This window comes from Phalangium opilio, unplaced genomic scaffold (genome assembly GCF_054372755.1).
Source record: "Phalangium opilio isolate 3A_F unplaced genomic scaffold, DU_Popi_V2 ptg000487l_1, whole genome shotgun sequence".
NCBI classification, from domain to species: domain Eukaryota; kingdom Metazoa; phylum Arthropoda; class Arachnida; order Opiliones; family Phalangiidae; genus Phalangium; species Phalangium opilio.
In genome coordinates, this window is record NW_028324237.1 from 609,057 (window position 1) to 747,500 (window position 138,444).

General features: G+C 41.2%; 59 non-coding genes across 59 annotated transcripts; 10 read left to right on the forward strand and 49 right to left on the reverse strand.

Moving 5' to 3' along the window:
* The first annotated feature begins 33,811 nt into the window (after window positions 1-33,811).
* TRNAL-CAA (transfer RNA leucine (anticodon CAA)) lies at window positions 33,812-33,933 on the forward strand. Its single transcript has 2 exons — window positions 33,812-33,849; window positions 33,888-33,933. It is a non-coding gene; the product is annotated as a tRNA-Leu (tRNA).
* Window positions 33,934-35,036: 1,103 nt separating this feature from the next.
* TRNAL-CAA (transfer RNA leucine (anticodon CAA)) lies at window positions 35,037-35,158 on the forward strand. Its single transcript has 2 exons — window positions 35,037-35,074; window positions 35,113-35,158. It is a non-coding gene; the product is annotated as a tRNA-Leu (tRNA).
* Window positions 35,159-39,922: 4,764 nt separating this feature from the next.
* TRNAL-CAA (transfer RNA leucine (anticodon CAA)) lies at window positions 39,923-40,044 on the forward strand. The gene is made up of 2 exons: window positions 39,923-39,960; window positions 39,999-40,044. It is a non-coding gene; the product is annotated as a tRNA-Leu (tRNA).
* A 442-nt stretch (window positions 40,045-40,486) lies between these two features.
* On the forward strand, window positions 40,487-40,608 carry TRNAL-CAA (transfer RNA leucine (anticodon CAA)). The gene is made up of 2 exons: window positions 40,487-40,524; window positions 40,563-40,608. It is a non-coding gene; the product is annotated as a tRNA-Leu (tRNA).
* A 32,174-nt stretch (window positions 40,609-72,782) lies between these two features.
* On the forward strand, window positions 72,783-72,904 carry TRNAL-CAA (transfer RNA leucine (anticodon CAA)). Its single transcript has 2 exons — window positions 72,783-72,820; window positions 72,859-72,904. It is a non-coding gene; the product is annotated as a tRNA-Leu (tRNA).
* A 66-nt stretch (window positions 72,905-72,970) lies between these two features.
* Window positions 72,971-73,092, forward strand: TRNAL-CAA (transfer RNA leucine (anticodon CAA)). Its single transcript has 2 exons — window positions 72,971-73,008; window positions 73,047-73,092. It is a non-coding gene; the product is annotated as a tRNA-Leu (tRNA).
* Window positions 73,093-74,669: 1,577 nt separating this feature from the next.
* On the forward strand, window positions 74,670-74,791 carry TRNAL-CAA (transfer RNA leucine (anticodon CAA)). The gene is made up of 2 exons: window positions 74,670-74,707; window positions 74,746-74,791. It is a non-coding gene; the product is annotated as a tRNA-Leu (tRNA).
* Window positions 74,792-74,857: 66 nt separating this feature from the next.
* On the forward strand, window positions 74,858-74,979 carry TRNAL-CAA (transfer RNA leucine (anticodon CAA)). The gene is made up of 2 exons: window positions 74,858-74,895; window positions 74,934-74,979. It is a non-coding gene; the product is annotated as a tRNA-Leu (tRNA).
* Window positions 74,980-75,611: 632 nt separating this feature from the next.
* On the forward strand, window positions 75,612-75,733 carry TRNAL-CAA (transfer RNA leucine (anticodon CAA)). Its single transcript has 2 exons — window positions 75,612-75,649; window positions 75,688-75,733. It is a non-coding gene; the product is annotated as a tRNA-Leu (tRNA).
* A 444-nt stretch (window positions 75,734-76,177) lies between these two features.
* On the forward strand, window positions 76,178-76,299 carry TRNAL-CAA (transfer RNA leucine (anticodon CAA)). The gene is made up of 2 exons: window positions 76,178-76,215; window positions 76,254-76,299. It is a non-coding gene; the product is annotated as a tRNA-Leu (tRNA).
* Window positions 76,300-77,231: 932 nt separating this feature from the next.
* On the reverse strand, window positions 77,232-77,305 carry TRNAE-CUC (transfer RNA glutamic acid (anticodon CUC)). Its single transcript has one exon. It is a non-coding gene; the product is annotated as a tRNA-Glu (tRNA).
* A 79-nt stretch (window positions 77,306-77,384) lies between these two features.
* Window positions 77,385-77,456, reverse strand: TRNAE-UUC (transfer RNA glutamic acid (anticodon UUC)). Its single transcript has one exon. It is a non-coding gene; the product is annotated as a tRNA-Glu (tRNA).
* Window positions 77,457-79,635: 2,179 nt separating this feature from the next.
* TRNAE-UUC (transfer RNA glutamic acid (anticodon UUC)) lies at window positions 79,636-79,707 on the reverse strand. The gene has a single exon. It is a non-coding gene; the product is annotated as a tRNA-Glu (tRNA).
* A 381-nt stretch (window positions 79,708-80,088) lies between these two features.
* Window positions 80,089-80,160, reverse strand: TRNAE-UUC (transfer RNA glutamic acid (anticodon UUC)). Its single transcript has one exon. It is a non-coding gene; the product is annotated as a tRNA-Glu (tRNA).
* A 1,273-nt stretch (window positions 80,161-81,433) lies between these two features.
* Window positions 81,434-81,505, reverse strand: TRNAE-UUC (transfer RNA glutamic acid (anticodon UUC)). The gene has a single exon. It is a non-coding gene; the product is annotated as a tRNA-Glu (tRNA).
* An 833-nt stretch (window positions 81,506-82,338) lies between these two features.
* TRNAE-UUC (transfer RNA glutamic acid (anticodon UUC)) lies at window positions 82,339-82,410 on the reverse strand. The gene has a single exon. It is a non-coding gene; the product is annotated as a tRNA-Glu (tRNA).
* A 983-nt stretch (window positions 82,411-83,393) lies between these two features.
* On the reverse strand, window positions 83,394-83,465 carry TRNAE-UUC (transfer RNA glutamic acid (anticodon UUC)). Its single transcript has one exon. It is a non-coding gene; the product is annotated as a tRNA-Glu (tRNA).
* Window positions 83,466-84,437: 972 nt separating this feature from the next.
* On the reverse strand, window positions 84,438-84,509 carry TRNAE-UUC (transfer RNA glutamic acid (anticodon UUC)). Its single transcript has one exon. It is a non-coding gene; the product is annotated as a tRNA-Glu (tRNA).
* A 984-nt stretch (window positions 84,510-85,493) lies between these two features.
* Window positions 85,494-85,565, reverse strand: TRNAE-UUC (transfer RNA glutamic acid (anticodon UUC)). The gene has a single exon. It is a non-coding gene; the product is annotated as a tRNA-Glu (tRNA).
* Window positions 85,566-85,795: 230 nt separating this feature from the next.
* On the reverse strand, window positions 85,796-85,867 carry TRNAE-UUC (transfer RNA glutamic acid (anticodon UUC)). Its single transcript has one exon. It is a non-coding gene; the product is annotated as a tRNA-Glu (tRNA).
* A 531-nt stretch (window positions 85,868-86,398) lies between these two features.
* TRNAE-CUC (transfer RNA glutamic acid (anticodon CUC)) lies at window positions 86,399-86,470 on the reverse strand. The gene has a single exon. It is a non-coding gene; the product is annotated as a tRNA-Glu (tRNA).
* Window positions 86,471-87,756: 1,286 nt separating this feature from the next.
* On the reverse strand, window positions 87,757-87,828 carry TRNAE-CUC (transfer RNA glutamic acid (anticodon CUC)). Its single transcript has one exon. It is a non-coding gene; the product is annotated as a tRNA-Glu (tRNA).
* A 379-nt stretch (window positions 87,829-88,207) lies between these two features.
* On the reverse strand, window positions 88,208-88,279 carry TRNAE-UUC (transfer RNA glutamic acid (anticodon UUC)). Its single transcript has one exon. It is a non-coding gene; the product is annotated as a tRNA-Glu (tRNA).
* An 832-nt stretch (window positions 88,280-89,111) lies between these two features.
* On the reverse strand, window positions 89,112-89,183 carry TRNAE-CUC (transfer RNA glutamic acid (anticodon CUC)). The gene has a single exon. It is a non-coding gene; the product is annotated as a tRNA-Glu (tRNA).
* Window positions 89,184-89,262: 79 nt separating this feature from the next.
* On the reverse strand, window positions 89,263-89,334 carry TRNAE-UUC (transfer RNA glutamic acid (anticodon UUC)). The gene has a single exon. It is a non-coding gene; the product is annotated as a tRNA-Glu (tRNA).
* A 79-nt stretch (window positions 89,335-89,413) lies between these two features.
* On the reverse strand, window positions 89,414-89,485 carry TRNAE-CUC (transfer RNA glutamic acid (anticodon CUC)). The gene has a single exon. It is a non-coding gene; the product is annotated as a tRNA-Glu (tRNA).
* Window positions 89,486-90,167: 682 nt separating this feature from the next.
* On the reverse strand, window positions 90,168-90,239 carry TRNAE-CUC (transfer RNA glutamic acid (anticodon CUC)). Its single transcript has one exon. It is a non-coding gene; the product is annotated as a tRNA-Glu (tRNA).
* Window positions 90,240-90,770: 531 nt separating this feature from the next.
* TRNAE-CUC (transfer RNA glutamic acid (anticodon CUC)) lies at window positions 90,771-90,842 on the reverse strand. Its single transcript has one exon. It is a non-coding gene; the product is annotated as a tRNA-Glu (tRNA).
* A 229-nt stretch (window positions 90,843-91,071) lies between these two features.
* Window positions 91,072-91,143, reverse strand: TRNAE-CUC (transfer RNA glutamic acid (anticodon CUC)). Its single transcript has one exon. It is a non-coding gene; the product is annotated as a tRNA-Glu (tRNA).
* Window positions 91,144-91,222: 79 nt separating this feature from the next.
* Window positions 91,223-91,294, reverse strand: TRNAE-UUC (transfer RNA glutamic acid (anticodon UUC)). The gene has a single exon. It is a non-coding gene; the product is annotated as a tRNA-Glu (tRNA).
* A 230-nt stretch (window positions 91,295-91,524) lies between these two features.
* TRNAE-UUC (transfer RNA glutamic acid (anticodon UUC)) lies at window positions 91,525-91,596 on the reverse strand. The gene has a single exon. It is a non-coding gene; the product is annotated as a tRNA-Glu (tRNA).
* Window positions 91,597-91,675: 79 nt separating this feature from the next.
* Window positions 91,676-91,747, reverse strand: TRNAE-CUC (transfer RNA glutamic acid (anticodon CUC)). Its single transcript has one exon. It is a non-coding gene; the product is annotated as a tRNA-Glu (tRNA).
* Window positions 91,748-91,826: 79 nt separating this feature from the next.
* On the reverse strand, window positions 91,827-91,898 carry TRNAE-UUC (transfer RNA glutamic acid (anticodon UUC)). Its single transcript has one exon. It is a non-coding gene; the product is annotated as a tRNA-Glu (tRNA).
* Window positions 91,899-92,278: 380 nt separating this feature from the next.
* TRNAE-CUC (transfer RNA glutamic acid (anticodon CUC)) lies at window positions 92,279-92,350 on the reverse strand. Its single transcript has one exon. It is a non-coding gene; the product is annotated as a tRNA-Glu (tRNA).
* A 79-nt stretch (window positions 92,351-92,429) lies between these two features.
* Window positions 92,430-92,501, reverse strand: TRNAE-UUC (transfer RNA glutamic acid (anticodon UUC)). The gene has a single exon. It is a non-coding gene; the product is annotated as a tRNA-Glu (tRNA).
* Window positions 92,502-92,580: 79 nt separating this feature from the next.
* Window positions 92,581-92,652, reverse strand: TRNAE-CUC (transfer RNA glutamic acid (anticodon CUC)). The gene has a single exon. It is a non-coding gene; the product is annotated as a tRNA-Glu (tRNA).
* Window positions 92,653-93,784: 1,132 nt separating this feature from the next.
* Window positions 93,785-93,856, reverse strand: TRNAE-CUC (transfer RNA glutamic acid (anticodon CUC)). The gene has a single exon. It is a non-coding gene; the product is annotated as a tRNA-Glu (tRNA).
* Window positions 93,857-93,935: 79 nt separating this feature from the next.
* TRNAE-CUC (transfer RNA glutamic acid (anticodon CUC)) lies at window positions 93,936-94,007 on the reverse strand. The gene has a single exon. It is a non-coding gene; the product is annotated as a tRNA-Glu (tRNA).
* A 381-nt stretch (window positions 94,008-94,388) lies between these two features.
* On the reverse strand, window positions 94,389-94,460 carry TRNAE-UUC (transfer RNA glutamic acid (anticodon UUC)). Its single transcript has one exon. It is a non-coding gene; the product is annotated as a tRNA-Glu (tRNA).
* Window positions 94,461-100,155: 5,695 nt separating this feature from the next.
* Window positions 100,156-100,228, reverse strand: TRNAR-ACG (transfer RNA arginine (anticodon ACG)). Its single transcript has one exon. It is a non-coding gene; the product is annotated as a tRNA-Arg (tRNA).
* A 249-nt stretch (window positions 100,229-100,477) lies between these two features.
* Window positions 100,478-100,550, reverse strand: TRNAR-ACG (transfer RNA arginine (anticodon ACG)). Its single transcript has one exon. It is a non-coding gene; the product is annotated as a tRNA-Arg (tRNA).
* Window positions 100,551-100,641: 91 nt separating this feature from the next.
* TRNAR-UCG (transfer RNA arginine (anticodon UCG)) lies at window positions 100,642-100,714 on the reverse strand. Its single transcript has one exon. It is a non-coding gene; the product is annotated as a tRNA-Arg (tRNA).
* A 570-nt stretch (window positions 100,715-101,284) lies between these two features.
* Window positions 101,285-101,357, reverse strand: TRNAR-ACG (transfer RNA arginine (anticodon ACG)). The gene has a single exon. It is a non-coding gene; the product is annotated as a tRNA-Arg (tRNA).
* Window positions 101,358-101,446: 89 nt separating this feature from the next.
* Window positions 101,447-101,519, reverse strand: TRNAR-UCG (transfer RNA arginine (anticodon UCG)). Its single transcript has one exon. It is a non-coding gene; the product is annotated as a tRNA-Arg (tRNA).
* Window positions 101,520-101,604: 85 nt separating this feature from the next.
* TRNAR-UCG (transfer RNA arginine (anticodon UCG)) lies at window positions 101,605-101,677 on the reverse strand. Its single transcript has one exon. It is a non-coding gene; the product is annotated as a tRNA-Arg (tRNA).
* Window positions 101,678-102,091: 414 nt separating this feature from the next.
* TRNAR-ACG (transfer RNA arginine (anticodon ACG)) lies at window positions 102,092-102,164 on the reverse strand. The gene has a single exon. It is a non-coding gene; the product is annotated as a tRNA-Arg (tRNA).
* A 91-nt stretch (window positions 102,165-102,255) lies between these two features.
* TRNAR-ACG (transfer RNA arginine (anticodon ACG)) lies at window positions 102,256-102,328 on the reverse strand. The gene has a single exon. It is a non-coding gene; the product is annotated as a tRNA-Arg (tRNA).
* Window positions 102,329-102,741: 413 nt separating this feature from the next.
* Window positions 102,742-102,814, reverse strand: TRNAR-ACG (transfer RNA arginine (anticodon ACG)). The gene has a single exon. It is a non-coding gene; the product is annotated as a tRNA-Arg (tRNA).
* A 407-nt stretch (window positions 102,815-103,221) lies between these two features.
* On the reverse strand, window positions 103,222-103,294 carry TRNAR-ACG (transfer RNA arginine (anticodon ACG)). The gene has a single exon. It is a non-coding gene; the product is annotated as a tRNA-Arg (tRNA).
* A 90-nt stretch (window positions 103,295-103,384) lies between these two features.
* Window positions 103,385-103,457, reverse strand: TRNAR-UCG (transfer RNA arginine (anticodon UCG)). The gene has a single exon. It is a non-coding gene; the product is annotated as a tRNA-Arg (tRNA).
* Window positions 103,458-104,027: 570 nt separating this feature from the next.
* On the reverse strand, window positions 104,028-104,100 carry TRNAR-ACG (transfer RNA arginine (anticodon ACG)). Its single transcript has one exon. It is a non-coding gene; the product is annotated as a tRNA-Arg (tRNA).
* An 89-nt stretch (window positions 104,101-104,189) lies between these two features.
* On the reverse strand, window positions 104,190-104,262 carry TRNAR-UCG (transfer RNA arginine (anticodon UCG)). Its single transcript has one exon. It is a non-coding gene; the product is annotated as a tRNA-Arg (tRNA).
* Window positions 104,263-104,347: 85 nt separating this feature from the next.
* TRNAR-UCG (transfer RNA arginine (anticodon UCG)) lies at window positions 104,348-104,420 on the reverse strand. The gene has a single exon. It is a non-coding gene; the product is annotated as a tRNA-Arg (tRNA).
* A 91-nt stretch (window positions 104,421-104,511) lies between these two features.
* TRNAR-ACG (transfer RNA arginine (anticodon ACG)) lies at window positions 104,512-104,584 on the reverse strand. The gene has a single exon. It is a non-coding gene; the product is annotated as a tRNA-Arg (tRNA).
* Window positions 104,585-104,833: 249 nt separating this feature from the next.
* TRNAR-ACG (transfer RNA arginine (anticodon ACG)) lies at window positions 104,834-104,906 on the reverse strand. The gene has a single exon. It is a non-coding gene; the product is annotated as a tRNA-Arg (tRNA).
* Window positions 104,907-105,319: 413 nt separating this feature from the next.
* Window positions 105,320-105,392, reverse strand: TRNAR-ACG (transfer RNA arginine (anticodon ACG)). The gene has a single exon. It is a non-coding gene; the product is annotated as a tRNA-Arg (tRNA).
* Window positions 105,393-105,483: 91 nt separating this feature from the next.
* TRNAR-ACG (transfer RNA arginine (anticodon ACG)) lies at window positions 105,484-105,556 on the reverse strand. The gene has a single exon. It is a non-coding gene; the product is annotated as a tRNA-Arg (tRNA).
* Window positions 105,557-105,969: 413 nt separating this feature from the next.
* On the reverse strand, window positions 105,970-106,042 carry TRNAR-ACG (transfer RNA arginine (anticodon ACG)). Its single transcript has one exon. It is a non-coding gene; the product is annotated as a tRNA-Arg (tRNA).
* Window positions 106,043-106,450: 408 nt separating this feature from the next.
* On the reverse strand, window positions 106,451-106,523 carry TRNAR-ACG (transfer RNA arginine (anticodon ACG)). The gene has a single exon. It is a non-coding gene; the product is annotated as a tRNA-Arg (tRNA).
* Window positions 106,524-138,444: the final 31,921 nt, after the last annotated feature.

Sequence of the window (138,444 nt, forward strand, 5' to 3'; positions counted from 1 at the left end):
ATGGTGTACTTACCAGTTGGATAATGGTTGGTTTACGCGTTGGTTAAGAGTCGCTTAATCGTCCGTAAGTAGTCGTATTAGCGTCTATTTAAACTCTTAATGATCGGCTTTCGGGTACATTAAAGGTCGGCTTAAGGGTATATTAAAGGTCGGCTTACGGGTATATTAAAGGTCGGCTTACACATAACTTAATGGTCGGGTCCGCTTACACATATCTTAATGGTCGGCTTCCGGGTACATTAAAGGTCGGCTTACGGGTATATTAAAGGTTGGCTTACACATACTTTAGTGGTCGGGTCACACATAACTTAATGGTCGGGTCCGCTTACACATATCTTAATGGTTGGCTTCCGGGTACATTAAAGGTCGGCTTACGAGTATATTAAAGGTCGATTTGCACACACTTTAATGGTCGGGTAACACAGGGTTATCGACCAGACAGCTTAATGGTTGGCTAACTAGAGCGTAAATGGTCGGTTTACCATTCATATACTTTTGGGCTCACTGCCCTATTTATAGTCAGTTTTCCAGTTTCTAGTTGGTCGTAATTTCCCCACCTGTTTTAGCTTTTATTAAAAATAGTGATATTTGTTTTGGTTATTAAAATGCTATAATATATGTGCAAAATGATATTTTTTATTTTTTTTTTAACATTTGAAGCTTGAAACTTTGAAACTATTTAAACTGCTAACTTTTTGAATGTGAAGCTTCGGAGGACATCTGAATTACCCGCCATTTGCTGGGTTAATTAACAAAATGCAAGTAGAGTTTTGTACTTAAAAATATATTTCTCGCTTAGCTAAAAATAATTGTTGAAGTTTGAGATTTATTTTTGGTAGCAGTTAGACTAGAGTGATCTAAACAATCCATCAGAGAGTTCGATTTCAAAATAATGTCCATCACTGTTTCGATTTTTATCGCTATTTCTATCATCAAGAAAATCCCCGATGTCAGAGTTTATGTCATCTCGAAAGCTTTTTTCTTCATCAAAATGTCCGTCATCATCGCTGTTTACAGAGTCAACAATATGGACGGGATTATTTTTTTCAGTCGTTTATGTCTTCCGCCATTACGATCAGCCTTGTGTTTTAGCCATTTTATAACTACGGATTCGACCTCATATTCGGTGGCCTTCCTTAATTTGGGATGTGCCATAACAGCAGCTATATTGAAGACAAAAATATATGAAAATAATACTCAAATTCTACAAGTAAATAAGCTTGTTGCAGAACTTAAATTCGCCCCATTCCAGTTCATTTGTAACACTAAAGCATGGTCAAAGGTTTTTCTTAAAGCTCTCCTGATAATGTCGTCGGAAAATTTTCCTTCCCAAGATTTAAACAACGCAATCTAATTTTTAATATCAAATGCATTTCAACTAACGTGTACGCATATCATCGTTCTCGAATTGTTGATACACTTACAGCGTTCTTTTTCTCTTCTTCATTTTCAAGAAGTTCTTCGACAGTTCGTAGTGCAGGTTCATCCGTAATTGGTAGTTTCAAGCTATTGGGTTGTGTTGAACAAAATTCAACATTTTGAACAAAACCTTTTGACATTTCGTCAAACTTTGAATTTAAATCAGTCAACATAATAATGACAGTTTGTTGAAATTTCTCTGCAAAAATTAACAAGTTGTGTATAGAAACGACAATACAAAAGCAACGACAGTAACATTTATTACCTTCAGACATTAAATTCCAAGTTGAAACCTTAAGGCTTGACAAGTTATTGACTGGACGGTTTGATTCGGTGATGATTAAATGGCTTGATTCGCTACTGATTGAACGATTTGGTCTGCGAATGACTTTATGGCTTGACCCGCTACCACCTGGTCGGTTTGACCAACTATTGGCGTCCAGGCTTGAACCATTGGTGCCTGGACGACTTGACGTGTTGGTGACTGGACGACTTGACGCGTTGGTGACTGGACGACTTGTCGCGTTGGTCACTGGACCACTTGTCGCGTTGGTCACTGGACGACTTGACGCGTTGGTCACTGGACGACTTGACGCGTTGGTCACTGGACGACTTGACGCGTTGGTGACTGGACGACTTGACGCGTTGGTGACTGGACGACTTGACGCGTTGGTGACTGGACAACTTGACGCGTTGGTGCCTGGACAATTTGACGCGTTGGTGCCTGGACGATTTGACGCGTTGGTGCCTGGACGATTTGACGCGTTGGTGCCTGGACGATTTGACGCGTTGGTGCCTGGACGATTTGACGCGTTGGTGCCTGGACGACTTGACGCGTTGGTGCCTGGACGACTTGACGCGTTGGTGCCTGGACGACTTGTCGCGTTGGTGACTGGACCACTTGTCGCGTTGGTGACTGGACGACTTGACGCGTTGGTGACTGGACGACTTGACGCGTTGGTGACTGGACAACTTGACGAGTTGGTGCCTGGACAATTTGACGCGTTGGTGCCTGGACGATTTGACGCGTTGGTGCCTGGACGATTTGACGCGTTGGTGCCTGGACGATTTGACGCGTTGGTGCCTGGACGATTTGACGCGTTTGTGCCTGGACGATTTGACGCGTTGGTGCCTGGACGACTTGACGCGTTGGTGCCTGGACGACTTGACGCGTTGGTGCCTGGACGACTTGACGCGTTGGTGCCTGGACGACTTGACGCGTTGGTGCCTGGACGACTTGACGCGTTGGTGCCTGGACGACTTGACGCGTTGGTGCCTGGACGACTTGACGCGTTGGTGCCTGGACGACTTGACGCGTTGGTGTCTGGACGACTTGACGCGTTTGTGCCTGGACGATTTGACTCATTGGTGCCTGGACGACTTGACTCGTTGGTGCCTGGACGACTTGACGCGTCGGTGCCTGGACGACTTGACGCGTTGGTGCCTGGACGGATTGACGCGTTGGTGCCTGGACGACTTGACGCGTTGGTGCCTGGACGACTTGACGCGTTGGTGCCTGGACGACTTGACGCGTTGGTGCCTGGACGACTTGACGCGTTGGTGCCTGGACGACTTGACGCGTTGGTACCTGGACGACTTGACGCGTTGGTGCCTGGACGACTTGACACGTTGGTGCCTGGACGACTTGACGCGTTGGTGACTGGACGACTTGACGCGTTGGTGACTGGACGACTTGACGCGTTGGTGACTGGACAACTTGACGCGTTGGTGCCTGGACAATTTGACGCGTTGGTGCCTGGACGATTTGACGCGTTGGTGCCTGGACGATTTGACGCGTTGGTGCCTGGACGATTTGACGCGTTGGTGCCTGGACGATTTGACGCGTTGGTGCCTGGACGATTTGACGCGTTGGTGCCTGGACGACTTGACGCGTTGGTGCCTGGACGACTTGACGCGTTGGTGCCTGGACGACTTGGCGCGTTGGTGACTGGACGACTTGACGCGTTGGTGCCTGGACGACTTGACGCGTTGGTGCCTGGACGACTTGACGCGTTGGTGCCTGGACGACTTGACGCGTTGGTGCCTGGACGACTTGACGCGTTGGTGCCTGGACGACTTGACGCGTTGGTGCCTGGACGATTTGACGCGTTGGTGCCTGGACGATTTGAAGCGTTGGTGCCTGGACGATTTGACGCGTTGGTGCCTGGACGATTTGACGCGTTGGTGCCTGGACGATTTGACGCGTTGGTGCCTGGACGACTTGACGCGTTGGTGCCTGGACGACTTGACGCGTTGGTGCCTGGACGACTTGTCGCGTTGGTGACTGGACCACTTGTCGCGTTGGTGACTGGACGACTTGACGCGTTGGTGACTGGACGACTTGACGCGTTGGTGACTGGACAACTTGACGAGTTGGTGCCTGGACAATTTGACGCGTTGGTGCCTGGACGATTTGACGCGTTGGTGCCTGGACGATTTGACGCGTTGGTGCCTGGACGATTTGACGCGTTGGTGCCTGGACGATTTGACGCGTTTGTGCCTGGACGATTTGACGCGTTGGTGCCTGGACGACTTGACGCGTTGGTGCCTGGACGACTTGACGCGTTGGTGCCTGGACGACTTGACGCGTTGGTGCCTGGACGACTTGACGCGTTGGTGCCTGGACGACTTGACGCGTTGGTGCCTGGACGACTTGACGCGTTGGTGACTGGACGACTTGTCGCGTTGGTCACTGGACCACTTGTCGCGTTGGTCACTGGACGACTTGACGCGTTGGTCACTGGACGACTTGACGCGTTGGTCACTGGACGACTTGACGCGTTGGTGACTGGACGACTTGACGCGTTGGTGACTGGACGACTTGACGCGTTGGTGACTGGACAACTTGACGCGTTGGTGCCTGGACAATTTGACGCGTTGGTGCCTGGACGATTTGACGCGTTGGTGCCTGGACGATTTGACGCGTTGGTGCCTGGACGATTTGACGCGTTGGTGCCTGGACGATTTGACGCGTTGGTGCCTGGACGACTTGACGCGTTGGTGCCTGGACGACTTGACGCGTTGGTGCCTGGACGACTTGTCGCGTTGGTGACTGGACCACTTGTCGCGTTGGTGACTGGACGACTTGACGCGTTGGTGACTGGACGACTTGACGCGTTGGTGACTGGACAACTTGACGAGTTGGTGCCTGGACAATTTGACGCGTTGGTGCCTGGACGATTTGACGCGTTGGTGCCTGGACGATTTGACGCGTTGGTGCCTGGACGATTTGACGCGTTGGTGCCTGGACGATTTGACGCGTTTGTGCCTGGACGATTTGACGCGTTGGTGCCTGGACGACTTGACGCGTTGGTGCCTGGACGACTTGACGCGTTGGTGCCTGGACGACTTGACGCGTTGGTGCCTGGACGACTTGACGCGTTGGTGCCTGGACGACTTGACGCGTTGGTGCCTGGACGACTTGACGCGTTGGTGCCTGGACGACTTGACGCGTTGGTGCCTGGACGACTTGACGCGTTGGTGCCTGGACGACTTGACGCGTTGGTGCCTGGACGACTTGACGCGTTGGTGCCTGGACGACTTGACGCGTTGGTGCCTGGACGACTTGACGCGTTGGTGCCTGGACGACTTGACGCGTTGGTGCCTGGACGACTTGACGCGTTGGTGCCTGGACGACTTGACGCGTTGGTACCTGGACGACTTGACGCGTTGGTGCCTGGACGACTTGACGCGTTGGTGCCTGGACGACTTGACGCGTTGGTGCCTGGACGACTTGACGCGTTGGTGCCTGGACGACTTGACGCGTTGGTACCTGGACGACTTGACGCGTTGGTGCCTGGACGACTTGACGCGTTGGTGCCTGGACGATTTGACGCGTTGGTGCCTGGACGATTTGAAGCGTTGGTGCCTGGACGATTTGACGCGTTGGTGCCTGGACGATTTGACGCGTTGGTGCCTGGACGATTTGACGCGTTGGTGCCTGGACGACTTGACGCGTTGGTGCCTGGACGACTTGACGCGTTGGTGCCTGGACGACTTGTCGCGTTGGTGACTGGACCACTTGTCGCGTTGGTGACTGGACGACTTGACGCGTTGGTGACTGGACGACTTGACGCGTTGGTGACTGGACAACTTGACGAGTTGGTGCCTGGACAATTTGACGCGTTGGTGCCTGGACGATTTGACGCGTTGGTGCCTGGACGATTTGACGCGTTGGTGCCTGGACGATTTGACGCGTTGGTGCCTGGACGATTTGACGCGTTTGTGCCTGGACGATTTGACGCGTTGGTGCCTGGACGACTTGACGCGTTGGTGCCTGGACGACTTGACGCGTTGGTGCCTGGACGACTTGACGCGTTGGTGCCTGGACGACTTGACGCGTTGGTGCCTGGACGACTTGACGCGTTGGTGCCTGGACGACTTGACGCGTTGGTGACTGGACGACTTGTCGCGTTGGTCACTGGACCACTTGTCGCGTTGGTCACTGGACGACTTGACGCGTTGGTCACTGGACGACTTGACGCGTTGGTCACTGGACGACTTGACGCGTTGGTGACTGGACGACTTGACGCGTTGGTGACTGGACGACTTGACGCGTTGGTGACTGGACAACTTGACGCGTTGGTGCCTGGACAATTTGACGCGTTGGTGCCTGGACGATTTGACGCGTTGGTGCCTGGACGATTTGACGCGTTGGTGCCTGGACGATTTGACGCGTTGGTGCCTGGACGATTTGACGCGTTGGTGCCTGGACGACTTGACGCGTTGGTGCCTGGACGACTTGACGCGTTGGTGCCTGGACGACTTGTCGCGTTGGTGACTGGACCACTTGTCGCGTTGGTGACTGGACGACTTGACGCGTTGGTGACTGGACGACTTGACGCGTTGGTGACTGGACAACTTGACGAGTTGGTGCCTGGACAATTTGACGCGTTGGTGCCTGGACGATTTGACGCGTTGGTGCCTGGACGATTTGACGCGTTGGTGCCTGGACGATTTGACGCGTTGGTGCCTGGACGATTTGACGCGTTTGTGCCTGGACGATTTGACGCGTTGGTGCCTGGACGACTTGACGCGTTGGTGCCTGGACGACTTGACGCGTTGGTCACTGGACCACTTGTCGCGTTGGTCACTGGACGACTTGACGCGTTGGTCACTGGACGACTTGACGCGTTGGTCACTGGACCACTTGTCGCGTTGGTGACTGGACGACTTGACGCGTTGGTGACTGGACGACTTGACGCGTTGGTGACTGGACAACTTGACGAGTTGGTGCCTGGACAATTTGACGCGTTGGTGCCTGGACGATTTGACGCGTTGGTGCCTGGACGATTTGACGCGTTGGTGCCTGGACGATTTGACGCGTTGGTGCCTGGACGATTTGACGCGTTTGTGCCTGGACGATTTGACGCGTTGGTGCCTGGACGACTTGACGCGTTGGTGCCTGGACGACTTGACGCGTTGGTGCCTGGACGACTTGACGCGTTGGTGCCTGGACGACTTGACGCGTTGGTGCCTGGACGACTTGACGCGTTGGTGCCTGGACGACTTGACGCGTTGGTGACTGGACGACTTGTCGCGTTGGTCACTGGACCACTTGTCGCGTTGGTCACTGGACGACTTGACGCGTTGGTCACTGGACGACTTGACGCGTTGGTCACTGGACGACTTGACGCGTTGGTGACTGGACGACTTGACGCGTTGGTGACTGGACGACTTGACGCGTTGGTGACTGGACAACTTGACGCGTTGGTGCCTGGACAATTTGACGCGTTGGTGCCTGGACGATTTGACGCGTTGGTGCCTGGACGATTTGACGCGTTGGTGCCTGGACGATTTGACGCGTTGGTGCCTGGACGATTTGACGCGTTGGTGCCTGGACGACTTGACGCGTTGGTGCCTGGACGACTTGACGCGTTGGTGCCTGGACGACTTGTCGCGTTGGTGACTGGACCACTTGTCGCGTTGGTGACTGGACGACTTGACGCGTTGGTGACTGGACGACTTGACGCGTTGGTGACTGGACAACTTGACGAGTTGGTGCCTGGACAATTTGACGCGTTGGTGCCTGGACGATTTGACGCGTTGGTGCCTGGACGATTTGACGCGTTGGTGCCTGGACGATTTGACGCGTTGGTGCCTGGACGATTTGACGCGTTTGTGCCTGGACGATTTGACGCGTTGGTGCCTGGACGACTTGACGCGTTGGTGCCTGGACGACTTGACGCGTTGGTGCCTGGACGACTTGACGCGTTGGTGCCTGGACGACTTGACGCGTTGGTGCCTGGACGACTTGACGCGTTGGTGCCTGGACGACTTGACGCGTTGGTGCCTGGACGACTTGACGCGTTGGTGCCTGGACGACTTGACGCGTTGGTGCCTGGACGACTTGACGCGTTGGTGCCTGGACGACTTGACGCGTTGGTGCCTGGACGACTTGACGCGTTGGTGCCTGGACGACTTGACGCGTTGGTGCCTGGACGACTTGACGCGTTGGTGCCTGGACGACTTGACGCGTTGGTGCCTGGACGACTTGACGCGTTGGTACCTGGACGACTTGACGCGTTGGTGCCTGGACGACTTGACGCGTTGGTGCCTGGACGACTTGACGCGTTGGTGCCTGGACGACTTGACGCGTTGGTGCCTGGACGACTTGACGCGTTGGTGCCTGGACGACTTGACGCGTTGGTGCCTGGACGACTTGACGCGTTGGTGCCTGGACGACTTGTCGCGTTGGTGACTGGACGACTTGTCGCGTTGGTGACTGGACGACTTGACGCGTTGGTGACTGGACGACTTGACGCGTTGGTGACTGGACAACTTGACGAGTTGGTGCCTGGACAATTTGACGCGTTGGTGCCTGGACGATTTGACGCGTTGGTGCCTGGACGATTTGACGCGTTGGTGCCTGGACGATTTGACGCGTTGGTGCCTGGACGATTTGACGCGTTTGTGCCTGGACGATTTGACGCGTTGGTGCCTGGACGACTTGACGCGTTGGTGCCTGGACGACTTGACGCGTTGGTGCCTGGACGACTTGACGCGTTGGTGCCTGGACGACTTGACGCGTTGGTGCCTGGACGACTTGACGCGTTGGTGCCTGGACGACTTGACGCGTTGGTGCCTGGACGACTTGACGCGTTGGTGCCTGGACGACTTGACGCGTTGGTGTCTGGACGACTTGACGCGTTTGTGCCTGGACGACTTGACTCATTGGTGCCTGGACGACTTGACTCGTTTGTGCCTGGACGACTTGACGCGTTGGTGCCTGGACGACTTGACGCGTTGGTGCCTGGACGACTTGACGCGTTGGTGCCTGGACGACTTGACGCGTTGGTGCCTGGACGACTTGACGCGTTGGTGCCTGGACGACTTGACGCGTTGGTGCCTGGACGACTTGACACGTTGGTGCCTGGACGACTTGACGCGTTGGTGACTGGACGACTTGACGCGTTGGTGACTGGACGACTTGACGCGTTGGTGACTGGACAACTTGACGCGTTGGTGCCTGGACAATTTGACGCGTTGGTGCCTGGACGATTTGACGCGTTGGTGCCTGGACGATTTGACGCGTTGGTGCCTGGACGATTTGACGCGTTGGTGCCTGGACGATTTGACGCGTTGGTGCCTGGACGATTTGACGCGTTGGTGCCTGGACGACTTGACGCGTTGGTGCCTGGACGACTTGACGCGTTGGTGCCTGGACGACTTGGCGCGTTGGTGACTGGACGACTTGTCGCGTTGGTGACTGGACCACTTGTCGCGTTGGTGACTGGACGACTTGACGCGTTGGTGACTGGACGACTTGACGCGTTGGTGACTGGACAACTTGACGAGTTGGTGCCTGGACAATTTGACGCGTTGGTGCCTGGACGATTTGACGCGTTGGTGCCTGGACGATTTGACGCGTTGGTGCCTGGACGATTTGACGCGTTGGTGCCTGGACGATTTGACGCGTTGGTGCCTGGACGATTTGACGCGTTGGTGCCTGGACGACTTGACGCGTTGGTGCCTGGACGACTTGACGCGTTGGTGCCTGGACGATTTGACGCGTTGGTGCCTGGACGATTTGACGCGTTGGTGCCTGGACGATTTGACGCGTTGGTGCCTGGACGACTTGACGCGTTGGTGCCTGGACGACTTGACGCGTTGGTGCCTGGACGACTTGACGCGTTGGTGCCTGGACGACTTGACGCGTTGGTGCCTGGACGACTTGACGCGTTGGTGCCTGGACGACTTGACGCGTTGGTGCCTGGACGACTTGACGCGTTGGTGTCTGGACGACTTGACGCGTTTGTGCCTGGACGACTTGACTCATTGGTGCCTGGACGACTTGACTCGTTGGTGCCTGGACGACTTGACGCGTTGGTGCCTGGACGACTTGACGCGTTGGTGCCTGGACGACTTGACGCGTTGGTGCCTGGACGACTTGACGCGTTGGTGCCTGGACGACTTGACGCGTTGGTGCCTGGACGACTTGACGCGTTGGTGCCTGGACGACTTGACGCGTTGGTGCCTGGACGACTTGACGCGTTGGTACCTGGACGACTTGACGCGTTGGTGCTTGGACGACTTGACGCGTTGGTGCCTGGACGACTTGACGCGTTGGTGCCTGGACGACTTGACGCGTTGGTGCCTGGACGACTTGACGCGTTGGTGACTGGACGACTTGACGCGTTGGTGACTGGACGACTTGACGCGTTGGTGACTGGACGACTTGACGCGTTGGTGACTGGACGACTTGACGCGTTGGTGGTCAGGTGACTTTCGTTAATGATTTTATGGGTTGACCCTGCAGTGGCTAGTCGGATTGGCCCTCTATTGATTGGACGGTTTGAACTGTGAATGACTTGTTGATTAGGACTTAACATTGCGCTTTCTTTTTCTTTACGGGTCAAGCCGGCGCTAAATAGCCGATTACGTAGTAACATGGGGCTTGTTAACTGATTACGATTTGACTTAGGGCGGACTAGTTTATTACAGGTTGACTTGGTGCTGACTAGCTTATTGCAGCTTGACTTGGTGCTGGATGATCCGCTGCTGGCTAGACTACGGCGTTTTAGTTTATTGACAATTTTACTTCCTAAACAACCACGTCTAGTTTTTGTTATAGTGCTGGTTTTACTTTGACGTTTCCCAATTTGCACTTCTTTTTCCTCGCTGTTTCTTGGTTGATTTGTTTCAGAACTGACAGTAGCCAAGTCTTCTTGGATGTAATTTTAGGAGACATTTCGTTTAACTCCATTTGAGATGTTTGTTTATTTTCTTGCTGCAAAGATTGATCGATACTTTCGACTGGAGATTCTCGTATGTAGTTTAAACTTGGAGGTGGTACACCTGAATTTAAAGCAGGCACTACGCAATTTGGTTCAGGCAATACGATTGAAGAGAAAATTTCTTGTGGTTTTTTCAAAGCTTGTGTTTCGTGCAATTGAATAGTGGTAACACTTTCTTCATTCTCATTGAAAGTAACCCCTTTATCTGTCTCAACTTTACCTTGATGTTCACTGCACTTGTACACTACTGGCGCTTTACTGACCTCGTCGATCTCACTTTGCTGTTCAGTATTACCATTGAGTATATGAGCTTGGGCCTCGGTAGAATTGGTATTTTCCAACAGATTTGATGTATTGTGTTTCTCTGACACAAAACTGGAACTTTCATGAAGCGTATATGGGGTTTCTTCATTTATAACCACCGATTTCTCGACTTTTTCGTTAGAATCCAATATATGCTGCGGCTGTGAAATGGTTTTTCGATTAATTTTCCAATTAATAAGAACAAATTCTGGAGCTGTTGGCAACTGAATGCAGGTAGAGGCCTTTTGTTTGAGTGATGCTTCTAAAATTTATGGAGAAATATTAGTTCGCTTGTTAAATAGCACTTTAAAGGAGTTGAACGGTTCTGTAACTAATCTCATAACAATTTACATGCAAGCATATTATGAGACAAATTAAACCCGTAATGCTGACAGAAAAGTAACTAAAGATAATCCTGATTTAATATCTTAGTAATAATGCTATATAAATTCTAAGTAATAATGCTATTTAAATTCTAAGTAATAATGCTATTTAAATTCTAAGTAATAATGCTATTTAAATTCTAATAAGAATTATCTTAGTAAACTTGAGCCCAAACACCCGATTACCAAATTATGTAACTTTTTGTTTTGTTTCCGCTTTTAGGTATAGTTCTCAATTTGAAAGTTTCAATAACTTGCTCTTTATTCACCATTTAAGAAATCCCTTTTCCGTTTCTTCTTTAGCTTCTTCCTTCCTTGTGTCACGCCTATAAATTTTTAATAATTTTAGGCAGATGAAAGACAAAATACGTAGAGAGTACAGCAAACTTACGATTGTTTTCCCCACTACACTTCTCATCACCTGAACGGTTCGACTCATCCCCATCTCCTATATCACTTTCTTGCTCACTGTCAACAAGTGTATTTCGCTTTCTTTTTCTTTTAATATCTCTGTCACTTTGCAAGTCAGATGTATCCTCTGCTTTTTTACAAATTTGTCTTGCTTTTTCATATACGTTGGTGATTTTATATTGATTATTTCAACGCTTATTTCTGCATGCCGTAGAATAGGGAGCTAACAGTTCTGACCCTGAAACGTCACACCCTTCTATCTCTTACTGGAGTTTCATCCCCCCTAATGGTTGGAAACAGTATTCTACGCGCCAAAAATGCCAACCAGATAGGGGCTGCGTGACATCAGACTATCTCTTCCCCCTAGCCAGTTGTTAGCTCCGTATAGGAAGTAGTTCATCATTCAATAGAAAATTGTTGAGAGATCGGAGCTATGGGAACGTCACATCAATATTTTTAGTCTAAATTGTATGACCTGAGCTGACAAAGATTGTAGTATCACACTGTAGGGAGCTTTCAGATGGGATAGTAGTATACCAAAGTACACATGAATATCGACTAAAATAAAACATTGTTATGATGCAAAGTGAAACATACCCTTTTTTTATGAAGCAAAAGTTGAACTATGATGCTTCCACAATTCTATTTCATCTCGAAAGTCACTGCCGTACCTGATTTAAATCTCTGATGCATCATCTGACCATTTGTAACACGGGCTCAAGTCCTTAATCCGGTATTTAAGCTCACCGCACAGTGTACAAAAGTTTCGCTCGTCAAGAAGATGTCTTCGCTCTTTATGGGTCGACATACGGATAAGGTTTTAGGATTGAACTAAAACACAACATATGAAGTGCGCACAGTCACGTGGTGTGCAGAAATAATTTAATTGGCCGCAGTCAGGCAAGTCTTTTAAAGTCCATTCACAATAAGGGCAGTGTAGATGACCCGTACGTGGAATGGGGACATACCCTAGTTTTTTGAGGTTTTCATGAACATTTTCGGCCATACCGAAAGAGATGTGGTCAGATGAATGAAATATACCGGAATATTACTTATTATGCTAAAAAACTTACCGATCTTAACATTTCCGAGTAAAGTATACACGAATATGGCTAGACTGTCTCATATGTTATCTATTTAGCGCACATTTTAAGGGACATTTTTACCAAAACAAGAATTACATATTACGTAAGGTGCATCGGTGGAAACACGTGATTTCTTACTAGTCTTGTCACCAAACTTTCTCTCCTGAGTTCGGAAGTGAAATGACTCTCTATAGTTTACAAAATCCCCTTTGGCCACCCAGGTGTGTGTTATATGACATTAAGGGGGAGGAGGGGGTCGAACATGGTTCATAACAAAAGAATTTATCCCAATCTGTTTTTACTTATACGTAATCACGTTCAGACGTGTCGTAATGGCTTTTGGGGGCGTGGTCGAAACAGTTTTATTGTTATCAATGGAAGTTATTTTGTCCTTTCATTAATTGGACCACCCACCAGGTTTTATGACATTACAAGGGGGGCGAGGGTAAACCTTTATCCCCATCTGTTTTATATTTATAAGTAAACACGTTCAGACGTATCTTAAGGGCTTTGAGGTGGTGGTCGTACCATTTGTATTGTTATGAATGGAATTTGTATTTTGAGTGATTTATTGCTTTGTTAATTGGTGGCCCATCCTACCACCAAACATTTAATTGATTCCAGGTGGTTGCCCTTAGGGCATTATCCGGACAAGTCTCAACAAGTTATGTTTTTGTAGCGTTAGCAGAGAGACAACATATCATTTGACCAAAGCATTAACCTAATACGTACTATATTTATCAAAACTATCAACCTCGTAATCAAAAATTTGTGGAAATCGTAAAACGGTAATATAAAAAGCATCATTCACAAATCATTTCGTGCTAGAAGTAATAAATATTCGAAACGTTTTTGATCAACTACGTTACATTTCTTCGAAACTAAATCGATCATTTAAAATTCCTAAAATCCCATAGGAATACATGGGAAAATAAATAAACCATCGAAACGAAATCAGTCGTTTAGGATACATTTTATCGAAAAAAAACGGGTCATTCGAAAAACATTTCAAATTGTTAAAAACGTTGAGTTAAATTTTAGCTAAATTTGACAGAATTACTCTGTTTCACCCAAAAAAAACTTTTAATTTAGCACCGATTAAGAATTTGGGATACATTCCTTAACGGTATATACTCCACCCAAGGGGGGTGGGAGGGGGGAAGGAGATCAACAAAGATCTTAAGGGCATAATAAAATGATTGTAAAAATAACTCACTCTGACACGCTGAAGGGTCCGTTACCATTAGGTGCGGGAGGTTGCTACGTTCTCGCCATCCCCATTGTATGCTGTGAGTTGCTATGGAGTCAAGTACACAAAGGTTGACAAGAATATGCCAGATCTTGGAGATCAACCCACTAAAAACTACTTATTGTACCATTTATTTTATTGATCTTGGAAATGCTGGAATTCCTTAATCTCTGGTTTCAGAGTTTGGACAAGATTGTTTGAAGAATGACGTCATCTTACAAACATGTTGAAACGCGCCCGTAAAGAATAACTTAATCCTTTTGTTAATAAATACTCTTTGTAATCTCTTTTTTATTTTTGTAAAATAAATGTGTCACCTTTTTAATACTGTTTTCTTTTATTTCATATATTAAGTAATGTGGGGGTAAAAGAGAGGGGTAGGATCTATTGGCGATAAATAAATCGAATATTTCTATCATCATATTCATTCATCATTATGAATTCGGAGCTGCAGAGATATCATATTTTTACTCCTGGCCCCAAGATAGAAGCTATAAAAAAGCATGAAACAGAGCGGGGTTTTATTCGTTAATAACCGATGATCTAGTACAGTGCTTTGAATGCAACGGCATTTTATTAGCCTGGAAACCCACCGATAATCCTTACGAAGAACATTTGAAACATTTCCCGAAGTGCAACTTTATCAGAGGTGGGCCCACAAAAAACATACCCTTTAGCTTTGATGAAACAAAGACGTACACCAAGTCAATAAATAATAAAATCAAGACCGAGGAAAAAACACCTGAAAAACCCCAAGTAAACACGGCCCATAAATTACTTTGTGGAACTCTCATAGAACAAATTAGAAATAGGAATGGGTTGGGGGATGGGGGGGAGTTGATGACGTCACGTCGTGATGATCTTGGCGGGAAATTTGAATTGGTGGTGGATTTCTGTGCGGCATATTTTAGCGTCCTTGGCGGTAAATGGATGCTTTGTCATCTCAAGGTTCCACTCTTAAATTAAGTTTACCTTTGATGTTTGGTCGATAGTGATTTTCTTCAGCTCTTGCACCCCCTCCCCGTTTTTCAATTCGGAACTTATAGAAGATAATGCCTAGTTCTGTACACCATCTGTATATCATTATGAACATTTTTTTGAATCAATTACTTTGCCACCGACCAAAGCGAAAATAATATTTTACATCTTCTGTAATTCCATAAATATGCATGGGAAACAAGATGCTGGCCACTGTTAAGGCGTGGACCGGGTTTTACGTACTCTCCTCTTTTTTCCTCAACCTCTCAATATTTGATTGATGGTGTAGGCTTGAAGTTTTGTAAGCTTATAACAAAGGATGCTTTAGTAGGAATAAATTTATATAGACTATAATATAAAGTAAAAAGTTATTTATTTTCTTTAAAAGTATAGGTTCTAATAATAAGGATATTTTTTAATTTTCATTTTAAATTGTATTTGATTTAACCTATAGTAATTTCTTCTACCTTCGTAAGGAAGAAGATAAATTTTAATATTATTTTTAAATCTTACGTAAGTCATGAAGTTTTTTTTTGATATACAAAGCGTTTAGTTGTTTTCTAACGTAAAGTTCCAAGACTAATCCTTCGAGATCTGTAGTTTTAACTTTAAAGGTATGATAAATTTCTTCCGTGTTTACTTGGGGGTTTTCAGGTGTTTTTTCCTCGGTCATGATTATGTTATTTATTGACTTTTTGTACGTCTCTGTTTCATCAAAGCTAAAGGGTATGTTTTTTGTGGGCCCACCTCCCATTAAGTTGCACTTAGGGAAATGTTTCAAATGTTCTTCGAAAGGATTATCGGTGGGTTTCCAGCAGGGTTGGCAAAAATCCGGATAATTTGAATAAAATCCAGACCAGTGATTTTTATTGGATTAAACCGGATTTGAAGGCAAAGTACTTTTGTTTAGCTCTTATTTAAGTTTTGGGGCACTCCCCGACCCCTAGCCCCGGTTCCATTATAAAATCGTTTAACTGCTAAAATGTTTTCATGAAATCTACTTCTTTCCTGAGTGCACGAGCCTAACACTAGCGCGGCTCCAGTGGATCCCTTACAAGGGAGCTTTCCTTCTACACTCCGGGTAGGCAAGTCAGATGGCAAATTATAATTCAATTAATCGTTTTTAACAACTGCTCTTTGCAAAGATTATGGCCAAATTTCGACCGCGATTTACCATTATCCCGAAATCTCGACCGCGATTTACCATTTTAGCAAAATATTTGGTCCGCGATCTACCATTATCGTGAAATTTCGACCGCGATTTACCATTATCGCGCGATTTCGACCGTGATTTAAGCCCCGTTTTCATGAGAGCGAGATTAGAAGCGATTTGCGAGAGCGAGAGCGTGTTTTCAAACAGCGATATCGCTGCAAGATTTTAGTGAGACTTAGTTCAAGTTCTCGCTTGTACTTTTTAGTTTTCATGAAAGCGACTTTTTTATAAGCACGTGATTGCGAGCGCGATTTTCAAACATATTAAGCCTAAATAAAATGGCGGTTCGACGTTAATTGAAGACTTTACTTCTGAAAAAGAATCTTTTGCTTTTGCAAATTTTATTGAGTTTGAACAAAAATAAAAAGCGTACCTATTCAAAAAAGAGATGGTGGGTTCACCCAGTGTGGCGAAGCAGAAAATCTGAGGGACATTACGAAACGTTGGTAATCAGTATCGCAAGTTTCAACACAGAAGAAAATTATATGGTGTTCAAAGTTTCGATAAAAGGCTTAAAATATAAAATATTCGGAAGCTTCGCCTATAATTTCATTTTTATGGATAAATTAAGTTCCCACGAAAAGGGTGCGAGTAATATTTTTTAAATCGTTTGAAAAGATGCAAACGATGAGGCAAAACCAAGGGGCTTTGTTCACCAACTTTACTAGGATTTACCCAGAAAAATTCGATTTTCTATTGACCCTTGTAAAATCACATTTGAAAAAGAGATACATCGTTAGAGAACCTATTTCCCCAGGTTTAAAATTGGCATTAACATTACGGTAAGTTACCAGTCCCCTTAGTCTTTTAATGTCAGATTCAAGGAATTGCCTATGGAATTTCAGATTTCTGGCTACTAGGGACAGCCTTCCATCAATGGCTTATGCCTTTAGAAAGGGAAAAACCACGGCAGCCAACATTATAAAGGAAACTTGTAAAGTTTTGTGGGACTGTTTCATGCGCATTAACTGGGAACAATTCTTGGTCAAGAGATTTTATAGGTACTGGTCCAAAACTCAATTTTCTCTGTTTATGATCAGAAGCTGCAGTTTTAAACCTGCTACATTCTAAGCCCTAGCTTTTTCTGCGCCTCCCTTATATACTCTTATCTTTGGTTTTTTTTAATTAATCAGGGCTCGACATTTCGATAAGTTTGGAAAATTTAAAAGTACAAAATAACTCTATTACGCTAACCACTAAATGTCTGCATTATTATGGCTTTGAAAACGAAAACCGAAAGTAATAATATTTTTGCTTCTTAACTCAGTTACTCATGTAACGTGCACTAGCCACTTTCTTCCCCCTTCCCCATAAAGCCATTCATAGTGTTTTGAAACTTCTGTCTTTGGCTATATTGGCGTGGGCCGTGGGCCGTGGGGAATGAATTTTTTACGATTGTAAATTTGTAAAGAGCGGTCGTAAAGCCTAGGCTGCTAATATCATATAGAAAGAAATACAAGTCCAATGCCTTGTAAGTTCATAACCTTCTTCTTGACGCTTTTCCCCCAATTTCCTATCTTTATGTTTTGATTCAAAATAAAAATTACCCAACAATTAGTACTAAGACATTTAGATCAACGCCACGGCCAGTCGGTGTGACCGACCGACCGGCCCCCAAACCCTTATTTTGCCTCCGGCCCCGTGGGATATTGCCCACCAACCCGCGTGGCCAGTCCGCCCTTGGCCTTATTCAAACTTTTCATTTCCAAAGTATCCAAATGGAAGATGATTCGTATAATCTTGGTTTGAACAATTCCCGTGGATTTATTATGATACAACGAGTGACTTTGTTTTGTGCAACATATGCGTTAAGTCGTTAAGTATGCAAGTTCCATAAACGCATATTTTCGAAACAGCTTTTACACACATTGGTTTTAGAAATTGGAAGAAAGGTCTCGAAAGATATCGAATGCACGAGAACAGCGAGTTACACAACATTTCCAGCCCTATTATTTTAAAGAATAGAATCGTTGAACTGATGAGCAAGCAATCTCTCGAGCAACAAATTCAAAACAGAAAAGCTTTGCGCACGGTGGTGAGTTACATTAGATACTCAGCTCGTACAGGACAGGCATTACGGGGACACGGAGGCTCAAACGAAAGTGGTAATCTCCTTAAACTAATGGAAGAAAGAAGTGAGGATATGCCTTTTTAAAGGGTTGGCTAGCTAAAAGAAATAATTTCTTGGATATGGTAAAATTCAAAATGAAATACTTAAAATTGTGGTGCACTTATTACAACGTGAGCTAGTAGCAGAAATAAAAGTAAGTCCATTTATAGAAGTCATCGCGGATGGTACTACCGACGTATCAGGGGATGAAAAATTCTGTTTTTGCTTGAGATGGACATGTAGTGAAACCTTACAAATCAGAGAAACGTTCAAAGGAATGTATAAGCCACCTACGTCGACCGGTGAATATCTATTTTTATGCATTAAAGATATGTTACTGAGATTGGGACTCAGTGTGAACAAATTGAGAGGTCACTGTTTTGACGGAGCGGCCAATATGTTAGGCCAATTCAAAGGTGTTCAAAGTCGAATTACAAAAGAACAACAGAAATCTATCTATCTGCACTGCAGCAATCACGCTCTAGATTTGACGCAGCAAGAAATTGCTCGAAAATGTTCATTGATATGCAAAACTATGAACCTTGTGAAAGATGTTTCTAATATTATATTAGAATCGTCCAAAAGAAAAAATTTGTATCTAAATATGACCATTGATCCTAGCGATGACGCTGAAAGTGCTTCTCAGCAAACTGCACAAAATCTTTTGGCGCTTTGCCCCACACGATGGTCCGTACGTGTAAAATCGGTTAAGAGATTTCTTTCAAATTACTAGAGAATTCAAGAGACAATTGACAGTCTTCTGAATGAAAAGGGCAGTCTTCGTGATGATCGCCGAGCAGTTCTAAATGGATATAAAACTATGATGAAGAAAAAACACTCTTCTGATGATCTATGTAGCAGTTGCCGTTTTTGAGCCATGTGAACAATTAGCAATGGCTTTGCAGAATCCTAATTACACAGTCACTGGAGCAAATCGTTCAGCAGAAATTCTAGAAGAAACACTGATTAGAATTAGAACGGAAGAATTTGAGACTTTGCCGAGTTCTTCCGGTCAGAAAGCACAAGAGCTGTCTCTTGAGGTGGAGGATGAAATTTTTCCCAAGCGAACCAAAAAGGTACAACGCCGTTACGAGCAAACTTCTATAACAACACATTCCGTTCAATTGAATAATAAATCACGACTTCGGGAAAGTTATAATGAAGTGTTGGATTTGCTTACTTCGGAAATTAGTCCTCAATTTAAACAACCTGGTATGGAGAGGTTGTTAGCTAAGGAAGATATTTTATCAAATGCGTGCCAAAGTAAACCCATTACGCTCGACGAACTCAAAGATAAGCCTATCGCTACAGGTATCAGCCACGTGACGTCACCCTCCTGCCACCAGGTGGCGCAACAACCGACAAAAAGCATCACCAAGGACGCTAAAATTCCCACCAGGAAAACCACCACCAGATGGCGCAACAAATCAAAATTGTCACCAACACCTTCAAGTGACGTCATCAATGAAAGGGAGTAGTAAGGAGGTAAAATTTTTTGGTTTATACCGTCAACCTTACCCTCTAAGGTTTTTCGTCAAATTTAAACTCCCATCTCACTGCAAAGAGTCTTATTCTTAATTCCTAGTTATCTCTACTCCTAGTCGTAGTGTCAGGTATTAGTACTAGTCAGTAACCAGTGTTGTGTTGTCGTGCACCAAGCGTGATCGAGTCGGCTGTGGTCTGACAGTCGCTGAGCTTACTCGAACTGAGAGGTAAGCCTAGGAGGATATAGGGGTGAGGGATTCTTCGACTGCCTGTTCTTAGAGCTCAGGTTTTGGTCTCTCCGATGAGAGATTCGTGCACGCGCACCAAGCTACATTGGTTACGCTCATCACGTGACCACGCAAATAACAATTCAAAAATACCGGGTTCTTCATGCTAGCTTAGGCCTTAGAAGTAACGCCGCCCATATTACGTGTTCACTGCACATGCAGTGATATATTTTTAATTTTATCGGGCGTTAACCTGACTCCCCAAAAGGCGTTAATCCATCCAGAGAGAATTAAGAAAGGGAGCGGAAGCTCCAGCCTTTGGAAGTGCAAAACAGGATGTAGCTTAAACGAGCAGGCGCGTCTCAAATAACAGGCCAGGCTAGGTTCCGGTCACATGACCACTTGAAAAAAATATCTCTAGATTTTTTATTGGACAGTAACCAATAATAATCAAGATAATTTTTTGTCGTCTGCTTCTGCCAAGTGCTAACGAGCCTAACGTAACGGTTATGGTTATGGGGGGGGGGTCGCATAATAGTATCGAATGGATTAATGTCGAATAGAGAGTTGCTCCTTCAATTTACTAATTTAACATAGAGTCGAAAGGAATTGTATCGAACGTCCTTAAAGTCGAAAAAATTCGCTTCCTAAGGATTAGCAGCGAACCACATTTTGACAAATTTGATTAGTATCGAATGGAATGAGGTTGAAAATAACAAAATCGGAATACGGTCGACACGGAACTGTGTCGAACGTCATTATAATCGAAAACATAGTTTTTGATGGGTTAGTGGCTTATTAGGTTTGGTTAGGTTGAGATTAGGATTGGTTAGGTTGAGGTTAGGCTTGGTTCGGTTAGTTTCAGATGAGGTGAATTTAGATTCAGGTTATTTATACTCAATTATGTAATAGGATGGATAACAACAACGTCGCTTTTAATGACGTTGAGTCCTCATTAAACAAATGAAAGCTTACCTAAATTACCTTAAAAAGTGACGTAATTATACCAAGAATTGGTAGGATTTTACTTCATTCTGATTAATTAGACCACGAGGAGTTCGAAAAACGTAGTGAACAAATTCTAAACCGGCCGAAAGTTGATCAAAACCGCTTTGAAAATTTCAAAATTGCATGTTCTTACCACCATTAAGACCGCTGAGCGCCTAAACGCGTTCTGCACTCAATCTTGAAAAAAAATTACTAGGGGGTAAATATTAAAACAAAAGACTAGCGACGGAAATAAAGCTATGAAATTTTAAACACCTGCGTAAATTATTTCGGAAGGTAATGAAGATAAACAACAAAATTTTGCAAAGGCGTAATATTATTTCGAAAAGTAAATGAAGATAAACAAGAAAATTTTGAAAAAGGTGTAATTTTATTTGGGAAAACTATTTCAGAAAAATGTTTCATTTACTTCCCAAACAATATTATGCCTTTTCCAAAATATTGATGTTTATCTTAATTTACTTCCCAAATTAGGTTTCGCCTATTCCAAAATATTGTTGTTTATCTTCATGTACGATTCGAAATAATATTACGCCTTTTACAAAATTTTGTTTATCTTCATTCACTTCCCAAATAATATTATACCTTTTCCAAAATTTTGTTTTTATCTTCATTCACTTCCAAAATTATATTATACCTTTTCCAAAATTTTATATTTTCATTTATTTATTTTCCTAAATAATATTACGCCTTTTCCAAAATATTGTTGTTTATCTTTATATATTTCCCAAATAATATTACGCCTTTTCCAAAATATTGTTGTTTATCTTCATATATTTCCCAAATAATATTACGCCTTTTGCAAAATATTGTCATTAATCTTCATATATTTCCCAAGTAATATTACGCCTTTTCCAAAATATTGTTATTTATCTTCATATATTTCCCAAATAATATTACGCCTTTTCCAAAATATTGTTACTTATCTTCATATATTTCCCAAATAATATTACGCCTTTTCCAAAATATTGTTGTTTATCTTCATATATTTCCCAAATAATATTACGCCTTTTCCAAAATATTGTTTTTTATCTTCATATATTTCCCAAATAATATTACGCCTTTTCCAAAATATTGTGGTTTATCTTCATTTATTTCCCAAATATTATTATGCCTTTTCCTAAATATGGATGTTTACCTTGAGTTAGTTTTCCATATAAAATTATGCCTTTTCCAAATATTGTGGTTTATCTTCATTTACTTCCCAAATATTGTTACACCTTTTCCAAAATATTGTTGTTTATCTTCATTTACTTCCCAAATATTGTTACACCTTTTCCAAAATATTGTTGTTTATCTTCATTTATTTCCCAAATAATATTACACCTTTTCCAAAATATTGTGGTTTATCTTCATTTATTTCCCAAATAATATTATGCCTTTTCCAAAATAATTTTGTTTATCTTCATTTATTTCCCAAATAATATTATGCCTTTTACTAAATATGGATGTCTACCTTGAGTTAGTTTTCCATATAATATTATGCCTTTTCCAAAATATTGTTATCATCATTTACGTTTCGAAATAATATTACGTCTCTCCAAAATATTGTTTACTTTTAAAAGTGGAGCTTTGTTCAAATGTTTTTCTATCCTGATATGAGAATTGCAAATGTTTCAGCGGGTGTTAAAAATTTCATAGCTATATTTCCGTCACGATCCCTTGTTATTATGTTTTTCCCCTAGTAACTTTTCAAGATTGAGTGCAGAACGCGTTTAGGCGGTCAGCGGTCTCAATGGTGGTAAGTACATGCAATTTTCAAATTTTCCAACACTTTTTTGACCAACTTGCGGAGGGTTTAGAATATTTTCACAATTTTTGTCGAACTCCCCGTGGTCTAATTAATCAGAATCAAGTGTTGTTTGGGTTAAAATCCTACCAAAGAGGTACAAATTGGTATTCTAAAACCCTGCACAGAGGGGATTTTTCGGACAGTGGTTGTGAAAGCTTACTTTTCATTGATGAGCAAATGTAAAGTATTGGCTTACTTAAATATAAATGTTTTCGATACTAATCTCATTCACATAAATTCGACGATATTCCTTTCGCCATTAATCCAAGTTTTCTAAAATATTTTCGACACTATTCCAATAGCAGGCTTGACGCCCTCGATGCTATTCCTTTCGACACTATTCTATTCGATGCTAATATTTTCGATTCACTTCCATTCGGTGCTATTGCTCCAAAAGAAAATTTTCGACGCTATTCTCATTCGATGCTAATCTTTTAAACGCTAATAGTACACCCCGGTTATGGGAGGTTAAGGAAGCGGGCTTGCTTGAAAAATGTTTAACGTGGAAATGTCAAATTACTTCACAGCTAAAAAATATTCAAACGTAAGTAAATGTATCACGCTTTAATTTAAGAAAAGTTATATTGAAAGTGTAATTTTGGTTTATTGTGGTTTTGCATTGGTCTGTTCACCCGTTGCCTACGTTAATCCATTAACTTCAGGAATGCCTCAACGAATAGCCTGCAAATATGGTCCTTGCACCTTTAAACATAATTCCACAAGTAGACAAGTTAATAGAGCCCCAGGAGGACACCAGTCTGCATTTACACTGGCTTCTAGCACCACAATCCACTGGCCTTCCGTCTATTCCACATACAGACCGATCTGTATCATTGGCTTCTACTCCATTATCATCGTTTGGTTTAAGGATAAACGCGGCGATCAGCTAGGGTTACGAGAAACGTCTAGCCTCCCTAAGGTGGGATCGGCCACCAAAGTTTTTCGCAATTGCGCTTTTTCCTTACTATTATAAGGGAAACGATTTTCATATATATACCAAAATTTTAAAAATATCGGGTAAGAGGGGTACGCTTCAATTTAAACGTCAATATTAGTAAAGTTTGAGAAGATAATAGGTATAACTTTATTTGAAACGGTTTTACTATTATTAATGTTAATTATTGAAAATTGAAATAATTAAAAATAATTATATTTATTTAAATATTAAAGATAAACCTCTCGTGGAAAGAGAGATTAAATCATCGCCTCCTATTTCTGCCAAGGCCCGTGCATGCGATATTTTTCCTTCATTGCCTCCTATATCTCTCAAGGCCCGTGCATTGTGATATATTTCATTCATTGCCTCCTATATCTATCAAGGCCCGTGCATTGCGATTTTTCAAAACAACAACCAAAATGGGAAGCTCCTCTCAGAAACATAATAATTTCTTTTCTCTGTATATGAAATGAAAATATGCATAATATTGCGCTCCTCCTATAATGGTATGAATCCTTGCCTGTCTATTAATATTTTACGTAGGAGTAATACGTTTTTAGCGAAGTCTTGAGAGGATAAACATAAGCGAGATTGTTTCGGAAACCAAAATATTACCTCTCCGAGTCAAGAGGACTATTTTCAAACTTTTTTACCCAGATATGGAAATGTTTATTTTAAGAACAAATACTGAAGTTGAAATTTAAGAAATATTAAAGCAGTATACAAAGCATTGCAAATATACTGTAAATCAGACGACATTTTACATTCAATAAGGATATAATTGTACACATTAAAATCATCCGATGGTGGAACAACGGGAAATGAAGAGATAAAACTTTGCAGGGCTATTACCTTTACGTGTTTGTAAAGGCCCTATTTTCTACTCCTCAACTGTATACCATCTATGTTCAAAGCTATATTCATAACAGAGTTGCCATGTAAACACTATTCTCTCGTTTCACCTCAACGATTTTCTTAGTTTGTCAACATGACTGTTAACGTTACATAACACCAAAGCTTATTTGTGGCTACACGCACTGAATGTAAATGCGCACCATTAAAAGCATGAAAACACGAAGCTATAATCCGATTACGATCAGAGCTTTCACTGATCAGGGCTGCGTTCAGCAGAGCTCACCAAAAAAGACAGCGGGTTTTTGAAAACATTTATCGGGGAGCTAAACGCTTTTCTCCGGTCATCAGTGTTTCAAAAATGACGCTAGCGCAATAAAGCGTGCAAGGTACCAAGGCTTAACAAAAATTGTATGATAACAGATTTATAGAGATAGATAAGAACAACTTTTATAATTAGAAAGACTAAGACTAACCTGTCTCTTAAAATCCTCGCGTGATTAACTGGTTTCACGCCAATTAAATAGGAAATAATAATCAGCAAGAGCTATTTGTAATAATTCCTCCATGTTCTTTTTCGCCAATCTGAGAACTATGCGTTTTACACGTTATCCAAAACCCGACTATTTTCTTTGGTGACTGCGCTGGCTCAGAGCTGAGCACCGTAACGTCAGAATTCAAAAACAAAATCCCGTTCTGTAGGACACTGCTAATAGAGCTGAGCTCTGCTGAACGCGGCCCAGATTTCCACCATGATGCTTTATTCAACTATGAAATCTAAGCCTGATTATTTAATAGTGTATTTAACTTTCTCACTCTGAACCGTTAATGTCTCTGCATCACAGAAACGAAAACCAAGCGTTTGCTTTTTGGTTTACTATAAAATATTACTAACCTAGCTTAACCAAATAATGGCATTTCCAAGTCAGTAAAAATAGTTCGTATTAATAATTTTAATCGTCACAAATTTACCTTATGAGTATGAACCAAAGAGTAGAAACTGTAAGCTTTTCAATAATCATAAAATGTTTTCGCTTTGGCTTTTGCTTTTCATGTCAACAGTTCTTTAAATAGTGTATCCTACTATTTCTTTCGTGTGTCTCTGCGCATGAACCATCAATCTCGAAGGACCAGAGACTGGGAGATTTTTTCTTATTACAACGTCTGTGCGCAGTGACCCGCCTTTTCGCATGGTACACGCACTGCGTTACAACGTAGACAAACGTGATGGTTTTGGGAAGGGTACAAAACTTACGGTTTTACATTTTAATTTCCTTGAATCACTTTCACAATTGCCAAACGAGCAAATCTTAATTTTTCCTATTTTTAATTACTTTATTAAACTTTAATTTTAAATAGATTAACATTTAACTCAAGGCTTAACGAAATGAGACCAAGCTGCCATTTTACTTGTTTACACTGTAGTGACTATACCATCTGTCTCCAAGACCTCCTCGTCTGCTAGCTTTTTCTTTCTTTATTATATTGGGACACTTTATTATTTAAAGTGTTAGTTCCCTAACCACAAACTTAAAATGCCAAAAAAATCCTTTAAAAATCCGAGACTTTCGTAATAGAATTTTTTTGTTGTTGTTTAGCGTCGTGTTTTAGGGAAATTCAAGAAGAAACGGTCAACTCGGTTAAAACGATCTACTGAATGTAAAAGGGGTCTGCAACGTCGCGTTAGAAAGGGCAACGAAGAAAATCGATTCAAATGTGATTATGGAAGCACTCGCAAGTCAAATTTAATCGTTCATCAACGCATTCACAGTGGTGAGAAACCATTCAAATGTGAACATTGCGAATATGAATGTAAGTGGAAGGGTTCTTTGATCGTTCATCAACGCATTCACAGTGGTGAAAAACCATACAAGTGTAAAGAATGCGACTACGCATGTGCGCAGAGTTCTTCTTTGACTGCTCATCAACGCATTCACAGTGGTGAAAAACCATTCAAATGTGATCATTGCGACTATGAATATAAGTGGAAGCGTTCTTTGACCGCTCATCAACGCATTCACAGTGGTGAAAAACCATTCAAATGGCATGAATGCGACTACGCATGTGCGAAGAGTTCTTTGATCGTTCATCAACGCATTCACAGTGGTGAAAAGAAAAACCGGTGAACATTGCGAATCTGCCATGTACATTGATTGAAGAGGTGATTGAAGTGATTGACGGAATTAAAAATAAGAAACTGCTAATTTAAATAAGGCATCATCAGTACAGCATTTCAATCATAAATGGTTTAAGTTGGCCCTTAGGGTAAAATGTCCTAGGACATTTGTGACTCAAAAATCGTCCATAGAACCCATTTAACTTCGGTCATACCATCCTTTCTTTTAACACCCTGTATAATTAGTGAACACAATAGAATTGTAAAATTTGTAGGCTTTCACATCTAATTTGAAATTATAAACACATACCTAATAGCAAAGGTATAAAGAAACTACTGAAAAACAAGGGCTCGTATTAGTAGCCACATCGTACGAGTGAATAGCTCCTCTGTACCCTACCCAAATGAGTGGATAACCACTCTATACCTTACCCTAATGAGTACAATGCTGATATGATTTACCGTGCATAAAATGAGAGTGAAAAGCCCCTTGATAAAATTATTACGCGTTTAAATTCACTTATGCTGTAATTGTAATATTCAGGCGAAAAAATTTAGAGATTAGTAATGGTTATTTTAAGAATTAAATTCGCCACTTTTATTTTAACTAATGAAGTCATGTGGAGTATACGACCCTAAAGATACGATGTGCCTAAAAACCCCAAACATACAAATTCATAAGTATCCGACCCAACAGATAAAAATTAGTGATGCCACGAATATTCGGTTACTATTCGGTATTCGGCCTATTCGGCCATTTTTTTCGTATTCGGTATTCGGCCGAATATTTCGTAATATTCGGCCGAATACCGAATCTCCAATCATGATGGAAAAAAACGGAAAAATTACTCGAAAATTATTTATTTCAATAACAATTTTTACTTTAATATTTATAATCTACCAGTGGTAAGTTGTGATGAATATAAAAAAGCATATAGTGGCACGATCTACTCGCAAATGAACCAAAAACCTAAAGACGCTATAGACGGGTCCTATAGTGTTAAAGAGAGCGCGTTGAAAAATCGTAACTTCCCCCTTTTCATTCCCTCCTTCCCGAGTTTATCACCAACGCTGAAAGCTTCTGCGCAGGCGCGCTGTAGCAGAGGCGGTTGAGGGCAGATCTAAACAGTGTATCCCTCTCTTCGCTTGCGCGCCGATATTGCGCAGAGCAGTAATCGCGTTACAGCTAGTGCCGAGAGGAGAGGAGAGTTTTCCCACGTGACCCTACATTTCGCGTAGTCGTCTGACTATTCACCTCACCATTCCATACCCTTCTTCTTCCATGATGAGACCTGTCCCATTGCCGTCCGTGCGGGGGATGTACGTATTTCGCAGAACGGGTTACTGCTCATAACCGGTTTCGCGCGAGTTGCACATATCTTACGCCCGAATATTCGGTGCTTCGGCCGAGAGCATGACCGAATATTCGGTATTCGGTATTCGGCAAAATCAATATTCGCGGCATCACTAATAAAAATTCAAAAGTATCCGACCCAACAGATAAAAATTCAAAAGTATCCGACCCCACAGGTTAGTTCTTTCCGATTATAACGTTGTAGCAAAAAATTACATAAGCGAAATATTTAAAGACCTATGTAAATATAATGGAAAGGTGAAATACGCAATAATCCGTAACATTTCCATTGATATTATTGTATAATGATGTTTATACAGACAAATAAATATTCAATTCACGGTAAATAAGCAAGTTCTAGTAAATTGTTGAGAAGAGTTTTATATTTTTAATGAAAGCTTTGTTAGCAGTACAAATTTACAGCAGCGGTATCAAGTAATTTTAGGGCAGAATTCGTTTTGTTTTGCACACCTTTTGCAATTGAACAATTTCGTTCACGTTTGGATACCCTTTAAACGCTTTTTTTCTTAGAGTGTTGTTTTAAAGCCAAAAACACTTTCGTTTGAATGCCCATATCGCATTCGTTTGAACGTCAAAAACAATCTCGTTAGAAAGCCAAAAAGTTCTTATTTGAACGCCTAAAACGCTCTTGTTTCAATACTAATATTAATACAATCCTATTAGAACACAAAAAACACCATATCTGAACGCTTCATTAGCGCAAGGCGGTTATTCAAAATTGAAATTGAATGGGATGAAGATTCATTTTTGAATGGTAATATACAGGGTGTTTCTGAAAAGTCTGCTATAAATCAAGGGGCGTGTTCTTTGGGTCAAACTGAGTGGAAAGTGTCAAAGAAAATGGGGTGTACAAGAATTTGCAACGAAGATATGGCCCCCCCAAACATTGGCCCCTAAAACAAGATGTAGACTAAAACAAATTCAGCCTTATCAACTTGTTTAGAAATATGAGACCATTTCAATAGTTTCCCTCTAACATCGTTATTGAACTTTCACCTGGCAGAAGTGTATTAAATGAGTAGAAGCATGCCTACTCTAGTAAAGTAAATTCAAAGTATCATGGTACCTTTCGGTTGGTATTACTTTTATTCTTAACAAGTTAACATGGACGTTACAGGTATTGTTCAAAATGTCCACCAACGGCGTTAAGACAAACATGAACCCGTCTTTCGAAAGATTCTTGGACATGTTGGAAGATTCCTGGCATGTTCCTGATTGTTTGACAACCTTCAATAATTCGTCTTCGCAAGTCTTCCTCATCACGGACTTCATTCTTGTACACGATGTCTTTGAGATGACCCCAAAGATAGAAATCGCACGGATTTAAATCCGGAGATCTGGCTGGCCACGCAACTGGTCCTCCACGCCCAATCCACCTCAAATTAAACGTAGCATTAAGATGTTCTCTAACTGCACGGCTGAAATGTGGGGGTGCCCCGTCGTGCATAAACCACATGTCACGAAGTAATGCTAACGGTATGTCCTCGAGTAGTTCAGGTAAAGTGTCTCTTAAGAACGTGAGATATGCTTCACCATTTAGTCTGGGTGGAAGAAAATGCGGACCTAGTAAATGATTACCGACAATGCCGCACCATACGTTTAAAGAAAATTGCTGTTGGTGACTTCTAACACTAGTTGCGTGTGGGTTTAATTGGCGCCATTCGTGGTGGTTGTGATAGTTCAGAATTCCATCCCGGGAAAAATGTGCCTCGTCAGTTACTAAAAGGACCCGTGGAAATTCATTGTCCTCTACTCTGGCCAAAAACCACTCGCAAAAGTCGATGCGTCTTGGATAATCTGCCGGGTTAAGAGCTTGCACCTTTTGAATATGATACGGGTGAAACTGATGTCCGCGGAGAATTCGCCAGACCAAAACGTGATTAACATGTAATTGTCGTCCAACTTGTCTGGTACTTGTCGAGGGGTCCTCATCGAACATGGCAAGGACGTCTTCCTCGATTTCCTCCATGTCTTCTGGAATGTCTCGCTCTCGAACGTTGTTGGGTTGTACTTGTCCGATGTCCCTCAAGCGCCTGTCAACAGCCTCGAACGTACGACGATTTGGTATGCGTCGTTGCGGAAATGTGTTCCTGGTATCGCCGCTGTGCTTCCACTGAATTGCCCTGCGCCAGTCCATACATGCGATGCATGTCTGCATATTCTGCATTGGTATACGCCATACTGTACTACCACACGTTCGTTCGAAGTGATACTGTGACGTTATCAACAACATCGCGTTACTTTATAGCAAACCACCGTTTAGTTTTTACGTTTGCGTCATGACTGTCAGCATTGTTTTTTATTCACAAACGTAAGCAATAAACGGTGGTTTGCTAAAAAGTCTTTGGGGTCATCTCAAAGACATCGTGTACAAGAATGAAGTCCGTGATGAGGAAGACTTGCTAAGACGAATTATTGAAGGTTGTCAAACAATCAGGAACATGCCAGGAATCTTCCAACATGTCCAAGAATCTTTCGAAAGACGGGTTCATGTTTGTCTTAACGCCGTTGGTGGACATTTTGAACAATACCTGTAACGTCCATGTTAACTTGTTAAGAATAAAAGTAATACCAACCGAAAGGTACCATGATACTTTGAATTTACTTTACTAGAGTAGGCATACTTCTACTCATTTAATACACTTCTGCCAGGTGAAAGTTCAATAACGATGTTAGAGGGAAACTATTGAAATTGTCTCATTATTTCTAAACAAGTTGATAAGGCTGAATTTGTTTTAATCTACATATTCGAATATTTTCTTGTTTTAGGGGCCAATGTTTGGGGGGCCATATCTTCGTTGCAAATTCTTGTACACCCCATGTTCTTTGACACTTTCCACTCAGTTTGACCCAAAGAACACGCCCCTTGATTTATGGCGGACTTATCAGAAACACCCTGTATAAGCTGTTCAAAAATGAATGCTAGAGTTAAGTTAGTGACATTATTTTAGGCTGGGATTTCGCTGAGTTCATTCAGATTTATCCAAAACCTCATAGTGGAACGTTTGTTTTCGGAAACGACCCGCAAGAATACAAGTTGGCTAGTCAAGTAGGGTCAGGCATAGAGGAGTCGCCTACTTTGCCTCAACGAGAGTCATCTCCTGGTGATCAAGATTCACCGATCCCTGTAGAGGATTTAGGAGTGTCTGCGGATGCTTCCCCACCACTCCCTCCTGGCATACCAGTAAACGATGATCAGGCCAAGATAGATTCATTGATTCAAGACTACCCCGAGGTATTTTCGGAAACTACTGGCCGCTGTACTGCCGTAAAGCACAAAATAGTTTTGAATTCCCGCGAGCCTTTTAAATCTCGCGCCTACCCCCTGTCACCTCCGCGAAAGGCTATTGTGGATGCCCAGCTTGATACCATGCTGGCCAAAGGTGTTTTGCGGAAGAGTGAGTCTCCCTATTCCTCCCCAATACTCTTGGTGAAAAAGAAAGGCGGTAGCTCCCGTTTTTGTGGAGATTTTCGAAAGTTGAATACGGTGACAGTTTCGGATGCTTTCCCTTTGCCAATTATAGGGGATGAGTTAAATTTACTAGAAGGTGCGAAGCATTTTTCAATCCTTGGCAAATTGAATTAGAAGAAACATCCAAACCTCTCACAGCCATAGTGACTCATCGCGGTCTCTTTGAATTCAACGTTATGCCATTCGGGCTCAAAAATGCACCCGCCACTTTTCAAAGAGGCATGGCCGGTATCTTTGATAAAGAGCTAGGAAATTTCCTCCTCATTTACATCGATGATTTACTGGTATTTTCTCGCACGTACGCAGAACACCTTGACCATATCCGGTTAGTTTTAGATAAGCTACGTGTTGTGGGTTTAACTTGTCGAAGCGCTAAATGCCAATTTTTCCAAACGTCAATTAAATACCTTGGGCACATTGTCTCGGAATCTGGCATTAGTATTGATCCTGCCAAAGCTGAAGCCATCGCGCAGTACCCTCGCCCAGCTAGCCCTACGGACATTCGAGCATTTCTCGGATGCACCGGTTGGTATCGGGAATTTATTCCAAACTTTGCGGATTTAGCAGAACCGTTGATCCACCTCACGTATGTTTTATGAAAATAACTGGATGAGATGTAATTTTAAAACGTCAAAACTACTTAAAACCACGTCAGGATGGCTGAGCGGTCTAAGGCTCCAGACTCAAGGGGCTTAGCTTCCTTCGTTCACGATGTGAATCTGTGTATTCTGGTCCTTGTATGAGGGCGTGGGTTCGAATCCCACTTCTGACACGCGATGTTTTATGAAAATAACTTGATTAGATGTAATTTTAAAACGTCCAAATTACACAAAACCACGTCAGGATGGCCGAGCGGTCTAAGGCTGACACGATAAGTTTTATGAAAATAACTGGATGAGATGTAATTTTAAAACGTCCAAATTACACAAAACCACGTCAGGATGGCCGAGCGGTCTAAGGCGCCAGACTCAAGGGACTTAGCTTCCTTCGTTCACGATGTGAATCTGTGTATTCTGGTCCTCGTATGAGGGCGTGGGTTCGAATCCCACTACTGACACGATATGTTTTATGAAAATAACTGGATGAGATGTAATTTTAAAACGTCCAAGTTACACAAAACCACGTCAGGATGGCTGAGCGGTCTAAGGCTCCAGACTCAAGGGGCTTAGCTTCCTTCGTTCACGATGTGAATCTGTGTATTCTGGTCCTCGTATGAAGGCGTGGGTTCGAATCCCACTTCTGACACGATATGTTTTATGAAAATAACTGGATGAGATGTAATTTTAAAACGTTCAAGTTACACAAAACCACGTCAGGATGGCTGAGCGGTCTAAGGCTCCAGACTCAAGGGGCTTAGCTTCCTTCGTTCACGATGTGAATCTGTGTATTCTGGTCCTCGTATGAAGGCGTGGGTTCGAATCCCACTTCTGACACGATATGTTTTATGAAAATAACTGGATGAGATGTAATTTTAAAACGTCAAAATTACACAAAACCACGTCAGGATGGCTGAGCGGTCTAAGGCTCCAGACTCAAGGGGCTTAGCTTCCTTCGTTCACGATGTGAATCTGTGTATTCTGGTCCTCGTATGAAGGCGTGGGTTCGAATCCCACTTCTGACACGATATGTTTTATGAAAATAACTGGATGAGATGTAATTTTAAAACGTCAAAATTACACAAAACCACGTCAGGATGGCCGAGCGGTCTAAGGCTCCAGACTCAAGGGGCTTAGCTTCCTTCGTTCACGATATGAGTCTGTGTATTCGGGTCCTCGTATGAGGGCGTGGGTTAGAATCGCACTTCTGACACGATATGTTTTATGAAAATAACTGGATGAGATGTAATTTTAAAACGTCAAAATTACACAAAACCACGTCAGGATGGCCGAGCGGTCTAAGGCTCCAGACTCAAGGGGCTTAGCTTCCTTCGTTCACGATATGAGTCTGTGTATTCGGGTCCTCGTATGAGGGCGTGGGTTCGAATCGCACTTCTGACACGATATGTTTTATGAAAATAACTGGATGAGATGTAATTTTAAAACGTCCAAATTACACAAAACCACATCAGGATGGCCGAGCGGTCTAAGGCTGACACGATAAGTTTTATGAAAATAACTGGATGAGATGTAATTTTAAAACGTCCAAATTACACAAAACCACGTCAGGATGGCCGAGCGGTCTAAGGCGCCAGACTCAAGGGACTTAGCTTCCTTCGTTCACGATGTGAATCTGTGTATTCTGGTCCTCGTATGAGGGCGTGGGTTCGAATCCCACTTCTGACACGATATGTTTTATGAAAATAACTGGATGAGATGTAATTTTAAAACTTCAAAATTACACAAAACCACGTCAGGATGGCTGAGCGGTCTAAGGCTCCAGACTCAAGGGGCTTAGCTTCCTTCGTTCACGATGTGAATCTGTGTATTCTGGTCCTTGTATGAAGGCGTGGGTTCGAATCCCACTTCTGACACGATATGTTTTATGAAAATAACTGGATGAGATGTAATTTTAAAACGTCAAAATTACACAAAACCACGTCAGGATGGCCGAGCGGTCTAAGGCTCCAGACTCAAGGGGCTTAGCTTCATTCGTTCACGATATGAGTCTGTGTATTCGGGTCCTCGTATGAGGGCGTGGGTTCGAATCGCACTTCTGACACGGTATGTTTTATGAAAATAACTGGATGAGATGTAATTTTAAAACGTCAAAACTACTTAAAACCACGTCAGGATGGCTGAGCGGTCTAAGGCTCCAGACTCAAGGGGCTTAGCTTCCTTCGTTCACGATGTGAATCTGTGTATTCTGGTCCTTGTATGAGGGCGTGGGTTCGAATCCCACTTCTGACACGCGATGTTTTATGAAAATAACTTGATTAGATGTAATTTTAAAACGTCCAAATTACACAAAACCACGTCAGGATGGCCGAGCGGTCTAAGGCTGACACGATAAGTTTTATGAAAATAACTGGATGAGATGTAATTTTAAAACGTCCAAATTACACAAAACCACGTCAGGATGGCCGAGCGGTCTAAGGCGCCAGACTCAAGGTACTTAGCTTCCTTCGTTCACGATGTGAATCTGTGTATTCTGGTCCTCGTATGAGGGCGTGGGTTCGAATCCCACTACTGACACGATATGTTTTATGAAAATAACTGGATGAGATGTAATTTTAAAACGTCCAAGTTACACAAAACCACGTCAGGATGGCTGAGCGGTCTAAGGCTCCAGACTCAAGGGGCTTAGCTTCCTTCGTTCACGATGTGAATCTGTGTATTCTGGTCCTCGTATGAAGGCGTGGGTCCGAATCCCACTTCTGACACGATATGTTTTATGAAAATAACTGGATGAGATGTAATTTTAAAACGTCAAAATTACACAAAACCACGTCAGGATGGCCGAGCGGTCTAAGGCTCCAGACTCAAGGGGCTTAGCTTCCTTCGTTCACGATGTGAATCTGTGTATTCTGGTCCTCGTATGAAGGCGTGGGTTCGAATCCCACTTCTGACACGATATGTTTTATGAAAATAACTGGATGAGATGTAATTTTAAAACGTCAAAATTACACAAAACCACGTCAGGATGGCCGAGCGGTCTAAGGCTCCAGACTCAAGGGGCTTAGCTTCCTTCGTTCACGATATGAGTCTGTGTATTCGGGTCCTCGTATGAGGGCGTGGGTTCGAAACGCACTTCTGACACGGTATGTTTTATGAAAATAACTGGATGAGATGTAATTTTAAAACGTCAAAACTACTTAAAACCACGTCAGGATGGCTGAGCGGTCTAAGGCTCCAGACTCAAGGGGCTTAGCTTCCTTCGTTCACGATGTGAATCTGTGTATTCTGGTCCTTGTATGAGGGCGTGGGTTCGAATCCCACTTCTGACACGCGATGTTTTATGAAAATAACTTGATTAGATGTAATTTTAAAACGTCCAAATTACACAAAACCACGTCAGGATGGCCGAGCGGTCTAAGGCTGACACGATAAGTTTTATGAAAATAACTGGATGAGATGTAATTTTAAAACGTCCAAATTTCACAAAACCACGTCAGGATGGCCGAGCGGTCTAAGGCGCCAGACTCAAGGGACTTAGCTTCCTTCGTTCACGATGTGAATCTGTGTATTCTGGTCCTCGTATGAGGGCGTGGGTTCGAATCCCACTACTGACACGATATGTTTTATGAAAATAACTGGATGAGATGTAATTTTAAAACGTCCAAGTTATACAAAACCACGTCAGGATGGCTGAGCGGTCTAAGGCTCCAGACTCAAGGGGCTTAGCTTCCTTCGTTCACGATGTGAATCTGTGTATTCTGGTCCTCGTATGAAGGCGTGGGTTCGAATCCCACTTCTGACACGATATGTTTTATGAAAATAACTGGATGAGATGTAATTTAAAACGTCAAAATTACACAAAACCACGTCAGGATGGCTGAGCGGTCTAAGGCTCCAGACTCAAGGGGCTTAGCTTCCTTCGTTCACGATGTGAATCTGTGTATTCTGGTCCTCGTATGAAGGCGTGGGTTCGAATCCCACTTCTGACACGATATGTTTTATGAAAATAACTGGATGAGATGTAATTTTAAAACGTCAAAATTACACAAAACCACGTCAGGATGGCCGAGCGGTCTAAGGCTCCAGACTCAAGGGGCTTAGCTTCCTTCGTTCACGATATGAGTCTGTGTATTCGGGTCCTCGTATGAGGGCGTGGGTTCGAATCGCACTTCTGACACGGTATGTTTTATGAAAATAACTGGATGAGATGTAATTTTAAAACGTCAAAACTACTTAAAACCACGTCAGGATGGCTGAGCGGTCTAAGGCTCCAGACTCAAGGGGCTTAGCTTCCTTCGTTCACGATGTGAATCTGTGTATTCTGGTCCTTGTATGAGGGCGTGGGTTCGAATCCCACTTCTGACACGCGATGTTTTATGAAAATAACTTGATTAGATGTAATTTTAAAACGTCCAAATTACACAAAACCACGTCAGGATGGCCGAGCGGTCTAAGGCTGACACGATAAGTTTTATGAAAATAACTGGATGAGAGAATTTTCTAATAAATCTCTATAAATTATCCCTAAAATGTTAAATTTAATACTATCTAATATACGTAGCGCTAGCGCCAACTTCCCTCACCTTTTTAGTACTATGTCCCTCCGTACAGTTCCTATTGATATTTATGCACTGACTGAGACTTGGTTCTGTGATACTAACAATGACTATTATCCCAATTACACTTATGCTGGTATGGGTCGGTCAAATAGAACAGGTGGTGGTATTGGCTTCTACGTCTCAGATAACCTTAGCTTCGAACCTGTGCACAAAGCATGTATCTTCAACTTAGACTGCGAAGCATTTACTATTAGGATAGTGGAAACGTATATCTGTGTTCTCTATCGCCCCTTTGGATCGATCGCAGAGTTTTTCAATTGCCTAGAGCAAATAATTAGCAATATGGGGCCCCCCTCAAGTAAAAAAATAATAATAGGAGATTTTAATATCAATTACAACGAGTCTAATAATAGCAATATAATGCATCTTTTAGATGTTACCCTCAGTTACGGTCTTTTACAAAAAATTCATCAACCAACCAGGGTCACAGATACATCATCTACAATCAATGATCACTGCTACACTTCATTTCCCCTCTCTGCTATCGTTCGCGACGACTTAGATATCACAGATCATTATCCAATAGAGATCTCTATCGAATTTCCAAAGATAATAAAGAACACAATAAGAATACGAAACTATTCTGAAGTCAATCTGAAGACCTTCAGTAAAAGCATGGAATTGTACAACTGGGAGGGATTACTATACCCTAATGACATAGATGAAGCCTACAGAATATTTTCCAATGCTCTTCTTAACATATTTCATAGCTCGTTCCCTTACATTGACGTAATTGATAGTGACTCCCATTCTTGGATTACAAAAGACCTCAAAAATGAAATCAAAGTAAAAAATAAATTAAGATCAAAAATGAAACGCCACCCGACTTTAGCTAATATTCAATCCTATAAAACTCAACGCAATCGATGTAACAATAAGTCTAGGAACACCAGAATAAGCTATTATAGAAAACAAATAGGTCTTCACATTAACACCTCAAACACTTGGCGCTTAATAAATAAACTACTAGGGAAATCCAAAAAAGAACAGATACTTCCTGACAATCCTAACATTACCCCTGATGACTTTAATAACGTTTTCAACCCCTCCTACATACCACCGCCTAAGGACGGTAACTGGTTTAACCCCCTTATTAACTCAATGGCGTTACTACCGGTTGACAAAAAGGAAATCGCTGAAATAATAGACAAATTAAAAAATAATTCGGCACCAGGGTTCGATGAGCTTACTCCCAAAATCATAAAGCTAAGCGCCAAATACTTAATTGGCCCACTACAAAAACTAATTAATCTATCATTCGACACTGCTAAATATCCCAGCGCCTTAAAAAAATCCATAATAATTCCTATCTACAAAAAGGGTGATAAAAATGAACCTACAAATTATCGACCAATATCCATTCTTTCTATATTAGCAAAAATATTTGACAAAGCTTTCTACTCAAGGCTACTGAGTTTCAGTAATAAATACAAGCTACTATCCGACAAACAATTCGGCTTTAGGGAGGGGTGTAGTGTTGATTCGGCCCTATCATCGGTATATAAGAAAATTCTAAACTGGCTAGATAGTAATAACTATGTGATTGGAGTCTTTTTGGATTTGAAAAAAGCATTTGACTTTATTCCACATGAGAGACTACTACATAAATTAAACTTATTAGGGCTAAGAGGAAACGTCCTAGGATGGATAAAATCGTATCTAACAGAGAGATACAGCCAAACGAAATTAAATAACGTACTATCTAGTCCTAGTATCGTCAATAGGGGCGTCCCACAAGGTTCTACATTGTCACCATTACTGTTCAATCTATATATTAATGACCTAACCCTAACTGACGATTTAGACTCCACCACACTATACGCCGATGATACCTCGATCCTTATGGGCGACCCTAATCTAGCAACTTTAGAAATTAGAATTAATAGGCAGTTAGATAAAATACAAAAATGGTTAACTGATAACTCATTAGAATTAAACACTAACAAAACCGTCTACATGACCTTCGCAAATAAAAACAAATCCTGTAGCTATAACTGCACCATAAAGATTGACACTACTATATTAAAAGAAGTAGAGCATTACAAATATTTAGGACTTATGTTTGATTCAAAATTGAACTGGTCTCAGCATGTTAACAACATTGCTAGGAAGATAAGCTACCATGTGAACCTAATATCTAAATGTAGACAAATATTTAACAAGAAAGTACTACTACAACTCTATTACTCCCTTGTATACTCGCAAATCCATTACTGTGCTTTTATCTGGACCAATACTACAGAATACAACCTCCAACGTATATATATAATTCAAAAACGGGTCATACGAATTATAGCAAACAAGCCATTTAGAGAACACACTCTCCCTTTATTTCAAAATTTTAAAATATTAAACATCTATCAAATAAAAACCTACTGTTCCTTGCTATTCATATTTAAATCACTAACGAGAAATTCTTACAACCCATTTGAATACAGTAAACTGTCCCGATATTTTACTAGGAACAATCATATTCTAGATGTCTCTCCCGCTCGTACGTCCCTCAAACTAAATTCAGTTTTTAGCCACGGAACAAAATTGTTTAGTACCCTAAATCCTCCGGCATCTCTAAGCCTTAATCAATTTAAAAAATTATCAAAAGAGTTTGCATTGAATAGTATCTCATAATTAGAAACTTGTAAACTTGTTAGGAAAAGGCAACTTTTTAAACTAATTCATTGTAACTGGTCACATAACTGTTAACTAATTTATTATAACTGATCAGGTAATTTTAACTAACTCGTTGTAATTAATCAGGCAAATTCTAAACTAATCTACTGTAACTTATCAGACAATTTTTAACTAATTTATTGTAGCTAATCGAGCAATCTTTACTAGATCGTCTATGGCTAAATAGACAAATATAACAAATTTTCTACTTTACAAGCAAATTTATACCTCTTGCTAAATTACTATAGAAAAACTTAATAGGGGCTAACATCTAAGTTAATATGAGTAACGTGGCCTAAAAGACGCCTCTGCGACTTGGCCTCACCTAATTGTATCCCACTGTGTTTTAAAGGACAAATAAATTAAAGTTATTATTATTATTATTAAAAAAGATGTAATTTTAAAACGTCCAAATTACACAAAACCACGTCAGGATGGCCGAGCGGTCTAAGGCGCCAGACTCAAGGGACTTAGCTTCCTTCGTTCACGATGTGAATCTGTGTATTCTGGTCCTCGTATGAAGGCGTGGGTTCGAATCCCACTTCTGACACGATATGTTTGATGAAAATAACTGGATGAGATGTAATTTGAAAACGTCCAAGTTACACAAAACCACGTCAGGATGGCTGAGCGGTCTAAGGCTCCAGACTCAAGGGGCTTAGCTTCCTTCGTTCACGATGTGAATCTGTGTATTCTGGTCCTCGTATGAGGGCGTGGGTTCGAATCCCACTACTGACACGATATGTTTTATGAAAATAACTGGATGAGATGTAATTTTAAAACGTCCAAGTTACACAAAACCACGTCAGGATGGCTGAGCGGTCTAAGGCTCCAGACTCAACGGGCTTAGCTTCCTTCGTTCACGATGTGAATCTGTGTATTCTGGTCCTCGTATGAAGGCGTGGGTTCGAATCCCACTTCTGACACGATATGTTTTATGAAAATAACTGGATGAGATGTAATTTTAAAACGTCCAAGTTACACAAAACCACGTCAGGATGGCTGAGCGGTCTAAGGCTCCAGACTCAAGGGGCTTAGTTTCCTTCGTTCTCGATGTGAATCTGTGTTTTCTGGTCCTCGTATGAGGGCGTGGGTTCGAATCCCACTTCTGACATGATATGTTTTATGAAATTAACTGGAAGAGATGTAGTTTATAAAACGTCCAAATTGCATAACACCACGTCAGGATGGCCGAGCGGTCTAAGGCGCCAAACTCAAGGGGGTTAGTTTCCTTCGTTCACGATGTGAATCTTTAGTCTGCTCGTCGTATGAGGGCGTGGGTTCGAATCCCACTTCTGACATGATATGTTTTATGAAATTAACTGGAAGAGATGTAATTTATAAAACGTCCAAATTGCATAACACCACGTCAGGATAAACGAGCGGTATAAAGCGCCAGACTCAAGGGGCTTAGTTTCCTTCGTTCTCGATATGAATCTGTGTATTCTGGTCCTCGTATGAGGGCTTGGGTTCGAATCCCATTTCTGACATGATATGTTTTATGAAATGAACTGGAAGAGATGTAATTTATAAAACGCCAAAATTGCATAACACCACGTCAGGATAAACGAGCGGTCAAAGAAGCAAGACTCAAGGGGCTTAGTTTCCTTCGTTCTCGATGTGAATCTGTGTATTCTGGTCCTCGTATGAGGGCGTGGGTTTGAATCCCACTTCTGACATGATATGTTTTATGAAATTAACTGGAAGAGATGTAATTTATAAAACGTCCAAATTGCATAACACCACGTCAGGATAAACGAGCGGTCTAAAGCGCCAGACTCAAGGGGCTTAGTTTCCTTCGTTCTCGATGTGAATCTGTGTATTTTGGTCCTCGTATGAGGGCGTGGGTTCGAATCCCACTTCTGACATGATATGTTTTATGAAATGAACTGGAGGAGATGTAATTTATAAAACGCCCAAATTGCATAACACTACGTCAGGATAAACGAGCGGTCTAAGGCGCCAGACTCAAGGGGCTTAGTTTCCTTCGTTCTCGATGTGAATCTGTGTATTCTGGTCCTCGTATGAGGGCGTGGGTTTGAATCCCACTTCTGACATGATATGTTTTATGAAATGAACTGGAGGAGATGTAATTTATAAAACGCCCAAATTGCATAACACCACGTCAGGATAAACGAGCGGTCTAAGGCGCCAGACTCAAGGGGCTTAGTTTCCTTCGTTCTCGATGTGAATCTGTGTATTCTGGTCCTCGTATGAGGGCGTGGGTTTGAATCCCACTTCTGACATGATATGTTTTATGAAATTAACTGGAAGAGATGTAATTTATAAAACGTCCAAATTGCATAACACCACGTCAGGATAAACGAGCGGTCTAAAGCGCCAGACTCAAGGGGCTTAGTTTCCTTCGTTCTCGATGTGAATCTGTGTATTTTGGTCCTCGTATGAGGGCGTGGGTTCGAATCCCACTTCTGACATGATATGTTTTATGAAATGAACTGGAGGAGATGTAATTTATAAAACGCCCAAATTGCATAACACTACGTCAGGATAAACGAGCGGTCTAAGGCGCCAGACTCAAGGGGCTTAGTTTCCTTCGTTCTCGATGTGAATCTGTGTATTCTGGTCCTCGTATGAGGGCGTGGGTTTGAATCCCACTTCTGACATGATATGTTTTATGAAATGAACTGGAGGAGATGTAATTTATAAAACGCCCAAATTGCATAACACCACGTCAGGATAAACGAGCGGTCTAAGGCGCCAGACTCAAGGGGCTTAGTTTCCTTCGTTCTCGATGTGAATCTGTGTATTCTGGTCCTCGTATGAGGGCGTGGGTTTGAATCCCACTTCTGACATGATATGTTTTATGAAATTAACTGGAAGAGATGTAATTTATAAAACGTCCAAATTGCATAACACCACGTCAGGATAAACGAGCGGTCTAAAGCGCCAGACTCAAGGGGCTTAGTTTCCTTCGTTCTCGATGTGAATCTGTGTATTCTGGTCCTCGTATGACGGCGTGGGTTTGAATCCCACTTCTGACATGATATGTTTTATGAAATTAACTGGAAGAGATGTAATTTATAAAACGTCCAAATTGCATAACACCACGTCAGGATAAACGAGCGGTCTAAAGCGCCAGACTCAAGGGGCTTAGTTTCCTTCGTTCTCGATGTGAATCTGTGTATTCTGGTCCTCGTATGACGGCGTGGGTTCGAATCTCACTTCTAAAACGATATGTTTTACGAAATTAACTGGGAGAAATGTAATTTGTAAAACGTCCTAATTACATAAAACCACGTCAGGATGGCCGAGCGGTCTAAGGCGAAAGACTCAAGGGACTTAGATTTCTTCTTTCACGATGTGAATCTGTGTATTCTGGTCCTCGTATGAGGGCGTGGGTTCGAATCCCACTTCTGACATGATATGTTTTATGAAATGAACTGGAGGAGATGTAATTTATAAAACGCCCAAATTGCATAACACCACGTCAGGATAAACAAGCGGTCTAAGGCGCCAGACTCAAGGGGCTTAGTTTCCTTCGTTCTCGATGTGAATCTGTGTATTCTGGTCCTCGTATGAGGGCGTGGGTTTGAATCCCACTTCTGACATGATATGTTTTATGAAATGAACTGGAGGAGATGTAATTTATAAAACGCCCAAATTGCATAACACCACGTCAGGATAAACGAGCGGTCTAAGGCGCCAGACTCAAGGGGCTTAGTTTCCTTCGTTCTCGATGTGAATCTGTGTATTCTGGTCCTCGTATGAGGGCGTGGGTTTTAATCCCACTTCTGACATGATATGTTTTATGAAATTAACTGGAAGAGATGTAATTTATAAAACGTCCGAATTGCATAACACTACGTCAGGATAAACGAGCGGTCTAAAGCGCCAGACTCAAGGGGCTTAGTTTCCTTCGTTCTCGATGTGAATCTGTGTTTTCTGGTCCTCGTATGAGGGCGTGGGTTCGAATCCCACTTCTGACATGATATGTTTTATGAAATTAACTGGAGGAGATGTAATTTATAAAACGTCCAAATTGCATAACACCACGTCAGGATAAACGAGCGGTCTAAGGCGCCAGACTCAAGGGGCTTAGTTTCCTTCGTTCTCGATGTGAATCTGTGTATTCTGGTCCTCGTATGAGGGCGTGGGTTTGAATCCCACTTCTGACATGATATGTTTTATGAAATGAACTGGAGGAGATGTAATTTATAAAACGCCCAAATTGCATAACACCACGTCAGGATAAACGAGCGGTCTAAAGCGCCAGACTCAAGGGGCTTAGTTTCCTTCGTTCTCGATGTGAATCTGTGTATTCTGGTCCTCGTATGAGGGCGTGGGTTTGAATCCCACTTCTGACATGATATGTTTTATGAAATTAACTGGAAGAGATGTAATTTATAAAACGTCCAAATTGCATAACACCACGTCAGGATAAACGAGCGGTCTAAAGCACCAGACTCAAGGGGCTTAGTTTCCTTCGTTCTCGATGTGAATCTGTGTTTTCTGGTCCTCGTATGAGGGCGTGGGTTCGAATCCCACTTCTGACATGATATGTTTTATGAAATTAACTGGAGGAGATGTAATTTATAAAACGCCCAAATTGCATAACACCACGTCAGGATAAACGAGCGGTCTAAGGCGCCAGACTCAAGGGGCTTAGTTTCCTTCGTTCACGATGTGAATCTTTAGTCTGGTCCTCGTATGAGGGCGTGGGTTCGAATCCCACTTCTGACATGATATGTTTTATGAAATTAACTGGAAGAGATGTAGTTTATAAAACGTCCAAATTGCATAACACCACGTCAGGATGGCCGAGCGGTGAAAGGCGCCAAACTCAAGGGGCTTAGTTTCCTTCGTTCACGATGTGAATCTTTAGTCTGCTCGTCGTATGAGGGCGTGGGTTCGAATCCCACTTCTGACATGATATGTTTTACGAAATTAACTGGGAGAAATGTAATTTGTAAAACGTCCTAATTACATAAAACCACGTCAGGATGGCCGAGCGGTCTAAGGCGCCAGACTCAAGGGGCTTAGTTTCCTTCGTTCTCGATGTGAATCTGTGTATTCTGGTCCTCGTATGAGGGCGTGGGTTTTAATCCCACTTCTGACATGATATGTTTTATGAAATTAACTGGAAGAGATGTAATTTATAAAACGTCCGAATTGCATAACACTACGTCAGGATAAACGAGCGGTCTAAAGCGCCAGACTCAAGGGGCTTAGTTTCCTTCGTTCTCGATGTGAATCTGTGTATTCTGGTCCTCGTATGAGGGCGTGGGTTCGAATCCCACTTCTGACATGATATGTTTTATGAAATGAACTGGAGGAGATGTAATTTATAAAACGCCCAAATTGCATAACACCACGTCAGGATAAACAAGCGGTCTAAGGCGCCAGACTCAAGGGGCTTAGTTTCCTTCGTTCTCGATGTGAATCTGTGTATTCTGGTCCTCGTATGAGGGCGTGGGTTTGAATCCCACTTCTGACATGATATGTTTTATGAAATGAACTGGAGGAGATGTAATTTATAAAACGCCCAAATTGCATAACACCACGTCAGGATAAACGAGCGGTCTAAGGCGCCAGACTAAAGGGGCTTAGTTTCCTTCGTTCTCGATGTGAATCTGTGTATTCTGGTCCTCGTATGAGGGCGTGGGTTTTAATCCCACTTCTGACATGATATGTTTTATGAAATTAACTGGAAGAGATGTAATTTATAAAACGTCCGAATTGCATAACACTACGTCAGGATAAACGAGCGGTCTAAAGCGCCAGACTCAAGGGGCTTAGTTTCCTTCGTTCTCGATGTGAATCTGTGTTTTCTGGTCCTCGTATGAGGGCGTGGGTTCGAATCCCACTTCTGACATGATATGTTTTATGAAATTAACTGGAGGAGATGTAATTTATAAAACGTCCAAATAGCATAACACCACGTCAGGATAAACGAGCGGTCTAAAGCGCCAGACTCAAGGGGCTTAGTTTCCTTCGTTCTCGATGTGAATCTGTGTATTCTGGTCCTCGTATGAGGGCGTGGGTTTGAATCCCACTTCTGACATGATATGTTTTATGAAATGAACTGGAGGAGATGTAATTTATAAAACGCCCAAATTGCATAACACCACGTCAGGATAAACGAGCGGTCTAAGGCGCAAGACTCAAGGGGCTTAGTTTCCTTCGTTCTCGATGTGAATCTGTGTATTCTGGTCCTCGTATGAGGGCGTGGGTTTGAATCCCACTTCTGACATGATATGTTTTATGAAATGAACTGGAGGAGATGTAATTTATAAAACGCCCAAATTGCATAACACCACGTCAGGATAAACGAGCGGTCTAAAGCGCCAGACTCAAGGGGCTTAGTTTCCTTCGTTCTCGATGTGAATCTGTGTATTCTGGTCCTCGTATGAGGGCGTGGGTTTGAATCCCACTTCTGACATGATTATATAAAAAAGGACTTGGTTTGCCCAAGCCTAAAAAACAAAACGATAAGAGTTTTTTCCAGTTGACTGAAGCGCGGATATTTTATTTTTCTATATAATTTTAAAGACAATCCGTATTTTACTACTCTTTAGAATTTAATTCAATCTCCTGATTTTACTGGTAATGGATTTATTTCCTATAAATTAGTTGAAATAAAAAATTACTTATCTCAGATTTTTCATGATAAAATTTTACGAAAATGGAATTGTTGTTGAAATATCAATTTATTTATAGGAAATAAATCCATTACCAGTAAAATCAGGAGATTGAATTAAATTCTAAAGAGTAGTAAAATACGGATTGTCTTTAAAATTATATAGAAAAATAAAATATCCGCGCTTCAGTCAACTGGAAAAAACTCTTATCGTTTTGTTTTTTAGGCTTGGGCAAACCAAGTCCTTTTTTATATAATATCTGTTCCTTCAGTCTTTATTTGTATTAATCTATTATAAAATAATATTTGCCTGAAATGCGAAATTTTTCACTTCTAGGACGAGGTTAAAAATGGTTCTACACTTCTATTAATTCTTATAAGATACGGCTCACAATTCGTTTTAGAACCCAAGCTTTATAGTCAACTTCAAAACCAACACTCTGCCGCGATTTTTAAACTATCAAAGCCGTATCTTTTACAGTCCACTTTACGATTGAAATTATCGATGACATTGCGTTCACTGCCCTTGTACGCTTACAGTGATTGGCACCGTGGCCAGTTATTTTAATTAAAATACCTAGGCCACAGGTCCAGTTTTAGAAAAATCCTTATTTCCAACACTGATCCATCTATCCTTCAAGCTTTTACAATCACCCATTGCATAGACTCACTCAATAGTCTGCCTAAGCATGGATTTATAATAGAAGCTTACGCTTCCTTGATATTTCACTCACCTTAAAACGCGCACAACATTTATTCCTCGTCTGAAATAGTAGCAGCCTGGCACGCGCGTTTGTGACGTAGAATTTGAGGCAAATTCAGAGGGGGGTTTCACATGATCGAGTTCTAATTTTTAAAAGCGCGCGCGAAAATATTTTTAGAAAAGCGCGCGCGAAATTATTTTTAGAAAAGCGCGCGCGAAATTATTTTTAGAAAAGCGCGCACGCACGCGCGCCGAAAGAAAAAAGTTTGCCTCAATTTCTACGTCATCAGCGCGAATTTTTATGACATAAATGTGTTTAAAATCAAAATGCCTCACTGAAGGCTACAGTGAAATATCCATGAAGCGTAAGCTTCTATTATAAATCCATGGCCTAAGTAAGCCAACTTAAGCCTTGGTCGAAACTAACATCTAAAATATAAATTAACAAGTTGGGAAAACCAAAATATTACCTCTCCGAGTCAAGACGACTACTTACAAACTTATATACCCAGATATGGAAATGTTTCTTAAGTTAAAATTTATGAAATATTAAAGCAGTATACAAAGCATAGCAAATTTACTGTAAATCAGACGACATTTTACATCCAATAATGATTTACTTGTACACATTAAAATCATCCGATGGGGGAAAAACGGGTCATCGGCGTTTTATAAATGACGCTAGCGCAATAAAGCGTGAAAGGGAACAAGGCTTAACAAAAATTGTAGGATAACATATTTATAGAGATAGATAACAACTTTTATAATTAAAATTAGAAACTAACATATCTCTTAAAATTCTCGCGTGATCAACTGGTTTCACGCCAATTAAATAGCTATAGTCCCATAGAACTATTTGTATTAATTCCTCCATGGTTTTTTCGCCAAGCTGAGAAATACGCGTTTTACGTCACGTTATCAAAAAAGCAGACTATTTTTCTTTGAAGACCGCGCTAAGCACCGTGACGTCAAAATTCAAAAACAAAATCCCTGGGCCGCGTTCAGCAACGCGAGGCTCTGCTGAACGCGACCCAGATTTCCACCATGATTATAAATCTAAGCCTAATTATTTAAAAGTGTATTTAACTTTCGGCTCACTCTGAACCGTTAATGTCTCTGCATACAGAAACGAAAACCAAACCCAAACTTTTACTTTTTGGTTCACTAGGCCTATTGACAAATATGAGTTCATTTGACCAACATAGCAGCGTTGTGCTTGTATTCACTATGATTATAGAAAGGATTATGCTATAAACAGATGTAGTATAGCTTAAGTAATATATAAACATCCATTTTAAATAATAATATTAAAAAAAATCTTTGGAATATCAAAATGAAATAGAGCTTTAAAGCTACAAAAGTACTAAATGCATCATAATTACGAAAAATATTTCCACATATTCAGTTTATATTAAGGATAAAGGGAATATTATGGTTGTGTTGGATTTCTTTACACATCAAAACAAAACGAACTTCTAACGCAGCGCACTACTGTAACAACGGACGGACACATACAGACATAAACATAGACTGCTTTTAACTCTTTCCGTATTAATTTTGAATTGAGAAACAAAATTATCTTAAATATTAAAATAAATAAAATTAATATTTAATATTTTCTTCGTTAGTTATTCGCCTTATTGAACGTTACATCGTTTTAAAAAAGAACAATTAAACATTCTTGAGAGACTTGACTAATATTGGCGTTTGAAATGAAGCATACGCCGGTTGCTTCGCCTTACTAAAATAGGTAGTATATAAGGGTTTCGAATCGCAGCCATGGATAAGAACAGCGCAATTGCGTGAACCTTTGGTGGAAGCCCCACCTTAGGGAGGCCGGACGTTTCTCGTAACCCTGGCCGATCGCCGCGTATGTCTTAACCTTAACGATGATGATGGAGTAGAAGCCAGGTGTGCAGACTGGTGTCCATGTGGGATGGACAAAAACAATGACCAGAAGATGGTGGTGTGTAGAAACCAGTGTGTACAGACTGGTGTCCATGTGGGATGGACAAAAACAAAGACCAGAAGATGGTGGTGTTAGAAGCCAGGTGTACAGACTGGTGTCCATGTGGGATGGACAAAGAGCAGATGACGGTGGTGATTAGAAGCCAGTGTGGACAGACTGGTGTCCATGTGGGATGGACAAAGACCACAAGAGGGTGGGGATTAGAAGCCAGTGTGTACAGACTGGTGTCCATGTGGGATGGACAAAGAGCAGCAGATGATTGTGATTAGAAGCCAGTGTGTACAGACTGGTGTCCATGTGGGATGGACAAAGACCAGAGGCTGGTGATGTTAGACAGGCAATGGAGTAATAGCCTGTAAGTGCAATACAATTTTCGAAATTTCCGGAAATTGAGAACACGTTTGCCTCGATTTGCAAACTGCGAACGCGGTCACGTGGGTGTAACAACAGACAGACACACACACACACCCACACACACACACACAGACACGTCGAAATTAGAACCTCTCCGTGACATACGTCACTCGGAGAGGTAAAAAGGTATCTTAAGTATAAAATTTCAACCGAGACACATAATTAAACGAAAATTAGACCCGACAGAGAAATTTTTAATAAATATAGTGTTATATTTATTGAAAAATATCAAGTTAAAGTTTCAAGGCGGTGAAATGGCAAATTAGCGTCGTCTACTTTAGAGTAATGAACAATTAGCGTCGTCTGCTGTAGAATAATCTTTTGAGGTACTTACATTTTTAATTAAATTAACATACTTAGACTTAATTAATTTTCATGAAACTTGAAAAAGGCACACCTTGAATAGTTACTTGTTAATTTGAAAGTATTCCGAAACGTAACTTCGCTTTAGTTTTTAAATGATTCGATGTACAGGAGCACCAAAAACCCCATGTTATTCCTATGGGAAAATCGGCGAAAATCTGTGAATTTTCATTTAACATTACGGGAGGGTGTGGGATCTTATCTAGAAGGGCCTACCGGCCCTCTAGAATATGTTTTATGAAATTAACTGGAAGAGATGTAATTTATAAAACGTCCAAATTGCATAAAACCACGTCAGGATAAACGAGCGGTCTAAAGCGCCAGACTCAAGGGGCTTAGTTTCCTTCGTTCTCGATGTGAATCTGTGTTTTCTGGTCCTCGTATGAGGGCGTGGGTTCGAATCCCACTTCTGACATGATATGTTTTATGAAATGAACTGGAAGAGATGTAATTTATAAAACGTCAAAATTACTTAAAACCACGTCAGGATGGCCGAGCGATCTAAGGCGCAGGACTCAAGGGGCTTAGTTTCCTTCGTTCACGATGTGAATCTTTAGTCTGGTCCTCGTATGAGGGCGTGGGTTCGAATCCCACTTCTGACATGATATGTTTTATGAAATTAACTGGAAGAGATGTAGTTTATAAAACGTCCAAATTGCATAACACCACGTCAGGATGGCCGAGCGGTGAAAGGCGCCAAACTCAAGGGGCTTAGTTTCCTTCGTTCACGATGTGAATCTTTAGTCTGCTCGTCGTATGAGGGCGTGGGTTCGAATCCCACTTCTGACATGATATGTTTTATGAAATTAACTGGAAGAGATGTAATTTATAAAACGTCCAAATTGCATAACACCACGTCAGGATAAACGAGCGGTCTAAGGCGCCAGACTCAAGGGGCTTAGTTTCCTTCGTTCTCGATGTGAATCTGTGTATTCTGGTCCTCGTATGAGGGCGTGGGTTTGAATCCCACTTCTGACATGATATGTTTTATGAAATTAACTGGAAGAGATGTAATTTATAAAACGTCCAAATTGCATAACACCACGTCAGGATAAACGAGCGGTCTAAGGCGCCAGACTCAAGGGGCTTAGTTTCCTTCGTTCTCGATGTGAATCTGTGTATTCTGGTCCTCGTATGAGGGCGTGGGTTTGAATCCCACTTCTGACATGATATGTTTTATGAAATGAACTGGAAGAGATGTAATTTATAAAACGCCCAAATTGCATAACACCACGTCAGGATAAACGAGCGGTCTAAGGCGCCAGACTCAAGGGGCTTAGTTTCCTTCGTTCTCGATGTGAATCTGTGTATTCTGGTCCTCGTATGAGGGCGTGGGTTTGAATCCCACTTCTGACATGATATGTTTTATGAAATTAACTGGAAGAGATGTAATTTATAAAACGCCCAAATTGCATAACACCACGTCAGGATAAACGAGCGGTCTAAGGCGCCAGACTCAAGGGGCTTAGTTTCCTTCGTTCTCGATGTGAATCTGTGTATTCTGGTCCTCGTATGAGGGCGTGGGTTTGAATCCCACTTCTGACATGATATGTTTTATGAAATGAACTGGAGGAGATGTAATTTATAAAACGCCCAAATTGCATAACACCACGTCAGGATAAACGAGCGGTCTAAGGCGCCAGACTCAAGGGGCTTAGTTTCCTTCGTTCTCGATGTGAATCTGTGTATTCTGGTCCTCGTATGAGGGCGTGGGTTTGAATCCCACTTCTGACATGATATGTTTTATGAAATGAACTGGAGGAGATGTAATTTATAAAACGCCCAAATTGCATAACACCACGTCAGGATAAACGAGCGGTCTAAGGCGCCAGACTCAAGGGGCTTAGTTTCCTTCGTTCTCGATGTGAATCTGTGTATTCTGGTCCTCGTATGAGGGCGTGGGTTTGAATCCCACTTCTGACATGATATGTTTTATGAAATTAACTGGAAGAGATGTAATTTATAAAACGTCCAAATTGCATAACACCACGTCAGGATAAACGAGCGGTCTAAGGCGCCAGACTCAAGGGGCTTAGTTTCCTTCGTTCTCGATGTGAATCTGTGTATTCTGGTCCTCGTATGAGGGCGTGGGTTTGAATCCCACTTCTGACATGATATGTTTTATGAAATGAACTGGAGGAGATGTAATTTATAAAACGCCCAAATTGCATAACACCACGTCAGGATAAACGAGCGGTCTAAGGCGCCAGACTCAAGGGGCTTAGTTTCCTTCGTTCTCGATGTGAATCTGTGTATTCTGGTCCTCGTATGAGGGCGTGGGTTTGAATCCCACTTCTGACATGATATGTTTTATGAAATTAACTGGAAGAGATGTAATTTATAAAACGTCCAAATTGCATAACACCACGTCAGGATAAACGAGCGGTCTAAGGCGCCAGACTCAAGGGGCTTAGTTTCCTTCGTTCTCGATGTGAATCTGTGTATTCTGGTCCTCGTATGAGGGCGTGGGTTTGAATCCCACTTCTGACATGATATGTTTTGTGAAATTAACTGGAAGAGATGTAATTTATAAAACGTCCAAATTGCATAACACCACGTCAGGATAAACGAGCGGTCTAAAGCGCCAGACTCAAGGGGCTTAGTTTCCTTCGTTCTCGATGTGAATCTGTGTTTTCTGGTCCTCGTATGAGGGCGTGGGTTCGAATCCCACTTCTGACATTATATGTTTTATGAAATGAACTGGAAGAGATGTAATTTATAAAACGTCAAAATTACTTAAAACCACGTCAGGATGGCCGAGCGATCTAAGGCGCAGGACTCAAGGGACTTAGTTTTCCTTCGTTCACGATGTGAATCTTTAGTCTGGTCCTCGTATGAGGGCGTGGGTTCGAATCCCACTTCTGACATGATTTGTTTTATGAAATTAACTGGAAGAGATGTAGTTTATAAAACGTCCAAATTGCATAACACCACGTCAGGATAAACAAGCGGTCTAAGGCGTCAGATTCAAGGGACTTAGTTACCTTCTTTCACGATGTGAATCTGTGTCTTCTGGTCCCCGTATGAGGGCGTGGGTTCGAATCCCACTTCTGACATGATATGTTTTATGAAATTAACTGGAAGAGATGTAATTTATTAAACGTCCAAATTGCATAACACCACGTCAGGATAAACGAGCGGTATAAAGCGCCAGACTCAAGGGGCTTAGTTTCCTTCGTTCTCGATGTGAATCTGTGTATTCTGGTCCTCGTATGAGGGCGTGGGTTTGAATCCCACTTCTGACATGATATGTTTTATGAAATTAACTGGAAGAGATGTAATTTATAAAACGTCCAAATTGCATAACACCACGTCAGGATAAACGAGCGGTCTAAGGCGCCAGACTCAAGGGGCTTAGTTTCCTTCGTTCTCGATGTGAATCTGTGTATTCTGGTCCTCGTATGAGGGCGTGGGTTTGAATCCCACTTCTGACATGATATGTTTTATGAAATGAACTGGAGGAGATGTAATTTATAAAACGCCCAAATTGCATAACACCACGTCAGGATAAACGAGCGGTCTAAGGCGCCAGACTCAAGGGGCTTAGTTTCCTTCGTTCTCGATGTGAATCTGTGTATTCTGGTCCTCGTATGAGGGCGTGGGTTTGAATCCCACTTCTGACATGATATGTTTTATGAAATTAACTGGAAGAGATGTAATTTATAAAACGTCCAAATTGCATAACACCACGTCAGGATAAACGAGCGGTCTAAGGCGCCAGACTCAAGGGGCTTAGTTTCCTTCGTTCTCGATGTGAATCTGTGTATTCTGGTCCTCGTATGAGGGCGTGGGTTTGAATCCCACTTCTGACATGATATGTTTTGTGAAATTAACTGGAAGAGATGTAATTTATAAAACGTCCAAATTGCATAACACCACGTCAGGATAAACGAGCGGTCTAAAGCGCCAGACTCAAGGGGCTTAGTTTCCTTCGTTCTCGATGTGAATCTGTGTTTTCTGGTCCTCGTATGAGGGCGTGGGTTCGAATCCCACTTCTGACATTATATGTTTTATGAAATGAACTGGAAGAGATGTAATTTATAAAACGTCAAAATTACTTAAAACCACGTCAGGATGGCCGAGCGATCTAAGGCGCAGGACTCAAGGGACTTAGTTTTCCTTCGTTCACGATGTGAATCTTTAGTCTGGTCCTCGTATGAGGGCGTGGGTTCGAATCCCACTTCTGACATGATTTGTTTTATGAAATTAACTGGAAGAGATGTAGTTTATAAAACGTCCAAATTGCATAACACCACGTCAGGATAAACAAGCGGTCTAAGGCGTCAGATTCAAGGGACTTAGTTACCTTCTTTCACGATGTGAATCTGTGTCTTCTGGTCCCCGTATGAGGGCGTGGGTTCGAATCCCACTTCTGACATGATATGTTTTATGAAATTAACTGGAAGAGATGTAATTTATTAAACGTCCAAATTGCATAACACCACGTCAGGATAAACGAGCGGTATAAAGCGCCAGACTCAAGGGGCTTAGTTTTCTTCGTTCTCGATGTGAATCTGTGTATTCTGGTCCTCGTATGAGGGCTTGGGTTCGAATCCCACTTCTGACATGATATGTTTTATGAAATGAACTGGAAGAGATGTAATTTATAAAACGCCCAAATTGCATAACATCAAGTCAGGATAAACGAGCGGTCTAAAGCGTCAGACTCAAGGAACTTTGTTACCTTCTTTCACGATGTGAATCTGTGTATTCTGGTCCTCGTATGAGGGCGTGGGTTCGAATCCCACTTCTGACACGATATGTTTCATGAAATTAACTCGAAGAGATGTAGATTATAAAACGTCCAAATTGCATAACACCACGTCAGGATAAAGGAGCGGTCTAAAGTGCCAGACTCAAGGGGCTTAGTTTCCTTCGTTCTCGATGTGAATATTTATTCTGGTCCTCGTATGAGGGCGTGGGCTCGAATCCCACTTCTGACACGAAATGTTTTATGAAATTAACTCGAAGAGATGTAGATTATAAAACGTCCAAATTGCATAACACAACGTCAGGATGTACGAGCGGTCTAAAGCGCCAGTCTCAAGGGGCTTAGTTTGCTTCGTTCACGTTGTGAATCTGTGTATTCTGGTCCTCGAATGAGGGCGTGGGTTCAAATCCCACTTCTGACATGATATGTTTTATGAAATTAATGTAAAAGATGTAATTTATAAAACGACCAAATTACATAACACCACGTCAGGATGAACGAGCGGTCTAAAGCGCCAGTCTCAAGGGGCTTAGTTTGCTTCGTTCACGTTGTGAATCTGTGTATTCTGGTCCTCGTATGAGGGCGTGGGTTCAAATCCCACTTCTGACACGATATGTTTTATGAAATGAACTGGAAGAGATGTAATTTATAAAACGCCCAAATTGCATAACATCAAGTCAGGATAAACGAGCGGTCTAAGGCGCCAGACTCAAGGGGCTTAGTTTCCTTCGTTCTCGATGTGAATCTGTGTATTCTGGTCCTCGAATGAGGGCGTTGGTTCGAATCCCACTTCTGACATGATATGTTTAATGAAATTAACTGGAAGAGATGTAATTTATAAAACGTCCAAATTGCATAACACCACGTCAGGATAAACGAGCGGTCTAAGGCGCCAGACTCAAGGGGCTTAGTTTCCTTCGTTCACGATGTGAATCCTTAGTCTGGTCCTCGTGTGAGGGCGTGGGTTCGAATCCCACTTCTGACATGATATATTTTATGACATTAACTGGAAGAGATGTAATTTATAAAACGTCAAAATTACTTAAAACCACGTCAGGATGGCCGAGCGATCTAAGGCGCAGGACTCAAGGGACTTAGTTTTCCTTCGTTCACCATGTGAATCTTTAGTCTGGTCCTCGTATGAGGGCGTGGGTTCGAATCCCACTTCTGACATGATATGTTTTATGAAATTAACTGGAAGAGATGTAGTTTATAAAACGTCCAAATTGCATAACACCACGTCAGGATAAACGAGCGGTCTAAGGCGCCAGACTCAAGGGGCTTAGTTTCCTTCGTTCACGATGTGAATCCTTAGTCTGGTCCTCGTATGAGGGCGTGGGTTCGAATCCCACTTCTGACATGATATATTTTATGACATTAACTGAAAGAGATGTAATTTATAAAACGTCAAAATTACTTAAAACCACGTCAGGATGGCCGAGCGGTCTAAGGCGCCAAACTCAAGGGGCTTAGTTTCCTTCGTTCACGATGTGAATCTTTAGTCTGCTCCTCGTATGAGGGCGTGGGTTCGAATCCCACTTCTGACATGATAGGTTTTATGAAATTAACTGGAAGAGATCTAATTTATAAAACGTAAAAATTACTTAAAACCACGTCAGGATGGCCGAGCGGTCTAAAGCGCCTGACTCAAGGGACTTAGTTTCCTTCTTTCACGATGTGAATCTGTGTATTCTGGTCCTCGTGTGAGGGCGTGGGTTCGAATCCCACTTCTGACACGATATGTTTCATGAAATTAACTGGAAGAGATGTAATTTATAAAACGACCAAATTGCATAACATCAAGTCAGGATAAATGAGCGGTCTAAGGCGCCAGACTCAAGGGGCTTAGTTTCCTTCGTTCTCGATGTGAATCTGTGTATTCTGGTCCTCGAATGAGGGCGTGGGTTCGAATCCCACTTCTGACATGATATGTTTTATGAAATTAACTGGAAGAGGTGTAATTTATAAAACGTCCAAATTGCATAACACCACGTCAGGATAAACGAGCGGTCTAAAGCGTCAGACTCAAGGGACTTAGTTACCTTCTTTCACGATGTGAATCTGTGTCTTTTGGTCCTCGTATGAGGGCGTGGGTTCGAATCCCACTTCTGACATGATATGTTTTATGATATTCTACACGCCCGTTGCGCTTCACCTTCACCTCAGTCAAACATCGCCAATACTTTGTTCAAAGTATCCAAGAGTGGCGTTTCCACAATCAATTTCCTTATACGGTATCACATGACCGTACCCTAGCTCAACGGCGGAAGCATCACTCGCTACATACCGAACTTACTCGCTTAAGACAACTCGGTCGTACTGACTTATGTATTCGTCAGGGTAAAATTGTACCTTATTCCGAAAACGCTCACTATGGTTCGGTTCCTGGCTCGCACCCGTCCACCACACTGGGTCGGTCTGATCTCTTCCACGTCGCCAATGCCACACCTACGTTTAATAGCTACAACCCTCCGGTATTTCAACACCACCATCACCAATCACAGTCTGCAAATGCAGCCCCTATGTCACATTACTACAATCCTCTAGCATATAACAACAATCACACCCGAGTGACTCATACCGCAAACACAACTCCAACGTTAAACTATTGCACCCCTCCAGCGTCCCACAACAATCAGTCACTCGTGACACAGACCGCAAATGCACCTCAAACGTCGAACTACTACACCCCTCCTGTGCCTTTCAGCAATCTAACCCTCGTGATAAATGTTTAGTGGTGCTATCTCTTAATGCCCAAGATCTGTATGGTAAGCGTGATGAACTAAAAGCCTTGGCCTACTCCAGTGAAGCGGATTGTATTTGTATTTGTGAAACCTGGGCTCTAAAAAATCAAGATGATGCAATCTACAATTTACCTAACTATAGACTGTTTCGTAAAGATCGTCTCACCCGCGCTGGGGGTGGAGTTATGATATTTGTTAAATGTGCCCATACATGTCATGAGCTCACTCAAGCAACACACTACCCTGAATCCCTTTGGGTTGAACTTAAAAAGACCACCTCCGCTACATGGGTCACCTTGGGTTGCGTATATCGGCCTCCAAACACATCTCGGGATGTAACTTCATCACTCTTTGCTGACTTAAAAAATATTGCCGCCTCTAAGCTCAATTTAATTATTACTGGTGATTTCAACCTTCCGCATATTGAATGGGATACCCTATCTACCCTGAAACATGCCTCCCCAGAACACGCTCAATTTATTAATTTTCTCAGTACCTCGGCGCTAACACAACATGTTCGTTTTCCTACGCGTTTTAGTCAATCGCGGGTCCTCGGCTCTAATATTCTTGACTTGGTGCTAACACCTTCTTCAATTATTCCGCAACTACACGATCTCCCCCCCCTTGGTGGTAGTGATCATCTGGTGATAAGTGCCTCCTTTCCCTTACAATGCTCAACTACACCGAGGCGACACTTTAGTCTCGACTATGACTATACCCGTGCGAATTACTCTGCCCTCAGTTCCCTTCTACGGGATGTAGATTGGTCATATATGGATTATTCCACTCTGGAACAGTCTTGGCAATACTTTAAAGATAATCTTTTTCGCAGTATTGCCCTTGCCGTTCCACTGTATTCCCCAAAATCAGCCAATGTGCGTCCTTGGATTTCGCGTTCTACCAAGCGGAATCTTCGTAAAAAAGAAAGGCTATGGAAAAATCTCAAAAAAGCTATACATTCTGGCAATCTCACTAATTACCATCGCCTTCTTGCCCTTTATAAACTTCAGGTTAAACTGGTCAAACATAACATCTTTATTCACCGCTCGCGAATGCACAATCGTCAACTAACCAATATCAAAAAAAACCCTCGAGCTTTTTACCGCTTTGTGCGCGCGCGTATTCGTACTATACCATCCAAGCTAGGAATTCGTCTCTCGAATGGTGAAAAGACTGACTCGGAATTTGAAATGGCTCAATGCCTCAATCAATCTCTAGTCAAAAACTTTAAGGTTACTCAAGTTGAGTTACCTATTGTCTCAGATTTCCCTAATGTGCCTTTAATGGATGATTTTTTCCCAACCATGTTACAAGTCAGGTCTGCCATCCAAAGCCTTGATGTTAAAAGTGCCTCGGGTCCTGACGGGATTACCAATAGACTACTAAAAAATTGTAGCTCGTCCTTAGCTCTACCTTTACAAAAACTGTTTACCCTGTCTCTGGTGGAGAAATCCGTGCCTGATGAATGGCGTAAGGCCCATGTTACCCCAATTTATAAGGGTAAGGGCGCAAGATCTGACCCCAATAATTATCGTCCCATTAGTTTGACTTCTACCATCTGCAAGCTTATGGAGAAGTGTATCAGGATGGCCATTTTACACCATGTTCACCCTTATATTAGTGAGTTCCAGCACGGCTTCCTCCACCACCGCTCAGTAGAGACCAATATTTTATCTGCTCTCCATACGTGGACTTCCGCCTTAGATAACGGTCACCGTGTTGACATAATATATCTAAACATAGCTAAGGCTTTCGACTCTGTTCCTCATAAACGCCTCCTGTCCAAACTTCGAGCTTATGGTCTTTCAGAAAACATCCTTGGTTGGGTAGAGAGTTATTTATCTGACCGGTTGCAGGCAGTGCGGGTGGGGCATGCCCTAAGTGATTTTCTTCCGGTTTCGAGTGGTGTTCCACAGGGTAGTGTTTTAGGCCCACTCCTTTTCGTTCTATATATTAATGACCTTCCTAACTCCTTATTCTCCCACCCCCGACTATATGCAGATGACCTTAAGTTGTTTCGGGTTATACACTCCTATGACGACGTCTCTGCCCTTCAGAAGGATCTTAAATATCTTGAATCCTGGTCGCGTGATAACGGCTTGGAATTTAACTGTGATAAAACCTTGGTATTGTCCTTGCACCGTCGTCCCTTTAACGTTAGCACGCCCTCACCATATTTCCTTAATGGCCATAATATTAGACGGGTTAATGAATGTCGCGACTTGGGATTAACACTAACCCACAACCTGTCCTTTCATTCCCATATCCAGGGTTCTTGTAGGCGCGCCAATAATCTTTTATCAGTAATCAAGGCCAATTTCCCAGGTATCAGCCCCCCTTTATTAACGCGTCTTTTTCAATGCTACATTCGGCCGATTTTAGAGTTTGGCAGTCAAATTTGGAACCCTACTTCCCAACAAGATATAAAATTACTTGATGGCGTGTCGGGCAGGGCTAGCCGTATTCCGTACCCTTTAAGGCGCCACCCCCGTGATGTCCGGTTGTCCACTTTAGGTTGGCCCTCCCTCACTATCCGCCGTACTTATTTAGATATGGTCAGCCTTTTTAAAATTTTGTCTGATCCTAGTCAAAAGTTTTTCACTTATTCGACCCACACCAAAGGCACCAGGGGGCACAGTCGAAAGCTTTTCTTGCACCCCTCACGTTCAAAAGTTTTAAGGGACTCGTTCTTTCGAAGGACCATTGCTATATGGAATGCCCTTCCCCCAGAAATTGTTTCAGTTCGTACAGTTCCCCAATTTAAGCGTCTTTTAAAATTACATCTAGCACTAACTTAATTATTATTATATTTTTTATTTAACACATATAAATATCAAAAACCCCATTACCTATAGTAAATCTTTATTATCAATTGTATTTATATCATTATTATAATTTATGGTTCCTATTTGCGGATTATTCAGCACTCGCTACTTGAATTTAATGTACATTGTTTTTTTCTTCTATGTAACTTGTTATCTTGTCTATTTGGAGATGTATGGCTATTTTTAGCCCTTGCTCGTCATTAATAAAACGGAGCAAAAAAAAAAAAAAACTGGGAAAGATGTAATTTATATAACGTCCAAATTACATAAAACCACGTCAGGTAGACCGCGCGGTCTAAGGCGCCAGTCTCAAGGGGCTTAGTTTGCTTCGTTCACGTTGTGAATCTGTGTATTCTGGTTCTCGTATGAGGGCGTGGGTTGGAATCCCACTTCTGACATGATATGTTTTATGACATTAACTGGAAGAGATGTAATTTATAAAACGCCCAAATTGCATAACACCACGTCAGGATAAACGAGCGGTCTAAGGCGCCTGACTCAAGGGGCTTAGTTTCCTTCGTTCACGATGTGAATCTTTAGTCTGGTCCTCGTATGAGGGCGTGGGTTCGAATCCCACTTCTGACATGATATATTTTATGACATTAACTGGAAGAGATGTAATTTATAAAACATCAAAATTACTTAAAACCACGTCAGGATGGCCGAGCGATCTAAGGCGCAGGACTCAAGGGACTTAGTTTTCCTTCGTTCACGATGTGAATCTTTAGTCTGGTCCTCGTATGAGGGCGTGGGTTCGAATCCCACTTCTGACATGATATGTTTTATGAAATTAACTGGAAGAGATGTAATTTATAAAACGTCCAAATTACATAAACCCACGTCAGGATGGCCGAGCGGTCTAAAGCGCCAGACTCAAGTTGCTTAGTTTCCTTCGTTTTCGATGTGAATCTGTGTATTCTGGTCCTCGTATGCGGGCGTGGGCTCGAATCCCACTTCTGACATGATATGTTTTATGAAATTAACTGGAAGAGATGAGGTTTATAAAACGTCCAAATTGCAAAACACCACGTCAGGATGGCCAAGCGATCTAAGGCGCCAGACTCAAGGGGCTTAATTTCCTTCTTTCACGATGTGAATCTGTGTATTCTGGTCCTCGTGTGAGGGCGTGGGTTCGAATCCCACTTCTGACACGATATGTTTCATGAAATTAACTGGAAGAGATGTAATTTATAAAACGACCGAATTGCATAACACCACGTCAGGATAAAAGAGCGGTCTAAAGCGCCAGACTCAAGGGGCTTAGTTTCCTTCGTTCTCGATGTGAATATTTATTCTGTTCCTCTTATGAGGGCGTGGGTTCGAATCCCACTTCTGACATGAATATGTTTTATGATATTAACGGTAAGAGATGTAATTTATAAAACGTCCAAATTACATAAAACCACTGCAGGATGGCCGAGCGGTCTAAAATTCCAGACTCAAGGGACTTAGTTTCCTTCTATCACGATGTGAATCTGTATATTCTGGTCCTCGTATGAGGGCGTGGGCTCGAATCCCACTTCTGACACGATATGTTTTATGAAATTAACTCGAAGAGATGTAGATTATAAAACGTCCAAATTGCATAACACCACGTTAGGATGTAGGAGCGGTCTAAAGCGCCTGACTCAAGGGGCTTAGTTTCCTTCGTTCACGATGTGAATCTGTGTATTCTGGTCCTCGTATGAGGGCGTGGGTTCGAATCCCACTTCTGACATGATATGTTTTATGAAATTAATGTAAGAGATGTAATTTATAAAACGACCAAATTACATAACACCACGTCAGGATGAACGAGCGGTCTAAAGCGCCAGTCTCAAGGGGCTTAGTTTGCTTCGTTCACGTTGTGAATCTGTGTATTCTGGTCCTCGTATGAGGGCGTGGGTTCATATCCCACTTCTGACACGATATGCTTTATGAAATTAACTGGAAGAGATGTAATTTATAAAACGTCCAAATTGCATAACACCACGTCAGGATAAACGAGCGGTCTAAGGCGCCAGACTCAAGGGGCTCAGTTTCCTTCGTTCACGATGTGAATCTTTATTCTGGTCCTCGTATGAGGGCGTGGGTTCGAATCCCACTTCTAACACGATATGGTTTATGAAATTAACTGGAAGAGATGTAATTTATAAAACGTCCAAATTACATCAAACCACGTCAGTATGGCCGAGCGGTCTAAGGCGCAAGACTCAAGGGACTTAGTTTCCTTCTTTCACGATGTGAATCTGTGTATTCTGGTCCTCGTATGAGGGCTTGGGTTCGAATTCCACTTCTGACACGATTTGTTTCATGAAATTAACTGGAAGAGATGTTTTTTATAAAACGTCCAAATTGAATAATACCACGTCAGGATGGCCGAGCGGTCTAAGGCGCTAGACTCAAGGGACTTAATTTTACTTCGTTCACAATGTGAATCTTTATTCTGGTCCTCGTATGAGGGCGTGGCTTGGAATCCCACTTCTGACATGATATGTTTTATGAAATTAACTGGAAGAGATGTAATTTATAAAACGTCCAAATTGCATAACACCACGTCAGGATAAACGAGCGGTCTAAAGCGCCAGACTCAAGGGACTTGGTTTCCTTCTTTCACGATGTGAATCTGTGTATTCTAGTCCTCGTATGAGGGCGTGGGTTCGAATCCCACTTCTGACACGATTTGTTTCATGAAATTAACTGGAAGAGATGTTTTTAATAAAACGTCCAAATTGAATAATACCACGTCAGGATGGCCGAGCGGTCTAAGGCGCAAGACTCAAGGGAATTAGTTTCCTTCTTTCACGATGTGAATCTGTATATTCTGGTCCTCGTATGAGGGCGTGGGTTCGAATCCCACTTCTGACATGATATGTTTTATGAAATTAACTGGAAGAGATGTAATTTATAAAACGTCCAAATTACATAAACCCACGTCAGGATGGCCGAGCGGTCTAAAGCGCCTGACTCAAGGGACTTAGTTTCCTTCTTTCACGATGTGAATCTGTGTATTCTGGTCCTCGTGTGAGGGCGTGGTGTAACAATATTTTATGGACTATCCCTTAAACTGGCACTCTCCCTTTATTTTTCTAACCTACCTGGCTGGTGGTTTTATAAATTTAACCCATGACGTCAATGATGACGTTAACGTAAAACCCGAAGACCATCATCATCGTGAAGATGGACCTACGAGTGGTCCACGTGTTTGTGCGCGAAGATACTAACGCGCTCGCGCTATAAAAAGGGTTCCCGACCTTTGTTAACTCTCTCTCTGACTTTCACCTTGGTCCTGCTTGGTCGGACTTGCAGTCGCTGCAGCCCTCGGGCTCGATGCCCTCGGGCGTGGACCCTTCGGGGCCACGCCGCGGTTATTTCGTGAAGTCTCCGGACTTAACCTTTACAACGCGCCGGTTACCTGGACGATCTACTTTTCGCGCCGGACGCTTTTGTGCGGGTTTCAATTCAACAAATTCGTAAATATAAACCAAACTATTTTTATTTAAATTAAACCCAGCCAGGGTTACGAACTATTTTTATTTTAAATCATTAAACCATTATTTGTCTATTTCAATGACGACAGTTTATTATATTATAAAAAGCATTAAGCTTTATTTTATTTTATTATTTCTATTATCCCCTAGACATTAAAACGAACCAATTTAATAAAGTATAAATTACTTTAGATCATACTTATTTAATATATCTATGATCATTACTTCTTACAATTATTTATAAAAACTGTCTCATTTTGGGGGCCCGTCCGGGATTCGATTCCCTAGAACCACTCGCATTATTTAAAACTTGTTACTAAGGTTATGTGCCCATGTTTAGTATATTTTTCTTTTGTCTTGTTTAAGTCCCTTAGTTAAAAATGGACGATTTTTTTTGTTAGTATAATGGTTGCAATATGGCCAAAAGTTATTTAGTTGTAATTTTTATGATCCTAGTAACTTTTAAAAACCCTTTAAGGTAAAATATGCCTAAATTTATTGTAAAATAGGTTCTAGTAAGGCAGAAATTATTTCTGTTTTTAAATTTAAAATTAAAATAGTGAAAATGTGTTTAGTTAATGTTAACTTTAATATTGTGTTAATTTTTCTTTATGTTATTTAACGTTCGATTTTTTTTTGAAATAACGTTTTTAGTGTTGGTCACGCTCTCCTCAGTTAACGTATTTTGCTCGTTGAGATTTTGTATACCCTAATTTTTGGTCGTGGAAAGGGCTATTTTATTTTGTTAGAAAGGGGGCATGAATAAATTAGTCACCAGTACCGCCGGAGAAAATGGTTAGGCCTAGCTAGCCGCTCAATGAGGTTCAAAATTTTCCAAACAAATATTTTTCCAAGTTCAGTACCACCCGGAGTTAGGTTTTATAGAGTGATGGTTGACGCATTGTCACCCTAAGCCGTTGAACTCAACTCACCCGCTGGTCGGTGCGAGGAAGGGTTTTTCCATGCGGTTACTATTTTTTTCCCTTGGTGTTTGCTAAATTTTTTTATAGATGTCCATAATATGGAGTTTTCTAAGTTAAATTATTTTGTAACTTTTAGTTAGCCTCTGACCATCCCGTTTAATTATTTCACCTTTAGCAATATAATTTTCAAAGGATATAATTCCAGTTAAACTTTTTAGTTTTTAGTTTTTCCCCTGATGGTTATTCACTATTTAATTGTTCTGACCTCAAGCTTTTATCTCAGGAGCGTGTATACCTCTGTACAGACCCATCGCAGTAGGCAGGCATAGATATGATAATCAAAAATTTGGGTTGAATAATTTTTTGTAGAGTACTTTAATTAGTGATCTCTTAGTGTTTATTTATTTGTCAGGGTTAATTATTAGGCAATGCTTTAGTCTAAACGAGCATCCCACTATTTCCCTTAATTTTTCCGCCTGTGCCAAAACGGGTTGTGAGTTTATTTTTTTTGATCCTAAGTTTATATTTGTGAAGCCCGTTATTATGCGTGACCACCTCTTTAACGTTGGCCAAGTTACTTAGTGATATATTTGTTTTCAATTGGCCATTGAATAACTTTTGGGTAGGGAACCCACATGTTTTTGTTTAGAGGAGGGACCTCTAGTATATTTTAAACCTTGGTGTATTAGGTTATGATTTGAATATATAGTCCGCGTGTAAACCGACTGTATTTATTTTGTTTTAGAGGAGGGACCTCTATTGTAGTTTAAGCCTTGGAGTATTAGGTTAACTCTTCTGATTTGGATATATATAGTCCGCGTGTATACCTGACTGTATTTAGCTAGCTTTGTCATATTTTTGTAAAATTTTTGTGTTTTATTTTTATTTATAGTCCATATGACTATTCATTTTTTTTTCTCATTGACAAAAATTGAGTTTTTTTGTTTGGTTTCATTATGCCAAGCGCTGATGGTTAACTGTTATAGTATTTTTGGCCCCAGTTTTGCCACTTATGTTTTGTTTTTGCTGTAACAAAATCTTGTTTTGCATATTTTTGTTTTGTTCTCAGTTATGTTTTTCTACATAGTTCTCGAACGAGGACGTTCGAAATTAAGTGGGGAAGAGTGTAACAATATTTTATGGACTATCCCTTAAACTGGCACTCTCCCTTTATTTTTCTAACCTACCTGGCTGGTGGTTTTATAAATTTAACCCATGACGTCAATGATGACGTTAACGTAAAACCCGAAGACCATCATCATCGTGAAGATGGACCTACGAGTGGTCCACGTGTTTGTGCGCGAAGATACTAACGCGCTCGCGCTATAAAAAGGGTTCCCGACCTTTGTTAACTCTCTCTCTGACTTTCACCTTGGTCCTGCTTGGTCGGACTTGCAGTCGCTGCAGCCCTCGGGCTCGATGCCCTCGGGCGTGGACCCTTCGGGGCCACGCCGCGGTTATTTCGTGAAGTCTCCGGACTTAACCTTTACAACGCGCCGGTTACCTGGACGATCTACTTTTCGCGCCGGACGCTTTTGTGCGGGTTTCAATTCAACAAATTCGTAAATATAAACCAAACTATTTTTATTTAAATTAAACCCAGCCAGGGTTACGAACTATTTTTATTTTAAATCATTAAACCATTATTTGTCTATTTCAATGACGACAGTTTATTATATTATAAAAAGCATTAAGCTTTATTTTATTTTATTATTTCTATTATCCCCTAGACATTAAAACGAACCAATTTAATAAAGTATAAATTACTTTAGATCATACTTATTTAATATATCTATGATCATTACTTCTTACAATTATTTATAAAAACTGTCTCATTTTGGGGGCCCGTCCGGGATTCGATTCCCTAGAACCACTCGCATTATTTAAAACTTGTTACTAAGGTTATGTGCCCATGTTTAGTATATTTTTCTTTTGTCTTGTTTAAGTCCCTTAGTTAAAAATGGACGATTTTTTTTGTTAGTATAATGGTTGCAATATGGCCAAAAGTTATTTAGTTGTAATTTTTATGATCCTAGTAACTTTTAAAAACCCTTTAAGGTAAAATATGCCTAAATTTATTGTAAAATAGGTTCTAGTAAGGCAGAAATTATTTCTGTTTTTAAATTTAAAATTAAAATAGTGAAAATGTGTTTAGTTAATGTTAACTTTAATATTGTGTTAATTTTTCTTTATGTTATTTAACGTTCGATTTTTTTTTGAAATAACGTTTTTAGTGTTGGTCATGCTCTCCTCAGTTAACGTATTTTGCTCGTTGAGATTTTGTATACCCTAATTTTTGGTCGTGGAAAGGGCTATTTTATTTTGTTAGAAAGGGGGCATGAATAAATTAGTCACCAGTACCGCCGGAGAAAATGGTTAGGCCTAGCTAGCCGCTCAATGAGGTTCAAAATTTTCCAAACAAATATTTTTCCAAGTTCAGTACCACCCGGAGTTAGGTTTTATAGAGTGATGGTTGACGCATTGTCACCCTAAGCCGTTGAACTCAACTCACCCGCTGGTCGGTGCGAGGAAGGGTTTTTCCATGCGGTTACTATTTTTTTCCCTTGGTGTTTGCTAAATTTTTTTATAGATGTCCATAATATGGAGTTTTCTAAGTTAAATTATTTTGTAACTTTTAGTTAGCCTCTGACCATCCCGTTTAATTATTTCACCTTTAGCAATATAATTTTCAAAGGATATAATTCCAGTTAAACTTTTTAGTTTTTAGTTTTTCCCCTGATGGTTATTCACTATTTAATTGTTCTGACCTCAAGCTTTTATCTCAGGAGCGTGTATACCTCTGTACAGACCCATCGCAGTAGGCAGGCATAGATATGATAATCAAAAATTTGGGTTGAATAATTTTTTGTAGAGTACTTTAATTAGTGATCTCTTAGTGTTTATTTATTTGTCAGGGTTAATTATTAGGCAATGCTTTAGTCTAAACGAGCATCCCACTATTTCCCTTAATTTTTCCGCCTGTGCCAAAACGGGTTGTGAGTTTATTTTTTTTGATCCTAAGTTTATATTTGTGAAGCCCGTTATTATGCGTGACCACCTCTTTAACGTTGGCCAAGTTACTTAGTGATATATTTGTTTTCAATTGGCCATTGAATAACTTTTGGGTAGGGAACCCACATGTTTTTGTTTAGAGGAGGGACCTCTAGTATATTTTAAACCTTGGTGTATTAGGTTATGATTTGAATATATAGTCCGCGTGTAAACCGACTGTATTTATTTTGTTTTAGAGGAGGGACCTCTATTGTAGTTTAAGCCTTGGAGTATTAGGTTAACTCTTCTGATTTGGATATATATAGTCCGCGTGTATACCTGACTGTATTTAGCTAGCTTTGTCATATTTTTGTAAAATTTTTGTGTTTTATTTTTATTTATAGTCCATATGACTATTCATTTTTTTTTCTCATTGACAAAAATTGAGTTTTTTTGTTTGGTTTCATTATGCCAAGCGCTGATGGTTAACTGTTATAGTATTTTTGGCCCCAGTTTTGCCACTTATGTTTTGTTTTTGCTGTAACAAAATCTTGTTTTGCATATTTTTGTTTTGTTCTCAGTTATGTTTTTCTACATAGTTCTCGAACGAGGACGTTCGAAATTAAGTGGGGAAGAGTGTAACAATATTTTATGGACTATCCCTTAAACTGGCACTCTCCCTTTATTTTTCTAACCTACCTGGCTGGTGGTTTTATAAATTTAACCCATGACGTCAATGATGACGTTAACGTAAAACCCGAAGACCATCATCATCGTGAAGATGGACCTACGAGTGGTCCACGTGTTTGTGCGCGAAGATACTAACGCGCTCGCGCTATAAAAAGGGTTCCCGACCTTTGTTAACTCTCTCTCTGACTTTCACCTTGGTCCTGCTTGGTCGGACTTGCAGTCGCTGCAGCCCTCGGGCTCGATGCCCTCGGGCGTGGACCCTTCGGGGCCACGCCGCGGTTATTTCGTGAAGTCTCCGGACTTAACCTTTACAACGCGCCGGTTACCTGGACGATCTACTTTTCGCGCCGGACGCTTTTGTGCGGGTTTCAATTCAACAAATTCGTAAATATAAACCAAACTATTTTTATTTAAATTAAACCCAGCCAGGGTTACGAACTATTTTTATTTTAAATCATTAAACCATTATTTGTCTATTTCAATGACGACAGTTTATTATATTATAAAAAGCATTAAGCTTTATTTTATTTTATTATTTCTATTATCCCCTAGACATTAAAACGAACCAATTTAATAAAGTATAAATTACTTTAGATCATACTTATTTAATATATCTATGATCATTACTTCTTACAATTATTTATAAAAACTGTCTCAGTGGGTTCGAATCCCACTTCTGACACGATATGTTTCATGAAATTAACTGGAAGAGATGTAATTTATAAAACGACCAAATTGCATAACACCACGTCAGGATAAAGGAGCGGTCTAAAGCGCCAGACTCAAGGGGCTTAGTTTCCTTCGTTCTCGATGTGAATATTTATTCTGGTCCTCGTATGAGGGCGTGGGCTCGAATCCCACTTCTAACACGATAAGTTTTATGAAATTAACTGGAAGAGATGTTTATTATAAAACGTCCAAATTGCATAACACCACGTCAGGATGGCCGAGCGGTCTAAGGCGCCAAACTCTAGGGGCTTAGTTTCCTTCGTTCACGATGTGAATCTTTAGTCTGGTCCTCGTATGAGGGCGTGGGTTCGAATCCCACTTCTGACATGATATGTTTTATGAAATTAACTGGAAGAGATGTAATTTATAAAACGTAAAAATTACTTAAAACCACGTCAGGATGGCGGAGCGATTTAAGGCGCAGGACTCAAGGGACTTAGTTTCCTTCTTTCACGATGTGAATCTGTGTATTCTGGTCGTTCTATGAGGGCGTGGGTTCGAATCCCACTTCTGACATGATATGTTTTATGAAATTAACTGGAAGAGATGTAATTTATAAAACGTCCAAATTGCATAACACCACGTCAGGATGGCCGAGCGATCTAAGGCGCCAGACTCAAGGGGCTTAGTTTCCTTCGTTCTCGATGTGAATCTGTGTATTCTGGTCCTCGTATGAGGGCGTGGGTTCGAATCCCACTTCTGACATGATATATTTTATGACATTAACTGGAAGAGATGTAATTTATAAAACGTCAAAATTACTTAAAACCACGTCAGGATGGCCGAGCGATCTAAGGCGCCAGACTCAAGGGGCTTAGTTTCCTTCGTTCTCGATGTGAATCTGTGTATTCTGGTCCTCGTATGAGGGCGTGGGTTCGAATCCCACATCTGACATGATATGTTTTATAAAATTAACTGGAAGAGATGTAATTTATAAAACGTCCAAATTGCATAACACCACGTCAGGATAAACGAGCGGTCTAAAGCGCCAGACTCAAGGGACTTGGTTTCCTCCTTTCACGATGTGAATCTGTGTATTCTAGTCCTCGTATGTGGGCGTGGGTTCGAATCCCACTTCTGACACGATTTGTTTCATGAAATTAACTGGAAGAGATGTTTATTATAAAACGTCCAAATTGAATAACACCACGTCAGGATGTACGAGCGGTCTAAAGCGCCTGACTCAAGGGGCTTAGTTTCCTTCGTTCTCGATGTGAATATTTATTCTGGTCCTCGTATGAGGGCGTGGGTTCGAATCCCACTTCTAACACGAAATGTTTTATGAAATTAACTGGAAGGGATGTAATTTATAAAACGTCCAAATAACAAAATACCACGTCAGGATGGCCGAGCGGTCTAAGGCGCAAGACTCAAGGGACTTAGTTTCCTTCTTTCACGATGTGAATCTGTGTATTCCGGTCCTCGTATGAGGGCGTGGGTTCGAATCCCACTTCTGACATGATATGTTTTATGAAATTAACTGGAAGAGATGTAATTTATAAAACGTCCAAATTGCATAACACCACGTCAGGATAAACGAGCGGTCTTCAGCGCCAGTCTCAAGGGGCTTAGTTTCCTTCGTTCTCGATGTGAATCTTTAGTCTGGTCCTCGTATGAGGGCGTGGGTTCGAATCCCACTTCTGACATGATATGTTTTATGAAATTAACTGGAAGAGATGTAATTTATAAAACGTAAAAATTACTTAAAACCACGTCAGGATGGCGGAGCGATTTAAGGCGCAGGACTCAAGGGACTTAGTTTCCTTCTTTCACGATGTGAATCTGTGTATTCTGGTCGTTCTATGAGGGCGTGGGTTCGAATCCCACTTCTGACATGATATGTTTTATGAAATTAACTGGAAGAGATGTAATTTATAAAACGTCCAAATTGCATAACACCACGTCAGGATGGCCGAGCGATCTAAGGCGCCAGACTCAAGGGGCTTAGTTTCCTTCGTTCTCGATGTGAATCTGTGTATTCTGGTCCTCGTATGAGGGCGTGGGTTCGAATCCCACTTCTGACATGATATGTTTTATGAAATTAACTGGAAGAGATGTAATTTATAAAACGTAAAAATTACTTAAAACCACGTCAGGATGGCGGAGCGATTTAAGGCGCAGGACTCAAGGGACTTAGTTTCCTTCTTTCACGATGTGAATCTGTGTATTCTGGTCGTTCTATGAGGGCGTGGGTTCGAATCCCACTTCTGACATGATATGTTTTATGAAATTAACTGGAAGAGATGTAATTTATAAAACGTCCAAATTGCATAACACCACGTCAGGATGGCCGAGCGATCTAAGGCGCCAGACTCAAGGGGCTTAGTTTCCTTCGTTCTCGATGTGAATCTTTATTCTGGTCCTCGTATGAGGGCGTGGGTTGGAATCCCACTTCTGACATGATATGTTTTATGAAATTAACTGGAAGAGATGTAATTTATAAAACGACCAAATTGCATAACACCACGTCAGGATAAACGAGCGCTCTAAAGCGCCAGACTCAAGGGACTTGGTTTCCTTCTTTCACGATGTGAATCTGTGTATTCTAGTCCTCGTATGAGGGCGTGGGTTCGAATCCCACTTCTGACACGATTTGTTTCATGAAATTAACTGGAAGAGATGTTTTTTATAAAACGTCCAAATTGCATAACACCACGTCAGGATAAACGAGCGGTCTAAAGCGCCTGACTCAAGGGGCTTAGTTTCCTTCGTTCACGATGTGAATCTTTATTCTGGTCCTCGTATGAGGGCGTGGGTTCGAATCCCACTTCTAACACGAAATGTTTTATGAAATTAACTGGAAGGGATGTAATTTATAAAACGACCAAATTACATAAAACCACGTCAGGATGAACGGGCGGTCTAAAGCGCCAGTCTCAAGGGGCTTAGTTTCCTTCGTTCTCGATGTGAATCTGTGTATTCTGGTCCTCGTATGAGGGCGTGGGTTTGAATCCCACTGCTGACATTATATGTTTTATGAAATTAACTGGGAGAGATGTAATTTATAAAACGTCCAAATTTCATAACACCACGTCAGGATAAACGAGCGGTCTAAAGCGCCAGACTCAAGGGACTTGGTTTCCTTCTTTCACGATGTGAATCTGTGTATTCTAGTCCTCGTATGAGGGCGTGGGTTCGAATCCCACTTCTGACACCATTTGTTTCATGAAATTAACTGGAAGAGATGTTTTTTATAAAACGTCCAAATTGAATAACACCACGTCAGGATGTACGAGCGGTCTAAAGCGCCTGACTCAAGGGGCTTAGTTTCCTTCGTTCACGATGTGAATCTTTATTCTGGTCCTCGTATGAGGGCGTGGGTTCGAATCCCACTTCTAACACGAAATGTTTTATGAAATTAACTGGAAGAGATGTAATTTATAAAACGTCCAAATTGCATAACACCACGTCAGGATAAACGAGCGGTCTAAGGCGCCAGACTCAAGGGGCTTAGTTTCCTTCGTTCTCGATGTGAATCTGTGTATTCTGGTCCTCGTATGAGGGCGTGGGTTCTAATCCCACTTCTGACATGATATGGTTTATGAAATGAACTGGAAGAGTTGTAATTTATAAAACGCCCAATTTGCATAACACCACGTCAGGATAAACAAGCGGTCTTAAGCGCCAGACTCAAGGGGCTTAGTTTCCTTCGTTCTCGATGTGAATCTGTGTATTCTGGTCCTCGTATGAGGGCGTGGGTTCGAATCTCACTTCTAAAACGATGTTTTATGAAAATAACTGGAAGAGATGTAATTTATAAAACGTCCAAATTGTATAACACCACGTCAGGGTGGCCGAGCAGTCTAAGGCGCCACACTCAAGGGACTTAGTTTCCTTCTTTCACGATGTGAATTTGTGTATTCGGGTCCTCGTATGAGGGCCTGGGTTCGAATCCCACTTCTGACATGATATGTTTTATGAAATGAACTGGAAGAGATGTAATTTATATAACGCCCAAATTGCATAACACCACGTCAGGATAAACGAGCGGTCTTCAGCGCCAGTCTCAAGGGGCTTAGTTTCCTTCGTTCTCGATGTGAATCTTTAGTCTGGTCCTCGTATGAGGGTGTGGGTTCGAATCTCACTTCTAAAACGATGTTTTATGAAAATAACTGGAAGAGATATAATTTATAAAACGTCCAAATTGCATAACACCACGTCAGGGTGGCCGAGCGGTCTAAGGCGCCAGACTCAAGGGGTTAAGTTTCCTTCTTTCACGATGTGAATCTGTGTATTCTGGTCCTCGTATGAGGGCGTGGGTTCGAATCCCACTTCTGACATGATATGTTTTATGAAATTAACTAGGAGAAATGTAATTTATAAAACGTCCTAATTACATAAATCACGTCAGGATGGCCGAGCGGTCTAAGGCGCCAGACTCAAGGGACTTAGTTTCCTTCTTTCACGATGTGAATCTGTGTATTCTGGTCCTCGTATGAGGGCGTGGGTTCGAATCCCACTTCTGACATGATATGTTTTATGAAATGAACTGGAAGAGATGTAATTTATAAAACGCCCAAATTGCATATCACCACGTCAGGATAAACGAGCGGTCTAAAGCGCCAGACTCAAGGGACTTAGTTTTCTTCTTTCACGATGTGAATCTTTGTATTCTGGTCCTCGTATGAGGGCGTGGGTTCGAATCCCACTTCTGACATGATATGTTTTATGAAATGAACTGGAAGAGATGTAATTTATATAACGCCCAAATTGCATAACACCACGTCAGGATAAACGAGCGGTCTAAAGCGCCAGACTCAAGGGGCTTAGTTTCCTTCGTTCTCGATGTGAATCTGTGTATTCTGGTCCTCGTATGAGGGTGTGGGTTCGAATCTCACTTCTAAAACGATATGTTTTATGAAAATAACTGGAAGAGATATAATTTATAAAACGTCCAAATTGCATAACACCACGTCAGGTTGGCCGAGCGGTCTAAGGCGCCAGACTCAAGGGACTTAGTTTCCTTCTTTCACGATGTGAATCTGTGTATTCTGGTCCTCGTATGAGGGCGTGGGTTCGAATCCCACTTCTGACATGGTATGTTTTATGAAATTAACTGGGAGAAATGTAATTTATAAAACGTCCTAATTACATAAAACCACGTCAGGATAAACGAGCGGTCTAAGGCGAAAGACTCAATGGACTTAGTTTTCTTCTTTCACGATGTGAATCTGTGTATTCTGGTCCTCGTATGAGGGCGTGGGTTCGAATCCCTCTTCTGACACGATATATTTTATGAAATTAACTGGAAGTGATGTAATTTATAAAACGTCCAAATTGCATAACACCACGTCAGGATGACCGAGCGATCTAAGGCGCCAGACTCAAGGGACTTAGTTTCCTTGTTTCACGATGTGAATCTGTGTATTCTGGTCCTCGTATGAGGGCGTGGGTTCGAATCCCACTTCTGACATGATATGGTTTATGAAATGAACTGGAAGAGTTGAAATTTATAAAACGCCCAATTTGCATAACACCACGTCAGGATAAACAAGCGGTCTTAAGCGCCAGACTCAAGGGGCTTAGTTTCCTTCGTTCTCGATGTGAATCTGTGTATTCTGGTCCTCGTATGAGGGCGTGGGTTCGAATCTCACTTCTAAAACGATGTTTTATGAAAATAACTGGAAGAGATGTAATTTATAAAACGTCCAAATTGTATAACACCACGTCAGGGTGGCCGAGCGGTCTAAGGCGCCACACTCAAGGGACTTAGTTTCCTTCTTTCACGATGTGAATCTGTGTATTCGGGTCCTCGTATGAGGGCCTGGGTTCGAATCCCACTTCTGACATGATATGTTTTATGAAATGAACTGGAAGAGATGTAATTTATATAACGCCCAAATTGCATAACACCACGTCAGGATAAACGAGCGGTCTAAAGCGCCAGACTCAAGGGGCTTAGTTTCCTTCGTTCTTGATGTGAATCTGTGTATTCTGGTCCTCGTATGAGGGTGTGGGTTCGAATCTCACTTCTAAAACGATATGTTTTATGAAAATAACTGGAAGAGATATAATTTATAAAACGTCCAAATTGCATAACACCACGTCAGGGTGGCCGAGCGGTCTAAGGCGCCAGACTCAAGGGGCTTAGTTTCCTTCTTTCACGATGTGAATCTGTGTATTCTGGTCCTCGTATGAGGGCGTGGGTTCGAATCCCACTTCTGACATGATATGTTTTATGAAATTAACTAGGAGAAATGTAATTTATAAAACGTCCTAATTACATAAATCACGTCAGGATGGCCGAGCGGTCTAAGGCGCCAGACTCAAGGGACTTAGTTTCCTTCTTTCACGATGTGAATCTGTGTATTCTGGTCCTCGTATGAGGGCGTGGGTTCGAATCCCACTTCTGACATGATATGTTTTATGAAATGAACTGGAAGAGATGTAATTTATAAAACGCCCAAATTGCATATCACCACGTCAGGATAAACGAGCGGTCTAAGGCGCCAGACTCAAGGGACTTAGTTTTCTTCTTTCACGATGTGAATCTGTGTATTCTGGTCCTCGTATGAGGGCGTGGGTTCGAATCCCTCTTCTGACACGATATATTTTATGAAATTAACTGGAAGTGATGTAATTTATAAAACGTCCAAATTGCATAACACCACGTCAGGATGACCGAGCGATCTAAGGCGCCAGACTCAAGGGACTTAGTTTCCTTATTTCACGATGTGAATCTGTGTATTCTGGTCCTCGTATGAAGGCGTGGGTTCGAATCCCACTTCTGACAAGATATGGTTTACGAAATGAACTGGAAGAGTTGTAATTTATAAAACGCCCAAATTGCATAACACCACGTCAGGATAAACGAGCGGTCTAAGGCGCCAGACTCAAGGGGCTTAGGTTCCTTCGTTCTCGATGTGAATCTGTGTATTCTGGTCCTCTTATGAGGGCGTGGGTTCGAATCTCACTTCTAAAACGATGTTTTATGAAAATAACTGGAAGAGATGTAATTTATAAAACGTCCAAATTGCATAACACCACGTCAGGGTGGCCGAGCGGTCTAAGGCGCCAGACTCAAGGGACTTAGTTTCCTTCTTTCACGATGTGAATCTGTGTATTCTGGTCCTTGTATGAGGGCGTGGGTTCGAATCCCACTTCTGACATGATATGTTTTATGAAATTAACTGGAAGAGATGTAATTTATAAAATGCCAAATTGCAGAACACCACGTCAGGATAAACGAGCGGTCTAAAGCGCCAGACTCAAGGGGCTTAGTTTCCTTCGTTCTCGATGTGAATCTGTGTATTCTGGTCCTCGTATGAGGGCGTGGGTTCGAATCTCACTTCTAAAACGATATGTTTTATGAAAATAACTGGAAGAGATGTAATTTATAAAACGTCCAAATTGCATAACACCACGTCAGGGTGGCCGAGCGGTCTAAGGCGCCAGACTCAAGGGACTTAGTTTCCTTCTTTCACGATGTGAATCTGTGTATTCTGGTCCTCGTATGAGGGCGTGCGTTCGAGTCCCACTTCTGACATGATATGTTTTATGAAATTAACTAGGAGAAATGTAATTTATAAAACGTTCTTATTGCATAAAACCACGTCAGGATGGCCGAGCGGTCCAAGGCGCCAGACTCAAGGGACTTAGTTTCCTTCTTTCACGATGTGAATCTGTGTATTCTGGTCCTCGTATGAGGGCGTGGGTTCGAATCCCACTTCTGACATGATATGTTTTATGAAATGAACTGGAAGAGATGTAATTTATAAAACGCCCAAATTGCATATCACCACGTCAGGATAAACGAGCGGTCTAAGGCGCCAGACTCAAGGGGCTTAGTTTCCTTCGTTCTCGATGTGAAACTGTGTATTCTGGTCCTAGTATGAGGGCGTGGGTTCGAATCTCACTTCTAAAACGATATGTTTTATGAAAATAACTGGAAGAGATGTAATTTATCCTAGCCGCTAGACCATATCGGACTGGCTTGAACAACTCTAAAAATTATTCCTATAAATGTGTCTTTAGGTTTATTCTTTAAAGTTGGTACAAACGCACTGTCTCCGATACCGGGAATCGAACCCGGGTCTTCTGGGTGAAAGCCAGATACCCTATCCGCAAGAACATATCGGACTTCCTTATCCAAGTTTTAATTCTATTCATAAACCTATGTCCTTAAGTCCATTCTTGAAATGCGGTACAAAAGCACTCGCTCCGATACCGGGAGTCGAACCCGGGCCTTCTGGGTGAAAGCCAGATATCCTAGCCTCTAGACCAGAACGGACTGCTTTGAACAACTCTAAATATTACTTTTAAAAATGTGTCTCTAAGTTTATCCTTTAAAGCGGTACGAAAGCCGATGCTCCGATACTAGGAGTAAAACCCGCGCCTTCTGGGTGAAAGCCAGATATCCTAGCCGTTAGACCATATCGGACTGGCTTGAACAACTCTAAATATTATTCCTATAAATTTGCCTTTAACTTCATTTTTAAAGTTGGTACGAACGCACTGTTTCCGATACCGGGAATCGAACCCGGGCCTTCTGTGTGAAAGCCAGATACCCTAGCCACTAGACCATATCGGACTTGCTCTACCAAGTCTTAATTCTATTCACAAACCTATATCCTTAAGTCTATTCTTCAAAACCGGTACAAAAGCACCCGCTCCGATACCGGGAATCGAACCCGGGCCTTCTGGGTGAGAGCCAGACATCCTTGCCACAAGACCATATCGGCCTTGCTCTGCCAAGTCTTAATTCTATTTATAAACCTATATCCTTAAGTCTATTCTTGAAAAGCGGTACAAAAGCACTCGCTCCGATACCGGGAATCGAACCCGGGCCTTCTGGGTGAAAGCCAGATATCCTAGCCACTAGACCATATCGGACTGGTTTGAGCAACCCTAGATATTATTCCTATAAATGTGTCTTTAAATTTATTCTTTAAAAGCGGAACAAAAGCACTCGCTCCGATACCGGGAATCGAACCCGGGCCTTCTGGGTGAATGCCAGGTATCCTACCCACTAGACCATATCGGACTGGCTTGAATAACCATAAATATTATTCCTATAAATGTGTCTTTAAGTTTATTCTTTAAAGTTGGTACAAACGCACTGTCTCCGATACCGGGAATCGAACCCGGGTCTTCTGTGTGAAAGCCAGATACCCTATCCACTGGACCATATCGGACTTGCTCTAACAAAACCTAAATTCTATTCATAAACCTATATTCTTAAGTCTATTCTTGAAAATTGGTACAAAAGCACTCGCTCCAATACCGGGAATCGAACCCGGGCCTTCTGGGTGAAAGTCAGATATCCTATCCGCAATAACATATCGGACTCCCTTATCCAAGTTTTAATTCTATTAATAAACCTATATCCTTAAGTCTATTCTTGAAATGCGGTACAAAAGCACTCGCTCCGATTCCATGAGTCGAACCCAGGCCTTCTGAGTGAAAGCCAGATATCCTAGCCACTAGACCATATCGGACTTGGTTAACCAAGTCTTATTTCTATTCATAAACCTATATCCTTAAGTTTATTTTTCAAAATCGGTACAAAAACACTCGCTCCGATACCGGGAATCGAACGCGGGCATTCTGGGTGATAGCCAGGTATCCTACCCACTAGACCGTATTGGACTTGCTCAACCAAGTCTTAATTCAATTCATAAACCTATATCCTTAACTCTATTCTTGAAAATCGGTACAAAGCACTCGCTCCGATACCGGGAATAGAACCCGTGCCTTGTGGGTGTCCTACCCACTAGACCATATCGGACTTGCTTAACCAAGTCTTAATTCTATTCATAAACCTATATCCTTAAGTCTATTCTTGAAAAGCGGTACAAAAGCACTCGCTCCGATACCGGGAATCGAACCCTGGCCTTCTGGGTGAAAGCCAGATATCCTAGCCAATAGACTATGTCGGACTTGCTTAACCAAGTCTTAATTCTATTCATAAACCTATGTCCTTAAGTCTATTCTTCAAAACCGGTACAAAAGCACCAGCTCCGATACCGTGAATCGAACCCGTGCCTTCTGGGTGAAAGCCAGATACCCTAGCCACTAGACCATATCAGACTTGCTCTACCAACTCTTAATTCTATTCATAAACCTATATCCTTAAGTCTATTCTTGAAATGCGGTACGAAAGCACTCGCTCCGATACCGGGAGTCGAACCCGGGCCTTCTGGGTGAAAGCAAGATATCCTAGCCTCTAGACCATAACGGACTGGTTTGAACAACTCTAAATATTATTTGTAAAAATGTGTCTCTAAGTTTATCCTTTAAAGCGGTACAAAAGCCGATGCTCCGATACTTGGAGTAGAACCCGGGCCTTCTGGGTGAAAGCAAGATATTCTAGCCGCTAGACCACATTGGACTGGTTTGAACAACTCTAAATATTATTCCAATAAATGTGTCTTTAAATTTATTCTGTAAAAACGGTACAAAGCACAGCCTCCGATACCGGGAATCGAACGCGGGCATTCTGGGTGAAAGCCAGGTATCCTACCCACTTGACCATAATGGACTTGCTCAACCAAGTCTTAATTCTATTCATAAACCTATATCCTTAAGTCTATTCTTCAAAACGGGTACAAAAGCCGATGCTCCGATACTAGGAGTAGAACCCGGGCCTTCTGGGTGAAAGCCAGATATCCTAGCCGCTAGACCATATCGGACTGGCTTGAGCAACTATAAATATTATTCCTATATATGTGTCTTTAAATTTATTCTTTAAAAACGGTACAAAGCACAGCCTCCGATACCGGGAATCGAACGCGGGCATTCTGGGTGAAAGCCAGGTATCCTACCCACTTGACCATAATGGACTTGCTCAACCAAGTCTTAATTCTATTCATAAACCTATATCCTTAAGTGTATTCTTCAAAACCGGTACAAAAGCCGATGCTCCGATACTAGGAGTAGAACCCGGGCCTTCTGGGTGAAAGCCAGATATCCTAGCCACAAGACCATATCGGACTTGCTTAACCAAGTCTTAATTCTATTCATAAACCTATAGCCTTAAGTCTATTCTTGAAAAGCGGTACAAAAGCACTCGCTCCGATACCGGGAATCGAACCCGGGCCTTCTGGGTGAAAGCCAGATATCCTAGCCACTAGACCATATCGGACTGGTCTGAGCAACCCTAGATATTATTCCTATAAATGTGTCTTTAAATTTATTCTTTAAAAGCGGAACAAAAGCACTCGCTCCGATACCGGGAATCGAACCCGGGCCTTCTGGGTGAAAGCCAGGTATCCTAGCCACTAGGCCATATTGGACTTGCTTATCCAAGTCTTAATTCTATTCATAAACCTATATCCTTAAGTCTATTCTTCAAAACTTGTACAAAAGCCGATGCTCCGATACTAGGAGTAGAACCCGGGCCTTCTGGGTGAAAGCCAGATATCCTAGCCGCTAGACCATATCGGACTGGCTTGAACAATTCTAAATATTATTCCTATAAATGTGTCTTTAAGTTTATTCTTTAAAGTTGGTACAAACGCACTGTCTCCGATACCGGGAATCGAACCCGGGTCTTCTGGGTGAAAGCCAGATACCCTAGCCACTAGACCATATCAGACTTGCTCTACCGATTCTTAATTCTATTCATAAACCTATATCCTTAAGTCTATTCTTGAAAATCAGTACAAAAGCACTCGCTCCGTTACCGGGAATCGAACCCGGGCCTTCTGGGTGAAAGTCAGATATCCTATCCGCAAGACCATGTCGGACTTCCTTATCCAAGTTTTAATTCTATTCAAAACCATTGTCCTTAAGTCCATTCTTGAAATGCGGTACAAAAGCACTCGCTCCGATACCGGGAGTCGAACCCGGGCCTTCTGGGTGAAAGCAAGATATCCTAGCCTCTAGACCATAACGGACTGGTTTGAACAACTCTAAATATTATTTGTAAAAATGTGTCTCTAAGTTTATCCTTTAAAGCGGTACAAAAGCCGATGCTCCGATACTTGGAGTAGAACCCGGGCCTTCTGGGTGAAAGCAAGATATCCTAGCCGCTAGACCACATTGGACTGGCTTGACCAACTCTAAATATTATTCCAATAAATGTGTCTTTAAATTTATTCTTTAAAAACGGTACAAAGCACAGCCTCCGATACCGGGAATCGAACGCGGGCATTCTGGGTGAAAGCCAGGTATCCTACCCACTTAACCATAATGGACTTGCTCAACCAAGTCTTAATTCTATTCATAAACCTATATCCTTAAGTTTATTTTTCAAAATCGGTACAAAAACACTCGCTCCGATACCGGGAATCGAACCCGGGCCCTCTGGGTGAAAGCCAGATATCCTAGCCAATAGACCATGTCGGACTTGCTTAACCAAGTCTTAATTCTATTCATAAACCTATGTCCTTAAGTCTATTCTTCAAAACTTGTACAAAAGCCGATGCTCCGATACTAGGAGTAGAACCCGGGCCTTCTGGGTGAAAGCCAGATATCATAGCCGCTAGACCATATCGGACTGGCTTGAACAACTCTAAATATTATTCCTATAAATGTGTCTTTAAGTTTATTCTTTAAAGTTGGTACAAACGCACTGTCTCCGATACCGGGAATCGAATCCGGGTCTTCTGTGTGAAAGCCAGATACCCTAGCCACTAGACCATATCGGACTTGCTCTACCAAGTCTTAATTCTACTCATAAACCTTTGTCCTTAAGTCTATTCTTCAAAACCGGTACAAAAGCACCCGCTCCGATACCGGGAATCGAACCCGGGCCTTCTGGGTATCCTACCCACTAGACCATATCGGACTTGCTTAACCAAGTCTTAATTCTATTCATAAACCTATATCCTTAAGTCTATTCTTGAAAAGCGGTACAAAAGCACTCGCTCCGATACCGGGAATCGAACCCGGGCCTTCTGGGTGAAAGCCAGGTATCCTACCCACTAGACCATATCGGACTTGCTTGAGCAAGTCTTAATTCTATTCATAAACCTATATCCTTAAGTCTATTCTTGAAATGTGGTACAAAAGCACTCGCTCCGATCCCATGAATCGAACCCAGGCCTTCTGGGTGAAAGCCAGATGTCCTAGACACTAGACCATATCGGTCTTGGTTAACCAAGTCTTAATTCTATTCATAAACCTATATCCTTAAGTGCATTCTTCAAAACCGGTACAAAAGCCGATGCTCCGATACTAGGAGTAGAACCCGGGCCTTCTGGGTGAAAGCCAGATATCCTAGCCGCTAGACCATATCGGACTGGCTTGAGCAACTCTAAATATTATTCCTATAAATGTGTCTTTAAATTTATTCTTTAAAAACGGTACAAATCACAGCCTCCGATACCGGGAATCGAAAGCGGGCATTCTGGGTGAAAGCCAGGTATCCTACCCACTTAACCATAATGGACTTGCTCAACCAAGTCTTAATTCTATTCATAAACCTATATCCTTAAGTTTATTTTTCAAAATCGGTACAAAAACACTCGCTCCGATACCGGGAATCGAACCCGGGCCCTCTGGGTGAAAGCCAGATATCCTAGCCAATAGACCATGTCGGACTTGCTTAAACAAGTCTTAATTCTATTCATAAACCTATGTCCTTAAGTCTATTCTTCAAAACTTGTACAAAAGCCGATGCTCCGATACTAGGAGTAGAACCCGGGCCTTCTGGGTGAAAGCCAGATATCATAGCCGCTAGACCATATCGGACTGGCTTGAACAACCCTAAATATTATTCCTATAAATGTGTCTTTAAGTTTATTCTTTAAAGTTGGTACAAACGCACTGTCTCCGATACCGGGAATCGAACCCGGGTCTTCTGGGTGAAAGCCAGATACCCTAGCCACTAGACCATATCAGACTTGCTCTACCGATTCTTAATTCTATTCATAAACCTATATCCTTAAGTCTATTCTTGAAAATCAGTACAAAAGCACTCGCTCCGTTACCGGGAATCGAACCCGGGCCTTCTGGGTGAAAGTCAGATATCCTATCCGCAAGACCATGTCGGACTTCCTTATCCAAGTTTTAATTCTATTCAAAACCATTGTCCTTAAGTCCATTCTTGAAATGCGGTACAAAAGCACTCGCTCCGATACCGGGAGTCGAACCCGGGCCTTCTGGGTGAAAGTCAGATATCCTATCCGCAAGACCATGTCGGACTTCCTTATCCAAGTTTTAATTCTATTCAAAACCATTGTCCTTAAGTCCATTCTTGAAATGCGGTACAAACGCACTGTCTCCGATACCGGGAATCGAATCCGGGTCTTCTGTGTGAAAGCCAGATACCCTAGCCACTAGACCATATCGGACTTGCTCTACCAAGTCTTAATTCTATTCATAAACCTATATCCTTAAGTCTATTCTTGAAAATCAGTACAAAAGCACTCGCTCCGATAACGGGAATCGAACCCAGGCCTTCTGGGTGAAAGTCAGATATCCTAGCCACTTGACCATATCGGACTTGCTCTGCCAAGTCTTAATTCTATTCATAAACCTATATCCTTAAGTTTATTTTTCAAAATCGGTACAAAAACACTCGCTCCGATACCGGGAATCGAACCCGGGCCCTCTGGGTGAAAGCCAGATATCCTAGCCAATAGACCATGTCGGACTTGCTTAACCAAGTCTTAATTCTATTCATAAACCTATGTCCTTAAGTCTATTCTTCAAAACTTGTACAAAAGCCGATGCTCCGATACTAGGAGTAGAACCCGGGCCTTCTGGGTGAAAGCCAGATATCATAGCCGCTAGACCATATCGGACTGGCTTGAACAACCCTAAATATTATTCCTATAAATGTGTCTTTAAGTTTATTCTTTAAAGTTGGTACAAACGCACTGTCTCCGATACCGGGAATCGAACCCGGGTCTTCTGGGTGAAAGCCAGATACCCTAGCCACTAGACCATATCAGACTTGCTTTACCTATTCTTAATTCTATTCATAAACCTATATCCTTAAGTCTATTCTTGAAAATCAGTACAAAAGCACTCGCTCCGTTACCGGGAATCGAACCCGGGCCTTCTGGGTGAAAGTCAGATATCCTATCCGCAAGACCATGTCGGACTTCCTTATCCAAGTTTTAATTCTATTCAAAACCATTGTCCTTAAGTCCATTCTTGAAATGCGGTACAAAAGCACTCGCTCCGATACCGGGAGTCGAACCCGGGCCTTCTGGGTGAAAGTCAGATATCCTATCCGCAAGACCATGTCGGACTTCCTTATCCAAGTTTTAATTCTATTCAAAACCATTGTCCTTAAGTCCATTCTTGAAATGCGGTACAAACGCACTGTCTCCGATACCGGGAATCGAATCCGGGTCTTCTGTGTGAAAGCCAGATACCCTAGCCACTAGACCATATCGGACTTGCTCTACCAAGTCTTAATTCTATTCATAAACCTATATCCTTAAGTCTATTCTTGAAAATCAGTACAAAAGCACTCGCTCCGATACCGGGAATCGAACCCAGGCCTTCTGGGTGAAAGTCAGATATCCTAGCCACTTGACCATATCGGACTTGCTCTGCCAAGTCTTAATTCTATTCATAAACCTATATCCTTAAGTCTATTCTTGAAAAGCGGTACAAAAGCACTCGCTCCGATACCGGGAATCGAACCCGGGCCTTCTGTGTGAAAGTCAGGTATCCTAGCCACTTGACAATATCGGACTTGCTCTGCCAAGTCTTAATTCTATTCATAAACCTATATCCTTAAGTCTATTCTTGAAAAGCGGTACAAAAGCACCCGCTCCGATACCGGGAATCGAACCCGGGCCTTCTGGGTATCCTACCCACTCGACCATATCGGACTTGCTTAACCAAGTCTTAATTCTATTCATAAACCTATATCCTTAAGTCTATTCTTGAAAAGCGGTACAAAAGCACTCGCTCCGATACCGGGAATCGAACCCGGGCCTTCTGGGTGAAAGCCAGGTATCCTACCCACTAGATCATATCGGACTTGCTTGAGCAAGTCTTAATTCTATTCATAAACCTATATCCTTAAGTCTATTCTTGAAATGCGGTACAAAAGCACTCGCTCCGATCCCATGAATCGAACCCAGGCCTTCTGTGTGAAAGCCAGATGTCCTAGACACTAGACCATATCGGACTTGGTTAACCAAGTCTTAATTCTATTCATAAACCTATATCCTTAAGGCTATTCTTCAAAACCGGTACAAAAGCCGATGCTCCGATACTAGGAGTAGAACCCGGGCCTTCTGGGTGAAAGCCAGATATCCTAGCCGCTAGACCATATCGGACTGGTTTGGGCAACCCTAGATATTATTCCTATAAATGTGTCTTTAAATTTATTCTTTAAAAGCGGTACAAAAGCACTCGCTCCGATACCGGGAATCGAACCCGAGCCTTCTGGGTGAAAGCCAGGTATCCTACCCACTAGACCATATCGGACATGCTTGAGCATGAATTAATTCTATTCATAAACCTATATCCTTAAGTCTATTCTTCAAAACCGGTACAAAAGCCGATGCTCCGATACTAGGAGTAGAACCCGGGCCTTCTGGGTGAAAGCCAGATATCCTAGCCGCTAGACCATATCGGACTGGCTTGAACAACTCTAAATATTATTCCTATAAATGTGTCTTTAAATTTATTCTTTAAAAACGGTACAAAGCACAGCCTCCGATACCGGGAATCGAACGCGGGCATTCTGGGTGAAAGCCAGGTATCCTACCCACTTGACCATATTGGACTTGCTCAACCAAATCTTAATTCAAATCATAAACCTATATCCTTAAGTCTATTCTTGAAAATCGGTACAAAAGCACTCGCTCCGATACCGGGAATCGAACCCAGGCCTTCTGGGTGAAAACCAAGTATCTTACCCACTAGACCATATCGGGCTTGCTCAAGCAAGTCTTAATTCTATTCATAAACCTATATCCTTAAGTCTATTCTTGAAAATCGGTACAAAAGCACTCGCTCCGATACCGGGAATCGAACCCGGGCCTTCTGGTTGAAAGCCAGGTATCCTACCCACTAGACCATATCGGACTTGCTTGAGCAAGTCTTAATTCTATACATAAACCTATATCCTTAAGTCTATTCTTGAAAATCGGTACAAAAGCACTCGCTCCGATACCGGGAATCGAACCCAGGCCATCTGGGTGAAAGCCAGATATCCTAGCCACTATACTACATCGGACTTGCTCAATCAAGTTTTAATTCTATACATAAACCTATATCCTTAAGTCTATTCTTGAAAATCGGTACAAAAGCACTCGCTCCGATACCGGGAATCGAACCCGGGCCTTCTGGGTGAAAGCCAGGTATCCTACCCACTAGACCATATCGGACTTGCTTGAGCAAGTCTTAATTCTATACATAAACCTATATCCTTAAGTCTATTCTTGAAATGCGGTACAAAAGCACTCGCTCCGATACCGGGAATCGAACCCGGGCCTTCTGGGTGAAAGTCAGATATCCTATCCGCAAGACCATATCGGACTTCCTTATCCAAGTTTTAATTCTATTCATAAACATATGTCCTTAAGTCCATTCTTGAAATGCGGTACAAAAGCACTCGCTCCGGTACCGGGAGTCGAACCCGGGCCTTCTGGGTGAAAGCCAGATATCCTAGCCTCTAGACCATAACGGACTACTTTGAACAACTCTAAATATTATTTTTAAAAATGTGTCTCTAACTTTATCCTTTAAAGCGGTACGAAAGCCGATGCTCCGATACTAGGAGTAGAACCCGGGCCTTCTGGGTGAAAGCCAGATATCCTAGCCACTAGACCATATCGGACTTGCTCTACCAAGTCTTAATTCTATTCACAAACCTATATCCTTAAGTCTATTCTTCAAAACCGGTACAAAAGCATCCGCTCCGATACCGGGAATCGAACCCGGGCCTTCTGGGTGAGAGCCAGATATCCTAGCCACTAGACCATACCGGACTTGCTCTGCCAAGTCTTAATTCTATTCATAAACCTATATCCTTAAGTCTATTCTTGAAAATCAGTACAAAAGCACTCGCTCCAATACCGGGAATCGAACCCGGGCCTTCTGGGTGAAAGTCAGATATCCTAGCCACTTGACCATATCGGACTTGCTCTACCAAGTCTTAATTCTATTCATAAACCTATATCCTTAAGTCTATTCTTGAAAATCGGTACAAAAGCACTCGCTCCGATACCGGGAATCGAACCCAGGCCTTCTGGGTGAAAACCAAGTATCTTACCCACTAGACCATATCGGACTTGCTCAAGCAAGTCTTAATTCTATTCATAAACCTATATCCTTAAGTCTATTCTTGAAAATCGGTACAAAAGCACTCGCTCCGATACCGGGAATCGAACCCAGGCCTTCTGGGTGAAAACCAAGTATCTTACCCACTAGACCATATCGGACTTGCTCAAGCAAGTCTTAATTCTATTCATAAACCTATATCCTTAAGTCTATTCTTGAAAATCGGTACAAAAGCACTCGCTCCGATACCGGGAATCGAACCCGGGCCTTCTGGGTGAAAGCCCGGTATCCTACCCACTAGACCATATCGGACTTGCTTGAGCAAGTCTTAATTCTATACATAAACCTATATCCTTAAGTCTATTCTTGAAAATCGGTACAAAAGCACTCGCTCCGATACCGGGAATCGAACCCAGGCCATCTGGGTGAAAGCCAGATATCCTAGCCACTATACCACATCGGACTTGCTCAATCAAGTTTTAATTCTATTCATAAACCTATATCCTTAAGTCTATTCTTGAAATGCGGTACAAAAGCACTCGCTCCGATACCGGGAATCGAACCCGGGCCTTCTGGGTGAAAGTCAGATATCCTATCCGCAAGACCATATCGGACTTCCTTATCCAAGTTTTAATTCTATTCATAAACATATGTCCTTAAGTCCATTCTTGAAATGCGGTACAAAAGCACTCGCTCCGGTACCGGGAGTCGAACCCGGGCCTTCTGGGTGAAAGCCAGATATCCTAGCCTCTAGACCATAACGGACTACTTTGAACAACTCTAAATATTATTTTTAAAAATGTGTCCCTAACTTTATCCTTTAAAGCGGTACGAAAGCCGATGATCCGATACTAGGAGTAGAACCCGGGCCTTCTGGGTGAAAGCCAGATATCCTAGCCACTATACCATATCGGACTTGCTCTACCAAGTCTTAATTCTATTCACAAACCTATATCCTTAAGTCTATTCTTCAAAACCGGTACAAAAGCACCCGCTCCGATACCGGGAATCGAACCCGGGCCTTCTGGGTGAGAGCCAGATATCCTAGCCACTAGACCATACCGGACTTGGTTAACAAAGTCTTAATTCTATTCATAAACCTATATCCTTAAGTCCATTCTTGAAATGCGGTATAAAAGCACTCGCTCCGATACCGGGAGTCGAACCAGGGCCTTCTGGGTGAAAGCAAGATATCCTAGCCTCTAGACCATAACGGACTGGTTTGAACAACTCTAAATATTATTCCTATAAATCTGTCTTTAAATTTATTCTTTAAAAACGGTACAAACACAGTCTCCGAAACCGGGAATCGAACGCGGGCATTCTGGGTGAAAGCCAGGTATCCTACCCACTTGACCATAATGGACTTCCTCAACCAAGTCTTAATTCTATTCATAAACCTATATCCTTAAGTTTATTTTACAAAATCGGTACAAACACACTCGCTCCGATACCGGGAATCGAACCCGGGCCTTCTGGGTGAAAGCCAGGTATCCTAGCCACTAGACCATATCGGACTGTTTTGTGCAACCCTAGATATTATTCCTATAAATGTGTCTTTAAATTTATTCTTTAAAAACGGTACAAAGCATAGTCTCCGATACCGGGAATCGAACGCGGGCATTCTGGGTGTAAGCCAGGTATCCTACCCACTAGACCATTACGGACATGCTCAAGCAAGTCTTAATTGTATTCATAAACCTATATCCTTAAGTCTATTCTTGAAAATCGGTAAAAAGTACTCGCTCCGACACCGGGAATCGAACACAGGCCATCTGGGTGAAAGCCAGATATCCTAGCCACTAGACCATATTGGACTTGCTCAACCAAATCTTAATTCAACTCATAAACCTATATCCTTAAGTCTATTCTTGAAATGCGGTACAAAAGCACTCGCTCCGATACCATGAATCGAACCCAGGCCTTCTGGGTGAAAGCCAGATATCCTAGCCGCTAGACCATATCGGACTGGCTTGAACAACTCTAAATATTATTCCTATAAATGTGTCTTTAAGTTTATTCTTTAAAGTTGGTACAAACGCACTGTCTCCGATACCGGGAATCGAACCCGGGTCTTCTGGGTGAAAGCCAGATACCCTAGCCACTAGACCATGTCGGACTTGCTCAACCAAGTCTTAATTCTATTCATAAACCCATATCCTTAAGTTTATTTTTCAAAATCGGTACAAAAACACTCGCTCCGATACCGGGAATCGAACCCGGGCCTTCTGTGTGAAAGCCAGATACCCTAGCCACAAGACCATATCGGACTTGCTCTACCAAGTCTTAATTCTATTCACAAACCTATATCCTTAAGTCTATTCTTCAAAACCGGTACAAAAGCACCCGCTCCGATACCGGGAATCGAACCCGGGGCTTCTGGGTGAGAGCCAGATATCCTAGCCACTAGACCATATCGGACTTGCTTAACCAAGTCTTATTTCTATTTATAAACCTATGTCCTTAAGTCTATTCTTCAAAACCGGTACAAAAGCACTCGCTCCGATACCGGGAGTCGAACCCGGACTTTCTGGGTGAAAGCCAGATATCCTAGCCACTAGACCATATCGGACCGGTTTGAGCAAACCTAGATATTATTCCTATAAATGTGTCTTTAAATTTATTCTTTAAAAGCGGAACAAAAGCACTCGCTCCGATAACGGGAATCGAACCCGGGTCTTCTGGGTGAGAGCCAGATATCCTAGCCACTAGACCATATCGGACTGGTTTTAGCAACCCTAGATATTATTCCTAAAAATGTGTGTTTAAATTTATTCTTTAAAAGCGGTACAAAAGCGCTGTCTCCGATACCGGAATCGAACCCCGGCCTTCTGGGTGAAAACCATATATCCTAGCCACTAGACCATATCGGACGTGCTAAAGCAAGTCTTAATTCTATTCGTAAACCTATATCCTTAAGTCTATTCTTCAAAAAGGGTACAAAAGCACTCGCTCCGCTAACGGGAATCGAACCCGGGCCTTCTTGGTGAGAGCCAGATATCCTAGCCGCTATACCATATCGGACTGGTTTGTGCAACCCTAGATATTAGTCCTATAAATGTGTCTTTAAATTTATTCTTTAAAAGCGGAACAAAAGCACTGCCTCCGATACCGGGAATCGAACACGGGCCTTCTTGGTGAGAGCCAGATATCCTAGCCGCTATACCATATCGGACCGGTTTGAGCAACCCTAGATATTATTCCTAAAAATGTGTCTTTAAATTTATTCTTTAAAAGCGGTACAAAAGCACTGTCTCCGATACCTGGAATCGAACCCGCGCCTTCTGGGTGAAAGCCTGATATCCTAGCCACTAGACCATATCGGACTTGCTTAACCAAGTCCTAATTCTATTCATAAACCTATATCCTTAAGTCTATTCTTCAAAACCGGTACAAAAGCACTCGCTCCGATACCGGGAATCGAACCCGGGTCTTCTGGGTGAGAGCCAGATATCCTAGCCACTCGACCATATCGGACTTGCTTAACCAAGTCTTAATTTTATTCATAAACCTATATCCTTAAGTCTATTCTTCAAAACCGGTACAAAAGCACTCGCTCCGCTAACGGGAATCGAACCCGGGCCTTCTGGGTGAAAGCCAGGTATCCTAGCCACTAGACCATAACGGACTGTTTTGAGCAACCCTAGATATTATTCCCATAAATGTGTCTTTAAATTTATTCTTTAAAAGCGGTACAAAGCACTGTCTCCGATACCGGGAATCGAACCCGAGCCTTCTGGGTGAAAGCCTGATGTCCTAGCCACTAGACCATATCGGACCGGTTTGAGCAACCCTAGATATTATTCCTAAAAATGTGTCTTTAAATTTATTCTTTAAAAGCGGTACAAAAGCACTGTCTCCGATACCTGGAATCGAACCCGGGCCTTCTGGGTGAAAGCCTGATATCCTAGCCACTAGACCATATCGGACTTGCTTAACGAAGTCTTAATTCTATTCATAAACCTATATCCTTAAGTCTATTCTTCAAAACCGGTACAAAAGCACTCGCTCCGATACCGGAAATCGAACCCGGGTCTTCTGGGTGAGAGCCAGAAATCCTAGCCACTAGACCATATCGGACTGGCTTGAACAACTCTAAATATTATCCTATAAATGTGTCTTTAAGTTCATTCTTTAAAGTTGGCCAAAGCGCACTGTTTCCGATACCGGGAATAGAACCCGGGCCTTCTGTGTGAAAGCCAGATACCCTAGCCACTAGACCATATCGGACTTGCTCTACCAAGTCTTAATTCTATTCACAAACCTATATCCTTAAGTCTATTCTTCAAAACCGGTACAAAAGCACCCGCTCCGATACCGGGAATCGAACCCGGGGCTTCTGGGTGAGAGCCAGATATCCTAGTCACTAGACCATATCGGACTTGCTTAACCAAGTCTTATTTCTATTTATAAACCTATGTCCTTAAGTCTATTCTTCAAAACCGGTACAAAAGCACTCGCTCCGATACCGGGAATCGAACCCAGGCCATCTGGGTGAAAGCCAGATATCCTAGCCACTAGACCATATCGGACTTGCTCAACCAAGTCTTAATTCTATTCATAAACCTATATCCTTAAGTCTATTCTTGAAATGCGGTACAAAAGCACTCGCTCCGATACCATGAATCGAACCCAGGCCTTCTGGGGGAAAGCCAGATATCCTAGCCACTAGACCATATCGGACTTGGTTAACCAAGTCTTAATTCTATTCATAAACCTATATCCTTAAGTCTATTCTTCAAAACCGGTACAAAAGCACCCGCTCCGATACCGGGAATCGAACCCGGGGCTTCTGGGTGAAAGCCTGATATCCTAGCCACTAGACCATATCGGACTTGCTTAACCAAGTCTTAATTCTATTCATAAACCTATATCCTTAAGTCTATTCTTCAAAACCGGTACAAAAGCACTCGCTCCGATACCGGGAATCGAACCCGGGTCTTCTGGGTGAGAGCCAGATATCCTAGCCACTAGACCATATCGGACTTGCTTAACCAAGTCTTAATTTTATTCATAAACCTATATCATTAAGTCTATTCTTCAAAACCGGTACAAAAGCACTCGCTCCGATACCGGGAGTCGAACCCGGACCTTCTAGGTGAAAGCCAGATATCCTAGCCACTAGACCATATCGGACTGGTTTGAGCAAACCTAGATATTATTCCTATAAATGTGTCTTTAAATTTATTCTTTAAAAGCGGAACAAAAGCACTCGCTCCGATAACGGGAATCGAACCCGGGTCTGCTGGGTGAGAGCCAGATATCCCAGCCACTAGACCATATCGGACTGGTTTAAGCAACCCTAGATATTATTCCTAAAAATGTGTCTTTAAATTTATTCTTTAAAAGCGGTACAAAAGCGCTGTCTCCGATACCGGAATCGAACCCGGGCCTTCTGGGTGAAATCCAGATATCCTAGCCACTAGACCATATCGGACTTGCTTAACCAAGTCTTAATTCTATTCATAAACCTATATCCTTAAGTCTTTTCTTCAAAACCGGTACAAAAGCACTCGCTCCGATACCGGGAATCGAACCCGGGTCTTCTGGGTGAGAGCCAGATATCCTAGCCACTAGAACATATCGGACTTGCTTAACCAAGTCTTAATTTTATTCATAAACCTATATCCTTAAGTCTATTCTTCAAAACCGGTACAAAAGCACTCGCTCCGATACCGGGAGTCGAACCCGGACCTTCTAGGTGAAAGCCAGATATCCTAGCCACTAGACCATATCGGACTGGTTTGAGCAAACCTAGATATTATTCCTATAAATGTGTCTTTAAATTTATTCTTTAAAAGCGGAACAAAAGCACTCGCTCCGATAACGGGAATCGAACCCGGGTCTTCTGGGTGAGAGCCAGATATCCTAGCCACTAGACCATATCGGACTGGTTTAAGCAACCCTAGATATTATTCCTAAAAATGTGTCTTTAAATTTATTCTTGAAAAGCGGTACAAAAGCGCTGTCTCCGATACCGGAATCGAACCCGGGCCTTCTGGGTGAAAACCAGATATCCTAGCCACTAGACCATATCGGACTTGCTTAAGCAAGTCTTAATTCTATTCGTAAACCTATATCCTTAAGTCTATTCTTCAAAACCGGTACAAAAGCACTCGCTCCGCTAACGGGAATCGAACCCGGGCCTTCTGGGTGAAAGCCAGGTATCCTAGCCACTAGACCATAACGGACTGTTTTGAGCAACCCTAGATATTATTCCCATAAATGTGTCTTTAAATTTATTCTTTAAAAGCGGTACAAAGCACTGTCTCCGATACCGGGAATCGAACCCGAGCCTTCTGGGTGAAAGCCTGATGTCCTAGCCACTAGACCATATCGGACCGGTTTGAGCAACCCTAGATATTATTCCTAAAAATGTGTCTTTAAATTTATTCTTTAAAAGCGGTACAAAAGCACTGTCTCCGATACCTGGAATCGAACCCGGGCCTTCTGGGTGAAAGCCTGATATCCTAGCCACTAGACCATATCGGACTTGCTTAACGAAGTCTTAATTCTATTCATAAACCTATATCCTTAAGTCTATTCTTCAAAACCGGTACAAAAGCACTCGCTCCGATACCGGAAATCGACCCCGGGTCTTCTGGGTGAGAGCCAGAAATCCTAGCCACTAGACCATATCGGACTGGTTTAAGCAACCCTAGATATTATTCCTAAAAATGTGTCTTTAAATTTATTGTTTAAAAGCGGTACAAAATCGCTGTCTCCGATACCGGAATCGAACCCGGCCCTTCTGGGTGAAAACCAGATATCCTAGCCACTAGACCATATCGGACTGGCTTGAACAACTCTAAATATTATCCTATAAATGTGTCTTTAAGTTCATTCTTTAAAGTTGGCAAAAGCGCACTGTTTCCGATACCGGGAATAGAACCCGGGCCTTCTGTGTGAAAGCCAGATACCCTAGCCACTAGACCATATCGGACTTGCTCTACCAAGTCTTAATTCTATTCACAAACCTATATCCTTAAGTCTATTCTTCAAAACCGGTACAAAAGCACCCGCTCCGATACCGGGAATCGAACCCGGGCCTTCTGGGTGAGAGCCAGATATCCTAGCCACTAGACCATATCGGACTTGCTTAACCAAGTCTTATTTCTATTTATAAACCTATATCCTTAAGTCTATTCTTCAAAACCGGTACAAAAGCACCCGCTCCGATACCGGGAATCGAACCCGGGCCTTCTGGGTGAGAGCCAGATATCCTAGCCACTAGACCATATCGAACTTGCTCAACCAAGTCTTAATTCTATTCATAAACCTATATCCTTAAGTCTATTCTTGAAATGCGGTACAAAAGCACTCGCTCCGATACCATGAATCGAACCCAGGCCTTCTGGGGGAAAGCCAGATATCCTAGCCACTAGACCATATCGGACTTGGTTAACCAAGTCTTAATTCTATTCATAAACCTATATCCTTAAGTCTATTCTTCAAAACCGGTACAAAAGCACCCGCTCCGATACCGGGAATCGAACGCGGGCATTCTGGGTGAAAGCCAGGTATCCTACCCACTAGACCATATTGGACTTGCTCAACCAAGTCTTAATTCAATTCATAAACCTATATCCTTAAGTCTATTCTTGAAAAGCGGTACAAAAGCACTCGCTCCGATACCGGGAGTCGAACCCGGGCCTTCTGGGTGAAAGCCAGATATCCTAGCCACTAGACCATATCGGACTGGTTTGAGCAAACCTAGATATTATTCCTATAAATGTGTCTTTAAATTTATTCTTTAAAAGCGGAACAAAAGCACTCGCTCCGATAACGCGAATCGAACCCGGGTCTTCTGGGAGAGAGCCAGATATCCTAGCCACTAGACCATATCGGACTGGTTTAAGCAACCCTAGATATTATTCCTAAAAATGTGTCTTTAAATTTATTCTTTAAAAGCGGTACAAAAGCGCTGTCTCCGATACCGGAATCGAACCCCGGCCTTCTGGGTGAAAACCAGATATCCTAGCCACTAGACCATATCGGACTTGCTTAACCAAGTCTTAATTCTATTCATAAACCTATATCCTTAAGTCTATTCTTCAAAACCGGTACAAAAGCACTCGCTCCGATACCGGGAATCGAACCCGGGTCTTCTGGGTGAGAGCCAGATATTTTTTTTTTTTTTATTATTAAAAGCATCGAAAACATTACAATGGAATATGTAAGTGGTTATAACGGTTAAATTGAATTAAAATAATGATTAAATTACAGCATTAATTCCTGGAGTTAACTATACAATATTAAAACAACATCTGCAACCTTGTTACGGTAGTAGCTAAGTTAGAAAACTTGTTACGATGCAATAATAATGCAATATATTTGTGGGCAAAGGAACGTACCCTGGCAAGCAAAACTGGAACACTGAAAGGCAGGACGATACCAAGGCCCGCTTTTACAACCAATTGACAACGATATTTCCATAGTACATACTTAACAATAATAATTAACAACAAGGCAGCCTGCCAAAATAAGAGAGGTTTATCGTTCGAAGACGCGTAACAATGAAAAATTACTAAGTTATATCTGGTACAATCCAATTTAAACTCAGGATCAAAAGTATACACACAAAATGCATTGAAAATTGACTCCCAAAGGGATCGGGACTTTGGACAGGTAAGGAACAACTGGTCAACAGTCTCATCCGCGCCGTGGCAAAAGACGCACGTAGCGTCTGGAACGAGCCCCGCGTGAACAATCCGCGATTTCACCGGTAAGCCTTGGTGGAGGATCTTCAAGTTACAAGTCGATAGCACCGGACCCAGATGGCTGTTCGTGAGGTCCTTGAATTTTACCCGTGGCCGCGGATCGTGTAAAAAAAGATTCCACCTTTGCTCGCCAGAAGATTCGAAGGTTGGGGGCAGGAGTGCGCGGTACAATGAACCAACGGATTCAACCGAGAGCAGACGCGTCGTGCCATCACCCGAGATGAGCCGTACCTTAACGCATTGCGGGTCCAGAGGTGGCGCCGGACGCAGGAAGAGGCGTACCCACTCGGGAGGCAAACTGGTCTTTATCGCGTCATATAAGCGGAACCTCCGTGTAGGGATCAGTCAGATAACATTGCTCCGAAATAGCAGCAGGTGGTAAGAAGCCCGGTATGACTCCATAGTGGATATCGCGAAGGGTGCGGAACCCAGCGCGAGCCAGTACTACACGCTCGAGGCCAAAAGTATTAGGCAGCGGTATGCGAGAATTAAAGAAGAGGGATTCTTCAAGAGGGTTGGTTACCGGTGCGACGTTCAAGGTCCGGTTTTGCAAAAACGACCACCAACTGCGCAATATTTCGCCATAACGAGGCGGCGTGGCAGCGAGGCACCTTTGTCGAAATGGTAAGCGAAAGGCGTGGTACCAAAGAATAAGCCCACCTCCATATTCCTTGAGCAGTAAGATATGAATGGCCCGATCGTAAGGGGGCAACTCGTCCAATTGGAGACCATATGCCTCATGCAGACGGAAGGCCTGACATTTGAGAGCAACATCCACCAGGCCAAAGCCCCCCTCGGACCTGGGACGTGTAAGAGTAACGTAGTCAATAGCGTGGTAAGTTGAGCCCCAAATAAACTCCACAAATAGTTTCTTCAATTCGGATAGGAAGGAAGCAGGGCAAGGAAGAACCCTCGCCAAATGCCAAAGTTTTGAAGCGACAAGACAGTTGAGGATAAGTATCTTGCCTATAACGGTCAACTGGCGGCGTTTCCAGGCACGAAGGATCGATATAAATCCAGGGAATTTATCATCCCAATTCAGGGAATTCGACAAGGTCACATCGTGGGTTATATGAACCCCTAGAAACTTACGGGGATAAGATGACACCGTCACCCCGGAAATGGTGGTCGCCGCGTTAGTAGCCCAGGAGCCAATCCATTGGCCAGAACTCTTTTCAAGGTTTATTTTGGCATCGGAAGCCAGGCCATACTCCTCATAACGCCGAACGACGTGCGATATTGCGGTGGTAGATGCCAAAAGCAAAGTGTTATGGTCAACGTGTTGAAACAATACTGGGCTAGCAGTATTTTTAATCCGGATGCGGTCAATACTTGGGCACTGATCGAGAGCTAAGCAAAGGGGTTCCGTGGAAAAAGCATACAGCAACGGGCTCAGCGGGCAGCCTTGACGAACGGATCGACCCAGTCTGAAGAAGTCGGTGAGAAAGCCATTAACTTTGATAGTGGTACTGCTGCTGGTGAGAAAAATCTCCATCCATTTCAGAAACACAGGGCCAAAACCAAACGAGGCAAGTGTGCGAAGCAGAAAAGTCCAGTCCACACAATCAAACGCTTTGGTCAGGTCCATCTTCAATAGTATACCGGGCTGGTTGTTCAGATGTAAGTAAGACATCACATCGCTCACGTACCGAGTCGTCGTGGACACGTCGCGCCCACGAATAGCGCCCGTTTGACAAGGGGAAATGACGGACGGCACGATCAACGAGAGTCGAGAGGCAAACACCTTTGCAATGAGCTTTCGATCCGTATTTAAGAGCGTAATCGGCCTCCAATTACGAAGAAGCGACGGGTCCCCCTCCTTCGGCAATAAAACCACCATACCCTGCATCATGGACCGGGGTAGCCGACCCGTGGTATGGATTTCAATCAAAAGGCGCAAGAATTCGACCTTAATCAGTGGTAAGACGAACCGCCAAAACCGGACGGTGAGCCCATCCGTGCCAGGGCTACGACCAACGGCCATCGCGCGTAAGGCAGCGGTAAGGTCGGGCCACGTAACAGGGCCGTCGCACAGATCCCTGTCGTCAGGTGTCATCCGGTCCTTGACGAAGGACGTAAAGTGATCCGTAACTGAATCATCGGTCGGAGTCCGCCGGTAGAGATCACTAAAATAGCGGAAGACTTCGCCCCGCACTCGGAGGCTATCGTCGAGGGTGGTACCGTCTTCCAACTGAAGATGCTTCAGGCTCCGCCTGGATTGGCGGTGCCGTTCCGAACTAAGAAAGTACCCGGAAGGTTGTTCACCCAAATCCTGCCACGCCAAATTTGAACGGACGACCACACCCTGCAACTCATGTAAGTCATAGTCCCGTATAGCAGTCTGAACGTCAAGCAATGCCTTCTCGAGATGAACCGCGGGAGTCTTTATTAACTGGTCCGAGAGAGACGCGAACCGAGAGGCCAACGTCGCGCGAGTCTGCCGCCGATCGCGGGCACGCGATTTACCATAAAAAATAGCATGGTCACGTAGTCGAGTCTTCAAAGTTTCATACCAAAGGAAAATGTCATCGCGGCATTCCGGCGTAGACCGACTGCGAGCGATGACGCGCTTTACGGCTGTCGCGAAAACGGCTTCGTCCAGTAAGGAGTCATTAAAAGACCAAGTCCCCGGACCGCGAATGACGCCCTCGAAATCCATGTGAGTGATGACCATGGCATGATCGGAAAGAGGACAAGGTCGGATAAGGGAATGACGGACATTATGGGAGTCAAAATTACGAACAAAAATGTAGTCAATGCGAGAACGAATAAATTTACCAAAGACAAAACCCGAGCGCGTAAATTCACAATTATTAGCATATTTTAGTCGGTAATGTGTCAATCAAACTTAGGCTATCCTTAAAAACTTGAACGTTAGTAGGCCGAAAACCAGAGGACCCCACCCCCGAGGGCGAACGGTCCAGGTGACGACTACAAATATCATTAAGATCCCCCGCAAACACGACTCTACCGTCCGGGAAAGAATTTCTGATATCACCAAAAAACTGAACCCGATCACCCTCGGCGTTGGGGGCGTAAACATTAAAAAAGACGTTCTTACATCAAAAAACTCGGAAGTGACTAATAAAGCCCGACCGGAAATTATTTGAGAAACATTCAAGACCCGTATAGGCAATTTTTTAGTAAACACGATAGCGACCCCCCGAAAGCCACTCACTAGATCATGAGAAAAAAACAATTGACCAAAAAATAACAATTTAAAGGCAGCGACATGCGACGCATTCCAATGCGTTTCTTGTAAAAAAACAATGTCCATGTCCTTAATGAATTCGACTAATAAAGCCATCTTACCAACGTCGCGTAAACCATGAACATTTAAAGTACCTATTTTGACAACCATGCTCCCTACTTTGTCTGTGAAGGGTCCGGCGGTTTATTCGGAGTAAACCCACGAGCGTTGGCCAGATTCGGATTCTGTTTCCTCGGGAACTGGGGACGTTTCTGTGACAAGTCAGAGGTGGAACCAAGAGGATGTTTAGTCCCCCGATTGCCTCCCCCCACTGACGCAAAAGGGTTAACTTCCGCATCGGGGTCACCGTCGACGAGCATATCCTCACTAGAACTGAGATTCTGGCCATGATGGCCAGAAATGGCACCGGTGTCGTTAGGAATCTCCGCTTCAGCAACTCCATCGGACATGGGAACAGGGGGCAAGCCTGCCCCATCGCGGACAGGAGAGACTTCGGACTGGGGCACGACATCGCGTTCAGAACCGATAGCGACCTGACCCAACTTCTCTGGGCAGTCACGGGCAAGATGACCGTGTGACTCACACCGACGACAAACATTACGCGGACAACTTTTGTAAATGTGACCTTCAGCGAGACACCCGTTACAAACCCGATTTTGCGCCTCATGGCGAACGCGATAAAAGGTTTCGCGCCCGAGAACATCCGCGATTTTCAAGCCGTACGGAAGTGATGAAACCCCCTCGGGCAAAACCACGCGTACGCAACGCTCACCAAGATACAATACATCAAATTTACGCCAAACGACCTCCCCTTTGATTTTGCAACCAAGGGAGACCAATTTCTCAACCACGGCATCATCAGACACGAATTCAGGCAACCCATGTATTTTAATAATTACCGATCTCGAGACGACTGATTCAGCAGGACACAGGACATCCATGATTTCCACCCCAGCTTTAACACACTCTTCAGCATCTTCCTCCGACAAAAACGTAACAAAGTAACCTCCAGTACCAGGAACCACAGACGAAATGGCATCAAGACCAAATGATTTTTTAACAGCAGCAACTACAACAGCAGTGGTTTGCACCATACAAACAACGAAGACGCTTCGTCGAAGCGCCTCCATGATGGAGGACTCCCCGAAGGAAACCCTCGAGACCGAGGCTTCGCGGGCGAAAGCCGAAGTCCGTAAAATCAAAAACAGCTAACAAAATAAGCCGTAAAAAACCGACTAACAAGGCAAAGAAAGGACCGCCGAAAAAGGAAACCGTAAAACGCAACAAACACGGAGAGCGAAAAGAAACAACCGCACTCCGCGAAAGCAAACAACGATCCCCAAGACGCGTAATCCATTGTGCTACAAGCACGTTAGAGGTCGATCAAAATGCTATTGAGGCATTGCAATATTATAAATTTCCCTTCCGTTATACTCTAATTATCATCTTTAAATGTTAATACCGAGCTCGCCAGGACTCGAACCTGGAATCTTCTGCTCCGTAGGCAGACGCGTTATCCATTGCGCGACAAGCCCGTTAGAGGTCGATCAAAATGCTATTGAGGCATTGCAATATTATAAATTTCTCCTACGTTGTACTCTAATAATCATCTTTAAATGTTTATTCCGAGATTGCCAAGACTCGAACCTGGAACCCTCTGCTTCGAAGCAAGACGCTTTATCCATTACGCCACAAGCTCTTGCTCCGTATTATAAACAACTTGTCCAAACATTGTATTTATGCATTTTTTATGACGCATAAAGATCTTTTACTAAAACAAACACCGAGCTTGCCAGGACTTGAACCTGGAATCTTCTGCTCCGTAGGCAGACGCGTTATCCATTGCGCCACAAGCCCGTTAGCTGTTTATCTATATGCTATTGAAGCATTGCAATATTATAAATTTCCCTTCCGTTATACTCTAATTATCATCTTTAAATGTTAATACCGAGCTCGCCAGGACTCGAACCTGGAATCTTCTGCTTCGAAAGCAGACGCGTTATCCATTACGCTACAAGCCCTTGCTTTCTACTATAAAAAACTTTTCCAAACATTGTATTTATGCATTTTTTATGACGCATAAAAGATCTTCCACTAAAACAAAAACCGAGCTCGCCAAGACTCAAACCTGGAATCTTCTGCTTCGAAGGCAGACGCGTTATCCATTGCGCCACAAGCCCGTTAGCTGTTTATCTAGATGCTATTGAAGCATTGCAATATTATAAATTTCCCTTCCGTTATACTCTAATTATCATCTTTAAATGTTAATACCGAGCTCGCCAGGACTCGAACCTGGAATCTTCTGCTCCGTTGCAGACGCGTAATCCATTGTGCTACAAGCCCGTTAGAGGTCGATCAAAATGCTATTGAGGCATTGCAATATTATAAATTTCTCCTACGTTGTACTCTAATAATCATCTTTAAATGTTTATTCCGAGATTGCCAAGACTCGAACCTGGAACCTCTGCTTCGAAGCCAGACGCTTTATCCATTACGCTACAACCTCTTGCTCTGTATTATAAACAACTTTTCCAAACATTGTATTTATGCATTTTTTATGACGCATAAAGATCTTTTACTAAAGCAAACACCGAGCTTGCCAGGACTCGAACCTGGAATCTTCTGCTCCGTAGGCAGACGCGTTATCCATTGCGCCACAAGCCCGTTAGCTGTTATCTAGATGCTATTGAAGCATTGCAACATTATAAATTTCCCTTCCGTTATACTCAATTATCATCTTTAAATATTAATACCGAGCTCGCCAGGACTCGAACCTGGAATCTTCTGCTTCGAAGGCAGACGCGTTATCCATTACGCTACAAGCCCTTGCTTTCCACTATAAAAAACTTTTCCAAACATTGTATTTATGCAATTTTTATGACGCATAAAAGACCTTTACTAAAACAAACAACGAGCTTGCCAGGACTCGAACCTGGAATCTTCTGCTTCGAAGGCAGACGCGTTATCCATTACGCTTCAAGCCCGTTAGCTGTTTATATAGATGCTATTGAAGCATTGCAATATTATAAATTTCCCTTCCGTTATACTCTAATTATCATCTTTAAATGTTAATACCGAGCTCGCCAGGACTCGAACCTGGAATCTTCTGCTCCGTAGGCAGACGCGTTATCCATGGCGCGACAAGCCCGTTAGAGGTCGATCAAAATGCTATTGAGGCATTGCAATATTATAAATTTCTCCTACGTTGTACTCTAATAATCATCTTTAAATGTTTATTCCGAGATTGCCAAGACTCGAACCTGGAACCCTCTGCTTCGAAGCAAGACGCTTTATCCATTACGCTACAAGCCCTTGCTCTCTAATGTAAAAAACTTTTCCAAACATTGTATTTATGCGTTTTTAATGACGCATAAAAGATCTTTTACTAAAACAAACACCGAGCTTGCCAGGACTCGAACCTGGAATCTTCTGCTCCGTAGGCAGACGCGTTATCCATTGCGCCACAAGCCCGTTAGCTGTTTATCTAGATGCTATTGAAGCATTGCAATATTATAAATTTCCCTTCCGTTATACTCTAATTATCATCTTTAAATGTTAATACCGAGCTCGCCAGGACTCGAACCTGGAATCTTCTGCTCCGTAGGCAGACGCGTTATCCATTGCGCCACAAGCCCGTTAGCTGTTTATCTAGATGCTATTGAAGCATTGCAATATTATAAATTTCCCTTCCGTTATACTCTAATTATCATCTTTAAATGTTAATACCGAGCTAGCCAGGACTCGAACCTGGAATCTTCTGCTCCGTAGGCAAACGCGTTATCCATTGTGCGACAAGCCCGTTAGAGGTCGATCAAAATGCTATTGAGGCATTGCAATATTATAAATTTCTCCTACGTTGTACTCTAATAATCATCTTTAAATGTTTATTCCGATATTGCCAAGACTCGAACCTGGAACCCTCTGCTTCGAAGCAAGACGCTTTATCAATTACGCTACAAGCTCTTGCTCCGTATTATAAACAACTTTTCCAAACATTGTATTTATGCATTTTTTATGACGCATAAAGATCTTTTACTAAAACAAACACCGAGCTTGCCAGGACTCGAACCTGGAATCTTCTGCTCCGTAGGCAGACGCGTTATCCATTGCGCCACAAGCCCGCTAGCTGTTTATCTAGATGCTATTGAAGCATTGCAACATTATAAATTTCCCTTCCGTTATACTCAATTATCATCTTTAAACATTAATACCGAGCTCGCCAGGACTCGAACCTGGAATCTTCTGCTTCGAAGGCAGACGCGTTATTTATTACGCTACAAGCCCTTGCTCTCTAATATTAAAACTTTTCCAAACATTGTATTTATGCATTTTTTATGACGCATAAAAGACCTTTCACTAAAACAAACAACGAGCTCGCCAGGACTCGAACCTGGAATCTTCTGCTTCGAAGGCAGACGCGTTATTTATTACGCTACAAGCCCTTGCTCTCTAATATAAAAAACTTTTCCAAACATTGTATTTATGCATTTTTAATGACGCATAAAAGATCTTTTAATAAAACAAACACAGAGCTTGCCAGGACTCGAACCTGGAATCTTCTGCTCCGTAGGCAGACGCGTTATCCATTGCGCCACAAGCCCGTTAGCTGTTTATCTAGATGCTATTGAAGCATTGCAACATTATAAATTTCCCTTCCGTTATACTCAATTATCATCTTTAAACATTAATACCGAGCTCGCCAGGACTCGAACCTGGAATCTTCTGCTTCGAAGGCAGACGCGTTATCCATTACGCTACAAGCCCTTGCTTTCTACTATAAAAAACTTTTCCAAACATTGTATTTATGCATTTTTTATGACGCATAAAAGATCTTCCACTAAAACAAAAACCGAGCTCGCCAAGACTCAAACCTGGAATCTTCTGCTTCGAAGGCAGACGCGTTATCCATTGCGCCACAAGCCCGTTAGCTGTTTATCTAGATGCTATTGAAGCATTGCAATATTATAAATTTCCCTTCCGTTATACTCTAATTATCATCTTTAAATGTTAATACCGAGCTCGCCAGGACTCGAACCTGGAATCTTCTGCTCCGTTGCAGACGCGTAATCCATTGTGCTACAAGCCCGTTAGAGGTCGATCAAAATGCTATTGAGGCATTGCAATATTATAAATTTCTCCTACGTTGTACTCTAATAATCATCTTTAAATGTTTATTCCGAGATTGCCAAGACTCGAACCTGGAACCTCTGCTTCGAAGCCAGACGCTTTATCCATTACGCTACAACCTCTTGCTCTGTATTATAAACAACTTTTCCAAACATTGTATTTATGCATTTTTTATGACGCATAAAGATCTTTTACTAAAGCAAACACCGAGCTTGCCAGGACTCGAACCTGGAATCTTCTGCTCCGTAGGCAGACGCGCTATCCATTGCGCCACAAGCCCGTTAGCTGTTATCTAGATGCTATTGAAGCATTGCAACATTATAAATTTCCCTTCCGTTATACTCAATTATCATCTTTAAATATTAATACCGAGCTCGCCAGGACTCGAACCTGGAATCTTCTGCTTCGAAGGCAGACGCGTTATCCATTACGCTACAAGCCCTTGCTTTCCACTATAAAAAACTTTTCCAAACATTGTATTTATGCAATTTTTATGACGCATAAAAGACCTTTACTAAAACAAACAACGAGCTTGCCAGGACTCGAACCTGGAATCTTCTGCTTCGAAGGCAGACGCGTTATCCATTACGCTACAAGCCCGTTAGCTGTTTATCTAGATGCTATTGAAGCATTGCAATATTATAAATTTCCCTTCCGTTATACTCTAATTATCATCTTTAAATGTTAATACCGAGCTCGCCAGGACTCGAACCTGGAATCTTCTGCTCCGTAGGCAGACGCGTTATCCATTGCGCGACAAGCCCGTTAGAGGTCGATCAAAATGCTATTGAGGCATTGCAATATTATAAATTTCTCCTACGTTGTACTCTAATAATCATCTTTAAATGTTTATTCCGAGATTGCCAAGACTCGAACCTGGAACCCTCTGCTTCGAAGCAAGACGCTTTATCCATTACGCCACAAGCTCTTGCTCAGTATTATAAACAACTTTTCCAAACATTGTATTTATGCATTTTTTATGACGCATAAAGATTTTTTACTAAAACAAACACCGAGCTTGCCAGGACTTGAACCTGGAATCTTCTGCTCCGTAGGCAGACGCGTTATCCATTGCGCCACAAGCCCGTTAGCTGTTTATCTAGATGCTATTGAAGCATTGCAATATTATAAATTTCCCTTCCGTTATACTCTAATTATCATCTTTAAATGTTAATACCGAGCTCGCCAGGACTCGAACCTGGAATCTTCTGCTCCGTTGCAGACAAGTAATCCATTGCGCGACAAGCCCGTTAGAGGTCGATCAAAATGCTATTGAGGCATTGTAATATTATAAATTTCTCCTACGTTGTACTCTAATAATCATCTTTAAATGTTTATTCCGAGATTGCCAAGACTCGAACCTGGAACCTTCTGCTTCGAAGACAGACGCTTTATCCATTACGCTACAAGCCCTTGCTCTCTAATGTAAAAAACTTTTCCAAACATTGTATTTATGCGTTTTTAATGACGCATAAAAGATCTTTTACTAAAACAAACACCGAGCTTGCCAGGACTCGAACCTGGAATCTTCTGCTCCGTAGGCAGACGCGTTATCCATTGCGCCACAAGCCCGTTAGCTGTTTATCTAGATGCTATTGAAGCATTGCAATATTATAAATTTCCCTTCCGTTATACTCTAATTATCATCTTTAAATGTTAATACCGAGCTCGCCAGGACTCAAACCTGGAATCTTCTGCTCCGTAGGCAGACGCGTTATCCATTGCGCCACAAGCCCGTTAGCTGTTTATCTAGATGCTATTGAAGCATTGCAATATTATAAATTTCCCTTCCGTTATACTCTAATTATCATCTTTAAATGTTAATACCGAGCTCGCCAGGACTCGAACCTGGAATCTTCTGCTCCGTAGGCAAACGCGTTATCCATTGTGCGACAAGCCCGTTAGAGGTCGATCAAAATGCTATTGAGGCATTGCAATATTATAAATTTCTCCTACGTTGTACTCTAATAATCATCTTTAAATGTTTATTCCGATATTGCCAAGACTCGAACCTGGAACCCTCTGCTTCGAAGCAAGACGCTTTATCAATTACGCTACAAGCTCTTGCTCCGTATTATAAACAACTTTTCCAAACATTGTATTTATGCATTTTTTATGACGCATAAAGATCTTTTACTAAAACAAACACAGAGCTTGCCAGGACTCGAACCTGGAATCTTCTGCTCCGTAGGCAGACGCGTTATCCATTGCGCCACAAGCCCGTTAGCTGTTTATCTAGATGCTATTGAAGCATTGCAACATTATAAATTTCCCTTCCGTTATACTCAATTATCATCTTTAAACATTAATACCGAGCTCGCCAGGACTCGAACCTGGAATCTTCTGCTTCGAAGGCAGACGCGTTATTTATTACGCTACAAGCCCTTGCTCTCTAATATTAAAAACTTTTCCAAACATTGTATTTATGCATTTTTTATGACGCATAAAAGACCTTTCACTAAAACAAACAACGAGCTCGCCAGGACTCGAACCTGGAATCTTCTGCTTCGAAGGCAGACGCGTTATTTATTACGCTACAAGCCCTTGCTCTCTAATATAAAAAACTTTTCCAAACATTGTATTTATGCATTTTTAATGACGCATAAAAGATCTTTTACTAAAACAAACACAGAGCTTGCCAGGACTCGAACCTGGAATCTTCTGCTCCGTAGGCAGATGCGTTATCCATTGCGCCACAAGCCCGTTAGCTGTTTATCTAGATGCTATTGAAGCATTGCAATATTATAAATTTCCCTTCCGTTATTCTCTAATTATCATCTTTAAATGTTAATACCGAGCTCGCCAGGACTCGAACCTGGAATCTTCTGCTCCGTAGGCAGACGCGTAATCCATTGCGCGACAAGCCCGTTAGAGGTCAATCAAAATGCTATTGAGGCATTGCAATATTATAAATTTCTCCTACGTTGTACTCTAATAATCATCTTTAAATGTTTATTCCGAGATTGCCAACACTCGAACCTGGAACCCTCTGCTTCGAAGCCAGACGCTTTATCCATTACGCTACAAGCTCTTGCTCCGTATTATAAACAACTTTTCCAAACATTGTATTTATGCATTTTTGAACTTGCCATTACTCGACCCTGGAAGCTTCTGCTTCAAAGGTAGACGCGTTATACATTACGCTACAAGCCCTTGCTCTCTAATTATACAAAAACGTCTTTGTTTGGACCAAGACCGAAAAAACCAACGATATGAGTGAGGTTTATCAATTGACTGAAGTTCAGATATTGAAAGTTTTCTTTAAGTATTTGTAGTAGTTTAATCCTTAATCACTATTTAATTCAATCAACTGATTTTACTCTTAATCGATCTATTCCCTCTAAATTTATTCAAAAAATTGCATATCTCCGCTTTTTCAAGAACAATTCCATTTTCCGAAAACATTTTATCATGAAATTATTTATTTTGAAGGGAGTACGTTTAGAGGGATCAATAATTAATATTTGAAATACTCTACTGAATTTCTAAGAAGAGCACCCATACACTGCAAGCACGGATAACTGCAAAATTTTATATCATAACTCGTTTAGAGTGAAGTGATTTATGTATTAATTCCGCTGAAAAAAATATAAAATGACATTGTACAGTACTGAGAAATTTTTCTTTTTATGGAATCTTTACACTAACCTTTGGTTATTTTTATGCTTATAAAATATTTTTCCCGTCCATGAAAGGAGAGCTACCTACTAAAAGGTACCACATGGGACAAAAGTTGTTCCTTTTCCTTTGATAAACGACATTATTTTATTAGTGCGAGCAAAATAAATTACTCTTAATCATATTTTATCGAATATCAGTCTTCTCAACAAATTGTAACCGTTGAAAAAACATTTTTTGGTGCAAACTTGAAAATTTCTTAAGCCACTAACATTTAAACCAATGTTCGTCAAGGTGCTTACAAGTTAAGGAACATCGATACGAAATCCCTTGAAAATAATGAATTTCATGATAAAATGTTTTCGTAAAATGGAATTGTTCTTGAAAAAGCGGAGATATGCAATTTTTTGAATAAATTTAGAGGGAATAGATCGATTAAGAGTAAAATCAGTTGATTGAATTAAATAGTGATTAAGGATTAAACTACTACAAATACTTAAAGAAAACTTTCAATATCTGAACTTCAGTCAATTGATAAACCTCACTCATATCGTTGGTTTTTTCGGTCTTGGTCCAAACAAAGACGTTTTTGTATAATATCTGTCACTTCAGTCTTAAGGCGGTAGTCAACTCTTAACAGGCTGAAAATGTCATTTCCCGTCAATATTATCTAAGGAGCCAAAAATGCTATTAGTTAGCGGTTTTGAATAAAATATAAATCGAAATCATCTTTGGTTTGATAATGATGGCACGAGATATTAGTGAGTATTAATTAAAATTAATAGCCTTTTCAAAATCGTAAAGTTAATTTCGTAGAACTGTTTACTGCTTAAATAAGTGCATTGATTATGGCTAAAAGTGCGCCTCTCTTTAGGGTAGAAAGAAGCTAAAATAAAATTTTTTTAGAAAATTTGTGACAATAAACAAGATAATTAGCAATAATCAGGGGTAAAAACAAATCCAATTTAGTAAAATTTTGGAAAAGGGGAAATATATTCATTTGATAAAATTTGATAATTCCAAAAACAGGTGAACATTTAGCCGCTCATAACAACCTAGCCTAACATAAGCTTAACCCTGTATCTAAACCTAACATGATCTATTACATCATAAATCAAATGGGTCTTAGGTTGCCTATTTATACCCTTGATGATTTATACATATTCTTGATTATTATAATAATTTGCCCTAAAATGTTAAACTTACAGTTTTGGAGACTTGGGAGACCACAAAAATCCGAAATTGCGTTCTAACATATGAATGCTCACTGAGAATAGCCAAAATAAAATTAATATATAATTAAAAAATTATGAAAACCTGTATACGTCATATGGAAGTGTTGAATTAATTGCGCTTACGTAAACACCACTGTCTTAACTGCCAAGCGAAAACACTTTTTGTCATCTTTCCAGTAGTATTTTAAAGTGTAAAACCTAGGGTTAGGAACTTAGGATATGTTTCTAGCATGAAACGAAGCAGACTATATCAAATTCGAAAACAGAACTGGAAATCAGCTTTTTTTATAATCTTAAAGAACGAAAGACGCTAAAAAGAGTATATTACAGACTTTCCAAAATTCAACTTAAGCCTTGGCCAAAACGAACGTCGAAAAATTACTTCAAACGACATTAAAACCTCTATTAACTGTAATTATTTACCTGAATTACTTTTTTAGACGAAAATTGGACCTGATAAAAACAATTTTGGTTTTTAAGGGCGTTATAGTTCATTAGAAAATCCAAATAACGGTGTTAGAGCTCGGATGAAATATCAAAAAATAATTAGCGTTGCCTTACTGTCGTCTGCTATCATAGCCCACTCGATCACGCGCGTCACGACGCAAGCTGCTCGCGCTCGAACAGCGCAGCGTCCGGGAGCGCGGATCGAGTGGGCTATGCTGCTATGAAATAAACTTTCTTACTGTCGTCTGCTATGAAATAGGGAATTCGAGGCATAATTAATTAGTTAAATTACAAAAATTAGATTTCAATTATTTAAAATCTAAGCAGGTAAGTTTCTCATTTAGTAAATTCTTGTTAATTTGAAAGTATTCCGAAAACTAACTTCGTTGTAGTTTTTCCGTATCGCCTATGACAATTTCCCCAAAAAACCGGGTAAAATGTAATGCTTTTACTATGGGACGCTAACCCTAAAAAGGTGATTTTTTCGTTTAGCATTACAAACGGGTATCAAGTCATATCTACAAGGGCCTACCGGCCCTGTAGAATATAAAAACTTTTCCAAACATTGTATTTATGCATTTTTTATGACGCATAAAAGGTCTTAAGATTTTAATTATAGTGATGCTTCTTGATCTTCACTCTTTAGGATAGTAACAGTATGTTGTATAAAAAGAGCTGCTGCTTGAAGGACTTATCTTTATTTTATTTTAGAAGTATTTTTAAAATTTCAGAAGCTCCGCAACCGTTACAATAACTGTTTCTATTGCAGTTAATTCAACATTCCTTTGAGGTATACAGGGTTTTATTATTTGTTAATCTCACTACAATGCTACTAATTGTGAAGGTAAGTGGTATAATTCCTGAAACTCAACCAATGTAGAGGACAACATCATTCGTTAAAACAATTTTTCCTGTTGCAACAGTCCGTATATGATATTTCATTTTATAAATTATTTGTTACCAAGAGTGGATTGTTTAATTTAGAAATATAAGTAACAGTGGTGCTGGTTAATCCAGGAGAACATTGTCTTTACGTAATTAGTCAAATAAATTCCATATGCAGATTTTTTCAATGTAACCACGTGGGAAACACAGGGTTACGTTCGCTATTTCCACAGTCCTCATTGCCGTTTGTTTATATGTCAGAATTGCTATGAATTGTTTAGGTATTTGATTTAATTACTGGAATTTAAGTGAAACTATGGAATCACATCATTCATTAACATTGTAACCTTTGTAGTGATCCGTTGTAACGGGCTCCCCGGCACAACATATTTAATTGTTAATCTTCACGTTACCGCAAATTTAGCACGGGGCAAGATAAAAATTGAACGCAATGTGTTGGAACTAATCAAAAACTCATCTAAACATTAAAATTAAGGTTAATAATTTTTTGAAGCTCAATTTATAAGCTAAATCAATACTGCCAAACCACAATCCTTCATTAATTTCAACATAATTAAGTATAATTAGGGTGAATTTAAACATAAAATATACATATTTTGGATAAAAACTCGAATAAATTTTAAATGGACTACTTAATTAATATTTAAACTGTATAGCTGTTGATAAAGCCTCGTATTTCTATTTCACACTTAATCAAGATAAACCTTTAAATTAAACTTAATCAGGATAAACCTTTAAATTATACTTAATTAGGATAAACCTTTAATTAAACTTAATCCGGATAAACATTTAATTAAACTTAATCCGGATAAACATTTAATTAAACTTAATCTGGATAAACCTTTAATTAAAGTATTAAACTTAATCCGGATAAACCTTTGATCTAAACTTAACCGAGATAAACCTTTCAACTAAACTTAATCGAGATAAACCTTTGAACTAAACTTAATCGAGATAAACCTTTGAACTAAACTTAATCGAGATAAGCCTTTGAACTAAACTTAATCGAGATAAACCTTTGAACTAAACTTATTGCTCATTTTATATAACCACTCAAGTTAATCAGATGTTAATGGGCGTAGAAAGAATTATAAATTAAGCCAAGATGTTTGTCCCATTAGACCAAATCCAAAACCGCCCAATTGCGGTAGTTTTCAGCCGAATTGGAATTCGGTCGTAAGGCAGGCAAGCTGTAAATTACCATAGTACAATTATCTTAAAATGGGTCAATAGGGCCTTAAAACGGGGGAAATAGGGTCTTTAAATGGGTAAACAGGGACTTGAAATGGTGTATTGACCGGTTTGTTTTACACCATAAACGTGGTGCTAAATATGGAAAAAATAAAAATTTAACAACTATTTCACTTCACTTGGTTTAATAATGTGACAGAGGTAGCGTACCTTTTCCATACTTTTAGCACCATTAAACTAAGTAATATTAGAAGTTCAACAGATTGCCTAACAAAGATGTTAAAAACCACTGTAAATGGTGCATAAATGCCTAATATTTCCTTAATACTTGCAAATAGTATTAGCAAATGGCGTGAAATGATCATAAAAATGGGGCTAAAGTACAACCTAAATGATGTCTTTTTGGCACTGGAAAAAACAGCATATATGGTGTTTGAATGCACCATGATGTTGGTAAGACTGTCGTTTACAGTGAATGTCGTTTATCCTGCGTGGTTAAGGGTAAAGATCACATAAACAGAAATACTTCTCAGTACCAATGACTCGTTATATTCATTTCCTGCGGAGATAATATGGTTAGACACATCATTCATTACTAGTTATGCCAAGAAGTTCACATTTAACTCCGACACCCCCTCCCTTCCTCTATTTTCCCAATATATTGCATTTTATAATCACCAGTGGTTCCAGTGTATGGGTCATCTGAGCCGTCGCAACACACTATATTATATTACCATATAGATCGAAACCTTTTCACATTAGTAAACGGTACATGACACTCCGGACTTGCCCGCCAACCTTATTAACCTAACACTATAAAACATTCATGTACATGAATGGTTTTGGTTATGGCTTGACACTCGCTAGCGCCCGAACGACCGATCACTCAGTGTAATCGGTGTACAGTACATTTGTAAGTGAGTTTGGAAATAACATACAGAGAAACTAAAACACAGGTGTGATCCCGCCATTGGGGTGATTTCTCTCTTTTATTTTCTCGCTCGCTTAGAAGCACCGCTATAGGCAGTGCTAGTTGACTAGCCTCCTGCCCGTAGTGAACTTTGGCACCGTCTGTCGATGACCCTTGGTGCGAGGGAGAATACACCCCAATGGTGGCCTCACCCCTGTGTTTTCCGAAATGATCTTTACGCTTGCTAAAATGATTACGCGTAATACGTAACCGGTATAAAGTAGGGGGGGGTGACTTTTCAAATGAAGACTGAGTTATGACCAAGAAATTCTAAAGTACGGAAATGGAAGTTCCAGTGCAACTTTACCTTCATAGTGGCGACAATAGAAATGTAGCATTTCGATATACGAAATTAAATGTATAAATTCGCGCAACACCCTGGTTTGGCATCTATTAAATATTTACATTTTCCACTCGAGTTATACCAAAGTTCGCTTGCTCGTTTTAGACATCCAGTAAAACATTTCAAAAATTCAATACTGATCCCTCAACACGTACTCCCTTCAAAATAATTAATTTCATGATAAAATGTTTTCGGAAAATGTAATTGTTCTTGAAAAAGCGTAGATATGTAATTTTTTCAATTCATTTAGAGGGACTAGATCGATTAAAAGTAAAATCAGTTGATTGAATTTAATATTGATTAAGGATTAAATGGATAAAAATAAGTAAAAAATTGCAATATCTGAACTTCAGCCAATTGATAAACCTCACACATATCGTTTGTTTTTTCGGCCTTGATCCAAACCAAGACGTTTTTTTATAATGGGTACAATGGGATTGGTTCTGGCGGAGCCTCCGAAATGAACTAGGCCCATGCATGTCGATTTTTACGTGGGGAAGTATCCAGTTTCATAGAGGAAATATTTTTACCCTTTGTGTGTACGAAGTGGCGCTTTTATGACCGTTGCGACCGGGGTCTTCCATAAATTATAGTTGATATTTTAGGGGCCAATAATAAAACTTTTATGAAAGAGAAAGCTTTCACCTTTAAATTAACGTAATTTTTTAGGGGCTATTCACTTTTTATTGAATCTATTGGTTAGAATGTATGGACAAAAAAAATTAATTATGAGATTTTAACATCGTTGTTTTTTTAGTAAATCAAAACTTCTTGAAGTTGCTAATTCACAGTTTTATTATACCATAAGAGGATTTTTTACCCCTTTATAACCTTTATTTTTTAATCTTAACTTTTTTATCCTTTACTTCTTAGAAATGATTGTTTAATAAAGGTCTTCGGAAATTTTCTTTAACATTTTTTTATTTTTTAACTATCCGTGGCCTCGGCTTCACCGCTCTACGTCTATACCTTGCCCTAATATTGCAGCAGACGACGGGGTCATGAAGCTGAACTTATGTATATTTTACGGTACTAAAGCGCCCCCAAGCGGGAAAACACGGCGAACTAAATTAGTTAAAAAAATATTCTCGCTTCGCTACACGCATGGGCCTAGTTCATTTCGGAGGCTCCGGTTCTGGTAATGGATGAAGGAGCGATCCGGTCCTGATGGAACGTAGTGGGCGCCTCTTCGGTGTAAAAAATATGGGTCACTGGGGTGTCGTGAAAGTGAACTTTCTTCTGAAAGCGTAGTCGGGGATGGTATGGTTTCAAACGTTCCGCCGAGACAATATCTTTCTTCTTCCCACTCGGCCCTGTCAGTGATGAGCTCGCGGGGGGATCCATAATTTAATAGTACGCCTTTCAAAAGAAAGGGTGCTGCTTCCTCAGCGGTCCCACGAGGCGCCGCGGCGGCAACGACCATCTTTGTACAATAGTCGGTACATACGAAAATGTGTTTATTGCCAGAAGTCGAGTCGGGGAATGGGCCCAATTTATCTAATCCAATTCGTTCGAATGGCTTTGTAGTGGGGGGTATTGGTTGTATAAACCCAGCCGGTCGGAATGGGTAGGTTTTCGGTTTGTTGCATGGAATGCATGAACTGACATAGTTGTCAACGTGTTTTAACATTTTCGGCCAAAAGAAGCGCTGTTTTACTCGCTCCCAGGTACGGCGAAAGCCTAAGTGGCCCGAGGTGGCGTCGTCGTGTAGTGCTTTTAAAATCAGGGAACGGATTTCTTTGGGAGCGACCATTACTAGATTGAACCCTTCGTCAGTTTTTACTTGGCGATGGAGGAGATCTCCCACCAACTTGTAGGGCTTAGCTGCTTTCGCGACGATCTTCGTATTGTGTCCCCAGGATTTTCTAAGTATTAGATAATAGGTCCGAAGAAAGGTTCTTCCCGTTGAAGTTTAGCGATATTGAAGGCTCGAAGTTGGTTCATTGTGTTGGCTTGATTGACGGCAGCTATTAGGAGGGGTATCTCCTCTTGGGGGGCCCCACTAAAAGGGGCTCGCGATAGAGCATCGGCGTCCTTGTGTGTCCTTCCATTTTTATGGGTTAGAACGGAGTCGAATTCTTGAAATTGAAGCGCCCACCTGGCCAATCTTCCATAAGGGTTACGAACGGATTTCAACCAGCATAAGGCGTGGTGATCCGTGACAACTTTGAAGGGTCGTCCATAAAGGTACGGCCGGAATTTTTGCGTACCATATACTATTGCCAAGCATTCCCGTTCGGTGGGACTGTAATTTTGCTCTGCTTTATTTCAAAGACGACTAGCGAAGCCGATGACATGCTCCTTCCCCAGACGTCGTTGTTTAAGGATTGCTCCAATCCCATCGGCGAAAGCGTCGGTATTGAGTTCGAACTGATCTTCAAAAATCGGATGAGCCAAGATAGGTGATGATGTTAGTTTTCCCCGAAGTGTGTTGAATGCTGTTTTTACCTCGGAGGTCCATTCAAACGGTGCATTTTTAATGGTGAGGTCCGACAGGGGCTTGGCTATGGACGAAAAGCCTTTTATAAACCTCCGGTAATAGCCGGCGAGGCCCATAAAGCGTTGGACTGCCTTGACGTTTTCTGGACGTGGGAAATGAGCCACGGCATCTATCAAATGAGGGTCGGGGTAGACTCCGTCGCCGTCAATAATGTGGCCAAGATATTTAATACGAGTTCGGGCAAAAGAGCACTTTTCCGGCTTTATTTTCAAGCCAGTTTCTTCGAGGCGCTTTAAGACTACCTCCAGATGTATGAGGTGTTCGTCGAAGGAGCGGGAAAAAAACAAGTTGGGAAAGCCAAAATATTACCTCTCCGAGTGGAGATGACTATCACTACCCCTTAAACAACCTAAATATATGCATCTATCGCTTTTTTTAATTATTTGCAAGTGCAGGAATTGAATTTTAAAATAGTCAATTGTTCAAGCCTTTTCAATATCTCTCACTTGATTTGGAAACTCTTTTCTCTCGCTATGCCTCAACCAGTACGATTTGTAACATTTGTCCATATAAGTCTCTTCAAAATTGTAAAATCTTCTTCTGATCTTGGTTTTCTTATATTTCTTGTGAAACCATGAGCATATCAAACCACATAATATAGGGACGATGTCATATATTTTAACGTTCACTTTATTTACTTTTCATTTAATTCAAGACCATAACATTCTGAAAGTACATTAGGCTCAGAAGACGGTATTTATAATATTACATTAGGCTCAGAAGACAGTATTTATAACACTTCAACAATACTTCAATATATACAAAGCAATAAATAACATAATACATTAAACTGTACAGTAAAAGTTAAATATAACCTAATTAAAACCATAAAACCCACAATACATATGGGAACAAAAGGTTATTGAAAAACCATTAACAGAACAGTATTTGTAATACTTCAACGTTTCTATCTATATACAACATTGAATAGTTATTTAACAATATATATTGGAACCTTCAGTATAATTTAACATTAAGCAAATTCGAACCATAAAAACCCACAGCGCATATGGGAAAAAAGGTTCTGGGAAAACCCATTGGGGAAAAAACCATAATCACAGTTGAATTATTAATATTAAAACACTTATATTTAAATTATTGATTTTCCACTCTGACGTCTGAGCTTTCCACGAATAAATTGATTAATAGCATTAACAAACGATGCAATGGATGTCAACTATTTATGTCATAATACAAGCTAATTCGAACCATAAAAACCCACAGCGCATGTGGGAAAAAAGGCTCTGGGAAAACCCGTTTGGGGAAAAAACCATAATCACAGTTGAATTATTAATATTAAAACACGTATTTTTAAATTGTTAGTTGATTTTTCACTCTGACATCTGAGCTATCCACGAATAAATTTATTAATAGCATTATCGAACGATGCAATGGATGTCAAATATTCATGTCATAATACAAGCTAATTCGAGCCATAAAAACCCACAGCGCATGTGGGAAAAAAGGCTCTGGGAAAACCCATTTGGGAAAAAACCATAATCACAGTTGAATTATTAATATTAAAACACGTATTTTTAAATTATTAGTTGATTTTTCACTCTGACGTCTGAGCTATCCACGAATAAATTTATTAATAGCATTATCGAACGATGCAATGGATGTCAAATATTCATGTCATAATACAAGCTAATTCGAGCCATAAAAACCCACAGCGCATGTGGGAAAAAAGGCTCTGGGAAAACCCATTTGGGAAAAAACCACAATCAAATTAGGACTATTAATATTAAAAACTTCTTCAGACTGATAAAGGATGAATGTTTGGTGGATAGCGTCCGAAAGAAAGCAATAACCTAGTAGATGAGGCGTAGTTCATAAAGTTTCGTTTTTTCGAAACTATTACATAAGTGTATTGGCGCTGTACGTTTCAGATAACAAAGACCAAGACGACTCCAGTTCCACAAAATAGGAAAACTCTGCCTCTTGGCGTTAAGTTTTTCTCCTTTCTGTATTTCTACTGCTAGACCGCTATGCAGCCCGCCCTTGTATTGCTCTACTTGCTGCTCCCATAACATTGAACGTGCTAGAACTATAGTTCTAGTCGATAAATTGCGGCGAAGTCCAACTTCCGCTTTGAGCGTTGGCCAACAATTGAGGACGCTGCAGTGTTACCAACGGCAGATAACACCGCCAGGAACATTTTCAAAATCACCTCGGCCGCGTTTTGCCGAAAAAAGGGGATTTTCGACTAGGACTATTGAATTGTCGCCGATTATTCAGCCATTTCCGCTTCGCCATACCTAAAACATTTTTAAAGTACGCTATACAAAATTGCTCCATTCTTCACCAAACCAATGAAACTTGGTGCAACACTTACACTTTGTTCAGTGGTTCGCCTTTACATAAACCCACAGTTGCCGCTCCAGATCTCAGTCATCTGACGCAACCATTATAACGTTTTCAGAGTTGTATTTCACCTTTATTAAGCCTAAGGATAAGCCTTGAGATATATTTGCCGACGTATTTTCTGAAGAACCACAATAAATCACACAACGATTATCCCCATTAACTAATTATCACTATTACATACCTTGTTTACAATTTCGTTGACCTTGTCCTCCATGGTTACCCATGAAATAAACCAATGCTGTAGGGTTACTCATGAATCACTCCAATCCTCTAGGGCATTCATGAACTACGCATATCCTCTAGGCTACTCATGAACTACGCCAATCCTCCAGGTTACTCATAAAATATACCATATTTTTAAATGGATTAATACCAAACTTATATGACCGTCAATTACAATAATGATACTTACCATTTTTTTCAAATCTTGAAGTCACATGTGGGTTCTTTAGTCAAGGATCCCAAGCCTTGTGTGGGTCTCTTAGTCAAGGATCCCAAGCCTAAAGTGGGTCTCTTAGTCAAGGATCCCAAGCCTTAAGTGGGTCTCTTAGTCAAGGATCCCAAGCCTTAAGTGGGTCTCTTAGTCAAGGATCCCAAGCCTTAAGTGGGTCTCTTAGTACAGGATCCCAAGCCTAAAGTAGGTTTCTTAGTACAGGATCCCAAGCCTAAAGTAGGTTTCTTAGTACAGGATCCCAAGCCTAAAGTAGGTTTCTTATAGTACAGGATCCCAAGCCATATGTGGGTTTCTTAGCCAAGGGTCCCAAGCCTATTTCTCGTAGTTTAGACCCTTAAAGCAACAGGCGGCTCCATAGGCGCCCCACCATGATGCCTAACCTTGTATATACATAAGCATTTTACCTTGCCGTAGGTAGGTAACAATGAGACTTAATGCATAAGGGAGGACCTGAAGCTTACCCTAACAAGCTAAACCCAATGTATAATAGAAAGGTCGTCAATAAGGGGCGCACTGGAGCTCCACCTTGCTTTAAATAAATTTTTCCATTTCAAACTATGTTCTTTTAAAAATGCAAATACCCTTGTGGTAAGAATAATAAGACTCTCTATAACATGCTTCGTATCGGTCTCGAAAAAGTTGGTTACCAAACGCCAAATCCAATTAAAAATGATAGTCAGTCGAATACTTTTGTTCTAGACCCGGCAAAAGAGATATTCCAAATGAATCAAAGAAAATTCTCAGTGCCGTTTGGCTCTTTAAAAAGTTAATATTGAAATCTCCAACCACAACTGTTGGAATAGACGAATCATATTTCATGTCAAACAAAGGGTTAAAGTCCTCAAACACAGTTCTCAAACTTCCTAAGGGAGATTTGTACAACAATACCACAGATATAAGTTCTCCTTCTATGTAAACATCTAACCAGCAACGTTCCACGTGAGAATTTCTAACAGGACTGTCGCTTCGTAAAACTCTAGTATCTATCTCTTTAACTTTGTTTCCAGGCGTCTCTCTTAAATATATGGACGAACCAAAAGCAACTCTGCGTGTCGTAGTTGGGATGTAAATACCACCTACTTCCTTAAAAGATAGCACTCTAAAATCGTCCGTCTCTTTTTTCCACGTTTCAACAAAACATAACAATTGACTTTTCATTATTACATTGTCTGCTAAAACATCTTCTAAATGAGCATTTAAAGACTGCACGTTATGTACATAAATGAAAACGGGATCAAGCAAGAAAGGTAGTTCGATGCTTTTTGTGTCTCGCAACCTCTTAAGTTCTAATTCTACTAGGTTGTTTTTGGGTGAATTAGGAACTTTAAATTTTCCATCAATATATAAACCGGAAGCGGTTTTCGTCTACTACAAGCCACATATAAATGCGCTCTTTCAATTTTTTTGTAGCCTTACAATGAACCACTACCGAGGAGTAAGTATCACCCTGACTTTTATGTATCGTAATGGCCTCAGAAACAACCAAAGGCAATTGTTTCCTAGAAACTGAGGCATTATTTTGTCTCCATTTTCTATTAAACGACTTGATGACCTTTTCAACAAGCGTCCACGAAGCGTTAATATTACTTTTCAAATATAAACCATGACATTTTTGCCTCAACATTTTCCCAACTTTGGGATCGTCAAACTGAATCCATACCCTGAACGGGATTTTATCCCCGACCCTATTTGTGCCGTACTCTATCTTTCTTAACCAACCGGTCGCGCCATTAGTTAGTCCGTCAGAGGTGTCAACATTGTTGGTCATCATATATCTCGCGCCACACGCAAGAGTCAATTGTTTGGGCAGACCATACGTATCAGACGTTGCTAACTTTTCAACTTGGGAAAGTATGTTATTTTTAACTTCACTACTAAGATCACCATTGACAACATCTACTGAAACCGAAACAGCCTTTTCCGTATTCATGTTTAAAAGCTTATTTTGATTGAATTGGTTTACTTCCGCGTTAGTGGCGAAAAGATGTATCGCTTCTTTTGGGGGTACACGCTCGGGCGTTACCTCCAGACTACTAAAGAAATCAATATCATTTTGAGTCATACTTCCCACAGCCATTCTATCTAAAGCTTCAGAAAATATTTTATCATCTCTCTGTCTCATAATTTCCTCAAGTTCAGCAAATTCAAATTGCTCCCATATTGGGTTACCAATTAACGACGCGTAAGAATTATCTGTCCCACTTTGACCTTGAAATGCGAAATAATCGCAAACTGGTCTCAATTGGTTAAAGTCTCCAACTAGAACGACAGACACACCACCAAAATAATCAGGACAACCCATAATCTCTTGTAACCTAGCGTTTACCCGATTAAACACCTTCGCTCCAACCATTGAAATTTCATCAATTATTACTAGTTTTACTTGACCATAGAGTAACCTGCATTTATGAAGTGTTTCACTTTCCAATCTCGATATATTTCCACCAAATTGGCTAACGGGTAAACTAAAAGTACTGTGCAAAGTTGCCCCACCTATGTTAAAGGCAGCCTTGCCAGTAGGTGCGCAACGGATTACTTTCGCTTCCGATGGATTACTCCCAGGTTGTTTGTTGTAAAACCTTGACACAGATTCAAATATAGCACTAATCAAAAGACTTTTCCCCACACCAGCGCCCCCTGTAACAAAGAGGCGCAACGGAGTTTCTTTGCTTGGTAATATACCTCTCTTTGTTTTGAATTCAATTTTCTAAGAAGGGCGTTGTACTCAGAGTCATTAATTAAGGTAATTGACGGAGCAACAGTATTTTCGGCATTGCCATCAATAATTTCTCTATTAATATTTCCTACAGCTTCTTGAACCGTATTAATTAAAAAATCGGAATCATCCATAGCTAAAGATCTATCAACTTCATTTCTATGTTCTAATTTAGGCTGGATATTAGTAACATCCACTTGAATTTCTCCATTTTCAAAATCTGCTACAGCCTGATCCACGGCTTCTTCGTCAATTTCATTGTGAAATTCTTTCCTAACTTCATAAATAGTTTCGCGACAAAGCTCATATTCTGATTTCATATCCTTTGTCAAAATATCATTACTTTCATCGCGCCAAGGCTTAAACAACATTAATTGTTCACGATAAAAGTTATCGGGATCTTTTTCTAAATTGAACCTTCTGTACCTAATAATTTTAGCACGGCCACGTTTCCTAATAAACCCTGATTCATCTTTAAGTTTCAGCCATTTACCACAAGCTTCAACTTCATTGCTCTCTCCCTCATCAACATGATCGTGGGCAGCTTTAGTCACTCTACGGGCTTTGGAATATTCGTACCAGGCACCAAATTGAGCTAACGTTATTGCCTCTAGTTCCTCTGCCCTTTGAACATAATGTTCTAGCGTCCCAGAGGCAAAAACATCATTACTGTCTGCTGGTAGTTCTTCAAGTTCAGATTGACTCTTAAAAATGTGTACACGATTTTCAGGGGCATTGGTGTTTATAAAAACACAGGCGCGACTGCACCTGGACACAGGAATTTGTAAACCACAGTAAGCCGCTTCCTGAGCGCTTACCTCGTGGGCATTCAAGAACTGATTAGCAATTAGTTTCAACTTCTGTTTTACTGTACATTTATCATTTTTTGCCTGTTTAGAAGCTTCGCGCAGAAGCAAAGACATCCCTCTTTGAGACTTTCCTATATATGATACAATATACATAACCAGTGCGTAAGCATCAAGAACGAATTGAATGTCCATATTCGCCTGCCAAAGACGCAAAGCGCACGGATTGTAAGGATTAACTCTAGTATCTTTGGGGTGTCTTTTCAACAAAACTGTTTTCCTTTTGAGGTCATAAGTATCGGCAGAAATATACTCGTCTTCAGTTATACGCAACTTAGCTAGCAACTCCTCAAAACTATCTACCCAAAACTCTTTTTCTTTCGATTGCAACATCTCATACAATTTCTTTGACCTTTCCTTACATCTGAGTTCTTCCTGTACGTTACCAGGCTCTCTTAAACCAGGGTCGTAAATTATGGTTCTGGGCATAGGTGGAAACGGGATTCCAAAACGACAAACGGAATTATTATCGACCTTCTTTCTACAAGTCGTTGTGTGTTTGTGAATTTGTAATCGTGTTAACAAATCTAAATGTTCGTCATTGTGCTCAGCAGCACAAGAAATAACATTATCAATAAATTCCTCTACTTCCTTAACATTTGAGAGATCAGTTTTAAGTTTTGGAGCATCTTTTGTCCAAATCAAACCATGTTGGTGGGGCGAACCTCTTTGCTGTATTTCTACTCTAAAATAATAGTCTTCTATAACGCCAAGAGGACCTTATTTCTGTAGAGCCTTAAGCAAAGCCCGAAAACGGTGGTCAAAATATCTAGCGCAAGTAACAGGATCATCCTGAATCAGTTTTGCCCTTTCCGAAAAACTTAAATTATTAATATCATCGTTAGGTAAACTCTCCTGCCCAGAGGTTAGTCTCAAAATATTCAGTAGCTCAGGCCATTTACTTTCGGCAGCCGAAAACGTTATGAAAAAGGTAGCCGTACCAAGCTGTCTAATCATACCCATCAATTCCTTTTGTCTGTGTTGCCAATAAGAAGGCGAGCTCTGTAGTCTTTCTAAAACCCTAAAACCATCATCCTGCTTAATTAAAGCATCAAGAGAACCTGCAGAAGCTAAAAGTCCAGCAGTATAATTCGACCCATCTGTTCTTTTAGTTTTCCTCATGCAAACCTGTATAGATTGACTAACTTTCAAGGTTTCTAATTTGACAAAAGAGTAAAACAATTTCGAAGGATTTTTAGCACAGCGCCTATCAATATTACGAAGCCCCCATTTAAAAATATCACCAAAACTTCCCTTAACCTTAAGATTCATTTTTTGACCTACGTAAATGCTCGGGAATGACAATTCTTCCGCATCCTCGTCAAAGAGTAAAGACATTGGGGTTTGACCTTCACCGGGAGCAAACTTAACATGCATGGTATTATTTGGCAAAAAATTACTTAAAGAAACTAATAATGTATCTTGATTCCCAACTGTTAACGAACTACTTTCGTTAGGTTCATTCCACATATCATCGCTATCATTCTCTGCGTTTATTGGCGCTACTGGATTATCTCCTGAAACATCAACTTGATTTACCTGACGGTCATTTTCGTCAACAATAAATTCAAGTTCTTCAGGAATGGGGTCTAATATGTCATTCTTAACGGTAATTCCATGTTTAACATACAAAGGCGTTTTTACCAGAACGTTAAGGGCCTCTAAAATGACTTTGGGTCTCACAGTTTCGTACAAATAGGGTGTGTTATACTGCATTCTTCTCATAAACTCAATTTGATTAGTATCCGTGTCTCGAGGTAACCTGGGTAAAACCGAGGCGGTGGACTCTACATTTATAGGGACGTTAACCACATTTCCTTTAATACCACGTTGTTGGTCACACCCTAACCTTCGTATTTGCATGAATGGTATTCGTGGTGATATCATTCTTTCTTCTAAATTACTTATGTTACTTAATTGCGCAGGTATTTCAGGAAACACAAATCCATTTTCCCTTGAAAATTTTGGAATTTGCTTTCTCCTAACGCTTTTATTACAAGTACTACACAAAAATATTTCATCATTCAACTCTCTTTGTTCAATACCAGGGACTGACAAAAAATCTATGGACTTTACAATGGTGCCAGATGACTTAAAAAAAAGATTTGAACATCCTTCACACGGCCACGTTGGGCCGTCTTTAATGCTATCAAAATAGGTCTGCTCTATAACCGAGGGGTTTGCTCGCCTATCTGCGGCTGAAGATCTATTTCTAGAACGTTCAGACGTTCTAAAACCTATATCTTCACGCCTGGCAGCCTTAGCCGTCTGGTTTCTATCACGTTCAGTGTCTCTATACTCGGGATCTTGGCGTTTAGCCGCCTTAGCCATCTGGTTTTTATCACGTTCAGTGTCTCTATACTCGGGATCTTGGCGTTTAGCCGCCTTAGCCGTCTGGTTTCTATCACGTTCAGTGTCTCTATACTCGGGATCTTGGCGTTTAGCCGCCTTAGCCATCTGGTTTCTATCACGTTCAGTGTCTCTATACTCGGGATCTTGGCGTTTAGCCGCCTTAGCCGTCTGGTTTCTATCACGTTCAGTGTCTCTATACTCGGGATCTTGGCGTCTAGCCGCCATACCTGCTTGGTTTCTATCACGTTCAGTGTCTCTATACTCGGGATCTTGGCGTTTAGCCGCCTTAGCCGCCTGATTTCTATCACGTTCGGTGTCTCTATACTCGGGATCTTGGCGTCTAGCCGCCATACCTGCTTGGTTTCTATCACGTTCAGTGTCTCTATACTCGGGATCTTGGCGTTTAGCCGCCTTAGCCGCTTGGTCTCTATCACGTTCTTTATCTCTAAATTCGGGATCTTGGCGTTTAGCCGCCTTAGCCGCTTGGTTTCTATCACGTTCACTTTCCCTATACTTTGGATCTTGGCGTTCAGTAGCCTTACTTAACTGATTTCTTACACGTTCGCTTGATCTATACCATTCATCAGCCCTTTTTACTTTCTTGGTAAATATTCCACCCTGATTTTCAATTTCACAATTTGACTCATTCTCTCGCTTTTTCCCCTTACCTAGCGACTCCCTCTTACTGCATTCTTCATTTTGTCTCAAGATTCTTAATCTTTCTAACGGATAGACATTACCATGGGACGTACAAGGTACTTGTTCATCGCTTTCGATGATTTCACTAATATTAGCATTAACATTTTGTACATTATTGGGTTCCTTATTAATAGATATGCATACGCCTACAGTACTTTCAATAGAACATTTATTTAATGCATTATCTTTCGTACGATCATGGCCAACTGGCCTCGTGGTGGGACCAACATTTTGTGTGCTAGAACCTGCTCCCGAAAGAGACTTTTTTTCCGCGGCTAAAACTCTTCTCCTTTCATTTTCGCGTTTCCTAAATTCGGGATCTGACCTTTTTGCCCTCATTCTTTCCCTTGCCTTTCGTTTTCTGATTTCCTCTTTACTTACATTATTATCTTCCTCCATTTTATTATTCAGTTAAATACTCACAAAAATCCGCAAAAGCAATCCCCTTGCAAGACTCTGTAATTATTCGGTTAAAAACTCACAAAGCTCCGCAAAAGCAATCCCCTTGCAAGACTCTGTAACGTTTGAAATATAATTTTCCGAAGAAAGTTATTACAGAAGATTGAATTATGAAGCACTACCTTTGAAATTCAAATAAAGAATGATAAAAGTGCGTAAAAAAGGTCTTTCACAAATAGGGAGCGTATAAACTAAACAGAATTTGTTTATATTTAAAAAATATTCTTAGATTGTCAAATACTTTTTCGCCGTTGAATTTGTTTAACACCAGCTTGTAAAAAAGGTCTCTTTCAAACTAGGGAATGATAAAAGTGCGTAAAAAAGGTCTTTCACAAATCGAGGGCGTATAAACTAAACAGAATTTGTTTATATTTAAAAAATATTCTTAGATTGTCAAATAATTTTTTCGCCGTTTAATTTTTTAAACACCAGCTTGTAAAAAAGGTCTCTTTCAAACTAGGGGTGGGGGGGGGGCGTATGAAAAAACAGATAAACATTATTCATAGAATAATTTCCATATATGGGGGTAGGAAAACGGTAACAGTTGACAAAGACTAATTGTATTTACCTTAAGTGGACAAGCAACGTTTCACTATTTTGTGGTTTTGAAAATGCATAGCTTGGCAACACTGTCACTTGTCCCACGAATCGGCGTATGGGTTTTCCATCTTGAAGGAGAGAGGAATGGAGTGGAAACCCCCATACCTATAGCGTTGCCTATGTACCCCCACCTACGGCACCGTAGTCCTCCCAGCATTCTCAGCGGTTAGGTAGGGTCGTACTGGACAAAATTGTAAAGGGCGCTCCCTCTATCTATTGCCGAAAATATTATCCGTATTTTCATTTTAATAGAGCTATTTCAGTGGGAGAAAAATTTCGTCTGCTACGAAAATTGGGCCTGTCTTTGAGTGTAGGGCGGACATTTTGTGAGGGTTTTCTCTATAGGCAAATAGCATTGGTGACGTAGCCATTACCCCCATACCTATAGCGTTGCCTGTGTACCCCCACCTACGGCACCGTAGTCCTCCCAGCATCCTCAGCGGTTAGGTAGGGTCGTACTGGACAAAATTGTAAAGGGCGCTCCCTCTATCTATTGCCGAAAATATTATCCGTATTTTCATTTTAATAGAGCTATTTCAGTGGGGGGGGGGATTTCGTCTGCTACGAAAATTGGGCCTGCCTTTGAGTGTAGGGCGGACATTTTGTGAGGGTTTTCTCTATGGGCAAATAGCATTGGTGACGTAGCCATTACCCCCTCTGAAATAGCTCTATACAGAGAAAAAGAAATTATTATGGTTTTGAGAGGAGCTTCTCATTTTGGTTGTTGTTTAAAATATAACGCAATGCACGGGCCTAGATACATATAGCAGGCAATGAATAAAATATATCGCAATGCACGGGCCTTGATAGATAGAGGAGGCAATGTAGGAAACATAAAGCAATGCACGGGCCTTGATAGATATAGGAGGCAATGATTTAACGACTTCGGTACTTGGGTTTATCTTTAATATTTAAATAAATATAATTATTTTTAATTATTTTAATCGCCAGTAAATAACTTTAAAAATAGTTAAATCGTTTAAAATAAAGTTGTTCATAATATCTTTCGAAACTTTGCTAATATTGACGTTTAAAGTGAAGGGTACCCTTCTTGCCCGCTTTCTTCAAATTTTGGGGTATATATACGTTTCGATTCCATTATAATAATAGATAAAAACGCATTCGCGTGAACCTTTGGTGGAAGCCCTGCCATTGGGAGGCTAGACGTTTCTCGTAACCCTAGCTGATCGCCGCGTATATCTTAAAACCAAATAATAGATAAAAACGCATTCGCGTGAACCGATGGTGGAAGCCCTGCCATTGGGAGGCTAGACGTTTCTCGTAACCCTAGCCGCTCGCCGCGTATATCTTGAAACCAAACGATGACGGTGGAAAAGAAGCCAGAATGTACTGACCGGCGTCCATGTGGAATGGACAAAAGACCTGAAGATGGTGGTGCATAGAAGCTGGTGTCAATGTGGAATTGACGAAGAACAGAAGATGGTGGTGCATAGAAGCTGGTGTCAATGTGGAATTGACGAAGAACAGAAGATGGTAGTGTATAGAAGCTGGTGTCAATGTGGAATTGACGAAGAACAGAAGATGGTGGTGCTTGGAAGCAAGCACGTACAGACTAGTGTCCATGTGGGATGGACAAAGACTAGCAGATTGTGGTCCTTAGAAGCCAGTTAGTAAAGACTGGTGTTGGTAGATGAATGACCAAATTTCCGTGAACCGCGAACGCGTTCCGGAAATCGGGTATTTGTTTGCTCCGATTTGTAAACTGCGAACGCGGTCACGTGGGGTCTGACAGACAGACAGACAGACAGACAGACACACAGACAGACAGACAGACAGACAGACACGGCCGGTGTAATACCTCTCCGTGACATACGTCACTCGGAGAGGTAAAAAGGGTGGTAGGACGAATGAGGTACAATGGGTTACGCAATCGTAACTTGTAAACTGTGTCAGTTTGGACATAATATCATTTTAGTTACATTTTCGTTTCGAAATTTATTTGAAATAGAACTATACCAATGATAACAGAAGATACGTCCAATAGGGTCTTGTTACTGACCACTATTTATGTCACGTGATTAGGCCTATGGCCCAGTCGCTCAACGTAATCGGTGCACACGAGTGTACCTTTGACTGCACTAACTGTTGCGAGGTCTCGAATCGAAATGGTGGATAACTTTGAGAACTCTCGTTGCCTAAATAGAGTTATTGGAAATCCATGATTACTTTTTTGTGACGCCTCGACAGTCGGGCAAATATTTTTGAATTAAAAACAAACTTAGATTAAAAATATTGGACGTGCAAGGTTTAATATGGTGAAAGCGGTTTCCGACTTGAAAATATTTATCTTTCTAAAACACAATTCAACAGTGAAGAAGAAACAAAACGCTTGGGTAGCTTTATCATTAAATGGCGAGTTTTATTGAAATCGTTAAGTTTTAAACATGTCTATTACTCAGTACGTGTAAATACATTAATAATATTTCACTAATAAGCAAAATTTGTACCTTTATATTACGTTAGATATAAGCCCTTTTTAAAATTCTAATCTTTCAGCTCTTAGAGGAAAATACAATATATGTAACTTCCTACAACTAGTGTAAAATGTTTTAAATAGCAATTTCTAAATAGCAGTTTCTAATCCATCTTTCATCATTGACGCTATTTTAAAATCAACGATAACATTTTAGATTTGAGTAAGATTTAACGTTATTTGGTATCGGCAATTAACAAGAAATTCAGTTTGGATTTTCGCTATAATTTCTGATTTCAAACGGAAACTCTAACTGTAATCATGGATTTATAATAGAAGCTTACGCTTCCTGGATATTCCACTCGCCTTAAAACGCGCACAACATTTATTCCTCGTCTGAACTGGCGCGAGCTAGTACTAGCCTGGCAGGCGCGTTTGTGACGTAGAATTTGAGGCAAATTCAGAGGGGGGTGGAAGTTTTTCACGCGCTGGAGTTTTAATTTTTAATATCGCGCGCGAAACAATTTTTAGAAAGCACGCGCACGCGTGCCGAGAGAAAAAAGTTTGCCTCAATTTCTACGTCAATAGCCCCCCAGTCCCCATCCGCGTGAATTTTATGGCATAAATGTGTTTAAAATCAAAATGCCTTACTGAAGGCTACAGTGAAACATCCAGCAGTGGCGTAGGAACGGGGGGGTACAAGGGTACATTGTACACCCCTAAAATTCTACTAGGGCGCCTAAATGGGTCAGAAAGGGCGCCAAATTTATATTCAAAGGGCGCCAAAATTATACTGAAGTGAGAATGTTTTAGAAAGTATCCCATTTTATCCTATAATTTCACTAATCTTCCTATATTTTGGGGATTTTGGAGTAATTATTTATAATCCCAGCTGTATGACGTTTGAAACGCAGAATTTGCGAAATCTCACTTGGTCAGATAAAAAATCGCGGAGCTCGCTTCGCTCGCTCAGGAGATTTTTGCCTTCCATTTTCGCATAATTAAATTTAAAGAATTTTTGGAGATTTTATTTGAAATGATAGGAATTACTTTGAATTCTGAGCTGCCTGAGATTTTTCATCTGAAATGTCAAAGCTCACAGATTAAGTTCGCAGACCTTTAAAATACCTTTAATTAAAACTTCTCTTCTTACCTGACCCTTTTAAATAGCTGGATTTGGTAATTTTCAGTCACTTTTAAGTCTTTTTTGCTTATTGTTTTTTTTTAATTATCAGCCTTTTGGCCTTCTGCGTGACCCCTTCAGTATTTAATTAGATCAAGGTGCGATGTAACGCACTTTCAGGAATCTTACATTCACACTAAAATATAATTATCCACACTTCAGGTCTTATCATTTATAAGTCCTATCAGGGGGGTTATTATGAACTCATGGTCCTATTATATCCTATAATTTTACAATGGGAATCATATTTTTCATATTAAATATTCTCTTAAAGTGTTTGTGCCCTGACTTACGGGCAACAATGACTTGAAAAAAACTAAATCACTTAGCAATTATCTAAACATATCCAGAGAGGATTGATGAGATTGAATAAAATTTCATTTGCAGAAAATTTTCCACAACCAACACCTATCGGACAGCGGTTTTTGGAAAATCATAATAATTCACCATTTCACTGTGATTAAAGTACAATGTTTCAACCTTGTTCAATATATTTTTCGACATTTTTCTTGTCTTTGGGGATCGGGGGGGTGCCAAAATCCATGTTTAGACTGTACCCCCCTAAACTCAAAACTTTCCTACGCGCCTGATATCCAGGAAGCGTAAGCTTCTATTATAAATCCATGCTGTAATTTTTCTCTACTAGTTAAAACTGTCATAACAAGACGGCCCAAGGGCTCGTAATAGTAGCCATATCGTACGAGTGAATAGCCCCTCTATACCTACCCTAACGAGTGGATAACCCCTCTATACCTTACCCTAATGAGTGAATAGCGCTATCTTTTTCAATGCTTAAATGATTTACCGTGCATAAAATCAGAGTGAATAGCCCCTCGATTCCCTACTCTAAACAGTGATTAAATTATAACCGTATAAATTTACTTATGCTGTAATTCTAATATTCCGGCGAATCGAAGAACAGATAGTTTTAAGTGATAATCCCCTCGATGAGTTTACAACATAGACTTATGCCGATGCACACTTATCGCATCTTATAAATTTCTAACAAGGACTTATGCCCAGAAACTTTTGAAAGAGAAAGTTTAGTTATAGTGATTATGCATTTTAGTGATTATCCCCTCGAATTACCTTTAGCAATGCTAAAATGAACAGACGCATAACGCCCATTTAACACTATATTAGCTCTATCTAAACCCACATTTGAATTAACCGCCAAAACGTTCCAGTCAAACATAACATAGATGACGATAGCTACCGAACGAGAACGAAACACATGAGGAGCGAGGTAGGAAACGGGGAAAATCGTTATCTATTTAATTAGCACATACATAAAAAAAATAAATATAAAAACCCCAAACATACAAATTCATAAGTATCCGACCCCACAGATAAAAATTCAAAAGTTTCCGACCCCACAGATTAAGAGGTACCCCACCCCACATCACCCCGACATTTTAGAGATAAGAATAAATAAAAAAAACTCGAGGATTCTATCAAGTCTCTATGGTTGAGTGGGTAGAGTGTTTGTCTACTACGCCAGCGGCCCGGGTTCGAATCCCGGGTCTGACCTGAAAAAATTTTAATTAAAATTAAATCTCTAACCGAGCCCAGTAACCCCTATGGGTGGGTTGTGATAATATAAAGTTCCTTTTAAGCTAAAATCTGACGATAACGAAGCGAAAACTCCGGCCACAACTACTACTACTACTACTACTACTACTATTACGGCTCGGGTCAAACTAAGAGCCTATCGTATACTACGATATGGCTAAAAAAGACGACAAACTATTCTGTTCGCGAGTGTCATGATGAAACTAAAACCTTGTTTGCCAAGTTATATTAGTTTTATTTAAATTTACACGAGAGTGAGTAAATGTTTAATCGCATTCGTGTCATAAGTGCATAATTATCCCTATAAGTTCAAGAGTAGATCGCAACACGCAGTGATTTTGTTGGTGAACTACATTTCTAAATCCAAAGTTTGGATGTATTATCAAGTGATTTTATTTGTTGTAGTGACGTGTTTTATTCCCATCTTTCAAGTCAATTAATTGAAGATTATTTAGGTAATGACGACGGCTACTGTTCCCGACAACAATATAAGGAGAAGGTAGAAAGGAACGCCGACGCTACTCAGGTCCAAATCAACCGCGGTTTTCAGCGGTTTCTCCCACTTGAGCTGTTCAATCCTGTAATCGAGCTCAAGGTCCAGGTATTTGAAAACTTTCGTTTCGAAAATGGGTGCCATGCTGCGATTGAACATTCGTCAAATCAACTTAAAATTTTACCATAAAATTCGTTACCGACCTCAGTTGGAGGGACTCGTGCAGTTGCGGGCTGCTTCTCACCCAAGAGGTGTTGAACATGGTGTGTAAGTAGTCGGAAGCAAGTTTTTTTTGCGAAAAATAAAATCCTCCTTTGAACGCCTGTAATGATTCTCCAAAGTAAGCAATCAGCAGTTCGATCGTTGTGATCGCTGCTATTTTCCCGGAAATAATGGGAAAGAACTCTTCAATGAAATAATATCTTAAATCGTCTTCAAATTCCTTCGGATCGAGTGCGCCTAGCCATGCCTTAATAACAGGGTCCTGGGCTTCCTGTAGATACGCGCCAAAGACGTCAGATGAATAAAGAAACTTAACATACAGAAAGACATTCACCGAAACCTGGAGGAATTTGTATGTTTCTTCGTCCATTGCTGGTGTAACTCCCGATTTGATCAAATCCAAGAGAGTGTCGATGTATTCATAGCTTTCCGTCGAGAACTCCGTCCGCATGTAACAACCCAAGTAAAACAGAATGAAAGTCACCACGATCAGCCACGACGAAGCGAGCAGACAAGTAATGTGGGGCAAAACGGAGGGAATCGCTAAATAGGGAACAGAATCATACAGTTAGCATGTGTGATTAAAGAGCCAGCCATCTTTGGTTATTGAAGCCCTCGCACCAAACTGGCTCGTGTGGGAGTGAATTCTTATCAACTGTTTGGTGTGCGCTTAATCACTTACATTCGGCGCAGAAGAGCGAGGCGTTGTCCCAAACATTTTCCAGGGTTAATCGGGCCATTTTCTTGACAACTTTCTTGGTGGGCAACGAATTGTATTTGTTGGTTACGATGATGTGAAGGACGAGCAAAAGTGACAGAATGACCAGGGTGAACACAATTAAAACCACCACCTAATGGAACCAAAAATGGAAATAAATGGATTGGATTGTGAGTAGTAGATAATTAATGAGTGAAATCTACTGGAGTGTCCATATTTAAGAAGGAAAAGGAAGTGGACGTGGCTCTCTTCATTGCAGCCGAAAGGATAATCTCGTTGATTTTTCCATAGGGAAATGACGGAGTGAAATATTCTAGTCGTTTCTCGAAATGTGAACGAGGCGTGTCTACCGTGAAGATATGAAATTTCTAAAAACAATCGTAAATATTAAATGTTTATATTTTGTAAATTGGTAATTAGTATTAGTCGTAAATCACTTACATTGGAATTAGTATGTAATTCATATTTCTCTAAAGTGTAAACACAATCCCAATCGACCCTTTAAATGAATTGACAAAATGATAAAAGTGTCAAATCGTTACTGAGAGATTTTTAGGAGTACAATTAAAAATATTCTTCGTATCTTTGGTCTGAAATCACTACTCGACGGTTTCACCCGTCGGGTTTTTCAGTTTTCGCAGACCAATTTTATCGCGTTAATATTAACAAAATTAATGGTCTTCTAATGGAATTTCAAATATGGAATTTACTTCATGTTCAGGGATCGTATTAAATAATCCGCCATTATTAGTAACTGGGTTTTGTTGTTCTGTAAATTGCACCAGAACTGACAAGAAATGAAAGTGCCAAAATCAGTTTCTTAATTCCGAGACCCTGATTAAATCTCGCCTTAAGAACGCGAAAGAAATTTTTTAAACTCACTTCAAATGTCGCATACCTAATTTTAGTCTCATTGGCAAACCCAAAATTTTTTAAACGCGGTCAAGGATAAATAACATACACAATTTGAAAATGCTATATCTATACCTGTATTTAAAATATCGATTATTTCCAAGAAATTCCATTTTGGAGTCCAGGTAAATTCTAGCATCTACAATCCGAATCTTCAAAGACTGTAAAATATTGCTGATAGCAGAAGTCCATTACACTTCTGCTGATAGATTTTCGATTGACAATTAGTAACGAGATTGTCAATAATACTTAAGAGAGTAATTTAAAAGAATTATAAGGATATTTTGTACTCGCCTTAATTTGAATACAATTTTGGAATCTGGGTATTTCTCACAATTGGGTAATGCTTCTTGAATTGATCCACCGCGTTAACCGCACCCTTCTGTTGACCACGCTCCGCTTTGTTAGTGAACTGTTGGAGCTAAAAGCGTAATGGGCCAATTTAAAGATATCTTGAAGCTTGACGCAATTTAGAATTTAATTGGAGTTTTATTATTCCTTTTAGCGCAACGTTCTAAACCCCGAGAAGGTGGTCAATATTCCTGCTAATTTAATAAATCCACGATTAGAAGAGTTACTCTTGGAAAGGTTAAAGCGTGGAAGGGAATCTGTATTGTACGGGAATATTTACCCTTTCTAAGACTGAATTCTGCTTTAAACAGGCTCGCGTTACATACCATCAGAAGGGAATAAGAGAGAAGGGAGACATTAGAGCCTGCTTTGGTAACGGGAGTCCGACCAACATCAAGAAAACCGCGAAAACTTTGCGCAAGTACACAGCTTTTAACCAATTTACTGCAAATATAGTTCTTTAAGTTCTCCGCGGTATCAGGCGGCCTATTTGTCTGCTAGATTTTCATTCTCCGAAGGCTTAGGGCTGTCGATGTTTTGTTCTTGTGTAATTATAGCCTCCAGTATGTATTTTATTGAAAAATAATATTTATTTTTTAATATTAATTCAGAATAATTAGTTTTCATCTATTTATTACCTTCAAATCATCTGATTTTGGTACGTTCTATCAATCTAGGGTCTTCATTAAGAATTCCGACGTAATCACATCAGACACTAATATTTCATAAGTAACTGTAAACAAAACTACTTTTTATACGTCAACCGAGACGTCACCTTCTTATCTGACGTCACAGGTACGACAGAAGTTAGATAGCCAATCAGTGAAGGTTAGTTGATTTGAGGTTAGAAAGACTGTTGTTACGAGTGTAAAGCATTATGGAGATATAAAATGTGTCCCTTCTCACTTATTCCCTTCTGATACCATTTAAAGACCATTACGTTTGCTCGGTTTTTCAACAAAGTCATTTAAACTTGAGATAATAATACCCGTAATAGATTTAATTACAAAATAATAGGTTTTGACTTTATTTTATATACTTTTAAGCGTTTCTTACAAAACTTTCAGAAGAAAATTCGATATCAACAACCCAGAACTTACTTCGCTCGCGTGTTCATATTTAAGGATTTTAGCAAAAGGCACCCTGTGTTGCCACATTTAAACTAACTTTTCCATTTTAATGAGTGTTTCCATTACATTTTGCGGCGCCAAGATTTCCGAGGGAAAATTCAAAGCAAAAACAACAAAGCTGCCCCAAATAGTCTACCGGTATAGTTAATGTTGCCGTTTAAACGATTTTCTCTTACGAAGGCTTTAAAATTGCCAGCCGCCATTTTACAAGATGGCCGTAGTACAAAACAATACAGAATATGCCAAAATGGGTGGTAGGACGAATGAAGTACAATGGGGGTTATGGGCCATTTTGAGTTGAAAATTTAATTTCTATGACATTTTGACCCAAGGGTCACCGTTTACAGGTTGTGATTGCGGTGTTTTACGGATGACCCCTTAAATTAAATTTGATATCATTGTCTTTAAGTAACTTCCTACAACTCGTGTGAAAAGTTTTTAATTGAAATTTTGCTACCAATCCATCTATCTTGATTGACGCTTTTTTAAATCAATTATAGCAATTGAGATTTAAAAAAAATCTTGTTTTAAACTTAGATTAGGTTCTATAACTTGGGAATATTGACACAAAATTGTCTTGAATTTAACGATGAATAGATATAAAGACAATTAGATTAGTGTTTGGAATAAATGTATTATGGTTAATATTAATTGAAGTCAAGTTTTATACAATGCTTTGGTAATATTTAATCTTTAAATTTGTAGAAGAAAATTCAATGTATGAAATCTTATCTTTGTTTTTCTAAAGCAAGTTTTCGCTTGTAATTATCAGGGGTGTTTTGAGCGTTAAAATCAATGATGGCATTTCGACTTGATAAGTTTTAATTAGTGCGAGACATTTTAGTGTCGATTACAAAGCTACTTGCGTTCGCACTCGAGTGCAGAACATATTCATATCGCGGATGCGTAATTGATAAAAGTTTGAAGAGAAGATTTGAAGTGACGTATCGTGCAGTCATTTTTGTATATTCGAGAAGTTCCATTTCGTGACGCATTTAATTTGATGATAAGATGAAGATAGTTGTTACGACGGCTACTGTGTCTGACAACATCATGAGAAGAAAGTAGAAAGGAACGCTGACGCTACTCAGGTCCAAATCAGCCACGCTTTTCAACGGTTTATTCCAAGTGTAATGTTCAGTCCTATATTGGTTTTGAACCTCTAGATATTTGAAAACTTGCGTTTCGAAAATGGGCGCCATGCTGCAACAGAACATTAGTCAAACCTCCTAATAATTTTACAATACAATTCTTACCGACCTCAGTTGGACGGACTCGTGTACATGGGGACTGCTCCTCACCCAAGAGGTGTTGAACATGGTGTGTACACTCTTAAACATAAGGTGTTGAAAACATTGGGTTGTTTCCGTTCAATCCAGGTTTGGGTTGAATGTAACCCTAAATTAAGTTGAAAACGTTTTATGGGTTATATTTATTTGGGTTGTTTTTCAACCCAGAAAAGTGTCAAATATTTGGGTTGAATGTAATCCAAAATTAAGTTGAAAACATTTTATGGGTTATATTTAGTTGGGTTGTTTTTCAACCCAGAAAAGTGTCAAATATTTGGGTTGAATGTAATCCAAAATTAAGTTGAAAACATTTTATGGGTTATATTTAGTTGGGTTGTTTTTCAACCCAGAAAAGTGTAAAATATTTGGGTTGAATATAACCCAAGAATAAGTTGAAAACATTTTATGGGTTATATTTAGTTGGGTTGTTTTTCAACCCAGAAAAGTGATAAATGTTTGGGTTGAATCAAGGCAAAAGTTGAGTTGAAAATAGTATGCGGGTTGTTGAATTGGTTTGTTTCAAAACAAAAGGTTGTTGAAAATCTTGGCGAATCTACCCATTCAGATGAACTGGGCATACAGTTAGTTATTTAACAAAAAAAATTTCAATTACATTCGAGTTATTAAAATATTTATAAGTCTAATGAAGTATCATCATGTTATGACTATTCTGACCACAGCATACATGCAGAGCTAAAAGGAGTAGCTTTAGCACATGCATTTCCCCCTTGCGTGATAAACAAAAACTTATTTCTCCATACGATCAGAAATTTAAAATTAGTTAAAAAGACAAATTAAACATTAAGAAGCTAATGTCTTTGATTACATAATTTTTAAATAATTTCACCTTGCTCAGTATATTGAGTTTGAGGCTTTGTATTCATTTGACCATGATGACTTGCCCAAACGGGCGAGAAAGAGGAAGTGGCTCATTTCGTATCTGAAAGCTCGAATGCAGTATTTTTACTGTAGTAGAAACTACGAGTTACTATATTTTGAATAAAGTTAATATTTGCTTGAAAGTATTGATGGTTGATAGAAACTTTGACGATAACATTCCAGAACAAGTGTAGTATATCTCGTTGGTAGAAACCACGAGTTAGTATATTTTGTCTTAATATTTTCTGAAAGTATTGAAAAATGCATTTCCAACAAAAGTAAAATTTCAATTGGCCAAGAACATTCGAAAGAGAGAGGTATTAGAGTTGGGCTTTGGGATTTATTTATTTATTACCCAGTAAACATAAATAATTATGTTGTATTTTGTATTTTAAGTTTGTTGTTTCCATGTAACATTAACTAATTTTAACTTGTATTACGCCGATTTGACAAAAGAGAAGAAGAAAAAAACTGAGGTACTAAAGGCTTGTTCAAGCGTACTTGACAAAATAGGGAAAGTTGAGGTGTCCTAATGTTAAACCCCATGGAAAGAAAGAGGTACAATGCCCATTGAGAGCGACCTGAAGCCTGACAGTCCCATATTGACTGACAAATTAATGAGTATTTTCCCCGAAATATGGTCAAGGAACGGCAAGCAAGAACACAGTTGGGGGTAGGGGCTTTGTGGGCCAGTTTTATAAGAATTCCACCATTTTCTCCCGAAAAGATTGAGAAGAATTCTAGAAGCACAAGTTTTTATCTTTCATCAGTGGACGAAACTACCAAAAACATCGCACTGGGTGGGTACTAGAGTAAAAGGGTTTTATAGTAAGAAATGCCAGTGTGGAAGAGCACATTCTTTCTTTACCGATATGCAGTCTCGCTTTGGGTAAAAATCTCCATAGAAAACCGGATATTTTACTATGTTAAATTTTACCCAAAGCAAGATTGCATTCCACTATAGTGACCATCACAGCTGGGGAGTCCTGTTCACTACTCGTTCTATGCTGACTATTTATTTATTATTTGTACAATACAATTGCCCACAGAGCCAGCTGAGTGGCTTAAGCGTGAGCAGCGATAATAACATGCGTTTCCTATGAGAGATAACAGAATATATATGTATACATTTTTAAAGAGAACAGTTAAGTTAAGATACAATTGGAATGGAGGGGCCTGCTATAGGGGGAGGCAAGTATGGCGAAACAAACGATCAAGAAACTGAGCTAAGGTAAAGACTTAAAATACTCGGATAATTTACGGCAAAATTGGGACTTATTGGTAATAGTAACGAGATCAGGGGGTAAAGATTTCCAGTCATCAATGACGGCAGTAGTAAAATGAGTTTGACGATAGGTAGTTAGAGCCCTAGGCTTAAATAATTTGTGAGAGTGACCACGGGTGCGAGTGCTTGAATTACGGGTAAAATAGTCGGAGAAGGCGGAGGCAAGGTGACCATGAATAAAGTCGTGAACGAGGCAGAGATTATTAATTTTGAGGCGGGTGGGGACAGGGTCAAGGTGTAGTAATGAGAGCCTGAGCGGGGCTGGGCGATTGCAGATTTGATTGGGGAGCTTCGAGTACGCATTTTGAGCCAATTGTAGTGTGTGAAGGTCAGTAGAGAGGTGGGGTGACCAAATTGGGGAGCAAAAGTCAAATATAGGGAGAACAAGGGAAGAATAAAGCGTTTGTATTAGGGGTAAGGACCGGAAATGAAG